We start from the raw sequence: 125,640 nt of genomic DNA on the forward strand, positions 1-125,640 counted from the left end.
CAATGGGGGTCAATGGGGGTCAATGGGGGTCAACGGGGGTCAACGGGGGTCAATGGGGGTCAATGGGGGTCAGTGGTGGTCAATGGGGGTCAATGGGGGTCAGTGGTGGTCAATGGGGGTCAATGGTGGTCAATGGGGGTCAACAGGGGTCAGTGGTGGTCAATGGGGGTCAATGGGGGTCAATGGGGGTCAACAGGGGTCAATGGTGGTCAATGGGGGTCAATGGGGGTCAATGGGGGTCAATGGTGGTCAATGGGGGTCAACAGGGGTCAGTGGTGGTCAATGGGGGTCAATGGGGGTCAATGGGGGTCAATGGGGGTCAACAGGGGTCAATGGTGGTCAATGGGGGTCAATGGGGGTCAATGGGGGTCAATGGGGGTCAGTGGTGGTCAATGGGGGTCAATGGTGGTCAATGGGGGTCAATGGGGTCAATGGTGGTCAATGGGGGTCAACAGAGGTCAGTGGTGGTCAATGGGGGTCATTGGGTGTCAACAGAGGTCAATGGGGGTCAATGGAGGTCAACGGGGGTCAATGGGGGTCAATGAAGGTCAACAGGGGTCAATGGGGGTCAATGGAGGTCAATGGGGGTCACCAAGGGGTCATCAAGGGTCCCTGAGGGTCCCAGCTACCCCCACCCATCCCTGTCCTTGGGTGTCCCCTTGATGTCTCCAAAATCCCCAAAATCTCCCCAATGTCCCCAGTGTCCCCAGTGTCCCCAATGTCCCCAGTGTCCCCAATGTCCCCAGTGTCCCCAGTGTCCCCAATGTCCCCAATGTCCCAATGTCCCCAATGTCCCCAGTGTCCCCAATGTCCCCAATGTCCCCAGTGTCCCCAGTGTCCCCAATGTCCCCAGTGTCCCCAGTGTCCCCAGTGTCCCCAGTGTCCCCAATGTCCCCAATGCCCCAATGTCCCCAGTGTCCCCAGTGTCCCCAGTGTCCCCAGTGTCCCCAATGTCCCCAATGTCCCCAATGTCCCCAGTGTCCCCAGTGTCCCCAATGTCCCCACTGTCCCCAGTGTCCCCAATGTCCCAATGTCCCCAATGTCCCCACTGTCCCCAATGTCCCCAGTGTCCCCAGTGTCCCCAATGTCCCCAATGTCCCCAGTGTCCCCAGTGTCCCCAATGTCCCCAATGTCCCTGATGTCCCCAGTGTCCCCAATGTCCCCAGTGTCCCCAGTGTCCCCTGTCCCGCTGTCCCCAGGCAGATCCGGATCCGGCTCCGGGGGCTCCGTTCCGGCTCCTCCTGGCGCAGCTTTGGGGACATTCGGGCGGCGCTCGAGGGGCCCGGGACCCCCATCAGCGGTGGGTGCCCCTCCCCCGCAGCCACGAACATCCCCAGGTGTCCCCAAATGTCCCCAAATGTCCTCAGGTGTCCCCAAGGTCTCACCAAGGTGTCCTCAAGGTGTCTCCAGGTGTCCTCAGGTGTCCCCACGGTGTCCCCAAGGTGTTCCAAGATGTCCCCAAGGTGTCCCCAAGTGTCCCCAAGGTGTTCCAAGATATCCCCAGGTGTCCCCAGAGATCCCCAGATGTCCCCCAGGGTGTCCTCAAGGTGTCCCCAGGTGTCCTCAGGTGTCCCCAGGGTGTCCCCAAGGTGTTCCAAGATATCCCCAGGTGTCCCCAAATGTCCCCAGGGTGTCCCCAAGGTGTCCCCAAGTGTCCCCAAGGTGTTCCAAGATATCCCCAGGTGTCCCCAAGGTGTCCCCAAGTGTCCCCAAGGTGTTCCAAGATATCCCCAGGTGTCCTCAGGTGTCCCCAGGGTGTCCCCAAGGTGTTCCAAGATATCCCCAGGTGTCCCCAGAGGTCCCCAGATGTCCCCAAGTGTCCCCAGGTGTCCCCAAGTGTTTGAGAAATGTCCCCAAGTTGTCCCCCGGATGTTCCCAGGTGTTCCAGAGGTGTCCCCAAAGCTACCCCAGATGTCCCAGAGGTGTCCCCAGGTGTTCCCAGGTGTGCAAGAAATGTCCCAAAGGTGTCCCCAGGTGTCCCCAAGATGTCCCCAAATGTCCCTGAGGTGTCCCCAAGGTGTCCCTGGTTGTCCCCAGGTTGTCCCCAAGATGTTCCAAGATATCCCCAGGTGTCCCCAAGTGTCCCCAAGGTGTTCTAAGTTGTCCCCAAGTGTCCCTGAGATGCCTCCAAGGTATCCCCAGTTGTCCCCAGATGTTCCTCAGGTGTCCAAAAAATGTCCCCAAGGTGTCCCCAAGTGTCCCCAGCTGTCCCCAAGTGTCCCCTGTGTCCCCAGAGTACGTGCTGCGGCACTGGCAGGAGGACGCGTTTTTCGGGGAGCAGTTCCTGAGCGGGGTGAACCCCGTCCTGCTGCGCCGCTGCCGCCGCCTGCCCCCCAACTTCCCCGTCAGCGAGGCCATGGTGGCCCCCAGCCTGGGCCCGGGCACCTCCCTGCGCCGGGAGATGGAGGTGGGCACCCCAAAAACACCAAAATCACCCCAAAAACACCCCAAAACACCCCAAAAATACCAATTGGGAACCACAGAAACCCCAAAAACCCTAAAGAGAAACCCCAAAGAGAAACCCCAAATTAAAACCCCCATGGTGGCCCCAGCCTGGGCCCGGGCACCTCCCTGCGCCGGGAGATGGAGGGGGGCACCCCAAAACCACCAAAATCACCCCAAAAATCCCAAAAACACCCCAAAAATACCAATTGGGAACCACAGAAACCCCAAAAACCCCAAAGAGAAATCCCAAAGAGAAACCCCAAGTTAAAACCCCCATGGTGGCCCCAGCCTCAGCCCAGGGACCTCCCTGCGCCGGGAGATGGAGGTGGGCACCCCAAAACCACCAAAATCACCCCAAAAAACATTCTGGGCTCCCCATTTTGGGGTCCCCATTTCGAGGTCCCCATTTTGGGGGTGTCTGGGGGGGTTCCCATTTTGGGGTCGCCATTTGGGGTTTTCATTTCGTGTCCCCATTTTGTGTCCCCCATTTCGGGGTCCCCATTTTTGGGGGTCCTCCTTTGGGTGTCCCCATTTCGGGGTGTCCATTTTGGGGGTGTCTGAGGGGGGTTCACATTTTGGGTTCCCATTTTTGGAGGTCCCAATTTGGGGTGTTCATTTTGGGGGTGTCTGCGTGGTTCCCATTTCGTGTCCCCATTTCGGTGTCCCCATTTTGGGGTACCCATTTTTGGGGTTCCATTCGGGTCCCCATTTTTGGGGGTCCCATTTGAGTCCCCATTTTTGGGGATCCCCATTTCAGTGTCCCCATTTTGGTGTCCCCATTTTTGGGGTCCCATTTTTGGGAGTTCCCATTTTGGGTCCCCATTTTTGGGGTCCCCATTCGGGTCCCCATTTTTGGGGTTCTCATTTTGGGGGTCCCCGTTTCAGGGCCTCCATTTTGGGTCCCCATTTTTGGGGGTCCCATTTTTGGGTCCCAATTTTCGGGTCCCATTCGGGTCCCCATTTTGGGGGTCCCATTTTGGGGTCCCATTGGGGTCCCCATTTTCGGGGTCCCCATTTTTGGGGTCCCCATTTTTGGGGTCCCATTGGGGTCCCCATTTTGGGGGTCCCATTGGGATCCCCATTTCGGGGTCCCATTGGGGTCCCCATTTTCGGGTCCCCATTTTTGGAGGTCCCATTTTTGGGGTCCCCATTTTGGGTCCCCCATTTTTGGGGTCCCATTCGGGTCCCCATTTTGGGGGTCCCATTGGGGTCCCATTGGGGTCCCCATTTTCGGGGTGTCATTGATCAGGGTGGGCGCCTGTTCCTGGCCGATTACGCGCTGCTGGAGGGTGTTCCCATTTTGGGGTCCCATTTTTGGGGTCCCCATTTTCGGGGTGTCATTGATCAGGGCGGGCGCCTGTTCCTGGCCGATTACGCGCTGCTGGACGGGCTCCCCACGGGGCACATCGGGGGGCACCCCCAGTTCGTGGCCGCCCCCCTCTGCCTGCTCTGGCTCAGCCCCCGCGGCCGCCTGCTGCCCGTGGCCATCCAGGTACGGCCCGAGTGTCCCCAGGTGTCCCCAGGTGTCCCCAAATGTCCCCAAATGGCCCCAAAATATCCCCCTGTCCCTTTGGGATCGCCCCGTGTCCCCAGATGGCCCCAAATGGCCTCAAATGGCCCCGAATGGCCCCAAATGTCCCCCTGTGTCTCTTTGGGATCCCCTCATGTCCCCAAATGACCCCAAATGGCCCCAAATGTCCCCCACTGACCCCATTGACCCCGGTGACCCCACTGACCCCTCTGACCCCACTGACCCCACTGACCCCGGTGACCCCACTGACCCCTCTGACCCCACTGACCCCACTGACCCCACTGACCTTGGTGACCCCGGTGACCCCGGTGACCCCGGTGTCCCCCCAGCTGTCCCAGCGCCCCGGGCCGGGGTCCCCGATTTTCCTGCCGGGGGGCCGGGGCTGGGCCCTGGCCAAGCTGTGCGTGAGGGGCGCCCACTTCGTGCTGCACGAGATGGTCGCGCACCTCCTGCACGGCCACTTCCTGCCCGAGGCCTTCGCCGTGGCCACGCACCGCCTGCCCGCCGCCCACCCCGTGCACCAGGTACCCCAAAACCTGCACCCCGGCCCCAAAAACTGCACCCCGAAATCCCCATCCCAAAACCTGCGCTCCGGCCCCAAAAACTGCACCCCGAAATCCCTGTCCTGAAATCCCCATCCCTGACCCCAAAATCTGCGCCCCGGCCCCCAAAAACTGCACCCCGAAATCCCCATCCCAAAAACTGCGCCCCGACCCCAAAAACTGCACCCCGAAATCCCTGTCCTGAAATCTCCATCCCTGACCCCAAAACCTGCACCCCGGCCCCAAAAACTGCACCCCGAAATCCCCATCCCAAAACCTGCGCCCCGACCCCAAAAACTGCGCCCCGAAATCCCCGTCCTGAAATCCCCATCCCTGACCCCAAAACCCGCACCTCAAAAACCCTGACCCCAAAAATCCCAATTCTGACCCCAAAAATCCCAACCCAATCCCCCAATGTCCCCCAATGTCCCCAATCCCCCCAGTGTCCCCAATGTCCCCCAATGTCCCCAATGTCCCCAGTGTCCCCAGTGTCCCCAATGTCCCCAATGTCCCCCGATGTCCCCAATGTCCCCAATATCCCCAGTGTCCCCAATGTCCCCAATATCCCCAGTGTCCCCAATGTCCCCAATATCCCCAGTGTCCCCAGTGTCCCCCATTGTCCCCAATGTCCCCAGCTCCTCCTGCCCCACCTGCGCTTCACCTTCCACATCAACATCCTGGCCCGGGAGACGCTGCTGAGCCCCGGGGGCATCATCGACCAGGTGAGGTCACACCTGGGTCACAGTGTCACCTGGGTCACCTCCTGTGTCACCTGGGTCACCTGTGTGGCTGGAGGGGACACTGAGAGGACACTGAGGGTGACACTGAGGGGACATTGAGGGTGGCACTGAGGTGACACTGAGGGTGGCACCGAGGTGACCCCGAGGGTGGCCCTGTCCCCAGGCCATGGCGGTGGGACACTGAGGTGACACTGAGGGGACACTGAGGGGACACTGAGGAGACACTGAGGGTGGCACTGAGGGGACACTGAGGTGACACTGAGGGTGGCACCGAGGTGACCCCGAGGGTGGCCCTGTCCCCAGGCCATGGCAGTGGGACACTGAGGTGACACTGAGGGGACACTGAGGGGACACTGAGGGTGACACTGAGGGGACACAGGGGACACTGAGGTGACCCCGAGGGTGGCCCTGTCCCCAGGCCACTGCTGTGGGACACTGAGGTGACACTGAGGGGACACTGAGGAGACACTGAGGTGACACTGAGGTGACAGTGAGGGTGGCACCGAGGTGACACTAAGTGTGGCCATGTCCCCAGGCCGCTGTGGTGGGACACTGAGGGGACACTGATGAGACATTGAGGGTGGCACTGAGGGGACATTGAGGGGACACTGAGGTGACACTGAGGGGACATTGAGGGTGGCACTGAGGTGACACTGAGGGTGGCACCGAGGTGACCCCGAGGGTGGCCCTGTCCCCAGGCCACGGCGGTGGGACACTGAGGGGACACTGAGGGGACACTGAGGTGACACTGAGGGGACACCGAGGTGACCCCAAGGGTGGCCCTGTCCCCAGGCCACGGCGGTGGGCCGCGAGGGGACTCTGGCGCTGGTGGCCCGCGGGCTGGCGGCGCTGACGTTCCGCGAGCTCTGCGCCCCCGAGGACGTGGCCGAGCGCGGCGTCGGGGACATCCCCGGCTACCACTACCGGGACGACGCGCTGGACATCTGGGACGCCATCCACAGGTGGGGACACCGGGGACACCGGGGACACCGGGGACATGGAGGTGGGGACGGTGGGGACAATGGGGACATGGAGGTGGGGACAGTGGGGACACGGAGGTGGGGATGGTGGGGACATGGAGGTGGGGATGGTGGGGACAATGGGGACATGGAGGTGGGGACAGTGGGGACACGGAGGTGGGGATGGTGGGGACATGGAGGTGGGGATGGTGGGGACAATGGGGACATGGAGGTGGGGATGGTGGGGACATGGAGGTGGGGATGGTGGGGACACGGAGGTGGGGATGGTGGGGACAATGGGGACATGGAGGTGGGGATGGTGGGGACATGGAGGTGGGGATGGTGGGGACACGGAGGTGGGGATGGTGGGGACAATGGGGACATGGAGGTGGGGATGGTGGGGACACGGAGGTGGGGATGGTGGGGACAATGGGGACATGGAGGTGGGGATGGTGGGGACATGGAGGTGGGGACAATGGGAACACGGGGGTGGGGACAGCCGGGACATGGTGGTGGGGACAATGGGATGGGGACAATGGGAACAATGGAGACAATGGGGACATGGTGGAGGGGACAATGGGGACATGGAGATGGCAGTGGTGGGGACAATGGGATGGGGACAGTGGGACATGGAGCTGGGGATGGTGGGGAAAATGGACATGGGGACAATGGGGACATGGAGGTGGGGACGGTGGGGACATGGAGGTGGGGATGGTGGGGACATGGAGATGGGGACAATGGGGACATGGAGGTGGGGACGGTGGGGACATGGAGATGGGGACAATGGGGACATGGAGGTGGGAATGGTGGAGACATGGAGATGGGGACAATGGGGACATGGAGGTGGGGATGGTGGGGACAGTGCGGACAATGGGGACAGTGGGGACAGGGGGGTGGCAGCAGTGGGGCCAATGCGGACATGGAGGTGGGGACAATGGGGGCACAGAGGTGGGGATGGTGGGGACATGGAGGACATGGATATTGGGACAATGGGGACATGGAGATTGGGGACAATGGGGACATGGATATGGGGACAATGGGGACTTGGAGGTAGCAGCAGTGGGGACAATGGGGACAGTGGGGACAGTGGGGTGGGAATGTGGGGACAATGGGATGGGGACAGTGGAGAAAATGGGGGCAGTGGGGAAAATGGGGACAATGGGATGGGGACAATGGGGACAATGGGGACAATGGGGACAGTGGGGACAGTGAGGACAGGGAGATGGGGATGGTGGGGACATGGAGGATATGGAAGTGGGAATGGTGGGGACAATGGGATGGGGACAATGAGGACAATGGGATGGGGACAGTGGGGACATGGAGATGGGGATGGTGAGAATGGTGGGGACAATGGGATGGGGACAATGGGGACAATGGGGACAATGGGATGGGGACAGTGGGGACATGGAGATGGGGATGGTAAGAATGGTGGGGACAATGGGAAATGGTGGTGGGGACAATGGGATGGGGACAATGGGGACAATGGGGACATTTGGGACAGGGAGGTGGGGATGATGGGGACATGGAGGTGGCAGCGGTGGGGAAAATGGGATGGGGACATTGGGGACATGGAGATGAGAATGGTGGGGACAATGGGACAGTGGGGACAGGGAAGTGGAGACAATGGGGACATGGAGGTGGGAATGGTGGGGACAATGGGGACAATGGGGACAATCCAATGGGGAGAATGGGGACATGGAGGTGGGAATGGTGGGGACAATGGGGACAATGGGGACAATGGGGACACGGGGATGGGGGTGGGGACAATGGGGACAGTGAGGATGGGGGGACAAGGACCCTGGGGAGGTGACAACGGGGACAGGGCCATGGAGATGGGACACCAGCGGTGATGGGGACCGACGGTGGGGACACGGGGACAGGGCCATGGGGTGGCGTGGGTGTGACGCCGGCGTCCCCGCGTGTCACCGACGTCCCCGCGGTGTCCCAGCTACGTGGAGGGGATCGTGGCGCTCTTCTACGCCGAGGACAGCGAGGTGGCCGAGGACGAGGAGCTGCAGGAGTGGGTGGGCGAGATCTTCACCTACGGCGTCCTGGGCAACGAGAAAAGCGGTAGGGGACACCGGGGAGGGTGGCAGGGACAATCGGGGGGACACGGGGACGTGGCGGTGATGGATGATGGTCATGGGCATGGAATGGTCATGGTTGTGGTTGTGGTCATGGTCATGGTCAAGTCATGGTCATGGTGTGGTCATGGCATGTTCATGGAGGGGTCATGGCATGGTCAGGTCATAGTCATGGTGTGGTCATGGCATGGTCATGGAGTGGTCATGGCATGGTCAAGTCATGACATGGTCATGGTCATGGTCAAGTTGTGGTCATGGTCAAGTCATGGTCATGGTCATGGAATGGTCATGGTCATGGTTGAGTCATGGTCAGGTCATGGTCATGGTCATGCTCAAGTGATGGTCATGGTCATGGTCATGGAATGGTCATGGTTATGGTCAAGTCATGGTCATGGAGTGTTCATGGCATGGTCAAGTCATGACATGGCCATGGTCAAATTGTGGTCATGGTCATGGTCATGGTTAAGTCATGGTCATGGTCATGGTCATGGTCATGGTCATGGTCAAGTCATGGTCATGGAGTGGTCATGGCATGGTCAAGTCATGGTCATGGTCATGGTGATGGTCATGGTTAAGTCATGGCATGGTCATGGTCATGGTCATGGCCATGGTCATGGAATGTTCATGGACATGGTCAAGTCATGGTGTGAGCCCGATCACATCCATGGCCAGGGCCCAGATGGTGACGTGCTGGGGGTGGCCTGTGGTGGGTGACGTCATTGTGGTGGGTGATGTCCCTGTGGTGGGTGATGTCATTGTGGTGGGTGACGTCCCCGTGGTGGGTGATGTTCCCATGGTGGGTGACGTCATTGTGGTGGGTGACGTCATTGTGGTGGGTGATGTCATTGTGGTGGGTGATGTCCCCGTGGTGGGTGACGTCCCCGTGGTGGGTGACGTCATTGTGGTGGGTGACGTCATTGTGGTGGGTGATGTCATTGTGGTGGGTGACGTCATTGTGGTGGGCGACGTCCCCGTGGTGGGTGACGTCCTCGTGGTGGGTGATGTTCCCATGGTGGGTGACGTCCCCGTGGTGGGTGATGTCATTGTGGTGGGTGATGTTCCCATGGTGGGTGATGTCCCTGTGGTGGGTGACGTCATTGTGGTGGGTGACGTCCCTGTGGTGGGTGACACCCCTGTCCAGCAACGTCCCCACGATGGTGACATCACCACGTTCGGTGACACCGCCATTGTGGATGACATCACTTGGCGGGTGCCACCTCCATTGGGTGATGTCCCCTTAATGTCCCCTCAATGTCCTCAATGTCCCCAATGTCCTCAATGTCCTCAATGTCCCCAATGTCCCCAACCCTCCCAATGTCCCCAATGTCCCCAATGTCCCCAACCCTCCCAATGTCCTCAATGTCCCCAATGTCCCCAACCCTCCCAATGTCCCCAATGTCCCCAATGTCCCCAATGTCCCCAATGTCCCCAATGTCCCCCCAGGGTTCCCGTCCAAGCTCTGCAGCCGCCCTGAGCTGGTCAAGTTCCTGACCATGATCATCTTCTGCTGCTCTGCCCGGCACGCGGCCGTCAACAGCGGCCAGGTGGCACCTGGGGACACTGGGGACACCTGGGGACACCTGGGGACACCAGGGGGGAGGGAGACACCTGAGCATACCCATCAGGCTCAGCCGTGGCCACGAACCCCACCTTGGTGGCCACCAAGGGCACGTGACAACCTCCAGTGGCCCCTGTAGGACCCTGGTGACCACTTGGTGGCCACCAAAGGGGACATGGAGAGGTGACAACCCTTGGGTGACCCAAAGGCACCTGAGTGACCCCAGGGTGGTTCTGGGGTCAGTGACCTCATGGGACCTTAGTGACCCCTGTGACCCCCAGGTGACCCCGGGTCCCTTTTTTGGGTGGGTGACCCCCGCGTGACCCCAAGGCGGTTTCAAGGTCAGTGACCCCTGTGATCCTGGGTCACTTTTGAGGCCGGTGACCCCCAGGTGACCCCGGGTCACTTTTGAGACCGCTGACCCCCAGGTGACCCCGGGTCACTTTTTGGGGTGAGTGACCCCCAGGTGACCCTGGGGTGGTTTCGAGGCCAATGACCCCTGTGACCCCGGGTCCCTTTTGAAGTCGGTGACCCCCAGGTGACCCCGGTTCCCTTTTGGGGTGGGTGACCCCCGCGTGACCCCGGCTCCCTTTTTCGGGTGGGTGACCCCCAGGTGACCTCGGGGTGGTTTTGGGGTTGGTGACCCCGCGTGACCCCGGGGTGGTTTTGGGGTTGGTGACCCCAGGGTGATTTTGGGGCTGGTGACACCAGGGCGGTTTTGAGGTTGGTGACCCCCAGGTGACCCCGGCTCCCTTTTGGGGTGGGTGACCCCCGCGTGACCCCAGCTCCCTTTTTGGGGTGGTGACCCCCGCGTGACCCCGCGGTGCCCCCCCAGTACGACTATGCGGCCTGGATGCCCAACACGCCGGGCACGCTGCAGCGGGCGCCGCCGGGCAGCGAGGCCGAGGCGGGCGAGGAGCTGCTGCTGGCCACCCTGCCCGGCCCCGAGGCCACCGGGGCCCTGCTGGCCCTGCTCAGCGTGGTCAGCTACGAGGGCGGCGAGCCGGTGAGCGCGGGGACGGGGACGGGGACAGGGACAGGGGACAGGGACAGGGGACAGGGACGGGGGACAGGGGACAGGGGACAGGGGACGGGGACAGGGGACAGGGGACAGGGGACAGGGACAGGGGACAGGGGACAGGGACAGGGGACAGGGACAGGGGACAGGGGACAGGGACAGGGGACAGGGGACAGGGACAGGGGACAGGGGACAGGGGACAGGGGACAGGGACAGGGGACAGGGGACAGGGGACGGGGACAGGGGACAGGGGACAGGGGACAGGGACAGGGGACAGGGGACAGGGACAGGGGACAGGGACAGGGGACAGGGGACAGGGGACAGGGGACAGGGACAGGGGACAGGGGACACGGGACACGGGACAGGGGACAATGGACAGGGGACAGGGGACAGGGGACACGGGACAGGGGACAGGGGACAGGGACAGGGACAGGGACAGGGGACAATGGACAGGGGACAGGGGACAGGGGACAGGGGACACGGGACAGGGGACACGGGACAGGGGACAGGGGACAGGGACAGGGACAGGGGACAATGGACAGGGGACAGGGGACAGGGGACAGGGGACAGGGGACGGGGACAGGGGACAGGGGACAGGGACAGGGACAGGGGACACGGGACAGGGGACAGGGGACAGGGGGGACATTGGGGACATTGGGGACACTGGGGACATTGGGGACATTGGGGGAATTGGGGACATTGGGGACATTGGGGACATTGGGGACACTGGGGACATTGGGGGAATTTGGGATATTGGGGACGGGGGGACAGAGGGACAGGGGGGCAGGGGGACAGGGGACAGGGGGACATTGAAGGGGCTGAAGACATTGGGGACATGTGGACAGAGGGAACAGAGGGGACACTAGGGACAGACAGCACAGAGGGAATAGTGGGGACACTGGGGACACTGGGGACACTGGGGACACTGGTGACATTGGGGGAATTGGGGGTTTGGGGACATTGGTGGGATTAGGGACACTGGGGACATGGGGACATTGGGGGGCCTGGGGACACTGGGGGGATTGGGGACACCGGGGATGTGTCCGCTCTGATGTCCCCTCCATGTCCCTGGCGTCCCCAATCCCCCCAGTGTCCCCAGTCCCCCCAACGTCCCCAATGTCCCCAATGTCCCCAATGTCCCCAATCCCCCCAATCCCCCCAATGTCCCCAGTGTCCCCAATCCCCCCAACGTCCCCAATGTCCCCACCATCCCCGATGTCCCCTCTGATGTCCCCTCGATGTCCCCAGCGTCCCCTGGGCTCCCGCAGCCAGGACCTGCTGGTGGGGCCGGGCCCGCGGCGTCTCCTGGCCGCGTTCCGGTCCCGCCTGGCGGCCGCGGCCGAGCGGATCCGGGCACGGAACGCGGCGCTGGAGCTGCCCTACCCCTACCTGGAGCCCGGGCGCGTGCAGGAGAGCGTCGCCATCTGAGGGCACCTGGCACCTGGCACCTGGGGCACCTGGGGCACCTGGGTCACCTGTGTCACCTCCCTGTCACCTGTGTCACCTGTGTCACCTCCTGTGCCACCTGTGTCACCACCCGCGTGCAGGAGAGCGTCGCCATCTGAGGGCACCTGGCACCGGTGGCACCTGGGGCACCTGTGCCACCACCTGTCACCTGTGTCACCTGTGTCACCTGTGGCACCTGGGTCACCTGTGTCACCTCCTGTGCCACCTGTGTCACCACCTGCGTGCAGGAGAGTGTCGCCATCTGAGGGCACCTGGCACCTGGGTCACCTGTGTCACCTGTGTCACCTGTGTCACCTGGGGCACCTGTGTCACCTGTGTCACCTGTGCCACCTGGGGCACCTGTGTCACCTGTGTCACCTGTGTCACCTGGGGCACCTGTGTCACCTGTGTCACCTGGGGCACCTGTGTCACCTCCCTGTGTCACCTGTGTCACCTGTGCCACCTGTGGCACCTGTGTCACCTGTGGCACCACCTGTGTCACCTGTGTCACCTGTGTCACCTGTGTCACCTCCCTGTGTCACCTGTGTCACCTGTGGCACCTGTGGCACCTGGGGCACCTGGGGCACCTGTGTCACCTCCCTGTGTCACCTGTGTCACCTGTGCCACCTGTGTCACCTGTGTCACCTCCTGCGTGCAGGAGAGCGTTGCCATCTGAGGGCACCTGGCACCGGTGGCACCTGGGGCACCTGGGTCACCTGTGTCACCTCCTGTGCCACCTGTGCCACCTGGGTCACCTGTGTCGCCTGTGCCACCTGTGTCACCACCCGTGTGCAGGAGAGCGTCGCCATCTGAGGGCACCTGGTACCAGTGGCACCTGTGTCACCTGTGTCGCCTGTGTCACCTGTGCCACCTGTGTCACCTGTGTCGCCTGTGTCACCTGTGCCACCTGGGTCACCTCCTGTGGCACCTGTGTCACCTGTGTCACCTCCTGCGTGCAGGAGAGCGTTGCCATCTGAGGGCACCTGGCACCGGTGGCACCTGTGTCACCTGGGTCACCTCCCTGTGTCACCTGTGTGTCACCTCCCTGTCACTGGTGTCACCTGTGTCACCTGTGCCACCTCCTGTGTCACCTGTGTCACCTGTGTGACCTCCTGCGTCACCGGTGTCACCTCCCTGTCACCGGTGTCATCTGTGTCACCTGTGTCACCACCTGCGTGCAGGAGAGCGTCGCCATCTGATGGCACCTGTGTCACACTTGTGTCACCTCTGTGCCACCTGTGTCACCTGTGCCACCTGTGTCACCCGTGTCACCTCCTGTGTCACCTCCTGTGTCACCTGTGTCACCTGTGTGTCACCTGTGTCACCTGTGTCACGTGTGTCACCACCTGCGTGCAGGAGAGCTTCTCCATCTGATGGCACCAGTGTCACCAATGGCCCCCAGGGTGGCCCTGGGCCCCTCCAGGATGTCCCCAACCCCCGGAGATGTCCCCAAGGTGTCCTCCAAGGTGTCCCAAAAATGTTCTCAAGGTGTCCCCAAGGTGTTCCCAACCCCCCGAGATGTCCCCAAGATGTCCCCAAGGTGTCCCCAACCCACTGAGATGTCCCCAAGGTGTCCCTGAGATGTCCCCAAGGTGTCCCTGAGATGTCCCCAAGCCCCACGAGGTGTCCCCAAAGTGTCCCCAACCCCCCTGAGATGTCCCTGAGATGTCCCCAAGGTGTCCCAAAAATGTCCCCAAGGTGTCCCCAACCCCCAAGGTGTCCCCAACCCCCTGAGATGTCCCCAAGGTGTCCCTGAGGTGTCCCCAAGGTGTCCCCAAGCCCCCCGAGATGTCCCTGAGATGTCCCCAAGGTGTCCTCAACCCCCCGAGATGTCCCCAAGGTGTCCCCGAGATGTCCCCAAGGTGTCCCCAAGCCCCCCGAGATGTCCCCAAGGTGTCCCTGAGATGTCCCCAAGGTGTCCCCAACCCCCCGAGATGTCCCCAAGGTGTCCCCAAGCCCCCCGAGATGTCCCTGAGATGTCTCCAAGGTGTCCCCAAGGTGTCCCCAACCCCCCGAGATGTCCCCAAGGTGTCCCCGAGATGTCCCCAAGGTGTCCCCAAGGTGTCCCCAACCCCCCGAAGATGTCCCTGAGATGTCTCCAAGGTGTCCCCAAGGTGTCCCCAACCCCCCGAGATGTCCCAACCCCCCGCCGGCGGCGCTGCTCACCTGCCCAGGAACCCAAATGATGGAAACCCCCCCAAAAATGAGGAGACCCCCAAAAATTCCCAGCAGGATCCCAAAAATGATCCCAAAATTCCCAGGAAGATCCCAAAAAATTCTTGGGAAGTTCCCAAAAAATTCTCAGGAAAATCCCCTGAAATATTTGGAATATCCCAAAAAATTCCTGGGAAGATCCCTAAAAAATTCTTGGGAAGATCCCTAAAAAATTCTCAGGACAATCCCTAAAAAAATCTTGGGATTCCCCAAAATTCTCAGGAAAATCCAAAAAAATATTTGGAACATCCCAAAAAATTCCTGGGAATATCGTCCAAAAAAAAAAATCTCAAGAAGATCTGAAAAAATTTTGGAAAATCCCCCAAAAATATTTGGAGTATCCCAAAATCCTCGGAGAGATCCCAAGGAAAGATCCCAAAAATTCCCGGAAAATCCCAAAAAATCCCCGAAAAATCCCAAAAATATTTGGAGTATTCAAAAAAATTCTCAGGAAAAAAAAAAAAAATTAAAAAAAATTTGGATTTGGGAACATTTTTGGGTCATTTTTGGGTCATTTTTAGGGACATTTTTGGGGCCATCTGGCCAAATTTTGGGGATTTTTGGGACATTTTGGGGTCATTTTTTGGGGTCATGTTGGGATCCTTTTTTGGGTAATTTTGGGGCCATTTTTGGCTCAATTTTGGGGCCATTTGGGCAATTTTTTGGGTTTTTTTGGGGACATTTTCGGTCCATTTGGGGACATTTTGGGGACATTTTTTGGGTCATTTTTGGGGACATTTGGGCAAATTTTGGGGTAATTTTTGGGTTTGTTTGGGGACTTTTTTGGGTCATTTTTTAGGACATTTTGGGTTTTTTTAGGGACATTTTTTGGGGTAATTTTTGGGGACATTTTGGGGCCATTTGGGCAAATTTTGGGATTTTTAAGGGACATTTTGGGGACATTTTTTGGGTCATTTTTGGGAACATTTGGGCAAATTTTGGAGTTTCTTGGGGACATTTTTGGGGACATTTTGGGATCATTTTTGGGGAAATTTTTGGGTTTTTTAGGGACATTTTGGGGAAATTTTTGGGTTTTTTAGGGACATTTTGGGGTCAATTTGAGGACATTTTTTGTTTTTTTAGGGACATTTTGGGGACATTTTTGGGCACATTTTGGGATCATTTTTGGGGACATTTTTGGGTTTTTAGGGACATTTTGGGGACATTTTTGGGGTCATGTTGGGATCATTTTTTGGGTAATTTTGGGGATATTTTTGGCTCATTTTTGGGGAAATTTTGGGGCCATTTGGGCAATTTTGGGGACATTTTTGGGTTTTTAGGGACATTTTGGGGAAATTTTGGGGTTTTTTAGGGACATTTTGGGGACATTTGGGCAAATTTTGGGGTAATTTTTGGGTTAGTTTGAGGACATTTTGGGTCATTTTGGGGACATTTTTGGGTCTTTTAGGGACATTTTGGGGACATTTTTGGGTCTTTTAGGGACATTTTGGGGACATTTTTGGGGACACTTTGGGGTCACTTTTGAGTTCATTTTGGGGCCATTTGGGCAAATTTTGGGGTCATTTTTGGGGCCGTTTCGGGAGCGTTTCGCCGCCGCCGCCACCGCGCATGCGCGAGCCCGGCGGGCGCCGCCAGGGGGCGCTGTGAGCGGCGCGCCTCATTTGCATAAACCCCGCCCCGGGGGCGTGGCCAGGAACGCGCGGGAACTTCCCGGAACCCCCCAAGGTGGCGGGGGGGCGGAATTTGGGGGTCCCGGGGGGATTTTGGGGGTCCCGGGGGGATTTTGGGGGTCCTGAGAGGATTTTGGGGGTCCCCGAGTGGATTTTGGGGGTCCCGAGCGGATTTTGGGGGTCCCCGAGTGAATTTTGGGGATCTCCGAACGGATTTTGGGGGACCCGAGCAGATTTTGGGGTCCCGGGGCAGATTTTGGGGGTCCCGGATGGATTTTGGGGGTCCCGAGAGGATTTTGGGGGTCCCCGAGCGGATTTTGGGGATCTCAAGCCGATTTTGGGGTCCCGGGTTGAATTTTGGGGGTTCCGAGCGGATTTTGGGGGTCCCGGGGGGATTTTGGGGTCCCGGGTCGGATTTGGGGGTCTCGAGCGGATTTTGGGGGTCCCGGGGGGATTTTGGGGGTCCCCGAGTGGATTTTGGGGATCTCCGAGCGGATTTTGGGGGACCCGAACAGATTTTGGGGTCCCGGGGCAGATTTTGGGGGTCCCGGATGGATTTTGGGGGTCCCGGGCTGAATTTTGGGGGTCCCGAGAGCATTTTGAGGGTCCCGAGCGGATTTTGGGGGTCCCGGGTTGAATTTTGGGTCCCGGTTTGGATTTTGGGGGTCTCGAGAGGATTTTGGGGGTCTCGAGTGGATTTTGGGGGTCCCGAGACGAATTTTTGGGGTCCCGGGGCAGATTTTGGGGGTCCCGAGCTGAATTTTGGGGGTCCCGAGAGCATTTTGAGGGTCCCGAGCGGATTTTGGGGGTCCCGGGTTGAATTTTGGGTCCCGGTTTGGATTTTGGGGGTCTCGAGAGGATTTTGGGGTCCCGGGGCAGATTTTGGGGGTCCCGGGAGGATTTTGGGGGTCCCAGGAGGATTTTGGGGGTCCCGGGCTGAAATTTGAGGGTCCCGAGCGGATTTTGGGGGTCCCGGGGGGATTTTGGGGGTCCCGGGTTGGATTTTTGGGGATCCAAAGCGGATTTTGGGGGTCCTGGGTTGGAATTTTGGGGGGAGGGGAATTGTCAAGGTCATGACGTCACCGTGACGTCACTCGCGACCTTCCCTCCCCCGCCCCGCCCCCTCCCCCCGATCACGTGATCGCTTCGGCCTTGGGGGGGGAGGGGAGGGGGGAGGGGCGCCCCACCCCCGGGACGGCCCAAAATTCCCAAAATTTCCCCAAAATTCCCCAAAATTTCCCCGAATTTCCCTTGAAAAACGAAAATTCCCAAAAATTTCCCCCCCAAAATTAAAAAAAAAACCCCAAAAATTCCCCAAAAATTCTCCAAAAAAGCCCCAAATTCTGTTTAAAAAAATCCAAATTTCTCCAAAAAAATCCCCAAATTTCCCTTAAAAAACGAAAATTTCCAAAATTTCATGCCTAAAATTCCCAAAAATTCTCCCAAAAAACCCTCAACTTCCTCTGAAATTCCATTTAAAAAAATATCCAAAATTTTCCCCAAAAAAATCCCCAAATTTCCTGAATTTCCCTTAAAAATTCCAAAATTCCACCCCAAAATTCCATTTTCCTACAAATTCCCCCAAAAAAAGGAAAAATTTCCCAAAAATTATTCCAAAAAAGCCCCAAATTCCCCTGAAATTCCCTTAAAAATCAAAAATTCCCCCCCCAAAAAAACCCCCAAATTTTCCAAAAATTCCATTAAAAATCTCCCAAATTCCCAAAATTCCACCCAAAAAATCCCCAAATTCCCCCCAAATTCCCAAAAATTCCCCCCAAAAGTCCCAAAACCCCCTGAAATTCCCCAAAAATTCTCCCAAAAATTCCAAATTTCCTAAAAATTTCCCCAAATTTGGAGGAAATTTTGGCTGAAATTTGGATGAATTTTGAGCAAATTTTGGACAAATTTTGGCTGAAATTTGGTTGAATTTTCAGTGAATTTTTGGTGAATTTTGAGCAAATTTTGGGTAAATTTTGGGTGATATTTCGTTGGATTTTGGGCAAGTTTTGGGGGAATTTTGGGTAAATTTTGAGCAATTTTGAGCGAATTTTGGCTGAATTTTGGACAAATTTTGGCTGAATTTTGGCTGAATTTTGGACACATTTTAGTTGAATTTTGATCAAATTTTGGCTGAATTTTGATCAAATTTTGATCAAATTTGGAGTAAATTTTGGGTAAATTTTGACATAGTTTTGATGAAATTTGGGCTGAATTTTGGCCGAATTTTGGTCAAATTTTAGCCAAATTTTGATCAAATGTTGGCTGCATTTTGGATCAATTTTGGTGGAATTTTGATCAAATTTTGATCAAACTTTGATCAAATTTGGAGTCAATTTTGGGTAAATTCTGACATCATTTGGAACACGTTTTGGTTGAATTTTCCCTAAATTTCCCCAAATTCCCCCCAAATTTTTCCCCATTTTTTTCCCCCCAGCCTCTCCCGGGTCTTCGGTGGGGGCGTGGCCTTCCCTTAACCCCGCCCATTTCCTTAGCCACGCCCATCTCAACTAACCACGCCCCCTTAGCCACGCCCCTTTTGCTTAGCCCCGCCCCTTTGCTTTTCACCACTGACCTTTCCTCCATGACCACGCCCCTTCCCCATGACCACGCCCCCTCCCTTTAGCCACGCCCCCTGTCCCTTTGACCATTCGACTTCCCTCCATGACCACGCCCCTTTCCCTTAGCCCCGCCCCTTTCCCTATCCGCAACCAACATTTCCCATTGGCCACGCCCATTTACCATGACCACGCCCCCTTTCCCTTAGCCCCGCCCCTTTTCCTTTTAATAAATAACCTTTCCTCGCTGGTCCCGCCCCTTTCCCCTTAGCCCCGCCCCTTTTCCTTCCCACCACTAACGTTTCCCATTGACCACGCCCCTTTCCCATGACCACGCCCCTTTCCCATGACTACGCCCCTTTCCCCTTAGCCCCGCCCCTTTCCCGATCCACAACTAACATTTCCCTTTGGCCCCGCCCCTTTTCCCTTAGCCCCGCCCCTTTTCCTGTCCATCACTAACATTTCCCTTTGACTTTGCCCCTTTCCCCGCTAACCCCGCCCCTTCCCCTTAGCCCCGCCCCTTTCCCTTCCCATAACTAACATTTCCCTCTGACCACGCCCCTTTTCCCTTGGCCCAGCCCCTTTTCCCTTAGCCCCGCCCGTTTCCCCCTTAGCCCCGCCCCTTTCCCCTTCCCATATCCATCCTTTCCCCTTAGCCCCGCCCCTTTCCCCTTAGCCACGCCCCTTCCCCTTGGCCCCGCCCCTTTCCCATTGGCCCCGCCCCTTTCCCTTCCCAAAACTAACGTTTCCCATTGGCCCCCGCCCCTTTCCCTTGGCCCCGCCCCTTTTCCCTTGGCCACGACCCTTTCCCCTTAGCCCCGCCCATTTTCCCTTAGCCCCGCCCCTTTCCCTTAGCCCCGCCCCTTTCCCTTAGCCCCGCCCCTTTCCCTTCCCATAACTATCATTTCCCCTTAGCCCCGCCTCTTTTCTCGCTGACCCCGCCCCCTTTCCCTTAGCCCCGCCCCTTTCCCCTTAGCCACGCCCCTTTCCCCCTGGCCCCGCCCCTTTCCCCTCCCATAGATAACATTTTCCCTTAGCCCCGCCCCTTTCCCCTGACCCCGCCCCTTTCCCTTGTCCCCGCCCCTTTTCCCTTGGCCCCGCCCCTTTCGCCCGGCCCCGCCCCCGCCCCATTTCAGCCGCTCCGGGGCCGTTCCGGGCCAGACCCGGCGGAGCGCGCGCGGGTACGGGGGGGGGGGGGGGAGGGTGGGGGGGAGGGGGGGCGGCCATTTTGGGATCCCCAAAATCCCGGGGGGGGGGAGGGGAGGGGGGAGGGGGCGCGCGTGGCGACCACGTGGCGGAGTTTGGGGAAATTTGGGATTTTTTGGGGATTTTTTGGGGTTTTTTTCCGAGATTTTCGAGTTTTTTGGGGGAAATTTTGGGCCAATTTTTGGATTTTTTGGGGAATTTTTGGGGTCCCGGACGTGAGAGAACCCAAATTTGGGATTTGGGATTTTTTGGGGATTTTTCTGGATTTTTGGGATTTTTTTGGATTTTTTTCGCTTTTTAAAAATTTTTTAAAAATTTTTTTTCAGTTTTTTTTCTGGGATTTTCGTGTTTTTTGGGGAAATTTTGGGGGAATTTTGGGTTTTTTGGGGTATTTTTGGGGGACCCGGGGTTGGGAGAGCCCAAATTTGGGGGATTTTGGTTTTTTTCCAGAAGTTTTTTGGGGATTTTTGTTTTTTTTTTTTAGTTTTTGTGCGGGGGATTTTTGGAGTTTTTTTGGGGGAAATTTTGGGATTTTTGGGGTATTTTTCGGGGACCCGAAAGTGGGAGAGTCCAAATTTGTGGATTTTGGGTTTTTTGGGTTTTTTTGGGATTTTTGGGGATTTTTTTTTTGGGGGGGGGGGTTTTCCGGGATTTTTTGGTTTTTTGGGGGAATTTTGGGATTTTTGGGGATTTTTTGGTGTCTCGGGAGTGAGAGAACCCAAATTTGGGATTTGGGATTTTTTGGGGATTTTTCTGGATTTTTTGTGATTTTTTTGGGATTTTTTGCGGTTTTTTTTTATTTTTTTGGATTTTTTTCAGTTTTTTTTCTGGGATTTTCGGATTTTTTTGTGGGAATTTTGGGTTTTTTGGGGTGTTTTTGGGGGACCCGGGGTTGGGAGAGCCCAAATTTGGGGAATTTTGGGATTTTTGGGATTTTTGGGATTTTTTGGGGTTTTTTGTTGGTTTTCTTTAGTTTTTTTCCGAAATTTTCGGTTTTTTTGGGGGGAATTTTTATGGAATTTTGGGTTTTTTGGGGATTTTTTGGCATCTTGGGATTGGGAGAGCCCATATTTGGGGATTTTTTGGGTTTTTGGGGATTTTTTGGGTTTTTTTGGATTTTTTTTTATTTTTTTGGATTTTTTTCAGTTTTTTTCTGGGATTTTCGGGTTTTTTGGGGGGGATTTTTGGTTTTTTGGGGTATTTTTGGGGGACCCGGGGTTGGGAGAGCCCAAATTTGGGGATTTGGGAAATTTTGGGGATTTTTTTGGGTTTTTTGGATATTTTTTTTTTATTTTTTGGGATTTTTTTTGATTTTTTTCAGGTTTTTTCTGGCATTTTTGGGGTTTTTGGGGAAATTTTGGGGGAATTTTGGGTTTTTTGGGGTATTTTTGGGGGACCCAGGGTTGGGAGAGCCCAAATTTGGGGATTTTGGGTTATTGGGGATTTTTTGGAGTTTTTTGCAATTTTTTTGGGGTTTTTTTTGGTTTTTTTGGGGATTTTTGGGGTTTTTTTCTGGGATTTTCGGTTTTTTTGGGGAAAATTTGTGGGAATTTTGGATTTTTTGGGGTATTTTTGGGGGACCCGGGGTTGGGAGAGCCCAAATTTGGGGATTTGGGATTATTTGGGATTTTTTTGGGATTTTTTTGGGATTTTTTTGGGATTTTTTGCGAATTTTTTTGATTTTTAAATTTTTTTTTCGTTTTTTTTCCGGGATTTTTGGATTTTTTTGGGGGAATTTGGGGGGAATTTTGGGATTTTTGGGGAATTTTTGGGGTCCCGGGGGTGGGAGAGCCTAAATTCGGGGATTTGGGTTTTTTTTTGATTTTTTGGGATTTTTTTGGGGTTTTTTTGGGCTTTTTAAAAATTTTTTTATTTTTTTCAGTTTTTTTCTGGGTTTTTTGGGGAAAATTTGGGGGAATTTTGGGTTTTTTTAGGGAAAATTCCCCAAGTTTGGGGATTTTTATGGGAAAAATCCCCAAAATTTGGAATTTTAATACAGAAAATTCCCCAAATTTTGGGATTTTTTGGGGGAAATTCCACAATTTTGGGAATTTTTTCACAGAAAATCCATAAATTTTGGGATTTTTATTGGAAAATTCCCCAATTTTTTGGGATTTTTTTGGTAAAAATTCCCCAATTTTTGGGATCCCCCAAATTTCAGGATTTCCATGGGAAAAACCCCAAAATTTGGGATTTTTATGGGAAAAATGCCCAGATTTGGGGATTTTTTTTCCAAAAATCCCCAAATTTTAGGGATTTTTTGGGAAAAATCCCCAAAATTTGGGATTTTTTGGGAAAAAATGCCCAAATTTTTGGGATTCTGTAATTTCAGGATTTTGATGGGAAAGAATCTCCAAAATTTGGGATTTTCATAGGAAATCCTCAAATTTTGGTATTTGATGCCAAAAATCTTGAATTTTTTTGGCAATTTCCACAAAATTTTGGATTTTTTGGGGAAAAATCCCCAAGTTTTGGGATTTTTATGGGGAAAATCGTGAATTTTTGAATTTTTTTCCCCAAAAATCCCCAAATTTTGGGATTTTTTGGGAAAAAAAATCCCCAAATTTTTGGGATCTCCCAAATTTCATTATTTCCATGGGGGAAAATCCCCAAAATTTGGATTTTTATGAGAAAAATCCCCAATTTTTGGTTTTTCAGTGGGAAAAAATCTCCGAATTTAGGGATTTTTTTTGGGAAATTTCCCCAAAATTTGGGATTTTTTGGAAAAAAATGCCCAAATTTTCGGGATCTTCCAAATTTCAGGATTTCCATGGGAAAAATTCCCAAAACTTGGTATTTTTATGGGAAAAATCCCCAATTTTTCATTTTTTAATGGGAAAAATCTCCAAATTTAGGGATTTTTGGGGGAAATTTCCCCAAAATTTGGGATTTTTTTTGGAAAAATCCCCAAATTTTTGTGATCTCCCAAATTTCAGGATTTCCTTGGGAAAAACCCCCCAAAATTGGGTTTTTCATAGGAAATTCTCAAATGTTGGTATTTTGGTGCCAAAAATCTTGAATTTTTGGGGAAATTTCCCCAAATTTTGGGATTTTTTTGGTGAAAAATCCCCAAATTTTCGCGATCTCCCAAATTTCCTTATTTCCATGGAAAAAACCCCCCAAAAATTCATATTTTCATGCAGAAAACCCCCCAAAATTCACATTTTTCGCCATAAAACCCCCGTTTTTTCTTCATTTTTCTTCATTTTTTTTTGGGGAAAAAACCCCCCAAATTCCGGGAATTTCCCGGAATTCCCAAACCGATGGAATTTCTCCCCAAATTTCCGGGCAGATGCAGCTGCTGCGGTTCTTCGTGCGGCCGCCGGCCCCGGGGGGGGTCCCGGATCTGGGGGTCCCCTCAGGGTTGGGGCCCCCCCTGAGGGCGGCGCAGGAGCTGGAGCCGGCGGTGACGGGGCTGAGCGCCGAGCTCTGCTACTACGTGGGCTGGGACGGTGAGTTTGGGCCGAAAAACGGCGATTTTGGGCAATTTTGGGCAATTTTTGGTGATTTTTGGGCGTTGTTTTGGTGAATTTTGGCGAATTTTTGGGGTTTTTACGTCAATTTTTGGGGTTTTTTTGGGTGGTTTTGGGGTGACCTGAGAGGTCCGAGCTCACCTGGGCTGGGCCGGTGAGTTTGGGGTGAAAAACGGCGATTTTGGGCAATTTTGGGCGATTTTTATACTTTTTAAAACATTTTTTGGTGATTTTTGGGGCATTTCTAGGGATTTTTTTGGGGTTCTCAAAGGGAATTTGGGGGAAGTTTGGGGGATTTTGGGGTCACCTGCGAGCTCTGAGCTCACCTGGGCTGGGACGGTGAGTTTGGGGTGAAAAACGGCGATTTTGGGCAATTTTTGAGAATTTTGTGATTTTTTTGGGCATTTTTTGGTGAATTTTTGGGGATTTTGGGACAAATTTTGGGGCTTTTGGGAGATTTTGGGGTCAGCTTCAAGCTCTGCTACTACGTGGGCTGGGACGGTGAGTTTGGGCCGAAAAACGGCGATTTTGGGCAACTTTGGGCCAATTTTTGGTGATTTTTGGGCTTTTTTAATGATTTTTTTGGTGAATTTTTGGGGTTTTTTTGGGCCAGTTTTGGAGGTTTTTGGGGTGACCTGAGAGGTCTGAGCTCACCTGGGCTGGGCCGGTGAGTTTGGGGTGAAAAACGGCAATTTTGGGCAATTTTGGGCAATTTTTGTGAAGTTTGTGATTTTTTTGGGCATTTTTTGGTGAATTTTTGGGGATTTTGGGACAAATTTTGGGGCTTTTGGGAGATTTTGGGGTCGGCTGCGAGCTCTGCTACTACGTGGGCTGGGAGGGTGAGTTTGGGGTGAAAAACGGCGATTTTGGGCAACTTTGGGCCAATTTTGGTGATTTTTGGGCGTTGTTTTGGTGAATTTTGGCGAATTTTTGGGGGTTTTTTGGGTGTTTTTAGTGGTTTTTAATGGGATTTTGGAGGGATTTTGGGGTGACCTGAGAGCTCTGAGCTCACCTGGGCTGGGCCGGTGAGTTTGGGGTGAAAAACGGCAATTTTGGGCAATTTTGGGCGATTTTTGGGAATTTTGTGATTTTTCTCCACATTTTTTGGTGAATTTTTGCTGCTTATGGGACACATTTTGGGGCTTTTGGGAGATTTTGGGGCCAGCTGTGATCTCTGCTACTACGTGGGCTGGGACGGTGAGTTTGGGCCGAAAAACGGCGATTTTGGGCAACTTTGGGCCAATTTCGGTGATTTTTGGGCGTTGTTTTGGTGATTTTTGGTGAATTTTTGGCTTTTTTTTTGCATTTTTTAGTGAATTTTTGGGGTTTCTCTGGGTGGTTTTGGGGTCACCTCCAAGGTCTGATTTCACCTGGGCTGGGACAGTGAGATTGGGGTGAAAAACGGCGATTTTGGGCAATTTTGGGCAATTTTTGTGAAGTTTCTGATTTTTTTGGGCATTTTTTGGTGAATTTTTGGGGCTTTTGGGACAAATTTTGGGGCTTTTGGGAGATTTTGGGGTCAGCTGCGAGCTCTGCTACTACGTGGGCTGGGACGGTGAGTTTGGGCCGAAAAACGGCGATTTTGGGCAACTTTGAGCCAATTTCGGTGATTTTTGGGATTTTTTTGGTGATTTTTTAGGGATTTTTTGGGGGTTTTTAGGGAATTTTTGGGATTTATTCGGGTGGTTTTGGGGTGATCTGAGAGGTTTGAGCTCACCTGGGCTGGGATGGTGATTTTGGGTTGAAAAACGGCGATTTTGGGCAAATTTGGGCCAATTTCCGTCAGTTTTGGGTGTTGCTTTGGTGACTTTTGGCGAATTTTTGGGGTTTTTTACGTCAATTTTTGGGGTTTTTTTGGGTGGTTTGGGGTGACCTGAGAGGTCTGAGCTCACCTGGGCTGGGCCGGTGAGTTTGGGGTGAAAAACGGCGATTTTGGGCAATTTTGGGCCAATTTTTGTGAAGTTTGTGATTTTTTTGGTGAATTTTTGGGTGAATTTTTGGGGATTTTGGGACAAATTTTGGGGCTTTTGGGAGATTTTGGGGTCGGCTGCGAGCTCTGCTACTACGTGGGCTGGGACGGTGAGTTTGGGCTGAAAAACGGCGATTTTGGGCAACTTTGGGCCAATTTCCGTCAGTTTTGGGTTTTTTTTGATATTTTTTGGGGTTTTTTTGGGGGTTTTTAGGGAATTTTTGGGGTTTTTTTGGGTGGTTTTGGGGTGATCTGAGAGGTTTGAGTTCACCTGGGCTGGGCTCGTGAGTTTGGGGTGAAAAACGGCGATTTTGGGCAAATTTGGGAGAAATTCGGTGATTTTTGGGAATTTTATTTTGATTTTTGAGGGTTTTTGGGGTTTTTTTTGGTTTTTATTCTGGTCAATTTTAGGGATTTTTTGGGTGGAATTTTTTGGGAGGGATTTTTGTGATTTTTATGGAATTTTTGGGTTTTTTTTTCAGGATTTTAATGGAATTTTTAGTGGGATTTTACGGGATTTTAATGGGATTTTGAATGCAATTATTATGGGGTTTTAATGGGGTTTTTATGGGATTTTGGTGTGATTTTTAAAGGATTTAAATGGGATTTTTGGGGGATTTTAATGGATTTTTCTGTGATTTTAATGGGATTTTTTTGGGGATTTTTGGTGCGATATTAATCGGATTTTAATGGGATTTAAATGGGATTTTTTTCCATTTTAATGGGATTTTAATGGGATTTTAATGGGATTTTAATAGAATTTTTATGGGATCTTAGTGAATTTTTATGGGATTTTAATGGAATTTTCTGTGATTTTAATGGGATTTAAATGGGATTTAAATGGGATTTTTGGTGCGATATTAATGGGACTTAAATGGGATTTTTTTTGGGATTTTATTGGGATTTTCTGTGATTTTTATGGGATTTAAATGCGATTTTTTCGGGATTTTTGGTGCGATATTAATGGGATTTGAATGGGATTTTTGGCCATTTTAATGAGATTTTAATGGGATTTTTATGGGATTTTAATCGAATTTTTGTGGGATCTTAATGGGATTTTCTGTGATTTTAATGGGATTTAAATGGGATTTTTTTGGGATTTTTGGTGCGATATTAATGGGATTTAAATGGGATTTTTTTGCAATTTTAATGGGATTTTTTTGGGATTTTTATGGAATTCTCTCTGATTTAAATGGGATTTTAATGGGATTTAAATGAGATTTTTTGCCATTTCAATGGGATTTTAATGGGATTTTTGGGGTATTTTTGCCATTTTTTGGGTGATTTTCGTGCGATTTTCGCGGGGTTTTTTTTGGATTTTTCGGGAATTTTTGGGGAATTTGTTGGGATTTGGGGAATGTTGTCTCGGTGACTATTCTGGGATGTTCTGGGCGCAGGGGAGGCGGCGCCGAGCGAGGAGGAGCTGCGGCTGCTGCGCTGGATTTTGGGGTCCCCCCTGGCCCAGGGCTCCGACGTGGCCCCGAGGAGCTTCCTGAGCCCCCAGGGACCCCACCTGCTGCTGGAGATCGGCCCCAGGTGGGAAATCCCGGAATTCCGGGAAAATCTGGGAATTTTGGGAATTTTGGGAGGGATTTTGGGGGGTTTTGGGGGATTTTTGGGGATTTTATGGGATTTTTTGGGGATTTTTTGGGGTTTTTTTGTTGATTTTTTGGGGATTTTTTGGGTTTTTTCCTGATTTTTGGAGGATTTTTTGGGTATTTTTGTTGATTTTTGGGAATTTTTGGGATTTTTTGGGAATTTTAGGAGATTTTGGGGGATTTATTGGGATTTTTAAGGGATTTTTTGGGGATTTTTTGGGGTTTTTTGGGGGTTCCTGAGCCCCCAGGGGCCCCACCTGCTGCTGGAGATCGGCCCCAGGTGGGAAATTCGGGAATTCCGGGAAAATTTGGGAATTTTTGGGAATTTTTGGAAATTTTGGGAGGGATTTTGGGGGGTTTTGGGGGATTTTTGGGGATTTTAAGGGATTTTTTGGGGTTTTTTTGGGGTTTTTTGGGGGTTCCTGAGCCCCCAGGGGCCCCACCTGCTGCTGGAGATCGGCCCCAGGTGGGAATTCCGGGAATTCCGGGAAAATTTGGGAATTTTGGGAATTTTTGGGAATTCCGGGAGGGATTTTGGGGGATTTTTGGGGATTTTATGGGATTTTTTGGGGATTTTTTGGGGTTTTTTTGTTGATTTTTTGGGGATTTTTTGGGTTTTTTCCTGATTTTTGGAGGATTTTTTGGGTATTTTTGTTGATTTTTGGGAATTTTTGGGATTTTTTGGGAATTTTAGGAGATTTTGGGGGATTTATTGGGATTTTTAAGGGATTTTTTGGGGATTTTTTGGGGTTTTTTGGGGGTTCCTGAGCCCCCAGGGACCCCACCTGCTGCTGGAGATCGGCCCCAGGTGGGAATTCCGGGAATTCTGGGAAAATTTGGGAATTTTGGGAATTTTGGGAGGGATTTTTTGGGATTTTTTTGGGTTTTTTGTTGATTTTTTGGGGATTTTTTGGTTTTTTTTCCTGATTTTTGGGGGATTTTTTGGGGATTTTTGTTGATTTTTGGGAATTTTTTGGGGATTTTGGGGAATTTTTGTTGATTTTTGGGAATTTTGGGAGGGTTTTGCGAGGGTTTTGGGGGGATTTGGGGGAAATTTTGGGGTTGTTTTTGATTTTTTTGGGGTTTTTTTGGGAATTTTTTGGGAATTTTTGGAAATTTTAGGGGATTTTTTTTGGGATTTTTTAGGATTTTTTGGGTTTTTTTGGGGAGTTTTTTTGATTTTCTGGGATTTTTTTGGGGGAATTTTGCATTTTTTCGGGGTTTTTTTTTTTAATTTTGGCTAATTAGTGCTAGTTAATGATGGCTAATTAATTAATTGGGGTTAATTAATGCCAGGCTCGGGGTTCTGTCTCTGTGGCGGAATTTAGGGGAATTTTTTTGGGATTTTTTTGGGTTATTTTGCATTTTTTTTGTTTTTTTTATTTTTATTTTCTGACTAATTAGTGCTAATTAATGATGGCTAATTAATTAATTATGGTTAATTAATCCAGGCTGGGGTGGCATTTGGTTGAAATTTGGGGGAATTTTTTCACTTTTTAAAATAATTTTTTTTGGGTTTTTTTTTTGCATTTTTTTTGGGGATTTAAAAAATTTTTTTGGGTAATTAGCACTAATAAATCTAGGATAATTAATTAATTGGGGTTAATTAATGCCAGGCTGGGGGTTCTGTCTCTGTGGTGGCATTTGGGGGAATTTTTTTGCTTTTTTACGTCGTTTTTTTGGTTTATTTTTTAATTTTTATGGGTTTTTTTTTTGGGAATTTTGACTAATTAGTGCTAATTAATTATGTATAATTCATTAATTGGGGTTAATTAATGCCAGGCTGGGGGTTCTGTCTCTGTGGTGGCATTTGGGTGGAATTGGGGGGAATTTTTTTGGTTTTTTATGTCGCTTTTTGGTTTCTTTTTTAATTTTTATGGGGTTTTTTTTTGGGAATTTTGGCTAATTAGTGCTAATTATTGATGGCTAATTAATTAACTGGGGTTAATTAACGCCAGGCTGGGGGTTCTGTCTCTGTGGTGGCATTTGGGTGGAATTGGGGGGAATTTTTTTGGGATTTTACGTCATTTTTTTGGGGTTTTTTTCATTTTTTCGGGGTTTTTTTTGGGAATTTTGACTAATTACTGCTAATTAATGAGGGTAATTAGTGAGTTGCTGTTAATTGGGCCAGGCTGGGGATGTGCACGCCCTTCTCCACCAACGCCGTGTCGCTGTGCCGCGCCGCCGGGCTCGGCCGCGTGCGGCGCCTCGAGAGGTCCCGGAGGCTCCTGCTGCAGGTGGGAATTGGGGCAAATTCCGGGGATTTGGGGAAAATTGGGAATTGGGGCAAATCCCGGGGATTTCGGGAAAATTGGGGATTGGGGGAAATTCTGGGGATTTTGGGAAAATTGGGAATTGGGGCAAATTCCGGGGATTTTGGGAAAATTGGGGATTGGGGCAAATTCTGGGGATTTTGGGAAAATTGGGAATTGGGGGAAATTCCGGGGATTTCGGGAAAATTGGGAATTTGGGGCAAATTCCGGGGATTTCGGGAAAATTGGGAATTGGGGGAAATGGGGAATTGGGGCAAATTCCGGGGATTTTGGGAAAATTGGGAATTGGGGCAAATTCTGGGGATTTTGGGAAAATTGGGAATTGGGGCAAATTCCGGGGATTTCGGGAAAATTGGGAATTGGGGGGAAATGGGGAATTGGGGCAAATTCCGGGATTTCGGGAAAATTGGGAATTTGGGGAATTTTGGGGGATTGGGGGAAATTCCGGGGATTTTGGGAAAATTGGGGATTTGGGGGAAATTCCGGGGATTTTGGGAAAATTGGGAATTTGGGGGAAATTGGGGAATTTGGGGGGAAAATGGGGGAAATTTTGGGGAAATTTGGGGAAAAAATGGGGAATTTTGGGGAAAAAATGGGGAAAATTTGGGGAAAATTTTGGGGGGAAATGGGGGAAATTTTTTGGGAATTTGGGGGAAAAATGGGGGAAATTTGGGAGGAAATTGGGGGAAATTTTGGGGAATTTGGGGGAAAATGGGGGAAAAAATGGGGAAAGTTGGGGGAAATTTGGGGGAATTTGGGGGAATTTTGGGGACATTTAGGGGACATTTTGGGGACATTTGGGGGAATTTGGGAAATTTGGGGGAAATTTGGGGGAAATTTGGGGGAAATTTGGGGAAAAGAATGGGGAAAATTTGGGGGAAAATGGGGGAAATTTTGGAGGATTTGGGGGAAATTTGGGGGTTTTGGGGGAAATTTGGGGGATTTGAGGAAAAATGGGGAAAATTTGGGGAAATTTGTGGGAATATTTGGGGGAATTTGTAGAAATCGGGGGAAAATTGGGACATTTTGGGGAATTTTGGGGGAATTGGAGGGAAATTTGGGGGAATTTTGAGGAAATTTGGGAAATTGGGGGGAATTTGGGACATTTTGGGGAAATTTGGGGGAGTTCGGAGGAAATTTGGGTAAAAAATGGGGGAAATTGGGGAAAATTTGGGGGGGAAATGGGGGAAAATTTTTGGGAATTTGGGGAAATTTGGGGGAATTTTGGGGAAAATTGGGGGAAATTTGGGGAAAATTGGGAAATTTGGGGGAAATTTCAGGGGAATTTGGGGGAAAAAATGGGGAAAATTTGGGGGGAAAATGGGGGAAGTTTTTGAGAAATTAGGGGAAATTTTGGGGAAATTTGTAGAAATTGGGGGAAATTTGGGACATTTTGGGGAATTTTGGGGGAATTTTGTGGAAATTTGAGAAATTTGGGGAAATTTGGGGAAATTTTGGGGGAAATTTGGGGGAAAATTTGGGGGGAAAATTTGGGGGGAAAATGGGGGAAATTTTGGGGGAATTTGGGAGAAATTTGGGGACATTTTGGGGAATTTTAGGGATAAATTTGGGAGGTTTGGGGATGTTTTTGGGGAAATTTTGGGACATTTTGGGGACAATTCTGGGGAGATTTTGGGACATTTTGGGATAAATTTGGGGGAATTTGGGACATTTCGGGGACGTTTTGGGGAATTTGGGCAAAATTCAAAATTCGGGGAAATTTTGGGGGAATTTGTGGAAATTTGGGGACAATTTTGGGATAATTTGGGATAATTTTGGGAAATTTTTGGGAGGTTTGGGGATGTACTAAAAAATTCCCCCCAAAATCACAAAAAATCCCCAAAAAATCCAAAAAAAATCCCCAAAAATCAGGAAAAAAAATCCCCCCAAAAAATCAGAAAAAAACCGTAAAAAATCAGAAAAAAAGCCCAAAAAATCAGAAAAAAAAAAATCAGAAAAAAATCAGAAAAAAAATTCCCAAAAAATCAGAAAAAATCAGAAAAAAATCCCCAAAAAATCCGAAAAAACCCAAAAAAAATCCCCAAAAAATCCCCAAAATCCCCCCAAAAAACCCGACCCAAACCCGTCAAAACCCCTCCCAGAACTCCTCGGAACCCATTAAACACTTATTAACCCTTTCAAAGCTCGTTAACCCATTAAACGCTCATTAACCCATTAAACGCTCATTAACCCATTAAACGCTCATTAACCCATTCAAAGCTCATTAACCCATTAAACACTCATTAACCCATTAAACGCTCATTAACCCTTTCAAAGCTCGTTAACCCATTAAACACTCATTAACCCATTAAAAGCTCGTTAACCCATTAAACACTCATTAACCCATTAAACACTCATTAACCCTTTCAAAGCTCATTAACCCATTAAACACTCATTAACCCTTTCAAAGCTCGTTAACCCATTAAACGCTCATTAACCCGCTGATAGCTCGTTAACCCTTTCAAAGCTCATTACCCCATTAAACACTCATTAACCCATTAAACACTCATTAACCCTTTCAAAGCTCGTTAACCCATTCAAAGCTCATTAACCCTTTCAAAGCTCGTTAACCCATTAAACGCTCATTAACCCTTTCAAAGCTCGTTAACCCTTTCAAAGCTCGTTAACCCTTTCAAAGCTCGTTAACCCATTAAACACTCATTAACCCTTTCAAAGCTCGTTAACCCATTAAACGCTCATTAACCCTTTCAAAGCTCGTTAACCCATTAAACGCTCATTAACCCATTAAACACTCATTAACCCTTTCAAAGCTCGTTAACCCTTTCAAAGCTCGTTAACCCCCCCTCTGTGTGTGCAGCTGGCGGCGCCGCTGCCCTGCAGTTCCCTCGGCCGCCTGCAGGCGGCGCTGCGGGACCCGCTGACCGAGCAGCTCTACCCGGAGCCGCCCGCCCGCCTGGAGGCGCCCGCGGGGCCCGGGGACAGCGCGGGGGACACGGGGGACATCGACGTGCTGGGCAGGGGACACGAGGCACTGAGGGACGCCGACAGGGACATGGGTGAGGGACACGGGACAGTGGGGACACCCTGGGGACACTGGGGACACCCTGGGGACATTGGGGACATCGACGTGCTGGGCAGGGGACACCAGGCGCTCAGGGACGCCGACAGGGACATGGGTGAGGGACACCCTGGGGACACCCTGGGGACACCCTGGGGACATTGGGGACATCGACGTGCTGGGCAGGGGACACGAGGCACTGAGGGACGCCGACAGGGACATGGGTGAGGGACACGGGGACACCCTGGGGACACCCTGGGGACACTGGGGACATTGGGGACACCCTGGGGACACCCTGGGGACATCGACGTGCTGGGCAGGGGACACCAGGCGCTCAGGGACGCCGACAGGGACATGGGTGAGGGACACCCTGGGGACACCCTGGGGACACCCTGGGGACAGTGGGGACATCGACGTGCTGGGCAGGGGACACGAGGCGCTCAGGGACGCCAACAGGGACATGGGTGAGGGACACGGGACACCCTGGGGACATTGGGGACACCCTGGGGACATTGGGGACACCCTGGGGACATTGGGGACATTGGGGACATTGGGGACACCCAGGGGACAGTGGGGACACCCTGGGGACACCCTGGGGACACTGGGGACATTGGGGACACTGGGGGGATTGGGGACATTGGGGACATCAGGGACACAGGGACACCCTGAGGACACCCTGTGGACATTTGGGACATTGGGGACATTGGGGACATTGGGGGATTGGGGACGTTGGGGACATTGGGGAATTTTTGTGCAATTTTTAAAAAGTTTTTTCACCAAATTTTTTACCTTTTTGTGGAATTTTTGGGGAATTTTTGTACAATTTTTTAAAAAAAATTTTAGGGGAATTTCCTGGAATTTGTTGGGGAATTTTTTTCTCAATTTTTTTTTTCTTTTTTCGGGGAATTTCCTGGAATTTTTGGGAAGGTTTTGGGGAATTATTTTGGGAATTTTGGGGGAATTTTTTCTCAATTTTTTTTTCTTTTTTTTTTGGGGGAATTTCCCAGAATTTTTTTGGAATTTTTGCTGAATGTTTTTGAATTTTTTTTTATTTTTTCGGGGAATTTCCTGGAATTTTTGGGGAATACTTTGGGGAATTTAGGGGGAATATTTTGGGGAATTTTTGGGGGAATATTTTTGCATTTTTTTTAATTTTTTGAGTAAATTTCCGGGAATTTTTGGGGGGATTTTTTTGCAATTTTTTTTCTTTTTTTGGGGAATTTCTCGGCATTTTTGGGGAATTGTGGGGGGAATATTTTGGGGAATTTTTGGGGAATATTTTGGGGACTTTTGGGGAATATGTTGAGGAATTTTTGGGGAATTTTTGGGGGAATATTTTTGTATCTTTTTTAATTTTTTGGGGGAATTTCTTGGAATTTTTGGGGGAATTTTTGGGGGGATTTTTTTGCAATTTTTTTTCTTTTTTTGGGGAATTTCTCGGCATTTTTGGGGAATTTTGGGGGGAATATTTTGGGGAATTTTTGGGGAATATTTTGGGGAATTTTGGGGGAATGTTTTTTGCATTTTTTTTAGTTTTTTTGGGGAATTTCCTGGAATTTCTGGGGAATTTTTTGGGGGAATTTTTCTCAATTTTTTTTTATTTTTTCGGGGAATTTCCTGGAATTTTTGGGGAATATTTTGGGGAAATTTTTGGGGATTTTTTAGCAATTTTTTTTTTATTTTTTCGGGGAATTTCCTGGAATTTTTGGGGACTATTTTGGGGATTTCTGGGGACTGTTTTGGGGTTAATTCTGGGATTTTTGGCCCCGCCCAGGCCTGGGCTTTGACTCCTGGGATCTGGAATTTTACACGCGGCTCTTCCGGAAGGCCGGGAGGAACCCGACCGCGGTGGAGCTCTTCGACCTGGCCCAGAGCAACAGGTGAGCCCAAAACAGCCCGAAATCCCCCAAAATCCCCCAAAAACACCCCGAAATCCCCCAAAAACACCCCAAAAAACCCCAAAATCCCCCAAAAACACCCCAAAAACACCCCGAAATCCCCCAAAAACACCCCAAAAACACCCCAAAAACACCCCAAAACACCCCGAAATCCCCCAAAAACACCCCAAAAATCCCCCAAAACACCCCGAAATCCCCCAAAAACACCCCAAAAACACCCCAAAACACCCCGAAATCGCCCAAAAACACCCCAAAAACACCCCGAAATCCCCCAAAAACACCCCAAAAACACCCCAAAACACACCAAAACACCCCAAAACACCCCAAAATCCCCCAAAAACACCCCAAAAACACCCCAAAACACCCCGAAATCGCCCAAAAACACCCCAAAAACACACTAAAACACCCCGAAATCCCCCAAAAACACCCCAAAACACCCCAAAAACACCCCAAAACACCCCAAAAACACCCCAAAACACCCTGAAATCCCCCAAAAACACCCCAAAAACACCCCAAAAGACCCCAAAACACCCCTAAATCCCCCAAAATCCCCCAAAACACCCCAAAATCCCCCAAAAACACCCCAAAACACCCCAAAAACACAACAAAACACCCCAAAACACCCCAAAAACACCCCAAAAACACCCCAAAATCCCCCAAAACACCCCAAAATCCCCCAAAACACCCCAAAATCCCCCAAAAACACCCCAAAACACCACAAAACACCCCAAAACACCCAAAAACACACCAAAAACACCCCAAAACACCCCCAAAACACCCCAAAATCCCCCAAAAACACCCCAAAAACACCCCAAAACACCCCAAAAACACCCCAAAACACCCCAAAACACCCCCAAAACACCCCCAAAACACCCCAAAAACACCCCAAAATCCCCCAAAACACCCCGAAATCCCCCAAAATCCCCCAAAACACCCCAAAATCCCCCAAAAACACCCCAAAAACACCCCAAAACACCCCAAAAACACCCCAAAACACCCCAAAACACCCCCAAAACACCCCAAAATCCCCCAAAACACCCCAAAAACATGCCAAGAACACCCCAAAACACCCCAAAACACCCCAAAACACCCCAAAATCCCCCCAAAACACCCAAATATCCCTAAAAATCCCAAAAATTCCCCAAAAATCCACAAAAAATCCCCTCAAAAATCCCCAAAAAATCCTTCAAAATCTCCAAAAAATCCCCAAAAAAATTCCCAAAAATCCCCAAAAATTATCCCCAAAAATCCCCAAAAATTATCCCCAAAAAATCCCCAAAAAATCCTACAAAAAATCCTTAAAATTCCCCAAAAACCCTCCAAAAATCCCTCAAAAATCACCCCAAAAAATCCCCCAAAAATCCCCAAAAAATCCTCCAAAAAATCCCCTGAAAAATCCCCTGAAAAATCCTCCAAAAAATTCCCAAAAAATCCCCCAAAATCCACAAAAATCCCCCAAAATTCCCCCCAAAATTCCCCCAAAATTCCCCCCAAAATTCCTCCAAAATCCCCAAAAATCCCCCAAGAAATCCTCGAAAAAATCCTCAAAAAATCCCCAAAAATCTTCCAAAAATCCACAAAAAATCCCCAAAATTCCCCCAAAAAAGCCTTTAAATTCCCAAAAAAATCCTCCAAAATCTCCAAAAATCCCCCCCAAAAATCCCCAAAAAATCCCCCCAAAAATCCCCAAAAAATCCCCCCAAAAATCCCCAAAAAATCCCCCCAAAAATCCAAAAAATGCCCAAAAAATGCCCAAAAAATCCCCCAAAATCCCCCAAAATCCACCAAAAATTTCAAAAATCCCCCAAAATCCCCAAAAATTCCCCAAAACTCCCCCCAAAAATCCACAAAAATCCACAAAAATCCACAAAAATCCCCCAAAATTCCCCCCCAAAAAATCCCCCAAAAACCCCCAAAAAATCCCCCCAAAAAATCCCCAAAAAATCCTTCAAAATCCCCAAAAAATAAAAAAAAAATCCCCAAAAATCCCCCAAAAATCCCCAAAAATCCCCAAAATTCCCCCCAAAAAATCCTTTAAATTCCCCAAAAATCCTCAAAAATCCCCCAAAAAATCCCCCAAAAAATCCCCCAAAAAATCCCAAAATATTCCCCCAAAAAATCCTTTAAATTCCCCAGAAATCCCCCAAAATCCCCCAAAAATCCCCCAAAAATTCCCCAAAAAAATCCAGAAAATGCCCCAAAAATCCCCCAAAATCCCCTAAAATCCCCCAAAATTTCAAAAATCCCCCAAAAATCCCCCAAAAATCCCCCAAAAATCCCCAAAAATCCCCAAAAAATTTAAAAAATCCCCAAAAAAATCTCTCCCCTCTGTCCCCGCTGACGTCACCGCGATGACGTCACCGCCGCGTCGATGACGTCACCAGCGAGCACAGCCGCCATTGGTTCTTCCGGGGTCACGTGAGGGTGGAGGGCGCCCCGCGGGCCGGGACGCTGCTGGGCTCCCTGATGGGCACCCAAGGGTGCTCCCACCCCAACAGCCTGATCGCCTTCCGCGACAACAGCAGGTGCCCGATCGGGGCGATCCCGGGATTTTGGGCAATTCCGGGGAGTTTGGGGGATTTTGGGGGTTTTGGGGATTTTGGGGGAATTTTGGGATTTTGGGGTGGAATTTTTGGGGATTTTGGGGTGATTTTTGGGGATTTTTGGGAATTTTTGGGGATTTTTGGGGGAGTTTTGAGGATTTTTGGGGGATTTTTGGGGGATTTTTGGGGTGAATTTTGGGGGATTTTTGGGGGAATTTTTGGGGTGAATTTTGGGGATTTTTGGATGAATTTTGGGGATTTTTGGGGTGGATTTTTGGGGATTTTTGGGGATTTTTGGGTGGGATTTTTGGGGGAATTTTGGGGATTTTTGGGTGGAATTTTGGGGATTTTTGGATTAATTTTGGGGTGAATTTTGGGGATTTTTGGGGATTTTTGGGGATTTTTGGGGATTTTTGGGGATTTTTGGATTAATTTTGGGGATTTTAGGGGGGAATTTTGGGGATTTTTGGGGGAGTTTTGGGGATTTTGGGGGCAATTTTGGGGATTTTTGGGGTGAATTTTGGGGAATTTTGGGTGGAATTTTGGGGAATTTAGGGTGGAATTTTAGGGATTTTTGGGGGAATTTTGGGGATTTTTGGGGCAATTTTTGGGGATTTTTGGGGGAATTTGGGGGATTTTGGGGGATTTCTGGGGATTTTTGGGTGGAGTTTTGGGGATTTTTGGGGGAATTTTGGGGTGAATTTTGGGGATTTTTGATGGAATTTTTGATGGAATTTTTGGGGATTTTTGGGGATTTTTGGGGGAATTTTGGGGGAATTTTGGGGATTTTTTGGGGTGAATTTTTGGGGATTATTGGGGATTTTTGGGGGGAGTTTTGGGGATTTTTGGATTAATTTTGGGGATTTTTGGGGGAATTTTGGGGATTTTTGGGGATTTTTGGGGGAGTTTTGGGGATTTTTGGGAATTTTTGGGGGAATTTTGGGGGAATTTTGGGGGAATTTTGGGGATTTTTGGGGATTTTTGGGGATTTTTGGGGATTTTTGGGGGAATTTTGGGGATTTTTGGGGATTTTTGGGGATTTTGGGGGGATTTTGGGGGGATTTTGGGGTGAATTTTTGGGGATTTTTGGGGATTTTTGGGGGAATTTTTGGGGTGAATTTTGGGGATTTTTGGGGGATTTTTTGGGGATTTTTTGGGATTTTGGGGATTTTTGGGGATTTTTGGGAATTTTTGGGGATTTTTGGGGGATTTTGGGGATTTTTGGGGGAATTTTGGGGATTTTTGGGGTGAATTTTGGGGATTTTTGGATGAATTTTGGGGATTTTTGGGGTGAATTTTGGGGATTTTTGGATTAATTTTGGGGATTTTTGGGGGAATTTTTGGGGATTTTTGGGGAGTTTTGGGGATTTTGGGGGGAATTCTTGGGGATTTTTGGATGAATTTTGGGGATTTTTTGGGGTGAATTTTTGGGTGGATTTTGGGGGTTTTTGGGGATTTTGGGGGTTTTTGGGGGAGTTTTGGGGATTTTTGGGAATTTTTGGGGATTTTTGGGTGAATTTTGGGGATTTTTGGGGGAATTTTGGGGATTTTGGGGTGGAATTTTTGGGGATTTTGGGGTGAATTTTGGGGATTTTTGGGGGAGTTTTGGGGTGAATTTTGGGGTTTTTGGGGGAATTTTTGGGGGGATTTTTGAGGGAATTTTTGGGGATTTTTGAGGGAATTTTTGGGGTGAATTTTGGGGATTTTTGGGGGAATTTTTGGGGATTTTTGGGAGGAGTTTTGGGGATTTTTGGGGGAATTATGGGGATTTTTGGGGATTTTTGGGGATTTCTAGGTGGAGTTTTGGGGATTTTTGGGTGGAGTTTTGGGGATTTTTGGGGATTTTAGGGTGGAATTTTAGGGATTTTTGGGGGAATTTTGGGGGAATTTTGGGGATTTTTGGGGGTTTTTGAGGGAATTTTTGAGGGAATTTTTGGGGTGAATTTTGGGGATTTTGGGGAATTTTTGGGGTGAATTTTGGGGAGTTTTGGGGTGAATTTTGGGGATTTTTGGGAATTTCTGGGGTGAATTTTGGGGTGAATATTGGGGATTTTTGGGGTGAATTTTGGGGGTTTTTGGGAGAATTTTTGGGGATTATTGGGGATTTTTGGGGGAATTTTGGAGATTTTTGGGTGGAGTTTTGGGGATTTTTGGGGTGAATTTTGGGGATTTTTGGGGTGAATTTTGGGGATTTTAGGGTGGAATTTTAGGGATTTTTGGGGGAATTTTTGGGGATTTCTGGGTGGAGTTTTGGGGATTTTTGGGGGAATTTTGGGGGGAATTTTTGGGGATTTTTGGGGGAATTTTTGGGTGGATTTTTGGGGATTTTTGGGAATTTTTGGGTGAATTTTGGGGATTTTTGGGGGAACTTTTGAGGATTTCTGTTGATTTTTGGGTGGAGTTTTGGGGATTTTTGGGGGAATTTTTGGGTGGAATTTTTGCGTAATTTTTTGGGGGATTTTTGGATGAATTTTGGGGATTTTTGGGGATTTTGGGGCGGATTTTTGGGGGGGATTTTTGGGGAGTTCTGGGGATTTTGGGGGATTTTGGGGTGAATTTTGGGGATTTTTGGGTTGAATTTTGGGGTTTTTTGGGGTGAATTTTCAGTATTTTTGGATTGAATTTTGGGGATTTTCGGGCTGAATTTCGGGCTGAATTTTTGGTATTTTTGGGCGGAATTTTGGGCTCAATTTCGTGTATTGTTGTGCTGAATTTTGGGTGAAATTCGGCCGTTTTCGGCTCCCCCAGCACCATCTGCAGTCTGCCAGTGGGGATTTTGGGCTGAATTTTGTGCTGAATTTTGGGTATTTTTGGGAATTTCTGGCCGGAATTTCCGGTGAATTTTTGGGCTGAATTTTGGGCTGAATTTTGGTTATAATTTGGGTATTTTGGGCTGAATTTTGGTTGTATTTGGGCTGAATTTTGGGCTGAATTTCGTGTATTTTCGGGCTGAATTTTGGGCAGAATTCCGTGTATTTCCGGGTGAATTTTGGGTGAATTTGGGGGTTTTGGCTCCCCAGCGCCATCCGGGGGCTGCCAGTGGGGATTTTGGGCTGAATTCTGTGTATTTCCGGGTGATTTTGGGTGGATTTGGGTGAATTTGGGTGAATTTGGGGGTTTTGGCTCGGCAGCGCCATCCGGGGGCTGCTGGTGGGGATTTTGGGCTGAATTCCGTGTATTTCCGGGTGAATTTGGGTGAATTGGGGTGAATTGGGGTGAATTTGGGGGTTTTGGCTCGGCAGCGCCATCCGCGGGCTGCCGGTGGGGATTTTGGGCTGAATTTGGGGTGAATTTGGGGTGAATTTGGGTGAATTTGGGTGATTTTGGGGTGAATTTGGGTGAATTTGGGTGAATTTGGGGTGAATTTGGGGTGAATTTGGGTGAATTGGGGTGAATTTGGGTGAATTTGGGTGATTTTGGGGTGAATTTGGCTGAATTTGGGGGTTTTGGCTCGGCAGCGCCATCCGCGGGCTGCCGGTGGGGATTTTGGGCTGAATTTGGGTGATTTTGGGGTGAATTGGGGTGAATTTGGGGGTTTTGGCTCGGCAGCGCCATTCGGGGGCTGCCGGTGGGGATTTTGGGCTGAATTTGGGGTGAATTTGGGGTGAATTTGGGTGAATTTGGGGGTTTTGGCTCGGCAGCGCCATCCGCGGGCTGCCGGTGTCGGCGCTGTGGCCGCGGGACCCGGGCGGGCCGAGTCCCCTGGAGAGCAGGAGGAGCCTGAGGCACGTGGCCCTGACGGCCGAGACGCACAACTTCCCCACAGGTCAGGGGTCAAAGGTCACCCAGGGGTCACCCAAAGGTCAGGGGTCACTCAGGGTCACTCGGGGGTCAGGGGTCACCCGGGGGTCAGGGGTCACTCGGTGGCCCTGACGGCCGAGACGCACAACTTCCCCACAGGTCAGGGGTCAAAGGTCACCCAAAGGTCACCCGGGGTCACCCGGGGGTCACTCAGTGTCACTCAGGGTCACTCAGTGGTCACTCAGTGGTCACTCAGTGTCACTCATTGGTCACTCAGTGGTCACTCACTGGTCACTCAGTGGTCACTGTGGTCACTCAGTGGTCACTCAGTGGTCACTCAGTGGTCACTCAGGTCACTCAGTGGTCACTCAGTGGTCACTCAGGGTCACTCAGGGTCACTCAGGGTCACTCAGTGGTCACTCAGGGTCACTCTGGGTCACTCAGGGTCACTCAGGTCACTCAGTGGTCACTCAGTGGTCACTCAGGGTCACTCATTGGTCACTCAGTGGTCACTCAGTGGTCACTCAGGGTCACTCTGGGTCACTCAGGGTCACTCAGGGTCACTCAGGTCACTCAGTGGTCACTCAGTGGTCACTCAGTGGTCACTCAGGGTCACTCAGGTCACTCAGTGGTCACTCAGTGGTCACTCAGTGGTCACTCAGTGGTCATTCAGTGGTCACTCAGTGGTCACTCAGTGGTCACTCAGGGTCACTCAGGGTCACTCTGGTCACTCAGTGGTCACTCTGGTCACTCAGTGGTCACTGTGGTCACTCAGTGGTCACTCAGGGTCACTCTGGTCACTCAGTGGTCACTGTGGTCACTCAGTGGTCACTGTGGTCACTCAGTGGTCACTCAGGGTCACTCAGGGTCACTCAGTGGTCACTCAGTGGTCACTCAGTGGTCACTGTGGTCACTCATTGGTCACTCAGGGTCACTCAGTGGTCACTCAGTGGTCACTCAGGGTCACTCAGGGTCACTCAGTGGTCACTGTGGTCACTCAGTGGTCACTCAGTGGTCACTCAGGGTCACTCAGGGTCACTCAGGGTCACTCAGGGTCACTCAGTGGTCACTCAGGGTCACTCAGTGGTCACTCAGGGTCACTCAGTGGTCACTCAGTGGTCACTCTGGTCACTCAGTGGTCACTCAGGGTCACTCAGTGGTCACTCAGTGGTCACTCAGGGTCACTCAGGGTCACTCAGGGTCAGGTCAGTGGGCGTGGCCAAGGCAATGGGCCTGATCATGTGGGGTGGGCGTGGCCAAAACAAATGGGCGTGTCCGGGGGCGTGTCCACTCAGTGGGCGTGTCCGGTGGGCGTGTCCACTCGGGGGCGTGTCCACTCGTGGGCGTGTCCACCCGGGGGGCGTGGCCTGTCTGACCCCGCCCCTCCAGCCGTGTCCCCGTTCAGCGGCGCCGCCACCGGGGCCGGGGGCCGGATCCGGGACGTGCAGTGCACGGGCAGGGGGGCGCACGTCATCGCGGGCACGGCCGGCTACTGCTTCGGAAACCTGCTCATCCCGGGTGAGAGGGGCGGAATTCCCAAAAATTCCCAAAAATTCGGGGTCGGCGCCCCAAAAAACCCCAAAAACCCGCCCGGAAAACCCCAAAAACCCCAAAAATCCCAGTGAAAAAACCCAAAAACCTGCCCAGAAACCACCAAAAATCCTCCAAAATCCCAAAAACTTGCCCCAAAATCCCAAAAACCACCCCAGATACTGAAACTTGCCAAAATTCCCCAAAATTCCCCAAAATTCGGGATCGGCGCCCCCAAAAACCCCAAAAACCCACCCCAAAAACCCCAAAAATTCTACTCATAAACCACCAAAAACCCCAAAAATGCACTCAAAAATCCCAAAATCCCAGCGGTGCTTCGGCAACCTGCTCATCCCGGGTGAGAGGGGCGGGATTCCCAAAAATTCCCCAAAATTCGGGATCGGCGCCCCAAAAAACCCCAAAAACCCGCCCCGAAAACCCCAAAACCCCAAAAATCCCACCCAGAAAACACCAAAAACCCCAAAAATGCACCCAAAAATCCCAAAATCCCGGCGCTGCTTCAGCAACCTGCTCATCCCGGGTGAGAGAGGCGGGATTCCACAAAAATTCCCAAAAATTCCCAAAAATTCGGGATCGGCGCCCCAAAAAACCCCAAAAACCCCAAAATTCCACCCAAAAACCCCAAAAATCCACCCAGAAATCCCAAAAACACCGAAAATCCCAGTGAAAAAACCCAAAAACCCGCCCAGAAACCACCAAAAATCCTCCAAAATCCCAAAATCACCCCAGATACCGAAACTTGCCAAAATTCCCCAAAAATACCCAAAATTTGAGATCGACGCCCCAAAAAACCCCAAAAACCCGCCCCGAAAACCCCAAAAACCCCAAAAAATCCACCCAAAAAACCCCAAAAATCCCACCCAGAAACTCCCAAAATTGCCCAAAATCCCAAAAAATCACCCCAAAAACCACCCGGAAACAGCTAAAATATCCCAAATTCCCCAAATTCCCCAAATTCCCCAAAAATTCTCCAAAAATGCGCCAAAATTTGGGATTGGTGCCCCAAAAAATCCAAAATTCCACCCTGAAAATGCCAAAATATCCCGAAATCCCCAAATTCCCCCCAAAATACCCCAGAATTCCCCAAAATTCCCCAAAAATCCCAAAAATTACCAAAAATGTCACGAAATCCCCCCAAATCCTCCAAAAATTCCCCCAAAATCCCCCAGAAATTCCCCAAAATTCCCCAAAAAATTCCCCAAAATTCCCCAAAAAATTCCCCAAAATTCCCCAAAAAATTCCACAAAATTCCCCCCAAAAATTCCCCAAAATTTTACAAAATCCCCAAAAATCCCCCCGAAAATCCCAAAAAATCCCCCAAATCCCCAAAATTCCCCAAAAAACCCCAAAAATCCCCAAAATTCTGAGTTTTCCCCCATTTTTTTACATTTTTTTCCCCATTTTTTTGGGGGATTTTCCCAATTTTTGGTAAATTTCCCCAAAATTCCCCCAAATTCCCCCAAATTCCCTAAAAATCCCCCAAATTTGGCATTTTTCCCCGTTTTTTGCCATTTTTTCGCTATTTTTTGAGTATTTTCCCCAATTTTTTTTTAAATTTTCCCAATTTTTGGCAAATTTCCCCAAAATTCCCCAAAATCCCCAAAAGTTCCCCCAAATTTTGGTTCATTCGTCATTTTTGCCGTTTTTTTCACCATTTTTTGGAGTTTTTTCCCCATTTTTTGGAGTTTTTTCCCCAAATTTTTTTTTGAATTTTCCCAATTTTTGGCAAATTTCCCCCAAATACCCCAAAATTCCCCAAAATTCCAAAAACCCCCCTAAAATCCTAAAAAAAATCCCCCAAATTTGGCATTTCTCCCCGATTTTTTGCCCCTTTTTTCCCCGTTTTTTCCCCGTTTTTCGCCGTTTCTTCGCTGTTTTTCACCGTTTTTTCCCCATTTTTTTTTGATTTTTCCCAAATTTGGCGTTTTTTACCCCAATTTTCAGACTACGAGCAGCCCTGGCAGGAGCCGCTGGCCCCAAAACCACTCAAAAAATCCCCCCAAAAATCCCCCAAATTTGCCTCTTTTTTCCCCATTTTTCGCCGTTTTTTTGCCATTTTTGAGTTTTTTTCCCCGAATTTTTTTTAGAATTTTCCCAATTTTTGGTAAATTTCCCCAAAATTCCCCAAAATCCCAAAAAGTCCCCCTAAAATCCTAAAAAAAATCCCCAAATTTGGCATTTTTCCCCGATTTTTTGCCCCTTTTTTTCACCCCTTTTTTCCCCGTTTTTCGCCGTTTCTTCGCCGTTTTTTGGAGTTTTTTCCCCTTTTTTTTTTTTTTGTTTTTTCCCAAATTTCACGTTTTTCACCCCAATTTTCAGGCTACGAGCAGCCCTGGGAGGAGCCGCTGGCCCCAAAAACCCCCCAAAAACCCCCCAAAAAATCTCTTAAAAATCGCAGTTTTTTGCCGTTTTTTCCCCGTTTTTTGCCGTTTCTTCGCCGTTTTTCCCCGTTTTTTCCCCATTTTTTTTTTGTTTTTTCCCAAATTTGGCGTTTTTTGCCCCAATTTTCAGGCTACGAGCAGCCCTGGGAGGAGCCGCTGGCCCCAAAAACCCCCAAAAATCCGCTCCAAAATCCCCCAAATTTGCCTCTTTTTTCCCCATTTTTCGCCGTTTTTTTGCCATTTTTGAGTTTTTTTCCCCAAATTTTTTTTAGAATTTTCCCAATTTTTGGTAAATTTCCCCAAAATTCCCCAAAATCCCAAAAAGTCCCCCTAAAATCCTAAAAAAATCCCCCAAATTTGGCGTTTTTCCTTGATTTTTCGCCGTTTTTTCCCCGTTTTTCGCCGTTTCTTCGCCGTTTTTTGGAGTTTTTTCCCCATTTTTTTTTTGTTTTTTCCCAAATTTGGCGTTTTTCGCCCCAATTCAGGCTACGAGCAGCCCTGGGAGGACCCTCTGGCCCCGTACCCCTCGGCCTTCGCCCGGCCCCTCGAGGTCGCCATCGGCGCCAGCGACGGCGCCAGCGACTACGGCAACAAATTCGGGGAGCCCCTGGTGGCAGGTGCCGGATTTGGGGCGAATTCCGGCGATTTTGGGACATTGGGGAGAATTGGGGAATTTGGGGAATTTTGGGGGGATTTTGGGGGGATTTTGGGGGGATTTTTTGGGAGAGTTTGGGGTATTTTGGTGAGGGTTTGGGGATGATTTTGGGGCATTTTGGGGGAATTTGGGGAAAATTTTGGGAGGTTTTGGGGCGTTTTGGGGATAATTTTGGGGAATTTTGGGGCGTTTTGGGGGATTTTGGGGGAATTTGGGGAAAATTTTGGGAGGTTTTGGGGAATTTTGGGGATAATTTTGGGGGAATTTGGGGAAGATTTTGGGAGATTTTGGGGCGTTTTGGTGAATTTTGGGATGATTTTGGGAGATTTTGGGGAATTTTGGGGGAATTTTGGGAAAATTTGGGAGGTTTTGGGGTGTTTTGGGGAATTTGGGGAAAATTTTGGGAGGTTTTGGGGCATTTTGGGGGATTTTGGGGGAATTTGGGGAAAATTTTGGGAGGTTTTGGGGCATTTTGGGGAATTTTGGGATGATTTTGGGAGAATTTGGGGATGATTTTGGGAGGTTTTGGGGCGTTTTGGGGAATTTGGGGAAAATTTTGGGAGTTTTTGGGGCATTTTGGGGAAATTTGGGGATAATTTTGGGGGAATTTGGGGATGATTTTGGGAGGTTTGGGGATAATTTGGGGATGATTTGGGGGAATTTGGGATATTTGAGGATAATTTTGGGTCAATTTTGGGAGGTTTGGGGACATTTTGGGACAATTTTAGGAGAATTTGGGGAATTTTGGGGGGAATTTTGGGAGGTTTGGGGACAATTTTGGGGGATTTTGGGTCATTTTGGGACATTTGGGGAATTTTGGGATATTTTTGGGACATTTTTGGGACAGTTTGGGGCTGATTTTGGGGCAGTTTTTTGGGGTAAATTTGGGAAAATTTCGGGGTGGATTTTGGGTTGGATTTTGGGTTGGATTTTTGGGCTGATTTTGAGTGATTTTGGGATAATTTTGGTTGGGTTTTTGGGTGATTTTGGGCAGATTTTGGGGTAATTTTGGTTGGATTTTGCTCAGGATTTTTGGGCTGATTCTGGGTTGGATTTTTGGGTGATTTTGGGGTAATTTTGGGGGATTTGGGGCGGATTTTGGGTGGATTTTGGGTGATTTTTGGTTGGATTTTTGGGTGATTTTGGCTGATTTTGGCCCGGATTTTTGGGGTGATTTTGGGTGGATTTTTGGATGATTTAGAGTGGATTTTGGGGTGATTTTGGGTGATTTTCGGTTGCATTTTGGGTGGATTTTGATGGGGATTTTTTGGGTGATTTTGGGTGGATTTTGACGGGGATTTTTTGGGTGATTTTTGGCCGGGATTTTTGGGTGAATTTTGGGCGATTTTGGGTTTTTTTGGGCAGGTTGTGCCCGGGGGGTTGGGCTGGGCTTGGGACCGATTTTGGGTTGGATTTTTGGGTGATTTTGGGCGGATTTTGGGGGGATTTTGGGAGATTTTCAGTTGCATTTTGGGGGATTTGGAGTTGGATTTTTGGGTGATTTTGGGCGGATTTTGACCGGGATTTTTTGGGTGATTTTTGGCCGGGATTTTTGGGTGAATTTTGGGCGATTTTGGGTTTTTTTGGGCAGGTTTTGCCCAGGGGCTGGGCTGGGCTGGGGGCGGATTTTGGGTGATTTTGGGGTAATTTTGGGCGGATTTTGACAGGGATTTTTTGGGTGATTTTTGGCCAGGATTTTTGGGGTGGATTTTGGGCTGATTTTGGGTGATTTGGGGTAATTTTGGGGTGATTTCTGGGGTGATTTCTGGGGGATTTTGGGGTGGATTTTGGGCTGATTTTGGGTGATTTTGGGTGATTTTCGGTTGCATTTTGGGTGGATTTTGATGGGGATTTTTGGGTGATTTTGGGGGATTTTGACGAGGATTTTTTGGGTGATTTTCGGCCGGGATTTTTGGGTGAATTTTGGGCGATTTTGGGTTTTTTTGGGCAGGTTGTGCCCGGGGGCTGGGCTGGGCTGGGGACCGATTTTGGGTTGGATTTTTGGGTGATTTTTGGGTGATTTTGGGTGATTTTGGGTTGGATTTTTGGGTGAATTTTGGGTGATTTTGGGCGGATTTTGACGGGGATTTTTGGGTGATTTTTGGCCGGGATTTTTGGGTGATTTTTGGCTGGGATTTTTGGGTTAATTTTTGGGGATTTTGGGTTTTTTTGGGCAGGTTTTGCCCGTTCTTTCGGGCAGGTTGTGCCTGGGGGGTTGGGCTGGGCTGGGGGCGGATTTTGGGTGATTTTGAGTTGGATTTTTGGGTGAATTTTGGGTGATTTTGGGCGGATTTTGACGGGGATTTTTTGGGTGATTTTCGGCCGGGATTTTTGGGTTAATTTTGGGGGATTTTGGGTTTTTTTGGGCAGGTTTTGCCCGTTCTTTCGGGCAGGTTCTGCCGGGGGTTGGGCTGGGCTGGGGGCGGATTTTGGGTGATTTTTGGGTGATTTTTGGGTGATTTTGGGCGGATTTTGACAGGGATTTTTGGGTGATTTTCGGCCGGGATTTTTGGGTTAATTTTGGGGGATTTTGGGTTTTTTTGGGCAGGTTTTGCCCGTTCTTTCGGGCAGGTTCTGCCGGGGGTTGGGCTGGGCTGGGGGTGGATTTTGGGTTGGATTTTTGGGTGATTTTTGGGTGATTTTGGGTGGATTTTGATGGGGATTTTTTGGGTGATTTTCGGCCGGGATTTTTGGGTTAATTTTGGGCGATTTTGGGTTTTTTTGGGCAGGTTTTGCCCGCTCTTTCGGGCAGGTTCTGCCGGGGGTTGGGCTGGGCTGGGGGTGGATTTTGGGTGATTTTTGGGTGATTTTTGGGTGATTTTGGGCGGATTTTGACGGGGATTTTTTGGGTGATTTTTGGCCGGGATTTTTGGGTTAATTTTGGGCGATTTTGGGTTTTTTTGGGCAGGTTTTGCCCGCTCTTTCGGGCAGGTTCTGCCGGGGGGGCAGCGCCGGGAGTGGATCAAGCCCATCATGTTCAGCGGCGGCCTCGGAGCCCTGGAGGACGAACACGTCCACAAGGAGCCGCCGGAGCCGGGTCAGAACTGTCCCAAAATCCCCCCAAATCCACCCAAAAATTACCCCAAACCCACCCTGAATCAACCCAAAAATTACCCCAAAATATCCCAAAGTTAACCCAAAAAATAACTCCAAAATATTCCAAAAATAACACAAAAATACCCAAAAATAACCTGAAAAATCCCCCAAAAATCACCCTGAATCAACCCAAAAATCACCTGAAATCAACCCAAAAATTACCCAAAAACCACCCTGAATCAACCCAAAATTACCCCAAAATATCCCAAAATGAACCCAAAAAATAACCCAAAAATATCCCAAAAACAACACAAAAATCCCCAAAAATCACCCTGAATCAACCCAAAAATCACCCTGAATCAACCCAAAAATTACCCCAAACCCACCCTGAATCAACCCAAAAATTACCCCAAAATATCCCAAAATGAACCCAAAAAATAACCCAAAAATATCCCAAAAACAACACAAAAATCCCCAAAAATAACCTGAAAAATCCCCCAAAAATCACCCTGAATCAACCCAAAAATCACCTGAAATCAACCCAAAAATCACCCAAAAACCACCCTGAATCAACCCAAAAATTACCCCAAAATATCCCAAAATTAACCTAAAAAATAACCCAAAAATATCCCAAAAACAACACAAAAATACCCAAAAATAACCTGAAAAATCCCCCAAAAATCACCCTGAATCAACCCAAAAATCACCTGAAATCAACCCAAAAATTACCCAAAAACCACCCTGAATCAACCCAAAAATTACCCAAAATTAACCCAAAAAATACCCAAAAAATATCCCAAAAATAAGAAAAAAAACCCCCAAAATAACCTGAAAAATACCCCAAAAATGACCCAAAAAATACCCAAAAATATCCCAAAATTAACCCAAAAAATACCCAAAAAATATCCAAACAATCACTCCAAATCAACTTAAAAATTACCTTAAATCGACCCAAAAATCACCCCAAATTGACCCAAAAAATACCCAAAAATTACCCAAAAAATACCCCAAATCAACCCCAAAATTACCCTAAATCGACCCAAAAATCACCCCAAATTGACCCAAAAATTACCCAAAAATTACCCCAAATCGATCCAAAAATTACCTCAAATTAACCCAAAAATCACCCCAAATTGACCCAAAAATTACCTGAAAATATCCCGAAAATCACTCCAAATAGACCCAAAAATTACCCAAAATTAACCCAAAAATCACCCTGAATCAACCCCAAAACTACCTGAAAATATCCCAAAAATAACCTGGAAAATACCCAAAAATATCCCAAAAATAACCCAAAAAATGCCCAAAAATATCCCCAAAATAACCTGAAAAATACTCAAAAATAACCCAAAAAATGCCAAAAAATCACCCAAAAAATACCCAAAATTAACACAAAAATTACCCAAAAATTGCCTAAAAATAACCCAAAAAGTATCCCAAAAAGTATCCCAAAAATTACCCAAAAAATATCCCAAAAATATCCCCCCACAAAAAAATCCCCCCAAAATCTGCAAAATTTCCCCCAAAATCTCCCCAAAAGTCCCAAATCCCCCCAAAATTCCCCCAAAATTCCCCAAAATCCCCCTTAAAATGCCCCAAATCTTCCAAAATCCCCTCAAAGATCCCAAAAAATCCCCCAAATCCCCCCAAAAATCCCCTAAAATCCCCCAAAATTCCCCCAAAATCTATTCCAAATCACCCAAAATCCCCAAATCCCCCCAAAATCCCCCAAATTCCCCCTAAAATCCCCAAAAAAAGATCCCAAAAATCACCCCAAAAATCCCTCCCAAATCCCCCCCAAAATCCCCCAAATCCTCCCAAAAATTTCCCCAAATCCCTCCTAAAATCCCCCCAATTTTCTCCAAAATTGCCCCAAAATCCCCCAAAACCCCCCAAAATCCCACCCAAAATCCTCCCCAAAATCCCCCCAAAATTCCCCTAAAATCCCCCAATTTTTCCTCAATTTTTCTCCAAATTCCCCCAAAATTTTCTCCAAATCCCCCAAAATCCCCAAAATGCCCCAAAATGCCCCAAAATGCCCCAAAATCCCATCCAAAATCCCTCCAAAATTCCCCTAAAATCCCCCCAAATTCCCCTAAAATCCCCCAATTTTTCCTCAATTTTACCCCAAATTCCCCCAAAATTTTCCCCAAATTCCCCCAAAATTCCACCCAAAATTCTCCTAAAATCCTCCCCAAAATCTCCCCGAATTCCCCTAAAATCCCCCAAATCCTCCCAAAAATTTCCCCAAATCCCTCCTAAAATCCCCCCAATTTTCTCCAAAATTGTCCCGAAATCCACCCCAAATTCCCCCAAAATCCCAAATTTTCCCCCAAATCCTTCCAAAATTCCCCCAAAATCCCACCCAAAATCCTAAAAATTCTCCCCAAAATCCCCCCAAAATCCCCCCAAAATCCCCCAAATCCCTAAAATCCCCCAAAATCCCCCAAAATCCCCATAAAACCCTCCCAAAATCCCAGCAAAATTCCCCTAAAATTCCCCAAATCCTCCCAAAAAATTCCCCAAATCCCTCCTAAAATCCCCTCAAAATCCCCCCCAAAATCCCCCAAATGCCCCAAAATCTCCCCAAAATTCCAAAAATTCTCCCCAAAATTCCACCCAAAATCCCCCCAAAATCCCCCAATTTTTCCTCAATTTTTCCCCAAATCCCCCCAAATCCCCCAAAATTCCCCCAAAATCCCCCAAAATTCCCCTAAAATCCCCCAATTTTTCCTCAATTTTACCCCAAATTCCCCCAAAATTTCCCCCGAAATCCCCAAAATCCCCAAAATTTCCCCAAATCCCCCAAAATCCCCCCAAAATTCCCCTAAATTCCCTCCGAATTCCCCTAAAATCCCCCAATTTTTCCTCAATTTTTCCCCAAAATCCCCCAAAATTTTCCCCAAATCCCCCAAAATCCCCAAATCCCCCAAAATCCCCCAAAATCCCCCCAAAATCCCCCCAAAATTCTTCTAAAATCCCCCCAAAATCCCCTAAAATCCCCCAATTTTTCCTCAATTTTTCCCCAAATCCCCCAAATCCCCCAAATTTCCCCAAAACGCCCCAAAACGCCCCAAATTGCTCCTCAGGGATGCTGGTGGTGAAGTTGGGGGGTCCCGTCTACAGGATCGGCGTGGGGGGAGGGGCGGCCTCCTCCATCCAGGTGGGAAATTCGGGAATTCTGGGGGAAATTCGGGAATTTTGGGGGAAAATCGGGAATTTTGGGGATTTTGGGGGAAATTTGGGGGATTTGGGGGAAAATTTGAGGAAAAAATGGGGGATTTTAGGGGAATTTTGGGGGGTTTTAGGGGAATTTTGGGGGGAATTTAAGGGGAATTTGGGGAGGATTTTGGGGAATTTTGGGTGGAAATTTGGGGATTTTGGGGAATTTTGGGGAAAAATTGGGGAATTTGGGGGGAAAATTGAGGAAAAATTGGGGGATTTTTGTGTGGATTTCGGGGGATTTTAGGGGAATTTGGGGGGATTTTGGGGAGGATTTTGGGGGATTTTGGGTGGGATTTTGGGGAGGATTTTTGGGATTTTGGGGGATTTTGGGTGGAAATTTGGGGGAAATTAGGGGATTTTGGGGAAAAATTGGGAGATTTTGGGGAAATTTGGGGGGGAAATTGAGGAAAAATTGGGGGATTTTTGTGTGGATTTTGGGGGATTTTGGGGGATTTTGGGTGGAAATTTGGGGGAAATTAGGGGATTTTGGGGAAAATTTGGGGGATTTTGGGGAAATTTGGGGGGAAATTGAGGAAAAATTGGGGGATTTTAGGGGAATTTGGGGGTATTTTGGGGAGGATTTTGGGGGATTTTGGGGGATTTTGGGGTGGGTTTCGGGGCAATTTTGGAGAAAATTTGGGGGATTTTGGGGAGGATTTGGGAAAATTTTTGGGAGGATTTGTGGAATTTTGGGGGAATTTTGGGGGGGTTTGGGGAGGATTTAGGTGAAATTTGGGGGGTTTGGGGGAAAATTTGGGATTTTTGGGGAGGATTTTGGGGAGGATTTGGAGAATTATAGGGAAATTTGGGGGATTTTGGGAGATTTTGGGAGATTTTGGGAGGATTTGGGGGAATTTTGGGGGATTTGGGAGGATTTTGGGGAAAATTTGGGATTTTGGGGGAGGATTTGGGTGAAATTTGGGGCATTTTGGGGTGGATTTGAGGGGGATTTTGGGGCAATTTTGGGGACAATTTTTGGGGAAAATTTGGGGGATTTTTGGGGAATTTTGGAGGATTTTGTGAGGATTTTGGGGGATTTTGGGGAATTTTGAGATTTTGGGAAAATTTGGGGGATTTTGGGGAGGATTTGGGGAATTTTGGGGGATTTGGGGCGTAACTGTGGAAATTCCCTGGATTTTTTGGGGGAATTTGGGAATTTTTGGATTTTTTTGGAATTTCGGGTGGAATTTGTGCATTTTTTGGGAATTTCTGCGTTTTTTGGGAATTTTGGGTGGAACCTGTATTTTTTGGGAATTTGTGTTTAATTGCTGTATTTTTGGGGAATTTTGGGTGGATTTCAGTGGTTTTTTGGGAATTTCAGGTGGAATTTTGGTTTTTTTTGGGAATTTTGGGTGGAACGTCTGTATTTTTTCAGGAATTTCGGGTGGAATTTTGGTGTTTTCTGGGAATTTCTGTATTTTTAGGGAATTATGGGTGCAATGTCAGGGTTTTTTGGGAATTTCTGTGTTTTTTTGGGAACTTTGGGTGGAATTTTGGTATTTTTTTGGAATTTCTGTATTTTTGGGAATATTGGGTTCAATTTCGGTGTTTTTGGGGAATTTTGGCTGGAACTTTTGTATTTTTGGGGAATTTCGGGGGGAATTTCGGTATTTTTTTGCAATTTCTGTATTTTTTGGGAATTTCGGGCAGAATGTCAGTATTTTCGGGAATTTTGGGTGGAATTTCTGTGTTTTTTGGGAATTTCGGGTGGAATTTTGGTATTTTTGGGGATTTTGGGTGGAATTTCAGTATTTTTTTTGGATTTTCGGTATTTTCTGGGAATTTCCATGTTTTCTGGCAATTTCAGGTGCAATTTTGGTGTTTTTTGGGAATTTCTGTGTTTTTTGGGAATTTCGGGTGGAATGTCTGTATTTTTGGGAACCTTGGGTGGAATTTCGGTCTTTTTTTGGGAATTTTGGTATTTTTGGGAATTTGGGGTGGACTTTTTCTATTTTTTGGGAATTTCGGGTGGAATTTTGGGTGGAATTTTGGGTGGAATATTGGTGGTTTTTGGCAATTTTGGATGGAATTTTGGATGGAATTTTGGTGGGAATTTCTGGGTTTTTTTGGAATTTCATGCGGAATTTCTGTATTTTTTAGGAATTTTGGGCGTCATTTCTGTGTTTTCGGGAATTCCGGGTGGAATTTTGGGTGGAATTTCTAAGTTGTTTTTTTTGGAATTTCGGGTGGAATTTTGGGCGGAATTTCTGTGTTTTTTTGGGAATTTCGTGTGGAATTTCTCCTTTTTTTTTTGGGAATTTCGGCAGGAATTTCTGCGTATTTTTTGGGAATTTTGGGTGGAATTTCTGCGGGTTTTTTTTTTTAATTTTTGCGGGAATTTCTGCGTTTTTTTGGGAATTTAGTGTGGAATTTCTGCTTTTTTTTGGGGATTTTTGCGGGAATTTCTGCATTTTTTTGGGGAATTTCGGCGGGAATTTCTGGGTTTTCTTTGGAATTCCGTGTGGAATTTCGGTATTTTTTTGGGGAATTTCGGGCGTAATATCTGTATTTTTGGGAATTCCAGGGTGAAATTTTGGGCGGAATTTCTGGGATTTTTTTTTTGAATTTCGGGTGGAATTTCGGGTGGAATTTCTGCGTTTTTTTGAGAATTTAGGCGGGAATGTCTGCATTTTTCTTTGGAATTTCGGCGGGAATTTCTGCTTTTTTTTGGAATTTCGGAGGGAATGTCTGCAGTTTTTTGGGAATTTTGGTGGGAATTTCTGCGTATTTTTTGGGAATTTCGGTGGGAATTTCTGCTTTTTTTTTAATTTTTGTGGGAATTTCTGCGTTTTTTTGGGAATTTCGTGTGGAATTTCTGCTTTTTTTTGGGGATTTTTGCGGGAATTTCTGCGTTTTTTTGGGAATTTCGGTGGGAATTTCTGGGGTTTTCTTTGGAATTCCGTTTGGAATTTCTGTATTTTTTGGGAATTTCTGCGTCACTTCTGTATTTTCGGGAATTCCGGGGTGAAATTTTGGGCGGAATTTCTGGGTTGTTATTTTTTGAATTTCGGGTGGAATTTCGGGTGGAATTTCTGGGTTTATTTTTGGAATTTCGGGTGGAATTTCGGGCAGAATTTCTGGGTTTATTTTTTGAATTTCGGGTGGATTTTCGTGTGGAATTTCTGCGTCTCTTGGGCATTTTGGGTGGAATTTTTTGGGGAGTTTCTGCCTTTTTTTGGGGAATTTTTTGGGGAGTTTCTGCGTGTTTTTGGGAATTCTGTCCGGCAGTCCGTCCTTTTCCGGGCCCATCCCGATTTCCGGGATCGTGTCCCGCAGGTGCAGGGGGACAACGCGGCCGAGCGCGACGTGGGGGCGGTGCAGCGCGGGGACCCCGAGATGGAGCAGAAGATGAACCGGGTCCTGCGCGGCTGCGTGGAGAGCGGAGCCAGGAACCCCCTGAGCTCCATCCACGACCAGGGGGCAGGAGGGAACGGTGACAGTGGGGACATTGGGGACATCATTGGGGACATTGGGACATTGGGGACATTGGGGACATTGGGGACATTGGGGACATTGGGGACATTGGGGAGAGCGGAGCCAGGAACCCCCTGAGCTCCATCCACGACCAGGGGGCCGGGGGGAACGGTGACAGTGGGGGGACATTGGGGACATCATTGGGGACATTGGGAACCCCCTGAGCTCCATCCACGACCAGGGGGCTGGGGGCAACGGTGACAATGAGGGGACATTGGGGACATTGGGGACATCATTGGGGACATTGGGGACATTGGGGACATCATTGGGGACATTGGGAACCCCCTGAGCTCCATCCACGACCAGGGGGCCGGGGGCAACGGTGACAGTGGGGGGACATTGGGGACAGTGGGGGAATTGGGGACATTGGGGACACTGGGGGGATTGGGGACATTGGGGACATTGGGGACATTGGGGACACTGGGGACATCATTGGGGACATTGGGGACATTGGGGACACTGGGGACACTGGGGACACTGGGGACATTGGGACATTGGGGACATTGGGACATTGGGGACATTGGGACATTGGGGAGAGCGGAGCCAGGAACCCCCTGAGCTCCATCCACGACCAGGGGGCAGGAGGGAACGGTGACAGTGGGGACACTGAGGGGACATTGGGGACATTGGGGACACTGGGGACACTGGGGACATTGGGGGGATTGGGGACAGTGGGGACACTGGGGACAGTGGGGACATTGGGGACATCGGGGACATTGGGGACATTGGGGACACTGGGGACAGTGGGGACACTGGGGGATTGGGGGGATTGGGGACAGTGGGGACACTGGGGACATTGGGGGGATTGGGGACAGTGGGGACATTGGGGACAGTGGGGACATTGGGGACATCGGGGACATTGGGGACACTGGGGACATTGAGGGGATTGGGGACATTTGGGACATTGGGGACATTGGGGGGTTGGGGACATTGGGGACATTGGGGGGACACTTGGGAACACAATGGGACAAGTCCGTGGTGCCGGGTTGTCCCCAGTGTCCCCTCTGATGTCCCCAATGTCCCCAATGTCCCCAATGTCCCCAATGTCCCCAGTGTCCCCACTGATGTCCCCAATGTCCCCTCTGATGTCCCCAGGCAATGTCCTCAAGGAGATCTCGGAGCCGGCCGGAGCCGTCATCTACGCCAGCCGCTTCCAGGTCGGTGCCACCAGTGTCCCCAAGTGTCCCCAAGTGTCCCCAATGTCCCCAAGTGTCCCCAATGTCCCCAATGTCCCTTTAACCCTTTCAATCCCGTGCTATCCCCAATGGAATTGGTGCCCTTGGTGACACCTTGGTGACACTCTGGTGGCCCTGGTGACAATCTGATGGCCCGGTGGCAGCTGGGGGACCTGTCCCTGAGCATCCTGGAGCTGTGGGGGGCTCTGAGTGTCCCCAATGTCCCCAATGTCCCCAGTGTCCCTTTAACCCCTTCAATCCCGTGCTATCCCCAATGGACTTGGTGCCCTTGGTGACACCTTGGTGACACTCTGGTGGCCCCGGTGACACCCTGGTGGCCCGGTGGCAGCTGGGGGACCCCTCGGTGAACATCCTGGAGCTGTGGGGGGATCTCAGTGTCCCCAATGTCCCCAAATGTCCCCAGTGTCCCTTTAACCCCTTCAATCCCGTGCTATCCCCAATGGACTTGGTCTCACCTTGGTGTCCCTGGTGACACTCTGGTGGCCCCGGTGACACTCTGGTGGCCCCGGTGACACCCTGGTGACCCAGTGGCAGCTGGGGGACCCCTCGGTGAACATCCTGGAGCTGTGGGGGGATCTCAGTGTCCCCAATGACCCTTTAACCCCTTCGATCCCGTGCTATCCCCAATGGAATTGGTGCCCTTGGTGACACCTTGGTGACACTCTGGTGGCCCTGGTGACACTCTGGTGGCCCTGGTGACACCCTGGTGGCCCGGTGACAGCTGGGGGACCTGTCCCTCAGCATCCTGGAGCTGTGGGGGGCTCTGAGTGTCCCCAATGGTCCCCAGTGTCCCTTTAACCCCTTCGATCCCGTGCTATCCCCAATGGACTTGGTCTCACCTTGGTGTCTCTGGTGACACCCTGGTGGCCCCGGTGACACCCTGGTGGCCCTGGTGGCAGCTGGGGGACCCCTCGGTGAGCATCCTGGAGCTGTGGGGGGATCTCAATGTCCCCAATGTCCCTTTAACCCCTTCAATCCCATGATGTCTCCAATGCGCTTGGTGCCCTTGGTGACACCTTGGTGACACTTTGGTGGCCCTGGTGACACTCTGGTGGCCCCGGTGACACCCTGGTGGCCCGGTGGCAGCTGGGGGACCCCTCGGTGAGCATCCTGGAGCTGTGGGGGGCCGAGTACCAGGAGTCCAACGCGGTGCTGGTGCGGCCGGCGGCGCTGGCGCGGCTGCGGCGCCTGGCGGAGCGAGAGCGCTGTCCCCTGAGCGTGGTGGGGACGGTGACCGGAGACGGGCGGGTGAGGGACACGGGACACGGACAGGGACACGGGACAGGGGACAGGGGACATTGGGGACAGGGACAGGGGACAGGGGACACGGGACACGGGACAGGGACAGGGACAGGGACAGGGGACAGGGGACAGGAGACGGGGGACAGGGGACACGGGACAGGGGACAGGGGACATTGGGGACAGGGACAGGGGACAGGGGACACGGGACACGGGACACGGGACAGGGACAGGGACAGGGGACAGGGGACAGGAGACGGGGGACAGGGGACACGGGACACGGGACAGGAGACGGGGGACAGGGGACACGGGACACGGGACAGGGACAGGGGACAGGGGACAGGGGACACGGGACACGGGACACGGGACAGGGGACAGGGGACAGGGGACAGGGGACAGGGGACAGGGACAGGGACAGGGACAGGGGACACGGGACACGGGACACGGGACAGGGGACAGGGGACAGGGGACAGGGGACAGGGGACACGGGACACGGGACACGGGACAGGGACAGGGGACAGGGGACAGGGGACAGGGGACAGGGGACAGGGGACATTGGGGACACGGGACACGGGACAGGGGACACGGGACACGGGACAGGGACATTGGGGACACGGGACACGGGACACGGGACAGGGACAGGGGACAGGGGACACGGGACACGGGACAGGGACAGGGGACAGGGACATTGGGGACACGGGACAGGGACAGGGGACACGGGACAGGGGACACGGGACACGGGACACGGGACACGGGACACGGGACAGGGACACGGGACACAGGACACGGGACATGGGACACGGGACAGGGGGACAGAGGGGACATTTGGGGGATTTGGGGGTTTTGGGGTCGTTTTTGGGGTGATTTCCGTGGGGGTTTTTGGGGTCCTGGGGCTGCTTTTGGGGTCTTTGAAGCCCATTTTTGGGGGGATTTTTGGGTGGTTTTGGGGTGTTTGGGGCTGATTTTTGGGGATTTCCGGGGCTGGTTTTGAGGTGGTTTTGGGCTGTTTTGGGGTGATTTTGGGATGGATTTTAGAGGATTTCTGGAGTTGTTTTTGAGGTGGTTTAGGTGTTTTTGGGCTGTTTTCAGGCTGGTTTTGGGGTGATTTTTGGGGTGATTTTTTGGGGATTTCTGGGGTTGTTTCTGAGGTGTTTTTGGGGTGTTTTTGGACTGGTTTTGGGCTGAGTTTTGGGGTGATTTTTTGGGATTTCTGGTGGTGTTTTTGAGGTTGTTTCCAGATGGTTTGGGCTGTATTTGGGTTGTTTTGGGGTTGATTTTTGGGGTGATTTTTGGGGATTTCCGGGGCTGGTTTTGGGCTGGTTTTGGGCAGTTTTTAGGCTGTTTTTGGGCTGATTTTTGGGGTGATTTTTTTGGGATTTCTGGGGTTGTTTTTGAGGTGGTTTTGGGGTGTTTTGTGGTTGATTTTTGGGGTGATTTTTGGGGATTTCCGGGGCTGATTTTGAGCTGTTTTTGGGCTGATTTTTTGGGATATCCGGGGGTGTTTTTGAGGTGGTTTTGGGCTGGTTTTGGGCTATTTTTGGGTTCATTTTTGGGGTGATGTTTGGGGATTTCCGGGGTTGTTTTTGAAATGGTTTTGGGGCATTTTTGGGGTGTTTTTGGGCTGTTTTGGGGTTGATTTTTGGGGTGATTTTTGAGAATTTCCCGAGCTGTTTTTGGGCTGGTTTTGGGCAATTTTTGGGCTGTTTTGGGTTGATTTTTGGGGTGATTTTTGAGGATTTCCGGGGCTGGTTTTGGGCTGGTTTTGGGCCATTTTTGGGCTGTTTTGGGTTGATTTTTGGGGTGATTTTTGAGGATTTCCCCGGCTGTTTTTGGGCTGGTTTTGGGCCGTTTTTGGGCTGTTTTGGGGTTGATTTTGGGATGGATTTCTGGGGATTTCCGGGGCTGGTTTTGGGCTGTTTTGGGTTGATTTTTGGGGTGATTTTTGAGGATTTCCCGGGCTGGTTTTGGGCTGGTTTTGGGCCATTTTTGGGCTGTTTTGGGTTGATTTTTGGGGTGATTTTTGAGGATTTCAGGGGCTGTTTTTGGGCTGTTTTGGGGTTGATTTTTGGGGTGCCCCCCCAGATCGTGCTGGTCGATGACCGGGAGGCGCCGGTGCCCGAGGGGGGGTCCCACGAGGGGCTCCCCACCCCCGTCAACCTGGAGCTGGAGTGGGTGCTGGGCAAGATGCCCCAAAAGGTGAGCGGGGACCCCAAAATCTGACCCGAAATTTGGGGGGAAAGCCCGAAATGGGACCCCAAAAATGGCCCCGAAATTTGGGGGGGAAACCCTAAAATGGGACTGCAAAGTGTGAGTGGGGATCCCAAAATCTGACCCGAAATTTGGGGGGGAAGCCCGAAATGGGACCCCAAAAATGGCCCCGAAATTTGGGGGGAAAGCCCGAAATGGGACCCCAAAAATGGCCCCGAAATTTGGGGGGTAAGCCCCAAAATGGGACCCCAAAAATGGCCCCGAAATTTGGGGGGGAAACCCCAAAATGGGACTGCAAAGTGTGAGTGGGGATCCCAAAATCTGACCCGAAATTTGGGGGGGAAGCCCGAAATGGGACCCCAAAAATGGCCCCGAAATTTGGGGGGAAAGCCCGAAATGGGACCCCAAAAATGGCCCCGAAATTTGGGGGGTAAGCCCCAAAATGGGACCCCAAAAATGGCCCCGAAATTTGGGGGGGAAACCCTAAAATGGGACCCCAAAAATGGTCCTGAAATTTGGGGGGGATGCCCCAAAATGGGACCCCAAAAGATGAGCGGGGACCACAAAATCCCGCCCGAAATTTGGGTGGAAAGCCCGAAATGGGACCCCAAAAATGGCCCCGAAATTTGGGGGGGAAACCCAAAAATGGGACTGCAAAATGTGAGTGGGGATCCCAAAATCTGACCCAAAATTTGGGGGGGAAGCCCGAAATGGGACCCCAAAAATGTCCCCAAAATTTGGGGGGGAAGCCCGAAATGGGACCCCAAAAATGGCCCCGAAATTTGGGGGGTAAGCCCCAAAATGGGACCCCAAAAATGGCCCCGAAACTTGGGGGGAAAGCCTGCAATGGGACCCCAAAAATGGCCCCGAAATTTGGGGGGTAAGCCCCAAAATGGGACCCCAAAAATGGCCCCGAAATTTGGGGGAAAAGATCCCAAAAAGGGACCCCAAAATTGGGGGGGACCCCCAAAAAAGGGACCTCAAGAAGGGACCCCAAAAGGTGAGCGGGGACCCCAAAATCCCGCCCGAAATTTGGGGGGGAAGCCTGAAATGGGACCCCAAAAATGGCCCCGAAATTTGGGGGGGAAGCCTGAAATGGGACCCCAAAAATGGCCCCGAAATTTGGGGGTAAAAACCCCAAAAAAGGATCCCAAAACTGGAGGGACCCCCAAAAAAGGGACCCCAAAGGGTGAGAGGGGACCCCAAAATCCCGCCCGAAATTTGGTGGCAATGACCCAAAAATGGCCCCAAAATTTCGAGGGGACACCCCAAAACTGGGAATCCCCAAATTGGAACTTTTGCCCCAAATTTGATCTTTTCCCCCCCAATTTTTGAGGTCCTCCCCCAATTTTTGGGGTTCCCTGACCCCGAAAATTCCAATCCCCCAAATTTTTCCCGCCAAATTTTTCCCCCCAGATTTGAGGTTTTTACCCCGATTTTTGGGGTTCCCCCAATAATTTTGGGTCCCGGTGACATTTTTGGGGTCCCGGTGGCAATTTCGGGGTCTCAGTGACAATTTTGGGGTCCCCCTGTGACACATTTCGGGTTCCTGGTGACAATTTCGGGGTCCTGGTGACATTTTGGGGTCCCAGTGACATTTTGGGGGTTCCAGTGACAATTTTGGGGTTCTGGTGACATTTCCGGGTCCTTGTGCCAATTTTGGGGTTCCTGTGACAATTTCGGGGTCTCAGTGCCAATTTTGGGGTCCCCCTGTGACACATTTTAGGGTCCGGTGACAATTTTGGGGTCCCGGTGACAATTTTGGAATCCTGGTGACACTTTTGGGGTCCTTGTGACAATTTTGGGGTCCCCGGTGACAATTTTGGGGTCTCAGTGACAATTTTGGGGTCCCCCTATGACACATTTCGGGTTCCTGTGACAATTTTGGGGTCCCAGTGACACTTTTGGGGCCCCCCTGGTGACATTTTGGGGTCCCAGTGAAAATTTTGGGGTCCCCCTGGTGACACATTTCGGGTTCCTGTGACATTTTGGGTTTCCTGTGACATTTCGGGGTCCTGGTGACAATTTCGGGGTCCTGTGACATTTTGGGGCCCCCCTGTTGACAGTTTTGGGGTCTCGGTGACAATTTTGGGGTCCTGGTGACAATTTCGGGGTCCCGGTGACAATTTCGGGGCCCCCCTGGTGACAGTTTTGGGGTCCCGGTGACACGTTTGTGGTTCCAGTGACAATTTTGGGGTTCTGGTGACATTTTGGGGTCTCAGTGACAATTTCAGTGTTCCTGTGACAATTTCGGGATCCCGGTGACAATTTTGGGTTCCTGGTGACAATTTTGAGATCCCAGTGACATTTGGGGGTCCCGGTGACATTTCGGGGTCCCGCTGACATTTTGGGGTCTCGGTGACAATTTCGGGGTCCTGGTGACAATTTCGGGTTCCTGTGACACTTTTAGGTTCCTGTGACATTTTGGGGTCTGGTGACATTTGGGGGTCCCGGTGACAATTTCGGGTTCCTGTGACACATTTCGGGTCCCGGTGACATTTGGGGTCCCGGTGACATTTGGGGGTCCCGATGACAATTTCGGGTTCCTGTGACACATTTCGGGTTCCTGGTGACAATTTCAGGTCCCGGTGACAATTTCGGGTCCCGGTGACATTTGGGGTCCCCAGGAGTTCTCGCTGTCGCTGTCCCCATTCCCCCGGCGCCCCCTGAGCCTCCCCCTGGTGACAACTTTGGGATCCCCCTGGTGACAATTTTGGGTTCCTGTGACACATTTCGGGTCCCGGTGACATTTGGGGTCCCGGTGACATTTGGGGGTCCCTCCCGGTGACATTTGGGGTCCCCAGGAGTTCTCGCTGTCGCTGTCCCCGCTGCCCCGGCGTCCCCTGAGCCTCCCCCCGGCGCTGTCGGTCCGGGCGGCGCTCGAGCGGCTCCTGAGGCTGCCGGCGGTGGCCAGCAAGAGGTACCTGACCAACAAGGTGGGTGGCATTGTCACCTGTGTCACCTGTGTGTCACCTGTGTGTCACCTGTGTGTCACCTGTGTCACCCCAATGTCCCACCTGTGTCACCTGTGTCACCTCCTGTGTCACCTGTGTCACCTGTGTCACCTGTGTGTCACCTGTGTGTCACCTGTGTCACCTGTGTCACCTGTGTCACCCCAATGTCCCACCTGTGTCACCTGTGTGTCACCTGTGTCACCTGTGTCACCTGTGTGTCACCTGTGTGTCACCTGTGTGTCACCTGTGTCACCCCAATGTCCCACCTGTGTCACCTGTGTCACCTGTGTGTCACCTGTGTCACCTGTGTCACCCCAATGTCCCACCTGTGTCACCTGTGTCACCTCCCTGTGTCACCCCAAACGCCGGCGGTGGCCAGCAAGAGGTACCTGACCAACAAGGTGGGTGGCATTGTCACCTGTGTCACCTCCCTGTCACCTGTGTGTCACCTGTGTCACCTCAGCATGCCGTCGGTGTCACCGCTGTCACCTGGCGCCCGTGCCACCGCTGCCGTCGGTGCCACCTGTGTGTGCCACCCCTGTGTGTCACCTGTGTCACCCCCACCTAGGGCCCCGTTAATGTCCACAGTGTCCCCAATGTCCCCAGTGTCCCCAACCCCCTCAATGTCCTCGATGTCCCCAATCCCCAATCCCCCAATGTCCCCACTGTCCCCAATGTCCCCAATGTCCCCAATCCCCAATGTCCCCAATGTCCCCAATGTCCCCAATCCCCCCAATGTCCCCAATCCCCCCAATCCCCCCCATGTCCCCAATGTCCCCAATCCCCCCAATGTCCCCAATGTCCCCAGTCCCCCCAGTGTCCCCAATGTCCCCACTGTCCCCAATGTCCCCTCCCCAGGTGGACCGCTCGGTGACGGGGCTGGTGGCCCAGCAGCAGTGCGTGGGGCCCCTGCACACGCCGCTGGCCGACGTGGCCGTGGTGGCCCTGTCCCACTTCGAGGACGTCGGCGCCGCCACCGCCATCGGCGAGCAGCCCATCAAGGGGCTGCTGGACCCGGCCGCCGGCGCGCGGCTGGCGCTGGCCGAGGCCCTCACCAACCTGGTGTTCGCCAGGGTGACCCACCTCAAGGTGGCACTTGGGGACACTGGGGACATCGGGGGGATTTGGGGGATTGGGGGGATTTGGGGGTTTTTGGGATGTTGAGGACATTGGGGACATTGGGGACATTGGAGCCATGGAACGTTGGCCAAGGCCCTCACCAACCTGGTGTTCGCCAAGGTGACCCACCTCAAGGTGGTACTTGGGGACATCGGGGACACTGGGGGTGTTGGGGGTGTTGGGGACATTGGGGACGTTGGGGACATCAGGGGGATTTGGGGGATTGGGGGTTTTTGGGATGTTGGGGACATTGGGGACATTGGGGACACTGGGGACATTGGACGGTGGCCGAGGCCATCACCAACCTGGTGTTCGCCAAGGTGACCCACCTCAAGGTGGCACTTGGGGACATTGGGGTAGGCTTTGGGGACATTGGGGAGGTTCAGGACTTTGGGGGGATTTGGGGGTTTTTGGGATGTTGGGGACATTTGGGACATCGGGGACGTTGGAGCCATGGAACGTTGGCCAAGGCCATCACCAACCTGGTGTTCGCCAAGGTCACATACCTCAAGGTGGCACTTGGGGACATCAGGGACATTGGGGACATCGGGGAGGTTCAGGACTTTGGGGGCATTTTGGGATGTTTGGGGACATTTGGGGACATTGGGCAGATTTGGGGGTTTTTGGGATTTTGGGGACTTTGGGGACATCGGGGACATTGGGGACTTTGGGGACATGGGGCGCTGGCCGAGGCCCTCACCAACCTGGTGTTCACCAGGGTGACCCACCTCAAGGTGGCACTTGGGGACATGGGGGACGTTGGGGGGGTTTGGGGGTTTTTGGGATGTTTGGGGACATTTGGGAACATTTGGGGACATTGGGGACATTGGGGGATTGAGGGGTTGGGGACATTGGGGGGTTGGGGACACCGTGCGGTGGCGGTGTCACCGGGGGGAGGTGACAGGCGGTGGCACTGACCTGTCCCCTCCCCCGTCTCTCTCTCTCTCTGTGTCCCCTTCGGCCGCGGCACCTGCGTGTCCCTCGGCGTGTCCCCGACGTCACCGATGTCCCCGATGTCACCGATGTCCCCGATGTCACCGATGTCACCGATGTCACCGATGTCCCTGATGTCACCGATGTCACCGACGTCCTCGATGTCGCTGATGTCCCTGATGTCACTGACGTCGCCGATGTCACCAATGTCCCCAATGTCACCACTGTCACTGACATCCCTGATGTCACCGATGTTTCCAATCTCCCCAATCTCTCCAATGTCCCCAACCCCCAAATGTCCTCAATGTCCCAAATCCCTTCAACGTCCCCAATGTCCCCAATCCCCCCAATGTCCCCAACATTCCCGATGTCCTCACTGTCCCTTCAATGTCCCAATCCTCTCGCTGTCCCTTCTGTCCCCTCATTGTCCACCATGTCCCCAATGTCCCAATGTCCCCAACGTCCCCACTCTGTTCTCGATGTCCCCAATGTCCCCAATCCCTTCAATATCCCAAACGTCCCCAATGTCCCCAATGTCCCCAACGTCCCCAATGTCCCCAACGTCCCCAACGTCCCCAATACCCCCAACATCCCCAACATCCCCAACGTCCCCAATGTCCCCAACGTCCCCAATACCCCCAACATCCCCAATATCCCCAATGTCCCCAATGTCCCCAATGTCCCCAACGTCCCCAATGTCCCCAATGTCCCCAATCCCCTCACTGTCCCCGCTGTCCCCGCTGTCCCCAGGACGTGAAGTGCTCGGGCAATTGGATGTGGGGCTCCAAGCACGGCGCCGAGGGCGGGGCGCTGGTGGCCGCCTGCGAGGCGCTGGTGGCCGCCCTGCGCCGCCTGGGCGTGGCCGTGGACGGCGGCAAGGACTCGCTCAGCATGGCCGCCCGCGTGGGCGACGACACCGTCATGGCGCCCGGTGACCGCGGGGACAGCGGGGACAGCGGGGACAGCGGGGACAGCGGGGGGGTTGGGGATGTTGGGGGGGTTGGGGACATTGGGGGATTGGGGACATTGGGGACATTGAGGGGATTGGGGACGTTGGGGACATTGGGGACATTGGGAACACTGGGGACATTGGGGACATTGAGGGGATTGGGGACATTGGGGGGATTGGGGACATTGGGGGACACTGGGGACGTTGGGGACATTGAGGACATTGGGGCCATTGCGGGATTGGGGACATTGGGGATATTGAGGGGACATTGGGACAGCGGGGGGACACTGGGGGGTTGGGGACATTGGGGACATTGGGGACATTGGGGGGGTTGGGGGGTTGGGGACATCAGGGGGACATGGCGGACATTTGGGGGGATTGGGGGGTTGGGGACATTGAAGAACTGGGGACATTGGGGACATTTGGGGACATCGGGGACATCGGGGACATTGGGGACATGGAAAAATTTGGGGCATTGGGGACAATGGAGGGGTTGGGGACATTGGGGACATTGGGATGGGGGTGGGGACATTGGGGACATTGGGGACATTGGGGACATTGCGGGGTTGGGGGGTTGGGGACATCAAGGGGACATCAGGGACATTGGGGACATTGTGGGATCTGGAGACACGGGGGATTGGGGGAGTTGGGGACACTGGGGACATTGGGGACATTGGGGACACTGAGGATATTGGGGACACTGGGGACATTGGGGACATTGGGGACACTGGGGGAAAATTTGGGACATTGTGGGGCTTGGGGACATTGAAGAATTGGGGACATGGGAAGACATTGGGGGATTGGGGACAGCGAGGACATTGAGGGGACAGTGGGGACAATGGTGGGAGTTGGGGACATTGGGGACATTGGGGAGAATGGGGGGGTTGGGGACATCATCGGGGACATTGGGGACGTTGGGGACAATGGGGTGGTTGGGGACATTGGGGGATTGGGGACATTGGGGGGATTGGGGACCAAGGAGACATTGACAACACTCAGGTGGCACCGAGGTGACCGAGGTGGCACCGAGGTGACCCTGAGGTGACTCAGGTGCCATTGAGGTGATCCAGGTGACACCAAGGTGGCACCGAGGTGACCCAGGTGGCCCTGAGGTGACCCAGGTGACCCTGAGGTGACCCAGGTGACCCTGAGGTGACCCAGGTGCCACCGAGGTGCCACCGGTGCCACCCAGGTGACGTGGCGCGTCCGTCCCCGCAGGCGCCCTGGTGATCTCGGCCTACGCCGTGTGCCCCGACGTCACGGCCACCGTCACCCCCGACCTCAAGTGTCCCCAGGGCCAAGGTGAGGGGACACCGGGGACACCGGGGACATCTGGGGACATCTGAGACACCTTGGGGACACCAGGGACACCTTGGGGACATCTGAGACACCTTGGGGACATCTTGGGGACACCAGGGATGCCCTGGGGACATCTGAGACACCTTGGGGACACCAGGGACACCTTGGGGACATCTGAGACACCTTGGGGACATCTTGGGGACACCAGGGATGCCCTGGGGACATCTGAGACACCTTGGGGACACCAGGGACACCTTGGGGACATCTTGGGGACACCAGGGATGCCCTGGGGACACCTTGGGACACCTTGGGGACATCTGGGGGGACACCAGGGACACACCTGGGGACACCTTGGGGACACCAGTGACACCCTGGGGACATCTGAGACACCTTGGGGACATCTTGGGGACACCAGGGATGCCCTGGGGACACCTTGGGACACCTTGGGGACATCTGGGGGGACACCAGGGACACACCTGGGGACACCTTGGGGACATCTGAGACACCTTGGGGACATCTGAGACACCTTGGGGACATCTTGGGGACACCAGGGATGCCCTGGGGACACCTTGGGACACCTTGGGGACATTTGAGACACCTTGGGGACACCAGGGACACCTTGGGGACATGTGAGACACCTTGGGTACATCTTGGGGACACCAGGGATGCCCTGGGGACATCTGAGACACCTTGGGGACACCAGAGACATCTTGGGGACATCCTGGGGACACCAGGGACACCTTGGGGACACCTTGGGGACACTTTTGGGGCCATTTTGGGTCATTTTTGTCCCTTTTGGTGCCCATTTCTTCCCGGCTTTTTTGGGGCCATTTTTGGGTGGATTTCTCCCATTTTTGGGGCCATTTTTATGTCAATTTCCCCCATTTTTGGCTCCATTTTCAGGTGAATTTTCCCCATTTTTGGCTCCATTTTTGGGTGGATTTCCCCCATTTTTGGGGCCATTTGTAGGTCATTTTTCCCAATTTTTGGCTCCATTTTTGGGTGGATTTCCCCCATTTTTGGGTGGATTTCCCCATTTTTGCTCCATTTTTGGGTGGATTTTCCCCATTTTGGGTCCATTTCTGGGTCCATTTTCGGGTGGATTTCCCCCAATTTTGGGGTGGATTTTTCCCATTTTTGGGTCAATTTCTCCCATTTTCGGCTCCATATTTGGGTGGATTTTCCCCATTTTTGGCTCCATTTTTAGTTCAATTTTCCCTATTTTTGGCTCCATTTTTGGGTGGATTTTCCTCATTTTTGGGTTCATTTTTAGGTCAATTTCCCCCATTTTTGGGTAGATTTTCCCCATTTTTGCGTCTGTTTTTGGGTGGATTTCCCCCATTTTTAGCTCAATTTTCCCCATTTTTAATTCAATTTTTAGTTCAATATCCCCCATTTTTGGGGCCATTTTTGGCTCCATTTTTGGGTCAATTTCTTCCATTTTTGGGTCCAATTTTAGGTCAATTTTCTCCATTTTGGGTATTTCAGGGGCTGATTTTTGGGGTGATTTTGGGGATTTCAGTGTCTGATTTTTGTGGTGATTTTGGGGATTTCAGGGACTGATTTTTGGGGTGATTTTGGGGATTTCAGGGGCTGATTTTTGGGGTGATTTTGAGGATTTCAGTGACTGATTTTTTGGGGTGGGTTTGGGGATTTTTGGGGTGATTTTTGGGGTGATTTTGGGGATTTCAGTGACTGATTTTTTGGGGTGGGTTTGGGGATTTTTGGGGTGATTTTTGGGGTGATTTTGGGGATTTCAGGGACTGATTTTTGGGATGATTTGGGGATTTCAGTGACTGATTTTTGGGGTGATTTTGGGGATTTCAAGCACTGATTTTTGGGATGATTTGGGGATTTCAGTGACTGATTTTTGGGGTTTTCGGTGACTGATTTTTGGGGTGATTTTGGGGTTTTCGGTGACTGATTTTTGGGGTGATTTTGGGGATTTCAGGGCTGATTTTTGGGGTGATTTTGGGGATTTCAGTGACTGATTTTTGGGGTGATTTTGGGGTTTTCCGTGACTGATTTTTGGGATGATTTGGGGATTTCAGGGCTGATTTTTGGGGTGATTTTGGGGATTTCAAGCACTGATTTTTGGGGTGATTTTGGGGTTTTCAGGGACTGATTTTTGGGGTGATTTTGGGGATTTTTGGGGTGATTTTGGGTATTTCAGGGGCTGATTTTTGGGGTGATTTTGGGTATTTCAGTGACTGATTTTTGGGGTGATTTTGGGGATTTCAGGGCTGATTTTTGGGGTGATTTTGGGGATTTCAGTGACTGATTTCGGGGTGATTTTGGGGTTTTCAGGGACTCTCCTGTGGGTGCAGCTGAACCCCGGGCGGCACCGTCTGGGCGGCTCCGCCCTGGCTCAGGTTTTCGCCCAACTCGGCGACGACGTCCCCGACCTGGACGAGCCCGGCAGCCTCGAGAGCGCCTTCAACGTCACCCAGGAGCTGCTCCAAGGTTTGGGCCGAAAAACGGCGATTTTGGGGCTTTGTGCGCGAAAAAACGGCGATTCGGGGGAAAAAAATGGGGATTTTTGGAAGAAAAAATGGTGATTTTCGGGCAAAAAACGGCGATTTTACGGCGGAAATTTGAGGTTTTTGTGGTAAAGAAATGAGATTTTTTTAGGATGAAAAATGGGGGTTTGGGGCCTTTTTGGGTGAAAAAATGGGGATTTAGGGGCTTTTTGGGTGAAAAAATGGTGATTTTTGGGGGAAAAATATGGGTTTTGGGAAGAAAAAATGGCGATTTTGTGGCAAAAAATGGTGATTTTTGAGTGGAAAACGGAGATTTTATGGTGAAGAATGGTAAATTTTGGGGTGAAAAATGGGGATTTTGGGGTGAAAAATGGGAATTTTGGGATTTTGGGGTGAAAAATGGGGATTTTTGGAGTGAAAATTGGGGATTTAGGGGTGGATAAGTGGGGATTTTTGGGGTGAAATTTGGGGATTTTGGGGCTGCTTGGGGCTCTTTGCCCTGAGCTGGACGAGCATGGCAGCTGCTGAAAGTTTTGGGCCAAAAAACGGCGATTTTGGGACTTTTTGGGCAAAAAAAATGGCGATTCCGTGGAAAAAAAGGGTGATTTTTGGAAGAAAAAATGGTGAATTTTGGGCAAAAAACGGCGATTTTATGGCGGAAATTTGAGATTTTTGTGGTAAAAAAATGAGATTTTTTTAGGGTGAAAAATGGGGATTTTGGGCCTTTTTGGGTAAATAATTGGGGATTTGGGGGCTTTTTGGGTGAAAAAATGATGATTTTGGGGGAAAAAATAGAGGTTTTGGAAAGAAAAAATGGCGATTTTGTGGCAAAAAATGGTGATTTTTGAGTGGAAAACTGAGATTTTATGGCGGAAAATGGTAAACTTTGGGGTGAAAAATGGGGATTTTGGGAAAAAAAAAGGGGATTTTGGGTGATAAAATGGTAATTTTTGGAAAAAAAATGAGGATTTTTGTGGGTCTTGGGGTGAAAAATCAAAATTTTTTTGGTGAAAAGTGGGGATTTTGGGGGTTTTTTTGCATAAAAAATTGAAAATTTTGGGCAGAAAATGAGGATTTGGGGGGTTTGGGGATGAAAAATCAAAATTTTTTTTGGTGAAAAATTTGGGGGTTTTGGGGTAAAAAATGGAGATTTTGGGGGAGAAACCCCACAGTGACCCTGAGGTGACATTTGGTGACCCTTGGGTGACATCAGGTGACCCTTGGTGACATCAGGTGACCTTTGGGTGACATTAGGTGACCCTCGGGTGGCATTGGGTGACCCCGACATGACTCTTGGTGACCTTAGGTGACCCTTGGGTGACATCAGGTGACACTTAGGCGGCATTGGGTGACTCTTGGGTGGCATCAGGTGACCCTTGGGTGACATCAGATGACCCTTGGGTGGAATTAGGTGACTCTCAGTGACATCAGGTGGCCCTGGGGTGGCACTTGATGACCCCGGGTGACATCAGGTGACACTTCGGTGGCATTGGGTGACCCTCAGTGACATCAGGTGACTCTTGGGTGGCATTGGGTGACTCTTGGGTGACATCAGGTGACTCTTGGGTGACATCAGGTGACCCTTGGGTGACACTCGGTGACCCCGACGTAACTCATGATGACATTAGGTGACCCTTGGGTGACATCAGATGACCCTTGGGTGGCATTAAGTGACCCTTGGGTGACATCAGATGACCCTTGGGTGGCATTAGGTGACTCTCGGTGACATCAGGTGGCCCTGGGGTGACATCAGGTGACCCTTGGGTGACACTTGGTGACCCCGACGTGACTCATGATGACATTATTTGACCCTTGGGTGGCATCAGGTGACCCTTGGGTGGCATCAGGTGACCCTTGGGTGGCATCAGATGATCCTTGGGTGGCATCAGATGACCCTTGGGTGGCATTAGGTGACCCTCTGTGACATCAGGTGACCCTTGGGTGGCATCAGGTGACCCTTGGATGATACTTGGTGACCCCAACGTGACTCATGATGACATTAGGTGACCCTTGGGTGGCATTAAGTGACCCTTGGGTGACATCAGATGACCCTTGGGTGGCATTGGGTGACCCTTGGGTGGCATTAAGTGACCCTTGGGTGACATCAGATGACCCTTGGGTGGCATTAGGTGACTCTCGGTGACATCAGGTGGCCCTGGGGTGACATCAGGTGACCCTTGGGTGACACTTGGTGACCCCGACGTGACTCATGATGACATTATTTGACCCTTGGGTGGCATTAGGTGACCCTTGGGTGGCATCAGATGACCCTTGGGTGGCATTAGGTGACTCTGGGTGACATCAGGCGGCCCTGGGGTGGCCCGGGTGGCCGCGGGTGACGCGGTGTCCCCGTGTCCCCAGAGCGGGCGCTGCTGGCGGGACACGACGTCAGCGACGGGGGCCTGCTGGGCTGCGTGCTGGAGATGGCCTTCGCCGGGAACTGCGGCGTCACCGTCGGCGTCCCCGCGCCGCCGCCCGGCGTCACCCGTAGGTGGCCCCGAAGCCCGGTGTCCCCAAATGTCCCCAAAATGTCCCCGGTGTCCCGAAACCTCAGTGTCCCCAGTGTCCCCAAGCCCGGGGTCTCCAGTGTCCCCAGTGTCCCCAGTGTCCCCAAGCCTCGGTGTCCCCAAACCTTCCTTGGGGTCCCCAGTGTCCCAAATGTCCCCAAACCCGCTGTCCCCAATGTCCCCAATGTCCCCAATCCCCCCAATGTCCCCAATGCCCCCAATGTCCCCATGTCTCCAACATCCCCAATGTCCCCAATCCCCCCAGTCCCCCCAGTCCCCCCAGTGTCCCCTCACTGTCCCCAATGTCCCCAATGTCCCCAATGTCCCCAACCCCCTCAATGTCCCCAATGTCCCCAATGTCCCCAAATGTCCCCAATGTCCCCAATCCCCCCAGTCCCCCCAGTCCCCCCAGTGTCCCCAATGTCCCCAATGTCCCCCCAATGTCCCCAAATGTCCCCAATGTCCCCAATGTCCCCCAATGTCCCCCACTGTCCCCCACTGTCCCCAATGTCCCCAATGTCCCCAGTGTCCCCTGTGTCCCCAGTGTCCCCTCAGTGTCCCCTGTGTCCCCAGTGTCCCCTCAGTGTCCCCAATGTCCCCAGTGTCCCCAATCCCCCCAGTGTCCCCAATCCCCCCAGTGTCCCCAGTGTCCCCAATCCCCCCAGTGTCCCCAGTGTCCCCTCAGTGTCCCCAATGTCCCCACTGTCCCCAATCCCCCCACTGTCCCCAATCCCCCCAATGTCCCCAATCCCCCCAGTGTCCCCAGTGTCCCCTCAGTGTCCCCTGTGTCCCCAGCGCTGGCGCTGCTCTTTGCCGAGGAGCCGGGGCTGCTGCTGGAGGTGCCACCGGCGGCCGCTGTCCCCGTGTGCCGCCGCTACCAGGACGCCGGTGTCACCTGTGTCCCCATCGGCCACAGCGGCCCCTACGGCCCCCGCGCCATGGTGAGGGACGGCGGGGACAGCGGGGACAGTGGGGACATCAATGGGGACATTGGGGGGATTGGGGGGATTGGGGACATTGGGGACATTGGGGACATTGGGGACATTGGGGACATTGGGGACATCAATGGGGACATTGGGGGGATTGGGGGGATTGGGGACATTGGGGACATTGGGGACATTGGGGGGATTTGGGACATTGGGGACATTGGGGACATTGGGGACATCAATGGGGACATTGGGGACATTGGGGACATTGGGGACAGTGGGGACATTGGGGACAGTGGGGACAGTGGGGACATTGGGGACAGTGGGGACATTGGGGGGATTGGGGACATTGGGGACATTGGGGACATTGGGGACACTGGGGGGACTGGGGGGACTGGGGACATTGGGGGGTGGGGACAGCAGGTGGCTCTGTCCCCCAGGGTGGGCGGTGGTGGCTTTGTGGCGTTGCTGTCCCCCTGTCCCCTCATGTCATCGTGTCCCCATCCCTCAGTGTCCCCTCAGTGTCCCCAACGTCCTCGATGTCCCCAATGTTCTCCATGTCCTCAATGTCACCATTTCCTGGTGCCACCAAACCCCGGTGTCACCGTTGCAGTGTCCCCAATGTCCTCCGTGTCCCAAATGTCTCCAGTGTCCCCATTGCCCTCAACATCCCAATGTCCTCCATGTCCCAAATGTCCCCAATGTCCTCAATGTCCCTCAATGTCCCCCATGTTCCCAGTATTCTCCATGCCCTTCAATGTTCTCCATGTCCCCAGTGTCCCCAAACCCCAGTGCCACCATTCCAATGTCCCGTTTCTCAATGTCCTCAATGTCCCCAGTGTCCTCAGTGTCCCCAAATGTCCTCAATGTCCCAAATATCCCCAATGTTCTCCATGTCCTCAATGTTCTTCATGCCCTTCAAACTTCTCCATGTCCTTCAATGTCCCCAACGTCCCCAAAGTTCTCCATGTCCCTCAATGTTCTCCATGTCCCCAATGTCCCCTCAATGTCCCCAATGTCCTCAATGTTCTCCATGTCCTCAACATCTCCAAACTTCTCCATGTCCTTCAATGTCCCCAACGTCCTCAAAGTTCTCCATGTCCCTCAAAGTTCTCCATGTCCCCAATGTCCCCTCAATGTCCCTAATGTCCTCAATGTCCTCCATGCCCCTCAATGTTCTCCATGTTTTCAACATCTCTAAAGTTCTCCATGTCCTTCAAAGTTCTCCATGTCCTTCAAACTTCTCCATGTCCTTCAATGTCCCCACCATCCCCAAAGTTCTCCATGTCCTTCAAACTTCTCCATGTCCTTCAATGTCCTCAACGTCCCCAAAGTTCTCCATGTCCCTCAATGTTCTCCATGTCCCCAATGTCCCCTCAATGTCCCTAATGTCCTCAATGTTCTCCATGCCCCTCAATGTTCTCCATGTTTTCAACATCTCTAAAGTTCTCCATGTCCTTCAAACTTCTCCATGTCCTTCTCCATGTCCTCAACATCTCCAAAGTTCTCCATGTCCTTCAATGTCCCCAATGTCCCCAATGTTCTCCATGTCCCTCAATGTTCTCCATGCCCCTCAATGTTCTCCATGTCCCCAATGTCCCCTCAATGTCCCCAATGTCCTCAATGTTCTCCATGTCCCTCAATGTTCTCCATGTCCTCAACATCTCCAAAGTTCTCCATGTCCTTCAATGTCCCCAATGTCCCCAATGTTCTCCATGCCCCTCAATGTTCTCCATGTCCCCAATGTCCCCTCAATGTCCCCAATGTCCTCAATGTTCTCCATGTCCCTCAATGTTCTCCATGTCCCCAATGTCCCCTCAATGTCCCCAATGTTCTCAATGTTCTCCATGTCCCTCAATGTTCTCCATGTCCTCAACATCTCTAAAGTTCTCCATGTCCTTCAAACTTCTCCATGTCCTTCAATGTCCTCAACATCCCCTAAGTTCTCCATGTCCCTCAACGTTCTCCATGTCCCAAATGTCCCCTCAATGTCCCCAATGTTCTCAATGTTCTCCATGTCCCTCAATGTTCTCCATGCCCCTCAAAGTTCTCCATGTCCCTCAACGTTCTCCATGTCCCCAATGTCCCCTCAATGTCCCTAATGTCCTCAATGTTCTCCATGCCCCTCAATGTTCTCCATGCCCCTCAATGTTCTCCATGTCCTCAACATCCCCAAAGTTCTCCATGTCCTTCAAACTTCTCCATGTCCTTCAAACTTCTCCATGTCCTTCAATGTCCTCAACATCCCCAAAGTTCTCCATGTGCTTTGAAGTTCTCTATGTCCTTCAAACTTCTCCATGTCCTTCAACGTCCCCAACGTCCCCGAGGTCCTCGGTGTCCCCGGTGTCCCCAGCATGCCCGCGGTCCCCGCAGGTGACGGTGGCGGTGGGTGGCCAGGAGGTGCTGGCCGAGCCGGTGGGGGAGCTGCGGGCGCTCTGGGAGCAGACGAGTTTCCAGCTGGAGCGGCTGCAGGCGGCGCCGGCCTGCGTGGAGCAGGAGGAGCAGGACCTGGCCACGCGCTGGGGACCCGAGTTCCGCGTCACCTTCGACCCCGACTACGTGGACCCGGTGGCGCGGAGCGTGGGTGGGGACATGGGGACACGGGGACAGAGGGGACAGTGGGGACATCAATGGGGACAGTGGGGACATTGGGGATTGGGGACATTGGGGGTTGGGGGCACTGGGGACATTGGGGACATCAATGGGGACATTGGGGACATTGGGGATTGGGGACATTGGGGACATTGGGGATTGGGGACATTGGGGGGATTGGGGACATTGGGGGTTGGGGGCACTGGGGACATTGGGGGCATTTTGGGGATTGGGGACATTGGGGACACTGGGGATGTTGGAGACATTGGGGACATTTTGGGATTTGGGGACATTGGGGACATTTGGACGATTGGGGGGATTGGTGGCATTGGGGATTTTGGGGACATTGCGGGTGTTGGGGACATTTGGCCACATCGGAGACATTGGGGATTTGGGGACATTTGGGGACATTGGGGACATTGGGGACATTGGGGACATTGGGGACATTGGGGACATTGGGGACATTGGGGACATTTGGACGATTGGGGGCATTGGTGGCATTGGGGGTTTTGGGGACACTGGGGGTGTTTGGGACATTTGGGCACATTGGGGACATTTTGGGGACATTGGGGACATTAGGGACGTTGGGGAGACTGGGGGATTTGGGGACATTGGGGACATTTTGGGATTTGGGGACATTGGGGACATTGGGGACATTGGGGACATTGGGGACATTGGGGATTTGGGGACATTGGGGACATTTTGGGGGGACATTGGGGGTTTGGGGATTTTGGGGACATTGGGGGACATTGAGGAAATTTTGGGGATGTTGGAGACATCGGGGACATTTTGGGGACATTGGGGACATTGGGGGGATTGGGGACACTGGGGGATTTTCGGGGATTTCCGGGGATTTTCGGGATTTTCCCGTCGTTCTTTGCTGTCCGGCTGTCTGTCCCTCTGCGGGATTTCGGGGATTTTCCCGTCGTTCTTTGCTGTCCGTCTGTCTGTCCCTCTGCGGGATTTCGGGGCGCTGCCGGGGTTCGGGGCGCCGGTGCCGACGGTCGGGTCCCGCAGAGGCGCCGGGGCCGCGCGTGGCCGTGCTCCGCGAGGAGGGCAGCAACGGCGACCGCGAGATGGCGGCCGCCTTCGCCATGGCCGGCTTCCAGGTGACTCCAGGACCCCCAAAAACCCCCAAAAACGGCCCCAAATACCCCAAAAACAGCCCCAAATAACCCAAAAACGGCCAAAAACGGCCCCAAATACCCCAAAAACCCCAAAAACCCCCCAAAACAGCCCCAAATACCCCATAAACAGCCAAAACCAGCCCGAAATACCCCAAAAACGGCCAAAACCAGCCCCAAATACGCCAAAAACCCCCCAAAACGGCCCAAAACAGCCCGAAATACCCCAAAAACGGCCAAAACCAGCCCCAAATACCCCAAAAACCCCCAAAAACGGCCCCAAATACCCCAAAACGGCCCAAAACGGCCAAAACCAGCCCCAAATACCCCAAAAACCCCCAAAAACCCCCAAAAACGGCCCCAAATACCCCAAAACAGCCCCAAATAACCCAAAAACGGCCCCAAATACCCCAAAAACCCCCAAAACAGCCCCAAATACCCCCCAAAACAGCCCCAAATAACCCAAAAACGGCCAAAAACAGCCCCAAATACCCCAAAAACCTCCAAAACAGCCCCAAATACCCCAAAACGGCCAAAAACAGCCCCAAATACCCCAAATACCCCAAAACAGCCCCAAATAACCCAAAAACGGCCCCAAATACCCCAAAAACCCCCAAAAACAGCCCCAAATACCCCAAAACGGCCAAAAACCCCCCAAAACGGCCCCAAATACCCCAAAACGGCCAAAACCAGCCCCAAATACCCCAAAACCCCCCAAAACCGGCCCAAAATACCCCCCAAAACAGCCCCAAATAACCCAAAAATGGCCCAAAACAGCCCCAAATACCCCAAAAACACCCTGAAATACCCCAAGAACGGCCCAAAACAGCCCGAAATACCCCAAAACCAGCCAGAAATACCCCAAAACCACCCCAAAATATCCCAAAAGCCCCCCAAAACGGCCAAAAACAGCCCCAAATACCCCAAAAACCCCCAAAAACGGCCAAAACCAGCCCCAAATACCCCAAAAATGGCAAAACCAGCCCCAAATACCCCAAAAACCCCCAAAACCGGCCAAAAACAGCCCAAAATACCCCAAAAAACCCCAAAAACACCCCAAACCAGCCCAAAATACCCCAAAAACCCCCAAAACGGCCAAAAGCAGCCCGAAATACCCCAAAACAGCCAGAAATACCCTCAAAACCCCAAAAAACACCCCAAAAACAGCCAAAAACACCCTGAAATATCCCAAAAACTGCCAAAAATGACCAAAACCAGCCCAGAATACTCCCAAAACAGCCAAAACACCCCAAAAACCCCCCAAAACCCGCCAAAACCACCCCAAAATACCCCAAAACCCGCCAAAACCACCCCAAAATACCCCAAAACCCGCCAAAAACACCCCAAAATACCCCAAAATACCCCAAAAACAGCCCCAAAACACCCCAAAAATGGCCAAAAACACCCTGAAATACCCCAAAACCCCCAAAACCAGCCCCAAACCAACCAAAACCAGCCAAAATAGCCAAAACCAGCCAAAATAGCCCAAAACCAGCCAAAAACAGCCAAAACCAGCCCAAAATAGCCAAAACCAGCCAAAACCAGCCAAAACCAGCCAAAACCAGCCAAAACCAGCCCAAAATAGCCAAAACCAGCCCAAAATAGCCAAAACCAGCCAAAACCAGCCCAAAATAGCCAAAAACAGCCAAAACCAGCCCAAAATAGCCAAAACCAGCCAAAACCAGCCCAAAATAGCCAAAACAGCCAAAACAGCCAAAACCAGCCCAAAATAGCCAAAAACAGCCAAAAGAGCCAAAACCCCCAAACCCATCAAAAACCAGCCCAAAAAAAGGCAAAAAACCAGCCCAAAACACCCCAAAAATAGCCAAAACACCCCAAAATACCCCCATAAAACCCCAAAACCAGCCAAAACACCCCGAAATACCCCAAAAAAACCCCAAAAACAGCCAAAACAGCCCAAAACACCCCAAAATACCCCAAAAAAAACCCCAAAACACCCCAAAACACCCCGAAATACCCCAAAAAACCCCAAAACACCCCGAAATACCCCGAAATACCCCCAAAAAAACCCCAAAAACAGCCCAAAACAGCCCAAAACACCCCAAAAACCCCAAAAATGGCCCAAAACCACCTGGGGACCCCAAAACTGCCCAAAATGACCCAAAAAAGCCCAAAGTGACCCAAAAGCGGCCGGGACACCCCAAAACTCCCGGGAGCCCAAAAGGTTTTGGGACTTTTTGGGGAATTTTGGGGAATTTTGGGGAATTTTGGGGATTTTGGGGATTTTTGGGATTTTTTTGGGGGATATTTTGGGGAGGTTTTGGGATATTTTGGGATATTTTAGGAATTTTTTGGGGGTATTTTTGGGGAATTTTTGGGATTTCTTGGGGATTTTTTTTGGGGAATTTTGGGATTTTTTGGGGGAATTTTTTGGGATATTTTGGGGAATTTTAGGAGATTTTTTGGGGATTTTTGGGGGATTTTTTTGGATTTTTTGGGGGCTATTTTGGGATTTTTTGGGGGATTTTTTTGGATTTTGGGTTTTTTTGGGGAATTTTGGGGGTTATTTTGGGATTTTTGGGATTTTTTGGGGGAATTTTTTTGGGATTTTTTTGGGGGGTTTTTGGGGGTTTTTTTTTGGGAATTCCTGGGATTTTTGGGGATTTTTTTGTGGTATTTTTGGGATTTTTTTGGGATTTTTTGGGAATTTTGGGGTTTTTTTTGGGCTCGCTCCCATTTTGGTTTTTTTTATTTGGAATTTTCGGGGTTTTTGGGACTTTTTTAGGATTTTTGGGGTTTCTTTGGCCTCACTCCCGTTTTGAGGAGTTTGGGGTTGGAATTTTGGGATATTTTTGGGATTTTTGGGGTCTCTTCCTTTTGGGGTTTTTGGGTTTTTTTGAGGTTTTTGGGGATTTTTGGGGAATTTTCTTTTGCTCACTCCCAGTTTTGGGTGTTTTGGGTGGGATTTTTGGGGTTTTTGGGGATTTGGGGATTTTTGGGGCTCTGATCCGGGTTTTTTTGGGATTTTTGGGAATTTTGGGGCTCTGATCCGGGTATTTTTGGGATTTTGGGGTTTTTTGGGTTTTTTGGGAATTTTGGGGCTCTGATCCGGGTTTTTTTGGGAATTTTGGGATTTTTGGGGCTCTGATCCGGGATTTTGGGGAATTTTGGGGCTCTGATCCAGGTTTTTTTGGGAATTTTGGGAATTTTGGGGCTCTGATCCGGGTTTTTGCATTTTTTGGGAATTTTGGGGCTCTGATCCGGGTTTTTTGGGAATTTTGGGGCTCTGATCCGGGTTTTTTTGGGTTTTTTTGGGAATTTTGGGCTCTGATCCGGGTTTTTTGGGAATTTTGGGAATTTTGGGCTCTGATCCGGGTTTTTTGGGAATTTTGGGGCTCTGATCCGGGTTTTTTTGGGAATTTTGGGAATTTTGGGCTCTGATTGGGGTTTTTTTGGGAATTTTGGGAATTTTGGGCTCTGATCCGGGTTTTTTGGGAATTTTGGGGCTCTGATCCGGGTTTTTTTGGGTTTTTTTGGGAATTTTGGGCTCTGATCCGGGTTTTTTGGGAATTTTGGGGCTCTGATCCGGGATTTTTGGGAATTCTGGGCTCTGATCCGGGTTTTTTTGGGAATTTTGGGAATTTTGGGGCTCTGATCCGGGTTTTTTGGGAATTCTGGGCTCTGATCGGGTTTTTGGGCCCAGGTGTGGGACGTGACCACGCAGGATCTCTGCTCCGACGGCGCCTCCCTGGACGGGTTCCGCGGTTTGGTTTTCGTCGGCGGCTTCAGCTACGGCGACGTGCTGGGCTCGGCCAAAGGTGAGAGAGACAGCCCAAAAACAGCCAAAAACAGCCCAAAAAACAGCCCAAAAACTGCCCAAAAACACCCAAAAACAGCCCAAAAACAGCCAAAAACTGCCCAAAAACTGCCCAAAACCAGCCCCAAAATATCCCCCAAAACAGCCCAAAAATATCCCAAAAACACCCCCAAAAACTGCCCAAAAACTGCCCCAAAATATCCCCCAAAACAGCCCAAAAATATCCCAAAAACAACCCCAAAAATATCCCCAAAAACACCCAAAAACTGCCCAAAACCAGCCCCAAAATATCCCCCAAAACAGCCCAAAAATATCCCAAAAACAACCCCAAAAATATCCCCAAAAACACCCAAAAACTGCCCAAAACCAGCCCCAAAATATCCCCCAAACAGCCCAAAAATATCCCCAAAAACAACCCCAAAATATCCCAAAAACAGCCCCCAAAATATCCCCAAAATATCCCCAAAACACCCCAAAACCAGCCCAAAAACACCCCCAAAACCAGCCCAAAAACACCCCCCAAAACACACCCAAAAACAGCCCAAAAACAGCCCAAAACCACCCCAAAAACAGCCCAAAACACACCCAAAAAACCCCCAAAACCAGCCCAAAAATATCCCCAAAACCACCCAAAAACACCCCCAAAAAGAGCCCAAAAACATGCCAAAACCACCCCAAAAAGAGCCCCAAAATCAGCCCAAAATCCCCAAATCCCAAATTCCAGAAGAATGGGGAGAAAACCCCAAAAAATCCACAAAAATCCCAAAACATGCCCCCAAAATCTCCAAAATTCAACAAAAAACCCCAAAAAATCCCCCAAAAATCTCCAAGAACTGAACAAAAAAAACCCCAAAAAATGCCCCAAAAATCCCATAAATCTCCCAAAAGTCTCAACAAAAATCCCAAAAAAGTCGGCGAAAAACCCCAAAAATGGCCCCAAAAAACCCCAAAACCCAAAAATCCCAAATCCCACAGAAACGGGGAGAAATCCCCAAAAAAATCCACAAAAATCCCAAAAAATTCACAAAATCCCCAAAAAAATCCCTCAAAAAATCCCCAAAAATTCCACGAAAACCCCCAAATTCTAAAATCCCAAATTCCACAAAAATGGGGGAAAAATCCTCAAAAAATCCACAAAAATCCCCCCCCAAAAAAACCAAAAAATCCCCACAAAATTCCAAAAAAATCCACAAAAAATAGGGAAAAAAATCCCCCAAGAAATCCACAAAAAAAAATCCCAAAAAATCCCACAAAAAACCCCAAAAAATCTTAAAATCCCAAATTCCACAAAAATGGGGGGAAAATCCCGAAAAAATCCACACAAAAAAAAAAAAATCCACTAAAATCCCCAGAAAAATCCTGAAAATATCCCAAAAATCCCTAAAAATTCCACCAAAAAATCCCTAAAAATTCCCCCAAAAAATTCCCAAAATCCCAAGGGGGAAAATGCCCAAAAAATCTACAAAAATCCCCAAAAAAGCCCAAAAATGACTCCCAAAAACCTCAATTATCCCAAAATCCCAAATTCCACTGAAATGGGGGAAATCCCCCAAAATTCTACAAAAATCCCAAAATTACCAAAAAAACTCAACAAAAACCCCCCAAAATTTCCACAAAAATCCCAAAGAAATCCCAAAAAATTCGCCCAAAAAAACCCGAAATCCCAAAATCCCAAATTCCCCAAAAATGGGGAAAATTTGCTGAAAATCCCCCCCAAAAAAACCAATTTATCCCCAAATTTCCCATTTCCCCCAAATTCCCCCAATTTCCATTTTTATTTTATTTTATTCCAAATAGATTTCATGTTATTCCCACCAAATTTCCCATTTTTTTACCAAAATTCCCCATTTCCCCCAATTTTCCCAATTTCCCCTTTTTAGTTTATTTTATTACCAATATTCCAAATTTTTTACCCAAATTCCCCATTTTCCCCCAAATTTCCCATTTTCTTTTCCTTTATTCCCCAATTTCTCCATTTTTATTTTGTTCCCCAAATTCCCCATTTTTAGCCCCAATCCCCCATATATTTTATGTTATTTTATTTTATTGTATTTTATTTTATTTTATTTTATTTTATTTCATTTCATTTCATTTCATTTCATTTCATTTCATTTATTTAAATTCATTTAATTTCATTTAATTTCATTTATTTTATTTAATTTCTTTAATTATTTAATTTAATTTAATTTCATTTCATTTCATTTTACTTTATTTTTTTTATTATTTATTGTATTTTTTTTATTATTTATTGTATTTTATTTTATTGCATAGCATTGCATTGCATATAATTCTATTATTTCGTTTTATTTTATTTTTATTTAATTTAATTTTATTTTTAAAATTTAATTCCATTTTTTTAGTTTTTATTTTATTTTACTTTATTATAATTTTGCTTTATTTTATTTTATTCTTTTATTTTCTTTGTTTTAATTTCATTTCATTTCATTTCATTTCATTTCATTTTACTATTTTATTTTATTTTATTTTATTATAATTTTATTTCATTTGATTATTTTATTTCATTTTATTTTATTTGTATTTCATTATTTTATTTTATTTCATTTTATTTCATTTTATTTCATTTTATTATTCCATTCCATCCCATCCATTCATCCCCTTCACTTTCATTTCATTCCCTCATTAATTTAATTAACATAATTAATTAATTGCAGGCTGGGCGGCCTCGCTGCTGTTCCAGGCCGGGCCCCGGGCATTAATTAACATAATTAACATCATTAATTAATTGCAGGCTGGGCGGCCTCGCTGCTGTTCCAGGCCGGGCCCCGGGCATTAATTAACATAATTAACACCATTAATTAATTACAGGCTGGGCGGCCTCGCTGCTGTTCCAGGCCGGGCCCCGGGCATTAATTAACATAATTAACACCATTAATTAATTGCAGGCTGGGCGGCCTCGCTGCTGTTCCAGGCCGGGCCCCGGGCATTAATTAACATAATTAACACCATTAATTAATTGCAGGCTGGGCGGCCTCGCTGCTGTTCCAGGCCGGGCCCCGGGCATTAATTAACGTAATTAACACCATTAATTAATTGCAGGCTGGGCGGCCTCGCTGCTGTTCCAGGCCGGGTTAATTAATGTAATTAACACCATTAATTAATTGCAGGCTGGGCGGCCTCGCTGCTGTTCCAGGCCGGGCCCCGGGCATTAATTAACGTAATTAACACCATTAATTAATTGCAGGCTGGGCGGCCTCGCTGCTGTTCCAGGCCGGGTTAATTAATGTAATTAACACCATTAATTAATTGCAGGCTGGGCGGCCTCGCTGCTGTTCCAGGCCGGGTTAATTAACATAATTAACACCATTAATTAATTGCAGGCTGGGCGGCCTCGCTGCTGTTCCAGGCCGGGCCCCGGGCATTAATTAACATAATTAACGTCATTAATTAATTGCAGGCTGGGCGGCCTCGCTGCTGTTCCAGGCCGGGCCCCGGGCATTAATTAACATAATTAACACCATTAATTAATTGCAGGCTGGGCGGCCTCGCTGCTGTTCCAGGCCGGGCCCCGGGCATTAATTAACATAATTAACACCATTAATTAATTGCAGGCTGGGCGGCCTCGCTGCTGTTCCAGGCCGGGCCCCGGGAGCGGCTGCGGCGCTTCCGGCAGCGCCCGGACACCTTCAGCCTGGGCGTGTGCAACGGCTGCCAGCTGATGGCGCTGCTGGGCTGGGTGGGGACAGCACCCGGTGAGTGTCACCCAGTGTCACCCAGTGTTACCTGTGTCACCCAGTGTCACCCAGTGTCACCCAGTGTCACCCAGTGTCACCCAGTGTCACCCGTGTCACCCAGTGTCACCCGCACACCTTCAGCCTGGGCGTGTGCAACGGCTGCCAGCTGATGGCGCTGCTGGGCTGGGTGGGGACAGCACCCGGTGAGTGTCACCTGTGTCACCCAGTGTCACCCAGTGTCACCCAGTGTCACCCAGTGTCACCCAGTGTCACCCACACACCTTCAGCCTGGGCGTGTGCAACGGCTGCCAGCTGATGGCGCTGCTGGGCTGGGTGGGGACAGCACCCGGTGAGTGTCACCCGTGTCACCCAGTGTCACCCAGTGTCACCCACACACCTTCAGCCTGGGCGTGTGCAACGGCTGCCAGCTGATGGCGCTGCTGGGCTGGGTGGGGACAGCACCCGGTGAGTGTCACCCAGTGTCACCCAGTGTCACCCAGTGTCACCCACACACCTTCAGCCTGGGCGTGTGCAACGGCTGCCAGCTGATGGCGCTGCTGGGCTGGGTGGGGACAGCACCCGGTGAGTGTCACCCAGTGTCACCCAGTGTTACCTGTGTCACCCAGTGTCACCCAGTGTCACCCAGTGTCACCGGTGTCACCCAGTGTCACCCAGTGTCACCCAGTGTCACCCAGTGTCACCCGTGTCACCCAGTGTCACCAGTGTCACCCAGTGTCACCCAGTGTCACCGGTGTCACCCAGTGTCACCCAGTGTCACCCAGTGTCACCCGTGTCACCCAGTGTCACCAGTGTCACCCAGTGTCACCCAGTGTCACCGGTGTCACCCAGTGTCACCCAGTGTCACCCAGTGTCACCCGTGTCACCCAGTGTCACCCAGTGTCACCCACACACCTTCAGCCTGGGCGTGTGCAACGGCTGCCAGCTGATGGCGCTGCTGGGCTGGGTGGGGACAGCACCCGGTGAGTGTCACCCAGTGTCACCCATGTCACCCAGTGTCACCCGTGTCACCCAGTGTCACCCAGTGTCACCCAGTGTCACCCAGTGTCACCCGTGTCACCCAGTGTCACCCAGTGTCACCCAGTGTCACCCAGTGTCACCCGTGTCACCTCCCGGTGTCACCCAGTGTCACCCAGTGTTACCTGTGTCACCCAGTGTCACCCAGTGTCACCCGTGTCACCCGTGTCACCCAGTGTCACCTGTGTCACCTGTGTCACCCCAGTGTCACCCATGTCACCTCCCCGTGTCACCCCTGTGTCACCCGTGTCACCCGTGTCACCCAGTGTCATCCCAGTGTCACCCAGTGTCACCCAGTGTCACCTCAGTGTCACCCGTGTCACCCCCGTGCCACATGAGTTGTCCCCAGGGGTGTCCCCGACTTTGTCCCTTTGGGGTTCCTGTCCTGGGGCTGTCCCCTTGATGTCCCCAACCCCTGGTGACACTTTGGTGACCCTTGGTGACACTTTGGTGACTCTCTGGTGACATTCCCATGTCCCAGGCCATGTCCCTGCTGCTCCACAAGTGTCCTCAGGGGTGTCCCCAACTTTGTCCCTTTGGGGTTCCTGTCCTGGGCCTGTCCCCTCGCTGTCCCCTCGATGGCCCTTTGATGCCACCCCCTGGTGACCCTTGGTGACACTTTGGTGACACTTTGGTGACACTTTGGTGACATTCCCATGTCCCAGGCCATGTCCCTGCTGCTCCAGGGGTGTCCCCAGTGGTGTCCCCAACTTTGTCCCTTTGGAGTTTCCCTTTGGGGTTCCTGTCCTGGGGTTGCCCCCTTGGTGTCCCCTTGATGTCCCCAAGCCCTGGTGACCCTTGGTGACCCTTGGTGACATTCCCCGGCGGGTGACAGCCCCATGGTCCTGCTGGGGGTGGTGGCATCTCCAGAACATCCCCACAAGTGTCCCCAGTGGTGTCCCCGACTTTGTCCCTTTGGGGTTCCTGTCCCCAAGGTGTCCCCTCAATGTCTCCTTGATGTCCCCAAGCACTGGTGACACTGTGGTGACACTTGGAGACCCCTGGTGACCCTTGGTGACACTGGTGACATTCCCATGTCCCAGGCCATGTCCCTGCTTCTCCAAAAGTGTCCCCAGGGGTGTCCCCAGAGATGTCCCCAACATTGTCCCTTTGGGGTTCCTGTCCTGGGGCTGCCCCCTTGATGTCCCCTTGATGTCCCCAAGCCCTGGTGACACTGAGGTGACCCCTGGTGACCCTTGGTGACCCTTGGTGACATTCCCTGTCAGGTGACAGCCCCATGGTCCTGCTGGGGGTGGTGACATCTCCAGAACATCCCCACAAGTGTCCCCAGGGGTGTCCCCAACGTTGTCCCTTTGGGGTTCCTGTCCTGGGGCTGTCCCCAAGGTGTCCCCTCGATGTCCCCTTGATGCCACCCCCTGGTGACCCTTGGTGACATTTTGGTGACACTTTGGTGACATTCCCATGTCCCAGACCATGTCCCCGCTGCTCCAGTGGTGTCCCCAGTGGTGTCCCCACAGGTGTCCCCAACTTTGTCCCTTTGGAGTTTCCCTTTGGGGTTCCTGTCCTGGGGCTGCCCCCTTGGTGTCCCCTCGATGTCCCCAAGCCCTGGTGACACTTTGGTGACCCTTGGTGACATTCCCCGGCGGGTGACAGCCCCATGGTCCTGCTGGGGGTGGTGGCATCTCCAGAACATCCCCAGTGGTGTCCCCAGCTTTGTCCCTTTGGGCTTTCCCTTTGGGTTCCCGTCCCGGGGCTGTCCCCTCGGTGTCCCCTCGGTGTCCCCACCCCCGGTGACCCTTGGTGACCCTTGGTGACCCCCGGTGACACTTTGGTGACCCGGTGTCCCCCCGGTGGCAGGTGACGTCCCCGGCGCGGCGCCGCGGGTGGCGCTGGAGCGGAACGCGTCCGGGCGCTTCGAGTCGCGCTTCGTCTGCGTCCGCGTGGAGCCGGGCCCGGCGCTGCTGCTGCGCGGCATGGAGGGCGCGCGCCTGGGCGTCTGGGTGGCGCACGGCGAGGGTAACTAGTCCCCTGGTTAGCTGGTTAGCTGGTTAACCGGTTAGCCTGTTATACTGGTTATACTGGTTATACTGGTTATACTGGTTAATGGGTATACTGGTCAGACTGGGGCATGGAGGGGGCGCCTGGGCGTCTGGGTGGCGCATGGCGAGGGTAACTAGTCCCCTGGTTAGCTGGTTAACCGGTTAACCAGTTAACTTGTTATACTGGCTATACTGGTTATACTGGTTAATGGTTATACTGGTCAGACTGGGGCATGGAGGGGGCGCCTGGGCGTCTGGGTGGCGCACGGCGAGGGTAACTAGTCCCCTGATTAGCTGGTTAACCGGTTAGCCTGTTATACTGGTTATACTGGTTATACTGGTTATACTGGTTAATGGTTATACTGGTCAGACTGGGGCATGGAGGGCGCGCCTGGGCGTCTGGGTGGCGCACGGCGAGGGTAACTAGTCCCCTGGTTAGCTGGTTAACTGGTTAGCTGGTTAACCTGTTATACTGGTTATACTGGCTATACTGGCTATACTGGCTATACTGGTTATACTGGTTATACTGGCTATACTGGTTATACTGGTTATACTGGTTATACTGGCTATACTGGCTATACTGGTTAGACTGGCTATACTGGCTATACTGGTTATACTGGTTAGACTGGCTATACTGGCTATACTGGCTATACTGGTTATACTGGTTAGACTGGCTATACTGGTTATACTGGTTATACTGGTCAGACTGGGGCATGGAGGGGGCGCCTGGGCGTCTGGGTGGCGCACGGCGAGGGTAACTAGTCCCCTGATTAGCTGGTTAGCCGGTTAACCTGTTATACTGGTTATACTGGTTATACTGGTTATACTGGTTAATGGTTATACTGGTCAGACTGGGGCATGGAGGGGGCACCTGGGCATCTGGGTGGCGCACGGCGAGGGTAACTAGTCCCCTGGTTAGCTGGTTAGCCGGTTAACCGGTTATACTGGTTATACTGGTTATACTGGCTATACTGGTTATACTGGTTATACTGGTTATACTGGTTATACTGGTTAATGGGTATACTGGTCAGACTGGGGCATGGAGGGGGCGCCTGGGCGTCTGGGTGGTGCACGGCGAGGGTAACTAGTCCCCTGGTTAGCTGGTTAACCTGTTAACCAGTTAGACTGGCTATACTGGTTATCCTTGTTAACTGGTTAACTGGTTAGACTGTTATCCTGGTTACACTGGTTAACTGGTTACCCTGGTTATACTGGTTTGTACTGGTTAACCGGTTATCCTGGTTAACTGGTTATCCTGGGAGCGCTGGGCTCTCACCGGTGTCCCTGGTGTGTCACTGGTTTAACTGGTGGAACTGGGCTGGAACTGGTCTCTAACCGGTCTAACCGGTTTAACTGTCTCTAACCGGTTTAACTGTCTCTAACCGGTTTAACTGTCTCTAACCGGTTTAACTGGTTTCTAACTGGTTTAACTGGTCTGTAACTGGTTTAACTGGTCTCTAACTGGTTTAACTGGTCTCTAAGCGGTCTAACTGGTTTAACTGTCTCTAACTGGTTTAACTGGTCTCTAACTGGTTTAACTAGGTTCTAACCAGTTTAACTGGTCTCTATCTGGTTTAACTGGTTTCTAACTGGTTTAACTGTCTCTAACCGGTTTAACTGGTCTCTAACCAGTTTAACTGGTCTCTATCTGGTTTAACTGGTTTCTAACCAGTTTAACTGGTCTCTATCTGGTTTAACTGGTTTCTAACTGGTTTAACTGGTCTCTAACCGGTTTAACTGGTCTCTTACCGGTTTAACTGGTTTCTAACTGGTCTCTCACTGGTTTAACTGGCTTAAGCCATCTCTAACCAGTTTCTAACTGGTTTAACTGCTCTCTAACCTGTCTCTAACTGGTCTAAGTGGTTTATAACTGATTTTACCAGTCTCTAACTGGTCTCTAACTGGTTTAACTGGTTTCTAAGTGGTTTAACTGGTCTCTAAACAGTCTCTAACCAGTCTCTAACTGGTCTCTAACTGGTCTCTAACTGGTCTAACTGGTTTAACTGGTCCCAAACTGGTTTAACCCGTCTCTAACTGGTCTGTAACTGGTCTCACCGGTCTCTAACCGGTCTCTAACTGGTGTAACTGGTTTATAACTGGTTTATAACTGGTTTAACCGGTCCCTAACCGCGGTCTCTCCCCCCCGCAGGCCGTTTCGAGTTCCGGCCGCCGTCGGCGCGCGAGCGCTGCATGCTCTAGAACTGGTTTATAACCAGTCTAATCAGTGTAACCAGTTTATAACCAGTCTCTAACAGGTGTAACTGGTCTCTAACTGGTTTATAACTGGTGTAACTGGTTTATAACTGGTTTAACCGGTCTCTAACTGGTTTATAACTGGTGTAACTGGTCTCTCCGCCCCGCAGGCCGTTTCGAGTTCCGGCCGCCGTCGGCGCGCGAGCGCTGCGTGCTCTAGAACTGGTTTATAACCAGTCTAACCAGTGTAACCAGTTTATAACCAGTCTCTAACAGGTGTAACTGGTCTCTAACTGGTTTATAACTGGTGTAACTGGTTTATAACTGGTTTATAACTGGTTTAACCGGTCCCTAACCGCGGTCTCTCCCCCCCGCAGGCCGTTTCGAGTTCCGGCCGCCGTCGGCGCGCGAGCGCTGCGTGCGGGCCGGGCTGGCGCCGCTGCGCTACGCCGACGACGGCGGCGCGCCCACCGAGCGCTACCCGCTGAACCCCAGCGGCTCGGGCGGCGGCGTGGCCGCGCTCTGCTCGCCCTGCGGCCGCCACCTGGCCGCCATGCCGCACCCCGAGCGCGCCGTGCGCGCCTGGCAGAGCCCCTGGGCCGGCCGCGGCGCCGCGGGCAGCGCCGGCCACGGGCCGTGGCTGCGCATGTTCCGCAACGCCCGCCAGTGGTGCCTGCGCTGGCCCCACGGCGAGGACGGGGCGACGGCGGCCGCCGAGTGACCGCGAGGGACCGCGAGGGACCGATGGACCGCCTGGCTGACCACCCCATGGACACCCCGTCTGTGACACTGACCAATGAGTGACCAACTGACCACCCCATGGACACCCCGTCTGTGACACTGACCATTGAGTGACCAACTGACCACCCCATGGACACCCCGTCTGTGACACTGACCAATGAGTGACCAACTGACCACCCCATGGACACCCCGTCTGTGACACTGACCAATGAGTGACCAACTGACCACCCCATGGACACCCCGTCTGTGACACTGACCAATGAGTGACCAACTGACCACCCCATGGACACCCTGTCTGTGACACTGACCATTGAGTGACCAACTGACCACCCCATGGACACCCCATCTGTGACACTGACCAATGAGTGACCACTGAGTTACTGGGAGTGACCTCTGAGTGACCAACTGACCACCCCATGGACACCCTGTCTGTGACACTGACCATTGAGTGACCAACTGACCACCCCATGGACACCCCGTCTGTGACACTGACCATTGAGTGACCAACTGACCACCCCATGGACACCCCGTCTGTGACACTGACCATTGAGTGACCAACTGACCACCCCATGGACACCCCGTCTGTGACACTGACCATTGAGTGACCAACTGACCACCCCATGGACACCCCGTCTGTGACACTGACCATTGAGTGACCAACTGACCACCCCATGGACACCCCGTCTGTGACACTGACCAATGAGCGACCAACTGACCACCTGGCTGACCACGCCTTGGACACCCCGTCTGTGACACTGACCATTGAGTGACCAACTGACCACCCCATGGAGCCCCCCATCTGTCACACTGAGCGCTGAGTGACCAACTGACCATCCCATGGACACCCTGTCTGTGACACTGACCAATGAGTGACCAACTGACCACCCCATGGACACCCTGTCTGTGACACTGACCAATGAGTGACCACTGAGTGACCACTGAGGGACCCCTTGACACCCCAGGGACCAACTGTCCCCTGAGAGACCAAGTGACCCCTGAGTGACCAACTGACCCGAGTGACCAGCTGACCCCTGAGTGACCAAGTGATCCAAGAGACCAAGTGACCCCTGAGTGACCAACTGACCCCTGATTGACCCCTGAGTGACCAACTGACCCGTGAGTGACCCCTAATTGACCCCTGAGTGACCAACTGACCCTTGATTGACCCCTGGGTGACCCCAGAGTGACCAAGTGACCCCTGAGTGACCCCTGGATGACCCCTGAGTGACCAAGTGACCCCTGAGTGACCCCGGGGCAGGGGGCGGGGCCTGGCTGACGAATAAAGTGCCCTTAATTAACGATTGATTAATTAACGAGTGATTAATTAACGGTTGATTAATTAACGACCGCCGAGTGACGTCATTGGGGGAGGGGCCGGAAATGGGGGGGGGGGGAGGGGACAGCGGGGCCGCCCCTCCCCCAACTCCCAGTGCTCCCAGTAAAAACCAGTAACAGCTCCCAGTGCTCCCAGTAAAAACCAGTAACAGCTCCCAGTGCTCCCAGTAACAACCAGTAACCCCCAGTGGCCCCTCCCAGTGCTCCCAGTAAAAACCAGTGACCCCTCCCAGTGCTCCCAGTAACAACCAGTAACTCCCAGTGACCCCTCCCAGTGCTCCCAGTAACAACTAGTGACAGCTCCCAGTGCTCCCAGTAACAACCAGTGACCCCCAGTGACCCCTCCCAGTGCTCCCAGTAACCCCCAGTGACCCCTCCCAGTGCTCCCAGTAACTCCCAGTAACAACCAGTGACCCCTCCCAGTGCTCCCAGTAACCTCCAGTGACCCCTCCCAGTGCTCCCAATAACTCCCAGTGACCCCTCCCAGTGCTCCCAGTAACCCCCAGTGACCCCTCCCAGTGCTCCCAGTAACAACCAGTGACCCCTCCCAGTGCTCCCAGTAACTCCCAGTAACTCCCAGTGACCCCTCCCAGTGCTCCCAGTAACAACCAGTGACCCCTCCCAGTGCTCCCAGTAAAAACCAGTGACCCCTCCCAGTGCTCCCAGTGACAACCAGTGACCCCTCCCAGTGCTCCCAGTGACCCCCAGTGACCCCTCCCAGTGCTCCCAGTAACAACCAGTGACCCCTCCCAGTGCTCCCAGTAAAAACCAGTAACAGCTCCCAGTGCTCCCAGTAACAACCAGTAACCCCCAGTGACCCCTCCCAGTGCTCCCAGTGACAACCAGTGACCCCTCCCAGTGCTCCCAGTAACTCCCAGTGACCCCTCCCAGTGCTCCCAGTAACAACCAGTGACCCCTCCCAGTGCTCCCAGTAACAACCAGTGACCCCCAGTGACCCCTCCCAGTGCTCCCAGTAACAACCAGTGACCCCTCCCAGTGCTCCCAGTGCTCCCAGTGACCCCTCCCAGTGCTCCCAGTGCTCCCAGTGCTCCCAGTAACTCCCAGTAAAGCGGAGGGGTTCCTGCATCAAAGGGGTCACCTCGGAATTATTGACCAATGTGGGTATTGATTATTGCCAATATCCAATCGTGACAGATAAAAACTCCGTAACAGTTTACAGTTACAAAGTGTGTGTTTATAAATTATTAAAGAAATGTGGATATTGATTATTGCCAATATCCAATCGTGACAGATAAAAACTCCGTAACGGTTTACAGTTACAAAGTGTGTGTTTATAAATTATTAAAGAAATGTGGATATTGATTATTGCCAATATCCAGCTGTGGCGGACAAAAACTCTCCAATAGTTTAAAGTTAGAAAGCATGTGTTTATAAATTATTAAAGAAATGTGGATATTGATTATTGCCAATATCCAGCTGTGATAGACAAAAACTAACATTTTAAAGCTACAAAGTGTGTGTTCACAAATTATTAAAGAAATGTGGATATTGATCTATTGCCAATATCCAACGGTGACAGACAAAAACTCTGTAACATTTAAAAGTTAAAAAGTGTGTGTTTAAAAATTATTGACAAATGTGGATATTGATTATTGCCAATATCCAACGGTGACAGACAAAAACTCTCCAACAGTTTAAAGTTACAAAGTGTGTGTTCACAAATTATTAAAGAAATGTGGATATTGATTATTGCCAATATCCAACTGTGACAGATAAAATCTCTCCAACAGTTTAAAGTTAGAAAGTTTGTGCTTATAAATTATTAAAGAAATGTGGATATTGATCTATTTCCAATATCCAGCTGTGATAGACAAAAACTAACATTTTAAAGTCAGAAAGTTTGTGCTTATAAATTATTAAAGAAACGTGGATATTGATCTATTGCCAGTATCCAACGGTGATGGATAAAAACTCCATAACAGTTTAAAGTTACAAAGTGTGCGCTTATAAATGATTAAAGAAATGTGGATATTGATCCGGTATCGATATCCAGCTGTGACAGACAAAAACTTTCTAAAATTTAAAGTTCGAAAGCGTGTGTTTATTAATTATTAAAGAGATGTTGATATTGATCTGGTATTGATATCCAAACTGTGATGGACAAAAACTCTGCAACAGTTTAAAGTTACAAAGTGTGTGCTTAAAAATTATTGACAAATGTGAATATTGATTATTGCCAATATCCAGCTGTGACGGACAAAAACTCTCCAACAATTTAAAGTTACAAAGTGTGTGTTCACAAATTATTAAAGAAATGTGGATATTGATTATTGCCAATATCCAATGGTGACGGACAAAAACTCTCCAACAATTTAAAGTTACAAAGCGTGCGTGTTTGCTAATTATTAAAGAAATGTGGATATTGATCCGGTATCGATATCCAAACTGTGACGGACAAAAACTCTCCAACAATTTAAAGTTACAAAGTGTGTGTTCACAAATTATTAAAGAAATGTGGATATTGATCCGGTATCGATATCCAGCTGTGACGGACAAAAACTGTAATCTTAAATTTACAAATTGTGTGTTTATGGTATTTTGGGTGTTGATACTTGGATGGATAAAAGGCTCCACACCACAGCTTCCCAGTGATTAATTACTGAAAACCCAAAATATAAATCCGAATTCATCATTTTGGTACATCCCATTCCTCACTTCCTATGCTAATCATTTCCTATGCTAATCACTTCATATGCTAATCATTTCCTATGCTAATCACTTCATATGCTAATCATTTCCTATGCTAATCACTCCAAAAGCCATTCCACACACGTGGTTTGTTCCTCGAAATGGGTCGGGGGGTCCCAAAATGAGGAAGTAAATTAATTTTTTTCCTCGTTCTGACCTTTCTACCTTTTCAATGCAATCGTGACAAATGAGCTCTTGGTAGAACTCCCATTCTTCAGTTGGTTTCAGAGCACAGGAGGCCCACAGTTGTCTGATGTTCCTAAAAACTCAACATATTCGATATTCTATCCTTGTGTAATTTACATATTAATTATTAAATTTGCATTGTTCAGGAGCACCCAAAATCCCGGGATGTGAATCCGTGGTTTTATTTGGAATCAGGGGCGCAGACCCAAATCTGACCCCACACGGATTTCAAACTCAACATATTCGATATTCCATCCTTGTATAATTTACATATTAATTATTAAATTTACATTGTTCTATTGTATGCATTGACATGAGTTTCTCGTGATCTTTCTGAGCCCTGACCGCAGTTTCTCACGATTATTCTTACGATTAAACAGTAATTATATTTAATTACTAAACAATCATCACATCCAGCAATGATATCATTTATCATGTACAGCTGCAGTTCCAGCAAGCAAAAGTCCTCCGTGTGCTTAAGGTATTTATTTTTCCAGGCCCTACAAAGTTTATTTTATATTCTATCGTTCCATAATTTACATATTAACTATTAAACTTATATTGTTCTATCCTATACATTGACTTCATTCAGCCATGAGCTGACTGAGACCGCACTTTCTCATGGTTATCCTCACGATTAAACAGCAATTATATTTAATTACTAAACAATCATCACATCCAACGATTATATCATTTATCGTGTACAGGTGCAGTTCTAGCAAGGCACACGGCCTTCACGCACCCAGGGTATTTATTTTTTTGGGGGTTAATTAAGCTTAATTAAGCTTAATTTTCCTTTTAACCTGAAATCCCCGTGGGTTTAACTCCCTTTTGCTATCGGTGGCAGCAGGGCCACGTCGCGAGGGTGAGTCGTCGAAAAGATTTGCTGCTGCCATCTTTTATATGATATATTATCATGATATATTACACATTACATATTTATAGTTTTCCCTCCAATACCCACTACCTATATCACAAAGTGTTTTTCTACTCCAAACCCATCTGTGAGTGCCAACGTCACCAAGAACATGGAGGTGAGGATGAAGAAGGAGGAAGAACAGGGTCAGCCCACTGTCCTCCATCTTAGAACTTCTGACCCCCGTGGACAAAGTGAAAACCCCCTGGACAAGTGTTAAAACCCCCCTGTACAATAATAAAAAAATTTCCCCTCTGTTTTGTAATTAATTTGACTATATTATCCAGCATTTTGTGATTGCTTGTTCCACCTCCAAAGTTGGTAACTCATTCCATGGCTCAAACCCAAACTCACAGCTGTTTGCAGCTGCCTGCCAGGATCTAAAATTCTTCTGGAACATCTAAAAATGTCTGAGGGACATTTTGAGTTCCTACACCTCTGTGCCTGTCTTGTCTCTGCTGCCAGGAGCACTTTTGTCATTAATATCTCGTCCCCAAATTTTGGGGCCAATTGCCTCCCAGTCAGGCTCCCGGAACAGAAGTGGCTTCACAATTGTCCTGGTTTAGGGCAAATTTGGGAGAAAACCTCTGGAAGGAGCCCCCAGAATGCAACCCCCCACGGCCCCTCCTCCCACCTGGTTCAGGAAGAATTTCCTCAGAGACAAGTGGAAAAAACCCTGTTTATTTAACAGGCAAAGCACTCCCCAGCACAAAGAACGAACAACATCAGATGACAAAACTCTTTCACTGCTCTGAAGAGATGACAAATTCAGAAAATCTCTCCTGGGAGTGGTCGCTCTGTTCTCGGTTCCTCTGGCTCTGGGCATGGCTGCTGCAGGCCACAAAGTGCAAACTCCCGGTGTTTTCCAGGTCCCAGTCCGGAGCAGGTTTGAATGGTTCCAAGAAAAGGGAAAGAAAAACAGTCCAGGATAAAATTTGGACTGCTCAGCTAAACTAACTAACAAGCAAAAAGCAAAAGCCAACAGAAGCAGGAACAAGGGCAAAGATCAAGAGCAAAAGTGAAAGCAAAAAGCAAAAAGTAAAGCAGCACTATGTACCACTGTCTGTGTCCAGCAGACCGCGGGGGAGTGAGCAGGCTGATAACAAAACAAAACTTGGCTTTTCAGAGCCAGTCTTGAAGGCACAGAATATAATATCCAGCATAAACAGAACAGACAACTGGGGATACAAGCATCATAATGTCACCCTAGGACACTTGGACATTTGTGACATCTTCTTTGAGGAGCTGAGGCTCATGGACTTGGCACCGAATCTCCCATGGGGCTTGTCAGAGTGCACAAAACCCAAAGGAACTGCACATCTACCAGAATTGTCTTCAAGAATTAATTTGTTCAGGAGTGGAATTAACGAAAAATATTTCAATGAGCAATTGCCTCAAATTATTTTCCCTCCCATTTTCAAGATTTTATCTCATTAGTTTTGTTTTCGTAAGAGGCAGTATAACATTATTTTCTTATAAATAACATTATCTTATTATTTTTCAATTGATATTGAAGCAGGGTGTTCCCTAAGGAAGTCTTGACTGGTAGGAAAAGTCTTCCTTGAGGTCAGGTCCTGCCCCTATGGATAAAACATTGCTTCTCACGTTTTCAGTACTGCCATTTCTCTCCTGGGCCTCCGGGCACCTGCATCCCTTTTCACCTTCTAGAAGGCAGTGAGCTGCATCTCAGCTGCTTTTATTTTATGGAACAGGAATGATGAGTTCTGTGCTCGTGGAACAGCAGGCCAAAGGCTGACAAACTGAATCCTGACTCGAGCCGACAGAAGCCGTGAGAAAGCTGACAGCGCTTTGTGAGAACAGAGTTCTGGAGCAGTGAAAACAACTTGTTTTTCCTGAGAAAGAGCTCTAGGACTGTGGAAAACAACCCGCTTTCCCTGAGAAAGAGTTCTAGGACTGTGATAAACACTAGCCACCTGCATAAACTGGTTTTACACCATTAGAGAGAGAAATTAAATTATCTCTCACTAATAACTTTTCCTGCACGTACGCATTGGGGATTTGAGTCACTAATCAATACAGGGTAACAACTTGTTACTGACCAATTGGGGGTAGATGGGACATTCTTAAAAAGCCCTATCAAAAGGGAGTCCCGAAAAAAACTGGGATTGATCCTTTTTTTGCACCAGAAAACATGTCCTGCATCCTTCTTTATCGAGCGCTGTTGCAGTGCCCTTTTATTTCATGGCTTGTTGGATGGCCTGTTCTAATTCACCCCCTGTATGTTGTATTTCCCCAAATTGGATTATTCCTGGTTTATATCACTCCCCTATTACCGTTCAATCAGGATCATCCCCACCCTGTATTCCAGTGCCTTCCCTATCCATCACTGTAAACCCTGCCCCTGTTCTGGAACCTTCCCTGTCAGTCTCCTGTGAACCCCTCCCCTGCCAGCTCCGCCCCGCTGGAATCTTCTGTTAATAAACTATTAAATAATTCACTGCATGACCGATCAATTTACATCATCCCATGGTGAGATGATCCGCCCAGAGGGAGGAGCCAAGCATTCCAACCTGCATAAAATCAGCATTTTTGAGACACTGGCAGCCACATCGCTGGATTCCCAGAGGAGCAGCTTCTTCTCTGCTGAATTCCCAGAGGAACACCAGGCCCAACTACTAGAGACCTTCAGAGAAAACTCCACCCTTCTGGAGATCACCAGTTCAGCAGATTTCTTCTGCCACTCCAGGAGGAGCAGCCACCATTTCACTGGACTATTCCCAACACCCTGACTCCTCAGGGGGTCAGGTTTGTGACTCCATCACTAGTTTCGCTTGTACTAATTACATTTTTATCATTATTTTTTAAATTTAGTTTTTCTCCTAATAAAGAACTGTTATTCCCATTCCCATACCTTTGCCTGAGAGCCTTTTTTTAAAATCGTGGCAATTCAGAGAGAAGAAGTTCACCTTTTCCATTTCACAGGAGGCTTTTGCTGTCCTCCACAGACTCCTGGCTTTTCAAACCAATAAACCTTCTCCAGAATCTCACACCAAAGGCCTCCCTCGACTGTTTTGTCCACCCCCTGACGCCGACACCGTTCCAGCAGGAGAGCAAGTGGCTCTAAGGTTCAGCTCTCCCTATTTGAGGGGAAGCTGTTCCCCACTCCTGGCACGGCATTGCCGCTGAGATAGCCATGGCCAGCAGCTCGGTGTCAGCCGGGCTCCTGCTGGGCTGGGGCTGCCCTCAGGCAGGGCTCAGCTCCCCCACAGCATCTCGGTGTTACCTGGGAGCCCCGTGGAGAAGACCCCTCTGTGCCCTGTGCCCAGAATTTCCCTGCCAGGACAGCAGGGATGCGACCCGAATCTGCCTCAAACCTGCTGGGGAGGGGAACTCCTGCGCCAGGGGGTTTCTGGCCATTCTGCGGCTCGTGGCCAAGACATTTTCCCTGCCCCTCTGCCCGGGCAATGCCCTGTGCCAGCTCTGCTGTGAGGCTTCCCCGGGGTGCTGCCGGCACCAGCGGCTCCTTCAGTGCTGGAGCTGGAGTCAGGGAACACGACCGAGCCCCTGGTGAGCTCCCAGGACGGCCGGGGACAACTGATCCACCCGGCCCGGCCCGAAATTCAGCCAAGTCCTGCTGGAGCCGATGGATCTGGCGGCCAAGAGTGAGCCCAGAGCCAGGGAGAAGCACTTGCCCTTTTCCAGGATGCCGTGGTGGCTCTACCCCACCGTGGCCAGGCACTACAGGTGACCGTGTAGGGCCCCTCAGTGAGGAGACCCCACAGCCCTGCAGAGCCCTGCAGACAGACCCAATCCCACCAGGGAACCAGATTGCAAGACCAATAAATAATTTCAACATGCTTTTGACATATTAAGATTTTTGTGAACCGTTAAATTCTTTGGATTGAATAAAGAATTTTGGGGTAAAAAAGTTTAAAGGAAAACTTATTTTTAATTTATTTTTTTCCTTTTCAACCCAGGCCATTCCTACCACACTCATGGCGAGCTGCAGGCTTTCTCAGCACCTGCACGCCCACCAACCTACTCAACCCACTCCCCCTGGAGCCTGCACAACTCCCAACACACAATTTGTCTGGGGGAGAGCACGGGCTGTGCCAAGGAAGCAGAGCCCAGGCCTGGCCTGACTTCCCTGGACCACTGGACAGGGAGGAATCCAGAGGCATGGACACACACAGACACAGAGCAAAGCTATGCTGAAAGGGTTTATTGATTATTGATGCTTGATTATTCAGGGGAAATGGCCCCGGGCACAGAGGTTTCAGGGGGTTCCTCCAGGGATGATCATCTCCTCATGCCCCTGGAGAGGAAAAGGACACCGCTCCTTCTGACCCTGAAAGACAAAGCCCAGAAGGTGACCACTGGTGTTTCCTGCTGGGCCATGGATGGGCTTTGTCCCCAGCCCTGTCCCTGCAGGCACAGCTCACCTAGACCCTCAGAGAGGCAGCCACGGCGCGCTTCTGCCGCAGAAGTTCCTTCACCCTTTCATCCAGTTCGTCCTGGGGACAAGGGCAGCATTAGAGACACACTGGGGGCACTGGGATGGGCTGGGACAAACTGGGATGGCCTGGGCTCTGGTGGCCATGCAAGGGGAGGGTCTGAGCCCGGCAGAACTCGTGGTACCCACCAGAGGCACGTCCACATCCACGTCCCCATCGTCTAAATCCACCTGCAGAGAGACCAGGAGACCTCACTGGTCACGGGGATGTCCCAGGTGCCAGCAAGGGAAGGGGGAACTGAACTGTCCCCCAGCCCCCTGAGGGGATGCCCTCCAATGCCAGCACCCCACTCACCTTCACGAGATCATCTTGGGTTTCTTCCGGGGGTGCCTGGGAAGGAGAACAAAGGCAGGGACTGGACTGGACCTTGTCGGGCTGTGGGGGGACACGAGTGCAGGGAGCAGGGTGGGGGCAGAGGGATGGGAATTCAGGGACTCCCAGGAGATCTTTTTGAGGTGGGGGAGACCCAAAGTCACTGATGTGGGCTCAGCTGAGGGCCCAGGGGACAGGGCTGGGGTGTGGGAGGAGCAGGGTGTAAGGCCCAGGGCAGGAGAAAGGAATTGCGGTGCAGGGCCATGGGAGTGCAGGGCAGGGGCTTGGTGGGGACAGAAGGACGAGGACGGGAGGGGACAAAACCCACGGGACTGGGAGATGCTGTGGCAGTGGGGGTGAGTCAGGGAATTGTCCAGGGGGACCCCTCTGCCGAGGCCAGGAAGAAAGGCAAAGGATGGAGGGGGGCCATGGAAGGAAAGGCCTTGGGAATGGTCAGTGGGAGGGCGGCTGGGGACCCTGAATGGGCCACAGAGGAGGGAGCGAAAGGGTGGGGTGGGAGGCCAGAAAGGGCAGGGTGTGGGGACAGCGTTTGGCGGGTGCCTCACCTTGCTCTGTGCTGGGAGGCACAGCAGGATGGAGAAGAGCAGGGCCACGCTGAGCACAGCCACCTTCATCTTCCTCTGGCTCCGGGCAGCGCTGGGTGAGGCTGCAGCAGGTGAGGAGCACCTTTATCCCTGCCGGGACTCCTCCCTGCACCCTCCCTGCCAGCCCCCAGGCCAAAGCCCGGCTTGGCACAGCCCCCAGCCCTGGCCACAAGCCCAGCCCTGGCCCAGAGTCCACCCCAGCCCAGCTGTGGCACGGGTCCAGCCCCCTTGCCCGGCATCCCTCCAGCTTCCTGCCCGGGGCAGCTGCCCCTGGAGGGGCCCAGGCACCTGGGGGGGCAGGGGGGCAGGCAGGGAGCCAAAGGCACCTGGGGACCCTGTGGGGACAGCCCCCAGTGCAACACAATCCATCCTCCCACAGCCCCCAGAGCCAGATCCCCCATCTCCTGCTGCCCCTTCCCTCCCAGAGCTTTCCCTGTGGGACAGCCCAGAGCGGAGCCCGGCCCCAAACCCAACATGTGGGGAACAAGGGGAACCAGGGACATGTCATCAGCTGGGGCATCGGCATCTCCCGTCCCGGGGACACTGGGAGCCCTGGGCCATGCTGATCACCTGCAGCCAAGGCTGAGGCCTGGGCCATGGCTCAGCGGTGACAATTCCCACATCCGCACAGCCCCAGATCCCTTTCCCTGCAGGTGCCAGACCCGTCCCAGCTCCATCCCCAGAGCAGTGTCCAGAGGGGAACGTGCCCTGCCCTGCCCCTCATCCTGTCACACCTGCAGCCCCTGAGCCCTCCCAGAGCACCTGGGCCATGGCCCTGGCCCTGAGCCAAGGCCAGCGCTGGCCCTGAGCAGGATGGGCCCGTGCCAGGGGCCATGGGGGAGTGGGCACCTGTCCCCAGGCAGCCCCTCGGAGCTGACGGGGTGACAGAGGTGCCCTGTGAGGAGCAGGGCTGTCGGTGCCCTGGCAGCATCTCTGACAAGCCCTGTTCAGCCAGGCCCTGAGGCACCAGCAGGACATTCCCAGTCTTGGCCTTCCAGGAAGGAAAATCCATGGTGCAGTGGTTCCCGAGAGCTGTCCATGGCTGAGATTGCTGTTGGACATTCCAGGCCATTAGTGAAGGGTTCTGCACCTCTCTTTCCCCAGGGACAATGTGCATCCGGCAGATAAGTGTGTGCCAGCTGGGAAAACACTTCAGGCCACTGCCTTGGCTGTTTGCTCTGGACCTCAGCCAAGGAGCCGCAGGATCCACGGGGGAAGATTTTCCTCGGGAGTTTTGCTGCTTGGTGCCCATGGAGGAGAGAGCAGAATGTCCCTGTGGGGGATTCTTGAGCAGAGGGAGAAGAGCTGTGAGGTCACTGCTGTGCTGAGGTCCCCTTGGAGGGGAACTGAGGACATTTCTGCAGGGTCCTGAGCAGTGACTGAATGGATGAACGAGATTCTCGCTGTCCCTGCCTGCTCGAGTAAAAAGTGGTGAACCCCAGATCTGGGAAGAAATGATGACGTCTGTTTCTTGATCAGAAGGCTGAAGGATAACTTTATTAAAACTATATTATATTACATTAATATACCATTTAAAGAGATACTGTACTATTCTATATACTTACTTCTTACTTACTTATCTAATTAATAAACTCGTGACTCTCTGTTTAGAGTCCCAGACACAGCTGGTTCTAATTGGGTTTTGAACTTAAACAACTTTCACTAGAATGTAATTAAGTAATTACTTCAGGTAAACAATCAAAGGAGTAGCGATAAAGATGGTTTTCTCTTCTTCTCTTTGCACTTTTCCAGGAAATCTTGGGAATTTCAGGAACTCCCGTCCCCGCCTCCCCCTGCCCCTCCTTCGCTGGGAAAAATGCATTTTGTAGCATTGGAGCCTCGGGAATGTTGAGGTGAACCCTGCATCTGTCGGGGTGGAAAGTGCTGGATTAATCAATTTTCAGTGGTGGTTTATTCATCTCTATTCAGTAGTGTTGTCTTAACGTCTTTTGAGTAGTGCTGTATTGATCTATTTTGATTAGTGCTGTATTATCTCTATTTAGTAGTGCTGTATTGATCTATTTTGATTAGTGCTGTATTATCTCTATTTAGTAGTGCTGTATTGATCTATTTTGATTAGTGCTGTATTATCTCTATTTAGTAGTGCTGTATTGATCTATTTTGATTAGTGCTGTATTGATCTATTTTGATTAGTGCTGTATTATCTCTATTTAGTAGTGCTGTATTAATCTATTTTGATTAGTGCTGTATTATCTCTATTTAGTAGTGCTGTATTAATCTATTTTGAGTAGTGTTGTATTATCTCTATTTAGTAGTGCTGTATTAATCTATTTTGATTAGTGTGGTATTATCTCTATTTAATAGTGCTGTATTGATCTATTTTGATTAGTGCTGTATTATCTCTATTTAGTAGTGCTGTATTAATCTATTTTGATTAGTGCTGTATTATCTCTATTTAGTAGTGCTGTATTGATCTATTTTGAGTAGTGCTGTATTATCTCTATTTAGTAGTGCTGTATTGATCTATTTTGATTAGTGCTGTATTATCTCTATTTAGTAGTGCTGTATTGATCTATTTTGATTAGTGCTGTATTATCTCTATTTAGTAGTGCTCTATTAACTCTTTTGAGTAGTGCTGTATTATCTCTTTTGAGTAATGCTCTAATAATCTCTTTTGAGTAGTGTTGTATTATCTCTTTTGACTAGTGCTGTATTAATCTATTTTGATTAGTGCTGTATTAATATATTTTGAGTAGTGCTTTATTAATCTCTTTTACGTAGTGCTGTATTATCTCTTTTGAGTAGCGCTCTATTAATCTGTATTTAGTAGTGCTCTATTAATCTATTTTGAGTAGTGCTCTAATAATATCTTTTGAGTAGTGTTGCATTAATCTCTTGGCTAGTGCTGCATGAATATATTTTGAGTAGTGCTCTATTAATCTCTATTTAGTAGTGCTCTAATCTCTATTTAGTGCTCCAATAATCTCTATTTAGTAGTGCTGTATTAACTCAAGTGAGTAGTGCTCTATTCATCTCTTTTGAGTAGTGCTGTATGAATCTATTTTGAGTAGTGCTGTATTAACTCTTGAGTAATGCTGTAATAATCTCTTTTAAGTAGTGCTGTATTAATCTCTATTGAGCAGTGCTGAATTAATCTCTATTTAGCAGTTCTCAATTAATCTCTATTTAGCAGTGCTCTATTAATTAATCTCTATTTAGCAGTTCTGAATTAATCTCTATTTATTAGTGCTGAATTAATCTCTATTTAGCAGTGCTGAATTAATCTCTATTTAGCAGTGCTGAATTAATCTCTATTTAGCAGTTCTGAATTAATCTCTATTGAGCAGTGCTGAATTAATCTCTATTTAGCAGTGCTGAATTAATCTCTATTTAACAGTGCTCTATTAATTAATCTCTATTTAGCAGTGCTGAATTAATCTCTATTTAGCAGTGCTGAATTAATCTCTATTTATTAGTGCTGAATTAATCTCTATTGAGCAGTGCTGAATTAATCTCTATTTAGCAGTGCTGAATTAATCTCTATTGAGCAGTGCTGAATTAATCTCTATTTAGCAGTGCTGAATTAATCTCTATTGAGCAGATCTGAATTAATCTCTATTTAGCAGTGCTGAATTAATCTCTATTGAGCAGTGCTGAATTAATCTCTATTTAGCAGTGCTGAATTAATCTCTATTGAGCAGTGCTGAATTAATCTCTATTTAACAGTGCTCTATTAATTAATCCCTATTTAGCAGTGCTGAATTAATCTCTATTGAGCAGTGCTGAATTAATCTCTATTGAGCAGTGCTGAATTAATCTCTATTTAGCAGTGCTCTATTAATTAATCTCTATTTAGCAGTGCTCTATTAATTAATCTCTATTGAGCAGTGCTGAATTAATCTCTATTTAGCAGTGCTCTATTAATTAATCTCTATTTAGCAGTGCTCTATTAATTAATCTCTATTGAGCAGATCTGAATTAATCTCTATTGAGCAGTGCTGAATTAATCTCTATTTAGCAGTGCTCTATTAATTAATCTCTATTTAGCAGTGCTCTATTAATTAATCTCTATTGAGCAGTGCTGAATTAATCTCTATTTAGCAGTGCTCTATTAATTAATCTCTATTTAGCAGTGCTCTATTAATTAATCTCTATTGAGCAGATCTGAATTAATCTCTATTGAGCAGTGCTGAATTAATCTCTATTTAGCAGTGCTCTATTAATTAATCTCTATTTAGCAGTGCTCTATTAATTAATCTCTATTGAGCAGTGCTGAATTAATCTCTATTTAGCAGTGCTCTATTAATTAATCTTTATTTATTAGTGCTGAATTAATCTCTTTTGAGCAGCGCTAAAATTACACTATTAATATCCAATTTAAATAGATATTATCCTGTTCTACATAGTCACTTCTTATTTACCTCTGGGACAAAAATAAAAACCCAACCTGGATCCAAGTTCTCCCAGAACCCAAAGGAACCTCACCAGAATCCATCCCAGCGATCCCCTCGTGGAGAACGATCTCCACGCCGAATTCCACACAGAGGTTTGGGATGGACGCCGAGGAGGAACAAAGATGGAATTGTCTTCTTCTCCTCTCCGTGCGCCTCCAGGACATCCTGGGAGAGAGAATTGAGGCTCGATGGGGAAGAGGGTGGGAATGGCACGGCGAGGAGCACCGAGGTTCTGGGACATCCCAGGAGCTCCTGGGACATCCCAGGGTCTCCATGCTCCAGGGACATCCCAGGAGTTCCTGGGACATCCCAGGGTCTCCATGCTCCAGGGACATCCCAGGAGTTCCTGGGACATCCCAGGGTCTCCATGGTCAGGAGCAATCCCAGGAGTTCCTGGGACATCCCAGGGTCTCCATGCTCCAGGGACATCCCAGGACCTCCAGGGACATCCCAGGGTCTCCATGCTCAGCACCAATCCCAGGAGCTCCAGAGAACATCCCAGGGTCTCCATGGTCAGCAGCAATCCCAGGAGCTCCAGGGGCATCCCAGGGTCTCCATGCTCCAGGGGACATCCCAGGAGCTCCTGGGACAACCCAGGGTCTCCATGGTCAGCACCAATCCCAGGAGCTCCAGGGACATCCCAGGGTCTCCATGGTCAGCACCAATCCCAGGAGCTCCAGGGACAACCCAGGGTCTCCATGGTCAGGAGCAATCCCAGGAGCTCCAGAGAACATCCCAGGGTCTCCACGGTCAGCACCAATCCCAGGAGATCCAGAGGACATCCCAGGGTCTCCATGCTCCAGGGACATCCCAGGGTCTCCAGAGGACATCCCAGGGTCTCCATGGTCAGCAGCAATCCCAGGATCTCCAGGGACATCCCAGGGTCTCCATGCTCCAGGGACATCCCAGGGTCTCCATGCTCCAGGGACATCCCAGGAGCTCCAGAGAACATCCCAGGGTCTCCATGCTCCAGGGGACATCCCAGGGTCTCCATGGTCAGGAGCAATCCCAGGAGCTCCTGGGACATCCCAGGGTCTCCATGCTCAGCACCAATCCCAGGAGCTCCAGGGACATCCCAGGGTCTCCATGCTCCAGGGACATCCCAGGATCTCCAGGGACATCCCAGGGTCTCCATGCTCAGCACCAATCCCAGGAGTTCCTGGGACATCCCAGGGTCTCCATGGTCAGGAGCAATCCCAGGAGCTCCAGGAACATCCCAGGGTCTCCATGCTCAGCACCAATCCCAAGAGCTCCAGAGGACATCCCAGGGTCTCCATGGTCAGCACCAATCCCAGGAGCTCCAGAGAACATCCCAGGGTCTCCATGCTCCAGGGACATCCCAGGGTCTCCTGGGACGTCCCAGGGTCTCCATGCTCCAGGGACATCCCAGGATCTCCTGGGACATCCCAGGGTCTCCATGCTCAGCACCAATCCCAGGATCTCCAGGGACATCCCAGGGTCTCCATGCTCAGCAGCAATCCCAAGAGCTCCAGGGACATCCCAGGGTCTCCATGCTCAGCACCAATCCCAGGAGCTCCTGGGACATCCCAGGGTCTCCATGCTCAGCACCAATCCCAGGAGCTCCTGGGACATCCCAGGGTCTCCATGCTCAGCACCAATCCCAGGAGCTCCTGGGACATCCCAGGGTCTCCATGCTCCAGGGACATCCCAGGAGCTCCTGGGACATCCCAGGGTCTCCATGCTCCAGGGACATCCCAGGAGCTCCTGGGACATCCCAGGGTCTCCATGGTCAGGAGCAATCCCAGGAGCTCCAGGGACATCCCAGGGTCTCCATGGTCAGCACCAATCCCAGGAGCTCCAGGGACATCCCAGGATCTCCAGGGACATCCCAAGGATGAACATGGAGAACTTTTGCTTGCTGGAACTTCACCTGTACATGATAATTGATATAATTGATAGATGTGATGATTGTTTAGTAATTAAATATAATTACTGTTTAATCATAATAATCATGAGAAACTGTGGGCAGGGGCTAAGAAAGATCACGAGAAACTCATGTCAATGCATACAATAGAACAATGTAAATTTAATAATTAATATGTAAATTATACAAGGATGGAATATCGAATATGTTGAGTTTGAAATCCGTGTGGGGTCAGATTTGGGTCTGCACCCCTGATTCCAAATAAAACCACGGAATCACATCCCGGGATTATTTGTGCTCCTGAACAATGTAAATTTAATAATTAATATGTAAATTATATACGGATAGAATATAGAATATGTTGAGTTTGAAATCTGTGTGGGGTCAGATTTGGGTCTCAATAAAAGCCCCTGCACGGAATCACATCCCGGGATTATTTGTGCTCCTGAACAATGCAAATTTAATAATTAATATGTAAATTATACAAGGATGGAATATCGAATATGTTGAGTTTGAAATCCGTGTGGGGTCAGATTTGGGTCTGCGCCCCTGATTACAGTTGTTATATTTTGTGTTTTTATCTTATATATGGTATTGTTTGGAGAAAAAGTTTGTTATGGTGACTCTTTTTTTTTAATGTATAGTGTTTTTATTATTAATGTATGGATGGATAAACTGCTTTTAGGATTTCTTTTCTTTTAAGGATGCCCTGCCAAGAGGGGAAAAAAAAAAAGTTGAATTTTTTATTTTTTGGGACTACAGTCCCCCCCTGTTTTCCCCCTGGGGCTGAGGGTGTAAGAATAGGGATTTTCTTTTAAAATAATTACATTAATTTAATTAATGTAATCACATGTAATAACATGTAATTAATGTAGTGTAATGTAATGTAATGTAATGTAATGTAATGTAATGTAATATAATATAATATAATATAATATAATATCATGTCATGTCATGTCATGTCATGTCATGTCATGTCATATCATCATATCATATACATAATATATAATGTACAATGTATATACTATATATAATATATAACATATAACATATAACATATAACATATAACATATAACATATAACATATAACATATAACATATAACATAATATATTGTATATAATATATAATATATAATATATTGTATATAATATATATAACACATGATATATCACACATGTTATATCACACATAATGTATAGTATAAAAATACAAATATTAATAAACAATAATAAACCTTTAGTAAGTAATAACTAATGTGCAATGTATATACTATATAATATAAACAATATATACAATATATACAATATATACAATATATACAATATATACAACGTACTATATAATCTATAATAATATAATAATCTATAATCTATAATCTATAATCTATAATCTATTACATATTATATATTACATATTATATATTACATATTATATATTATATATAACACATGATATATAACACATGACATATAATACATCATACACAGCACATAATGTATAACATAAACCACAAGTATTAATACACAAAACCAAACCATGATAACTAATTAATAAATAACAATTAAAGAGCCACTTCACGGAGGCGGCGCGCCCGCTGTCCGCGCAGCAGAGCCGAGCACGGCGCCCCTGAGCCCGTGTTCAGCTCGACACGGGGCGAGAAATTGGGGTTTGGGACGGGCACAAGGTCCAGGAGATGCAGGGAGCTGGCTCGAGTTCCTTTCCTCTTCCTTCTTCTTCCTTCTTCTTCTTCTTCTTCTTCTTCTTCTTCTTCTTCTTCTTCTTCTTCTTCTTCTTCTTCTTCTTCCTTCTTCCTTCTTCTTCTTCTTCCTTCTTCTTCTTCTTCTTCTTCCTTCTTCTTCTTCTTCTTCTTCCTTCTTCTTCCTTTCTTCTTCCTTCTTCTTCTTCTTCTTCTTCTTCTTCTTCTTCTTCTTCTTCTTCTTCTTCTTCTTCTTCTTCTTCTTCCTTCTTCTTCCTTTCTTCTTCCTTCTTCTTCTTCTTCTTCTTCTTCTTCCTTCTTCTTCTTCTTCTTCTTCTTCTTCCTTCTTCTTCTTCTTCCTTCTTCTTCTTCTTCTTCTTCTTCTTCCTTCTTCTTCCTTCTTCCTTCTTCTTCCTTCTTCTTCCTTCTTCCTTCTTCTTCCTTCTTCTTCCTTCTTCCTTCTTCTTCTTTCTTCTTTCTTCTTTCTTCCTTCTTCTTCCTTCTTTCTTCTTCTTCTTCCTTCTTCTTCCTTCTTCTTTCTTCTTCTTCTTCTTTCTTCTTCTTTTTCCTGGGTTTGGGTGGTATCTTGTAATTCTGCATACAAATCCTCACTGCGGGTCTTGGGGGCCAATTATTAAATTAGAAAGGGAAATAACCCAGGTGCCACTTCCTAATTAAGCGGTTTGGTTTTTGATTAGATTTGGGTGTGCGCTGCTCTCACCCGCGCAAGCGCCGAAGTCGTGCCAACGATAAAACAAGGACCTGAACACCCGAAAATCCGGAGCATCCGCGTTTCCCGACCCACAACCGCTTCCGGAAGGTTCCCCCGGCCAGAAGAGCTTCCCAACGAGGAGCCACCAGGAGCTCCAGCGGGGAAACAGCGCGGGCTGGGCCTTGGAAACCGCCGGGACGTCGGATCCAAGGATCCAAGGCCTGGATGGAATTCCAGAGTTGGGCACCCAGCCCCAAGCGTCCTGCTCCAGCCTCCTGGAGCTCCCAGGACGTTGGATCCAAGGATCCAAGGGCTGGATGGAATTCCAAAGGCAAGCAGCCAGCCCTGCTCCAGTCTCCCGGGGCATCGGCACGTTGGATCCAAGGCTTGGATGGAATTCCAAAGCCTAGCACCCAGCCCCAAGCGTCCTGGCGCGGTCTCCTGGAGCTCCCGGGACGTCGGATCCAAGGATCCAAGGCCTGGATGGAATTCCAAAGCCCAGCAGCCAGCCCCAAGCGTCCTGCTCCGGCCTCCCGGGGCTCCCGGGATGTCGGATCCAAGGATCCAAGGGCTGGAATGAATTCCAAAGTTGGGCACCCAGCCCCAAGCGTCCTGCCCCGGCCTCCTGGGACTCCCAGGACATTGGCACGTTGGATCCAAGGCCTGGATGGAATTCCAAAGCCCAGCAGAATCCTGCTCCAGCCTCCTGGGGATCCTGGGATGTCGGATCCAAGGATCCAAGGGCTGGATGGAATTCCAGAGTTGGGCACCCAACCCCAAGAGTCCTGCTCCGGCCTCCAGGGGCTCCCGGGACGTTGGATCCAAGGATCCAAGGCCTGGATGGAATTCCAAAGGCAAGCAGCCAGCCCTGCTCCGGCCTCCCAGGACATCAGAACGTTGGATCCAAGGGCTGGATGGAATTCCAAAGCTGGGCACCCAGCCCCAAGAGTCCTGCTCTGGCCTCCAGGGGCTCCCGGGACGTCGGATCCAAGGATCCAAGGGCTGGATGGAATTCCAAAGGCAAGCAGCCAGTCCTGCTCCGGCCTCCCGGGGCATCGGCACGTTGGATCCAAGGCATGGATGGAATTCCAAAGCCCAGCACCCAGCCCCAAGCGTCCTGGCGCGGTCTCCCGGGGCTCCCGGGACGTTGGATCCAAGGATCCAAGGGCTGGATGGAATTCCAAAGGCAAGCAGCGTCCTGCTCCAGCCTCCCGGGGCTCCCGGGATGTTGGATCCAAGGCCTGGATGGAATTCCAGAGCTGGGCACCCAGCCCCAAGAGTCCTGCTCCGGCCTCCTGGGGCTCCCAGGACGTCGGATCCAAGGATCCAAGGGCTGGATGGAATTCCAAAGGCAAGCAGCCAGCCCTGCTCCGGCCTCCCGGGGCTCCTGGGATGTCAGAACGTTGGATCCAATCCTGGATCACATTCCAAAGCCCAGCAGAATCCTGCTCCGGCCTCCCGGGGCATCGGCACGTTGGATCCAAGGCGTGGATGGAATTCCAAAATTGGGCACCCAGCCCCAAGCGTCCTGCTCCGGCCTCCCGGGGCATCGGCACGTTGGATCCAAGGGCTGGATGGAATTCCAAAGCCCAGCAGAATCCTGCTCCGGCCTCCCGGGGCATTGGCACGTTGGATCCAAGGCTTGGATGGAATTCCAAAGCCGAGCTCCCAGCCCCGCTCCGGCCTCCCGGGGCATTGGCACGTTGGATCCAATCCTGGATCACATTCCAAAGCCGAGCTCCCAGCCCCGCTCCGGCCTCCCGGGGCATCGGCACGTTGGATCCAATCCTGGATGGAATTCCAAAGCCGAGCTCCCAGCCCCGCTCCAGCCTCCCGGGACTCTGCGGGTGCTGAGGAGCAGCAGGGCACGGGCACTGTCGGCACTCAGGAACACCCAAAATCCCTGGATGTGATTCCATGCTTTTATCAGGAGCTCTGGGAATCAGGGGTGCAGACCCAAATCTGACCCCACACGGATTTCAAACTCAACATATTCTATATTCTATCCTTATAAAACTTACATATTAATTATTAAACTTATATTGTTCTATTGTATGCATTGACATGAGTTTCTCGTGATCTTTCTTAGCCCCTGCCCACAGTTTCTCATGATTATTATGATTAAACAGTAATTATATTTAATTACTAAACAATCATCACATCCAACAATTATATCAATTATCATGTACTAGCTACACAGTGCAGTTCTAGCAAGCTTGAGTTCTCCATGTGCTTTGGATATTTTATTTTCCAGGGCCCTACTCAGCTGATTTTTCCTTTTAACCCTAAATCCCCGTGATTTTAAAACCCTTTTACTACCAACACAGCCACAACTTCCAGCCTGGCATCCCCCGGGATTCTGCAGAGCCCACCCGCCCTGCCAGGCCTGCCACGGGCACCTCCCGCAGCTCCCTGGGGTGAGGCTGGCACCGAGGCTGAGATTTGTGCGGAATAAGTTGTAATTACGTCAATAATTTGGGAAAATAATCGGAAAAGTGGATGTTGTTGGTGTTACATTCTTCAGGAATACACGTGGGAAGCAGGATGCAGGAGCTGGATTCGGCCTTGGGATGGAGGAAGTCAGGAACTGACCCCCAAACCAAAATTGGCAACAACTGAAGCTAAAAGACAACTCTCAGAGCAGGATTTACCTTCAATATGAATAAAATCGGGACCATTCCAGATAGGGAAGTGAAAATAGTGGTCTTATCTATGAAATAATAAGGCTTAATTGGAACATAATGCATCAAGCTCAATGTGCATGCACAACCTGCCAGGTCACTCAGAGGACAGCGAGGAGGACAGCGAGCCTTCCTCCAAGAAGACCCCAAAGAGACCAGAAGACCCCAAAGCAACAATGGGAGAGTGTGCTGTGCAGTGGAGTGATGTGGATTTCCAGAATTAAAATTGGGAGGAACTAATGATGAATATTTATTAATAGAGTAGAGTACAAAAGTTGTGCTTGGATACCTTTGAATGGGTGGCAGGGTGAGAAGCCCTCCCCGTACCCCCGATGGGCTTTACCTAAAAACCACTGCCAAAAAAAAACTCTTTGTGACCATTTCATTGTATTTGATTGTATTATATTATTTTACACCCCACTTAAAAAACCCGCTGCTGTGTTTGCATCTCGTGGTTTGTGAAATCCCTGCAAAGCTGAGGGCAGGGAAGGATTTCACGGCAAAGCCACGGCTGGACACGGCTCCTTGCCAAGCTTCACTCTGCTGTTCACACCAGCAAGGAAAACAACTCAAAAATTCAGGGTCAGGCAATGCAAAACGGAACAAAATCAACATTATCCGTGGCTGTGTGTGCACAGCTGCACCAGGCAGGCCAAAACAAAGTTCCCAAGGCTGGGAAAAACCAAAATAAAAAGGAGGAACGCACTGCGGGGAGCTTCTCTGATAATCTCCGCAGCAGCTCAGCGAGCGTTTCTCAGCCCACGGTGGGGCTGGAAAAGGAGAGGATTTTCCCAGGAGATTCCCCCTGGGCACGGCCCCTCCGTGCTGGCACCCCAGGGCACCCCAGGGCACCCCAGAGCACCCCAGGGCACCCCAGGGCACCCCAGGGCACCCCAGGGTGCCCCAGGGCTCCTCGTCCTGCGGAGGCTTCGGAGATCCCAGGGCACCAAACCACTCACGGTGCCAATTATCAATTTATCACAGAATTTATCAATTGTGCGTCAGCAGAACTGAGCAGGAAAACCACTCACGGTGTCATTTATCAATTTATCACAGAATTTATCAATTGTGTGTCAGCAGAACTCAGCACCAAAACCACTCACGGTGCCAATTATCAATTTATCACAGAATTTATCAATTGTGTGCCAGCAGAACTGAGCAGGAAAACCACTCACGGTGCCAATTATCAATTTATCACAGAATTTATCGATTGTGTGTCAGCAGAACTGAGCAGGAAAATCACTCACAGGTTTTATCAATTTATCACAGAATTTATCAATTCTGTGTCAGCAGAATTCAGCACCAAAACCACTCATGGTGCAAATTATCAATTTATCACAGAATTTATCAATTGTGTGCCAGCAGAACTGAGCAGGAAAACCACTCACGGTGTCATTTATCAATTTATCACAGAATTTATCAATTGTGTGTCAGCAGAATTCAGCACCAAAACCACTCATGGTGCAAATTATCAATTTATCACAGAATTTATCAATTGTGTGCCAGCAGAACTGAGCAGGAAAACCACTCACGGTGCCAATTATCAATTTATCACAGAATTTATCAATTGTGTGTCAGCAGAATTCAGCACCAAAACCACTCATGGTGCAAATTATCAATTTATCACAGAATTTATCAATTGTGTGCCAGCAGAACTGAGCAGGAAAACCACTCACGGTGCCAATTATCAATTTATCACAGAATTTATCAATTGTGTGTCAGCAGAACTGAGCAGGAAAACCACTCACAGGTTTTATCAATTTATCACAGAATTTATCAATTCTGTGTCAGCAGAACTCAGCTCCAAACCACTCATGGTTTTCATCAATTTATCACAGAATTTATCAATTCTGTATTAGCAGAATTCAGCTGCAAAACCACTCACTATTTTTATCAATTTATCACAGAATTTATCAATTCAGTATTAGCAGAGTTGAGCAGGAAAACCACTCACAGTTTTTATCAATTTATCACAGAATTTATCAATTCTGTGTCAGCAGAATTGAGCAGGAAAACCACTCACTATTTTTATCAATTTATCACAGAATTTATCAATTCGGTATTAGCAGAATTCAGCATCAAACCACTCATGGTTTTTATCAATTTATCACAGAATTTATCAATTCGGTATTAGCAGAATTCAGCACCAAAACACTCACGGTGCCAATTATCAATTTATCACAGAATTTATCAATTCTGTGTCAGCACAGAATTGGTTATTTTATCCATTCCCTGTGCTGGTCACAAAAAAGATATTTTACACCACACAGCTTCTTTTTTTTAATATTTTAATAGCCTAAAACTCTTATCTACCACCCTAAAAAAAATAGATTGTATTAAAAAAAGATGAATATATGACGAAAAAGGATGAACACAGTATTACTTTCAAACACAACACATGCAATATTTTAATATTTAATATTTAATATTTAATATTGCCCAGAGCCAATGCTATAAATTGCATCTGGAGCAGGTGTGGAGATCCCATAAAAAGTTTATAATTTACTTTTAGCACAAGCACATCGTGAAAAATTCAGATTTTATGGTTGGCTTTTTGCAAATTTTACAATAAATATTATACGTGTAATGTTAGAAAGTTGTGCTGGATTAATTCTGTTAAATAGTGTGTTAAATATAATTTTATGTTCCAGCACAAAATTAAAATAGAAACCGTGTGTGTGAAGAGTGGTTTTTTTTTTAAATATTGAGATATTCACTTTGAAGAACACCTAAATCTCCCAGAAAAGAAGAATTTACGGTTTTTTTATCAGAAAAAAGGAATTTCTCCAAGTTTCCTGACTCAGTGTCCCAGGGCATCGGGATGTCCATAATTCTTTACTTTTTATTATCTTGTAATTGTCCTAACGCTATATTTTATTCCTCTAATTGCATTCCTATTTTTATAACCAATTCATTATTTTTAAACTTTTTTTTTTATGACTTTTTTTTTTAAAAACTTTTTAAAAAACTTTTAAAAAAAAAAATTACGTTTTTTTTTAAACCAAATTTTATATTTATATCAGCTATCCCACCAAGCTTAATTAACAACAGAAATAAAAACTGTATATTTACAACGAATCTACTTTACACGTAAAAAATCCATTTAAAATTATGTACCTATAACAAACTGCCTAAATATTCACCATCACGCCCTACCGGAATATAGGATTTTAAATTTATTTTTTTTTCCTGTTTTCCCCACCCCGCTTCCGGCGAGCCGCCTCCCTCCTCTCCGCCGTTTTAAATTAAAATTTTAAAAATTATTTTAATTCAATTAAAATATATTTTTATAATATATTTTTAAAATATATTTTAAAAATATATTTTTAAAATATTGCCGCCGGCGAGCCACCTCCCTCCACTCCGCCGTTTTAAATTAAAATTTTTTTAAAAATTATTTTAATATAATTAAAATACATTTTAAAAATATATTTTTAAAATATATTTTTAAATATGTTTTTAAAATCTATTTTTAAAATCTATTTTTTAAATATTGCCGCCGGCGAGCCGCCTCCCTCCGCTCCGCCTTCATTTTCCCATCACAGGAATATTTTTTGTAGGATTTTTTTGGTTTTTTCCTACCGGATTATTTTTTTTTCCCTACCGGAAGTTTTTTTTTTTAAAATTTCTTTTTTCCCTCGTTGCTCCAGCGCTCCGCCTTCATCCTCCCCATCACTCCCTACAGGAATATTTTCTGTAATTTATTTTGTTTTTTCCCTCCCGGATTATTATTTTTTTTTAATATTTCTTTTTCCCCTGTTTCTCCCTCCTTTCCGCTTTTATTTTCCCCATCACGCCCTACCGAAATATTTATTTAAAATATTTTTTTCTTTCCCCCAGTTGCCGCCGGCGAGCCGCGTTCCTCCGCTCCGCCTTCATCCTCCCCATCCCGAAATACCGGAATATTTTCCGTAAGTTCTTTTGTTTCTTCCCTACCGGATTTCTTTTTCCCCTACCGGATTTTTTTTTCTTTTAATATTTCTTTTTTCCCCCTGTTTCTCCCTCCGCTCCGCCTTCATCCTCCCCATCCCGAAATACCGGAATATTTTCTGTAAGTTATTTTGTTTCTTCCCTACCGGATTTCTTTTTCCCTACCGGATTTTTTATTTAATATTTCTTTTTTCCCCCTGATTCTCCCTCCGCTCCGCCTTCATCCTCCCCATCCCGAAATACCGGAATATTTTCTGTAAGTTCTTTTGTTTCTTCCCTACCGGATTTCTTTTTCCCTACCGGATTTGTATTTTATTTTATTTTATTTCTTTTTTTGCTGCCCGGGAATGGATCGGGATCCCCTCCGTTCCCTCCGGGGATGGATCGGGGTCCCCTCCGTTCCCTCCGGGGATGGATCGGGGTCCCGGCTCTTCCCTCCGGGGATGGATCGGGGTCCCGGCTCTTCCCTCCGGGGATGGATCGGGGTCCCGGTCATTCCCCCGGGGATGGATCGGGGTCCCGGTCATTCCCCCGGGGATGGATCGGGGTCCCGGTCATTCCTCCGGGGATGGATCGGGGTCCCGGTCATTCCCCCGGGGATGGATCGGGGTCCCGGTCATTCCCCCGGGGATGGATCGGGGTCCCGGCTCTTCCCCCCGGGAATGGATCGGGATCCTCTCCCGTCCCTCCGGGGATGGATCGGGGTCCCGGCTCTTCCCTCCGGGAATGGATCGGGATCCCGATCATTCCCCCGGGGATGGATCGGGGTCCCGGCTCTTCCTCCGGGGATGGATCGGGGTCCCGGCTCTTCCCTCCGGGAATGGATCGGGATCCTCTCCCGTCCCTCCGGGAATGGATCGGGGTCCCGGCTCTTCCCCCGGGGATGGATCGGGATCCCGGCTCTTCCTCCGGGGATGGATCGGGATCCCCTCCGTTCCCTCCGGGAATGGATCGGGATCCCGGCTCTTCCCCCGGGGATGGATCGGGATCCCGGCTCTTCCTCCGGGGATGGATCGGGATCCCGGCTCTTCCCCCGGGGATGGATCGGGATCCCGGCTCTTCCTCCGGGAATGGATCGGGATCCTCTCCCGTCCCTCCGGGAATGGATCGGGATCCCGGCTCTTCCCCCGGGGATGGATCGGGATCCCGGCTCTTCCCCCGGGGATGGATCGGGATCCCGGCTCTTCCTCCGGGGATGGATCGGGATCCCCTCCGTTCCCTCCGGGAATGGATCGGGGTCCCGGTCATTCCCCCGGGGATGGATCGGGGTCCCGGTCATTCCCCCGGGGATGGATCGGGGTCCCGGTCCTTCCCCTTCCCTCCCCAGCGGCGGTGCGGAGGGCGGCTGGGAGGGGAGGGAGGTGACAGAGCCTCGGGTGTCACCGTGGGGCGCCCGTGACTGCTCCTTCCCTCCCTTAATCAGCCTGGATCCATCCAGGATGTGCCTGGCACTGCTCCTTCCCTCTCTTTACCAGCCTGGATCCATCCAGGATGTGCCTGGCACTGCTCCTTCCCTCTCTTTACCAGCCTGGATCCATCCAGGATGTGCCTGGCACTGCTCCTTCCCTCCCTTTATCAGCCTGGATCCATCCAGGATGTTCCCATGACTGCTCCTTCCCTCTCTTTACCAGCCTGGATCCATCCAGGATGTGCCTGGCACTGCTCCTTCCCTCTCTTTACCAGCCTGGATCCATCCAGGATGTGCCTGGCACTGCTCCTTCCCTCTCTTTACCAGCCTGGATTCATCCAGGATGTGCCTGGCACTGCTCCTTCCCTCTCTTTATCAGCCTGGATCCATCCAGGATGTGCCTGGCACTGCTCCTTCCCTCTCTTTATCAGCCTGGATCCATCCAGGATGTGCCTGGCACTGCTCCTTCCCTCTCTTTATCAGCCTGGATCCATCCAGGATGTGCCTGGCACTGCTCCTTCCCTCTCTTTATCAGCCTGGATTCATCCAGGATGTTCCCATGACTGCTCCTTCCCTCTCTTTATCATCCTGGATCCATCCAGGATGTGCCTGGCACTGCTCCTTCCCTCTCTTTATCAGCCTGGATCCATCCAGGATGTGCCTGGCACTGCTCCTTCCCTCTCTTTACCAGCCTGGATCCATCCAGGATGTGCCTGGCACTGCTCCTTCCCTCTCTTTATCAGCCTGGATCCATCCAGGATGTTCCCATGACTGCTCCTTCCCTCTCTTTATCAGCCTGGATTCATCCAGGATGTGCCTGGCACTGCTCCTTCCCTCTTTAGCCGCCCCTGCCTGTGCCCTTGCTGCTCCCTCCGAGTGGCTGTGCCACAAATCCCTGGAGCCCCCGGGACGTGCCCGTGGAGCTGCTCCAGCAGCGAGTGACCTCTCGGTTCTTTTGCAGCCCCGGTCACCCCCGGAATGTCACCGCCTGTGACCTTGCAGCTTTTTGGCAGCACGGAGACCTCTGGGATGACCCGTGGGAGCCCCGTGAGTGCCTGTGACACCACGGCTGCTCGGCAGCCTGGAGACACTCGTGGCGCTGCCACCGAGACCCCGTGCCAGCCTGGGAGGTGGGCGCAGGTCGGCAAACGGGACACTCCCGGGATGTCCCCGTGGAGCCCCTGGGGCTGCCGTCACCTCAGCGTTCTGGAGGAGCTTGGAGACCTCTGGGATGTCACCACAGGACCTCAGGACCAGAGAAGCCGTGAGTGCCTGTGCCAAATGGGCTCCTCAGCGTGCCGAGACACCTCTGGTGTCCTTGTGGGTGCGGGGACTGCCTGTGACCTCGCCGGTCTTTGGAAGATGAAGGAGCTCTGGCGTGCCGCCGTGGATGCTGTGCCTGTTTGTGACCTCTCTGCTCCTGGGCAGGCTGGAGACAGCTCTGGTGCCCGCGGGGACTGGAGTGGGGCGGCGTTGGTGGCTCGGGGAGGTGAGGGTGGGGGCAGGAAGGTGTGGCAGGACCGGCTGGGCCCAGGAACACTCGTGTCCCGCTGGCCAAATCCTGGCACGGGAAGCAGCTCTGTCCTGGCACGGGATGGGATCCAAGTCCTGGCACGGGAAGCAGCTCTGCCCTGGCACGGGATGGGATCCAAGTCCTGGCACGGGAAGCAGCTCTGCCCTTGGCTGGGCTGGGATCCAAGTCCTGGCACGGGAAGCAGCTCTGTCCTGGCACGGGATGGGATCCAAGTCCTGGCACGGGAAGCAGCTCTGCCCTGGCACGGGATGGGATCCAAGTCCTGGCACGGGAAGCAGCTCTGCCCTTGGCTGGGCTGGGATCCAAGTCCTGGCATGGGAAGCAGCTCTGTCCTGGCACGGGATGGGATCCAAGTCCTGGCATGGGAAGCAGCTCTGCCCTCCGCTGGGCTGGGATCCAAATCCTGGCACAGGAAGCAGCTCTGTCCTGGCACGGGAAGCAGCTCTGCCCTCAGCTGGGATGGGATCCAAGTCCTGGCATGGGAAGCAGCTCTGCCCTCCGCTGGGCTGGGATCCAAATCCTGGCACAGGAAGCAGCTCTGTCCTGGCACGGGAAGCAGCTCTGTCCTGGCACGGGATGGGATCCAAGTCCTGGCATGGGAAGCAGCTCTGCCCTCCGCTGGGCTGGGATCCAAATCCTGGCACAGGAAGCAGCTCTGTCCTGGCACGGGAAGCAGCTCTGCCCTGGCACGGGAAGCAGCTCTGCCCTTGGCTGGGCTGGGATCCAAGTCCTGGCACAGGAAGCAGCTCTGCCCTGGCACGGGAAGCAGCTCTGCCCTTGGCTGGGCTGGGATCCAAGTCCTGGCACGGGAAGCAGCTCTGCCCTGGCACGGGAAGCAGCTCTGCCCTTGGCTGGGCTGGGATCCAAGTCCTGGCACAGGAAGCAGCTCTGTCCTGGCACGGGAAGCAGCTCTGCCCTGGCACGGGAAGCAGCTCTGCCCTGGCATGGGAAGCAGCTCTGCCCTCAGCTGGGATGCAGACACGGCAGAGGAGGCTCTCCCTCCTCTTCCCGGGAGGCCAGGTCTCACCAAAAACGATCCGAGCATGTCACTGGCATTTGGGACACCAGGAGGGGTCATCCCACGCTGCTGGGAGTCTTCTTCCCCTGCCGAGTCTGCCAAGCCCTGGCACTATCACTGGATAGTAGGTGGGGACTGTGGGAATGTTCTTCATTTATTCATTCACGTCACTAATCAGGTGATGAGGCATTCGGCTATTTATTGAGCATTTATTTTTATATTTATTTCCTTTTCTGGGTTAAGTATAGGTGATCCATCCGGCTTGGTCCAAATCAGTAGAATTTAGTCTCCAGTGTGGGTGAGATGCAATGCAGCATCCTTGGAAGAATTGTGTCATTTCCACTGTCCTTATGTACCATCCAGCTTTTAAACTTTTTTATTTTTGTTTTTTAATTTGCATAAATGATAACTCCACACAACCAAGCCAGCATCCGAGCAACATAACTGAGGTGAAGAGCGCTCTGGGCCAGGGCCAGGGCACTCTTCCCCTGCCGTGTTTTGGAGAGACCTGGGGCCTGCAGGAGCTCGTTGTTTCCGTAGAACCACTTGGGAAAGTCCAGGAACCTGACACATCCTGCACTGGCGAGGTCCTGAATGTGTCCGTGAGATCTTGGCCTTTCCTCCCTGCAGTGGCTTGACCCTGGCTGGGTGCTGAGCACCCATCAGTCGCTCTCACTCCCTTCCCCAGCGGGACAGGACAGGGTGCGAGGTGGAGCACAGCCAAGCAGGGTGAGCTGAGGCAGTTTTGTTGCAGCCAAAGGGAGAAATAAGCAGGGATTAAGCAGAAATGAGCACACGCAGCAGCTGAAGGGAATGAAAAAGTCAGTCTCTGCTTCCCATCAGCAGCGGTGCTGGGACATTCCTGGGGAGCAGCATTCAGCAAGCGTTGAAAATCACGAGGGCCCCCTTCCTTCTCTCTCCCTGAGCTCATCTATCCCGTCCGTCTCATTCCATACCATGTATTCATGGTATGGAATGTCCTTCTGACTAACCTGGGCCGGCTGGACTGGTCGTGTCCCCTCCCAGGATCTTGCCTGCTCCTGGCTGGAGCTGCGCCGGCTCCGCCGCTGCGGCCGGCGCCGTGGCTGGGTCACACTGGCAGCAGAATGGCCCAAGGTGAGGCTGGAGCAACGACTCCACGGCCTTTTTTTGGCTGCCAGGCTGTGCTCTGAGGAGGCAGGGACGAGGGGAGGCCTTTTGCACGGGGTAGAGGAGGGTTTGTTACTCTGGGGAGTCTGAGAGCCAAAACGAGGAACGCGGCAACTTTAAAAACGAGGGAGGCTCAAATGGAAGATACACATTTTTAACCAATTTATTTTGGGGAGGAGTAAAAGGTAGGGTTTATGAAGGTATTGTCCAGTGAGGGAAGTAGGAGGGGGAATTGGGTCACATGGACTCAGCTTTAAGGGATTTCTGAAGGGGAATTCCGAGCAGGAGGTTGGCTCAGGGGACGATTGACAGTTTGGCAGGGGAAGGATAAAGAACATTCGTCCTCATCTTTTTCTTGCTGCTTGCCAAAATTCATTCTTCGTCGGTTCATGTCCCTCCTGCTGCTTTACCTCCTGTGACACAATTCCAGCTGCAGGTGATCCTTCCCCCAAGGCTGAATCTCCGTGAGGTTCAGGTCTCCCCATCCTCCTGAATCACCCACCAGGTGCACCCAGCTCCTTGGGCAACGATCCCACAAATGGGTTTGCCTTTTCCCCCGGGGGAAGAAACCCACGCTGACCTCCCCTGCCCTTCCCTAGGTGTAAGGCAGGAGCTTTGTCTCCTTCCACAGTTTAGGCAGGACCAGCTCTTCTAGTACTGACTAACCAAGTGGCCTTTGCCAAATTTGCATCCCAGTGCTCCCATTACCTAATGCCCTGAACGTAGATTTAGCATCCAGTTCATCTTTTAATCTTCCCTGAGGCCTGTGGGTGATAGGGAACGTGATATATCCACTTAGAGCTGCGCCTCTTTGCCCAGGAGTTTATAATGTTATTTTAAAAACGAGCCCCACTCTCAGTTCTCTCTGGGGTTCTGTGCCGCCGCAAAATGTGTCTCTCCGGACCTGAAATTGCACGATTTTGCAGATCCCAAATTTTCGTTTGTCACAAATTAAGGAGAGGAAGTGTTAGATTGCTACTGGACCCCCAACCACCTGCTGGTCTTTGCCCAGTACAAACCCATGGGTCAGTTTTGGGTGAAAATCTACCCAGTTCTTACCTTAAATTTGTTTCGCTGTTTATCTGGATATCACTGGCTGGTGATTCCAACAATACCTTCACACAGAATTCACACACAGAATCACGAGGTTGGAAGGGACTTTTATGATCATGGAGTCCAACCCATGCCCTAACACCACCTCAACCAAACCATGGCACTGAGTGCCACATCCAGTCTGTCTTTCAGCACATCCAGGGATGGTGACTCCACCACCTCCCCGTGGAGACCATTCCAGTACTTTATCACTCTTTCCATGAAAAACTTTTTCCTAATATGCAACCTAAATTTCCCTTGGTGCAGACTGAGACTGTGACCTCTGGTTCTGTCAGTGCTGCCTGGAGAAAGAGACTGACCCCAACCTGAGCACAGCCACCTTTCAGGGAGTGTAGAGAGTGATAAGGTCACCTCTGGGTCTCCTCTTCTCCGGGCTAAACAACCCCAGCTCCCTCAGTTGTTCCTCACAGGACTTGTGTTCCAAGCACATCACCAGCCTTGCTGCCCTTCTCTGGACATGCTCCAGGTCCTCCATGACCTTCCCAAACTGGGTGGCCCAGAACTGGACACAGCACTTGAGGTGCTGCCCAACCAGGGCAAGTACAGGGGAAGAATCACTGCTCTGCTCCTGCTGGCCACACCATTCCTGATCCAGGCCAGGAGCCATTGGCCTTCTGGGCCACCAGGGCACACTGCTGGCTCATGTTCAACTGGGCTTTCGACCAGTGCCCCCAGGTCCCTTTCTGCCGGGGCACTGACCAGCCACACCATCTCCAGCCTGTAATGTTGCAGGGGGTGTTTGTGGTCAAAATGCAGGGATGGGCACTTGGATTCACTAAGCTTCATCTTATTGGACTCTGCCCATCCCTCCAACCCTTCCAGATCTCCCTGCAGAGCCCTCCTACCTTCCAACAGATGGACACACGCTCCCAGCTTAGTGTCATCTGCAGATTTACTAAGGAAAGGCTCAATCCCCTCATCCATGTGGTCAATAAAAACATTGAACAGAGCTGGCCCAGCACAGAGCCCTGAGGGACACCACTGGTGACTGTCCCCAGCTGGATGCAGCACCGCTCACCACCACTCTCTGGGCCGGCCATGCAGCCAGTTCTGAGCCCAGCACAGAGTGCTCCTGTCCCAGCCGTGGGCTGCAGCTTTTCCAGGAGTGTGCTGTGGGAGACAGTGCCAAAGGCCTTGCTGGAGTCCAAATAGACACATCCACAGCCTGTCCCGCACCCACCAGGAGGGTCACCTGGTCATGAAAGGAGACCAGGTTGGTCAAACACGACCTACCCCTCCTAAACCCCTGCTGCCTGGGTCTGACACCCTGGCCATCCTGTAAGTGCTGTGTGGTGACACTCAGTGTTAACTGCTCCATGACCTTACTGGGTACTGAGGTCAGGCTGACTAGCCTGTAATTACCAGGATCCTCCTTCCCACCCTCGCTGTTGTTAGAAATGAAAATCTGCTCAGCCAAATTAAAAATGAAAATAGTTTTATTAACGGTCAAATTCTATCTAGCCAGCCACGGAAAAAACAAAGTACAGAGCCGAGCTTGGGGATTGGCCCTGGGTGTGCAACAAGGAGTCAGCCTCAGGAGAGGTTTTTCCCTATGCCCACACCTCCATCCTGGCACAAGTGGTTTTTAGAGGGAAAATTCCTCCTGAGGGCTAAGATTTCAGCAATCAGTCTTTTCTTCCATTCAGAGTCCATAGGTTAATAAGATTTTCTTTTTTGGTGATGAGGAAGAGAAATTCAGCGTCCGGAGTTGTTGAATCCCTTGATGAAATTTATGGGAATGCTGCATTCCCATGGATCTGCCCGAGCATTTCCATGAGATCCATCCCGGGTCGTTCACGCGCTGATCAGCACCTCGGGTCCCGTATCTCTCCAGACATTGCCCATCTCCTGACCAAGCCCCACCCTCTTACTCGTTAATCAATTTCCAATATACACCAGATCTCACCTGCGAGGGTGGGGGGGCTTCTAACACAAATTAGCATAATCAAATCAATCAATCAATCCAATGTTACACATTTCACGCAAAGAATGGCGTGAATTATATTTACTACACGTCACAATCCCCCACCTTCTATATTAACCCATTAATTCGCGCCCTAATTTCTACTCCTACTGACCCCCAAGATTTCTTTATTAGAGAGAATAACATTCTATTCCCCTTTTATTAATTTTCCCCGTTCTAGTCTACATCTGGAATTTCTTGGTAAATTTTGTAGTTTCGCTCTTTTCCCTTTATTCGTCCTTCAGTCTTTGCCAGAGCCTCAGCCTCCCTGCTGTGAGGAATTTCTTCTCCCAGTGTCATTATTTTTGGTATTTGATTTGTTTTTCCAAGGGCAGGTTCCAGGTCTGTGGGTAAAGCTGCTATTTGTACCACCAAATGGATGATTCTTATAAAACAGGGGATGAGACAGGGTAGGAATATGGTTCCTGCTACTGAACATAAAATGAAGAAAATTATTTTCTCCCACCAAGCCCCATCAAACAAACGGCCCCACCGTGATGCCTGGAGAAGTGAGTCCCACTTTTGTACTGGAGCATGGGCTACTTGTTTAATTTTTGTGGTTAGATTTCTAATGGTTTCCCCATAATCATCTATTTCCACACAACACTGAGATTCGTTAAATTTTCCACACACACCTCCTTCTCCAGCTAGTAAGTAATCAATGGCTATCCTGTTTTGAGACACAAAAACTTTCATTTGAGAGTGTTGCCTGGATAATAATTCAAGAGTACCTGAAGTGTGATTGGATAAAATCTCCACCACATCCTGCAATCTTATTATCATTTTAGTAAATAGATGGGGGTTCGGTATCCCCACGACCCATCCTGGACCAGGATATTCAGGACCATAATATTCAATGATCCTTTCAGCAGGCCATTCATCCTCTCCCCACGTTTTTTTTCCCTCCGATGAGAGGGAATTTTTCCTTTAAGCCCCTTTTTTCTTGGTTCAGGGATTCATACAAGGGGAACTACTCTCTGACCTGGGTAGGGTGAAGAAAACAGGTCTGATTATTCCTACCCTGCAGGATCCCTTCCAGCGTGGAGGTAATTCACTGCAGGCTTTCTTTCCACAGATCCAGTGTAATCCATTAGGTGCTTTCCATCTGATTGTTGTGCTCTCAGGCTCTTCCCAATATTTAGTTTGACTGATAGGGGTTAGCTCCGGGGTTTTTGTACCAGCAGAGCCCAATTTTGTCACTCCATTCACAGTTATCCTTTTTCTCCTGGCTCCAGTATCCAGTAGGGCTTTCAGGCTGCCAGACTTTGATGTGGCTGGCGGAATTTATAGATAGGGTGGAAACGCATGGAGTGTATCCTACGATTTCTGAATATTCTGCTAAGGCAGAATGTTCCAATTACTCATTGGTCCAGTACCCACCCCTCCGATCTTTGAATTATTTTGGGGGTCCCACCAGTTTCCCATTTTAGTAGTTGCTCAGGAGTCAAACCCTCACCCCTCCAAGGCCATTTCTCTGCAGATTTTAGCCCCCCACAGATCCAGCAATTAGACAACCTCAGCTCTGTGGCAATTTCCTGCATTAGATCTACAAAGAGATTCTGATCCGAGGTAGGCAATCCCCATTTTGTGTATTGTTTTTCTAATTGATCATACTGTTCGCTTAGGGATTTTAGCCTTTCTTCTTCTACTCTCTTTTTCCTCATTTCAGCTTCTTGTCTTTTTACCTCTTGCATTACCTGTTTTATTTTATTTTCTGGGTCTACCCCTTCTTTATCCTTGGTGAAACAAAACGTTTTGTCATACTGCAGACAGATTCTGTCATCCTGGTCCCCTAAGAGGTCCAGGATGATTTGCTCTAGTTTCTAGAGGTATCTTATTTTCATATTTTAGGTTATTTCCCACCC

The 125,640-nt window shown here is 50.1% G+C and overlaps 2 protein-coding genes and 1 long non-coding RNA gene across 3 annotated transcripts in view; 2 read left to right on the forward strand and 1 right to left on the reverse strand.

Annotated features, from left to right (window-relative positions):
• The window catches only part of LOC144247810 (polyunsaturated fatty acid lipoxygenase ALOX15B-like), a 13,318-nt gene extending 1,013 nt beyond the window's left edge, over window positions 1–12,305 (forward strand). Inside the window, exons 2-11 of the mRNA XM_077789458.1 lie at window positions 1,200–1,337; window positions 2,164–2,407; window positions 3,794–3,937; window positions 4,306–4,500; window positions 5,154–5,240; window positions 6,051–6,220; window positions 8,166–8,287; window positions 9,745–9,845; window positions 10,695–10,865; window positions 12,126–12,305. Of these exons, the coding sequence (XP_077645584.1) occupies window positions 1,200–1,337; window positions 2,164–2,407; window positions 3,794–3,937; window positions 4,306–4,500; window positions 5,154–5,240; window positions 6,051–6,220; window positions 8,166–8,287; window positions 9,745–9,845; window positions 10,695–10,865; window positions 12,126–12,305 (1,552 nt within the window). The remainder of the gene's footprint in view (window positions 1–1,199; window positions 1,338–2,163; window positions 2,408–3,793; window positions 3,938–4,305; window positions 4,501–5,153; window positions 5,241–6,050; window positions 6,221–8,165; window positions 8,288–9,744; window positions 9,846–10,694; window positions 10,866–12,125) is intronic.
• Window positions 12,306–19,878: 7,573 nt separating this feature from the next.
• On the forward strand, window positions 19,879–89,735 carry PFAS (phosphoribosylformylglycinamidine synthase). Its single transcript, XM_077789509.1, has 29 exons — window positions 19,879–19,904; window positions 23,222–23,381; window positions 26,769–26,907; window positions 29,101–29,206; window positions 32,061–32,259; window positions 34,036–34,141; window positions 36,544–36,684; window positions 40,344–40,468; window positions 41,833–41,961; window positions 44,861–44,992; window positions 47,939–48,067; window positions 51,156–51,229; window positions 54,568–54,724; window positions 55,861–55,922; window positions 57,048–57,209; window positions 59,283–59,396; window positions 62,213–62,344; window positions 63,221–63,451; window positions 65,165–65,345; window positions 66,582–66,665; window positions 68,970–69,125; window positions 71,504–71,629; window positions 72,445–72,590; window positions 74,949–75,159; window positions 76,185–76,276; window positions 79,956–80,070; window positions 83,639–83,779; window positions 86,615–86,773; window positions 89,367–89,735. The coding sequence occupies exons 2-29, from the start codon at window positions 23,222–23,224 to the stop codon at window positions 89,708–89,710; spliced, it is 4,053 nt and encodes a 1,350-aa protein (XP_077645635.1). The 5' UTR covers window positions 19,879–19,904; the 3' UTR covers window positions 89,711–89,735.
• A 9,309-nt stretch (window positions 89,736–99,044) lies between these two features.
• On the reverse strand, window positions 99,045–99,853 carry LOC144247842 (uncharacterized). The gene is made up of 4 exons (XR_013341330.1): window positions 99,646–99,853; window positions 99,480–99,521; window positions 99,280–99,351; window positions 99,045–99,185 (listed from the first exon to the last, which is right to left on the reverse strand). It is a non-coding gene; the product is annotated as an uncharacterized LOC144247842 (long non-coding RNA).
• Between the last annotated feature and the right edge of the window lie 25,787 nt (window positions 99,854–125,640).

This window comes from Lonchura striata, chromosome 34, assembly GCF_046129695.1.
Source record: "Lonchura striata isolate bLonStr1 chromosome 34, bLonStr1.mat, whole genome shotgun sequence".
Taxonomy (NCBI): domain Eukaryota; kingdom Metazoa; phylum Chordata; class Aves; order Passeriformes; family Estrildidae; genus Lonchura; species Lonchura striata.

Coding starts and splice junctions, on each gene's coding strand:
- PFAS (XM_077789509.1), top strand. CDS start 23,222: ATGCAGCTGCTGCGGTTCTTCGTGCGGCCGCCGGCCCCGGGGGGGGTC. Junction 32,260..34,035: donor GGACGCCGACAGGGACATGG/GTGAGGGACACG, acceptor GGCCCCGCCCAG/GCCTGGGCTTTGACTCCTGG. Junction 69,126..71,503: donor CACCCAGGAGCTGCTCCAAG/GTTTGGGCCGAA, acceptor CCGTGTCCCCAG/AGCGGGCGCTGCTGGCGGGA.